Source organism: Phycodurus eques, chromosome 8 (assembly GCF_024500275.1).
Source record: "Phycodurus eques isolate BA_2022a chromosome 8, UOR_Pequ_1.1, whole genome shotgun sequence".
In the NCBI taxonomy this organism is placed as follows: Eukaryota; Metazoa; Chordata; class Actinopteri; order Syngnathiformes; family Syngnathidae; genus Phycodurus; species Phycodurus eques.
In genome coordinates this window covers 9929852-10070675 of record NC_084532.1, presented here as the reverse complement: position 1 = coordinate 10070675, position 140824 = coordinate 9929852, and the positions used below count along the sequence as shown (strand labels likewise).

The 140824-nt window shown below is 42.1% G+C and overlaps 2 protein-coding genes across 2 annotated transcripts; one reads left to right on the top strand and one right to left on the bottom strand.

The window, feature by feature from the left end:
* Positions 1 to 27715: 27715 nt before the first annotated feature.
* Positions 27716 to 30024, top strand: LOC133406382 (cortexin-1-like). Its single transcript, XM_061683954.1, has one exon. It carries the CDS (start codon positions 27914 to 27916, stop codon positions 28295 to 28297), a length of 384 nt encoding a protein of 127 aa, XP_061539938.1. The 5' UTR covers positions 27716 to 27913; the 3' UTR covers positions 28298 to 30024.
* A 2838-nt stretch (positions 30025 to 32862) lies between these two features.
* Positions 32863 to 128428, bottom strand: fbn2b (fibrillin 2b). The gene is given in 66 exon segments (XM_061684150.1): positions 32863 to 33410; positions 35343 to 35499; positions 35719 to 35950; positions 38041 to 38160; positions 38250 to 38378; positions 38459 to 38575; positions 39602 to 39724; positions 40190 to 40315; positions 40567 to 40773; positions 40888 to 41013; positions 42212 to 42343; positions 42451 to 42573; positions 42676 to 42795; positions 43950 to 44075; positions 44167 to 44232; positions 45039 to 45191; positions 45767 to 45892; positions 46003 to 46122; positions 49479 to 49607; positions 49820 to 49936; positions 50024 to 50149; positions 53293 to 53418; positions 53500 to 53625; positions 54350 to 54421; positions 55338 to 55487; positions 55562 to 55687; positions 55779 to 55904; positions 55997 to 56065; positions 56513 to 56674; positions 57330 to 57452; positions 57585 to 57707; positions 57812 to 57937; positions 58041 to 58163; positions 58274 to 58396; positions 59376 to 59501; positions 59620 to 59745; positions 59831 to 59953; positions 60030 to 60155; positions 61753 to 61878; positions 61993 to 62121; positions 62206 to 62331; positions 63461 to 63685; positions 63766 to 63891; positions 63974 to 64024; positions 64205 to 64342; positions 65772 to 65891; positions 66116 to 66241; positions 67555 to 67680; positions 67760 to 67813; positions 67883 to 68158; positions 70120 to 70242; positions 70517 to 70642; positions 70717 to 70836; positions 71030 to 71173; positions 73067 to 73277; positions 73279 to 73346; positions 74178 to 74330; positions 80455 to 80580; positions 87025 to 87150; positions 88729 to 88926; positions 100604 to 100699; positions 101018 to 101113; positions 109251 to 109352; positions 109486 to 109568; positions 125359 to 125561; positions 128386 to 128428. Coding segments are annotated over 65 exon segments (8706 nt in total). The 5' UTR covers positions 125544 to 125561; positions 128386 to 128428; the 3' UTR covers positions 32863 to 33035.
* Between the last annotated feature and the right edge of the window lie 12396 nt (positions 128429 to 140824).

Below are 140824 nucleotides of genomic sequence, written 5' to 3'. Positions count from 1 at the left end.
GATTTTTTTTGCAAAATTATTTTTGTTTGTTTTCTTTTTTTCGGGGGTGTGGGAGGACAAATCCTGAAAACACATTGATGACATATCCCTGCTTATTCGAGATTTTTTGGGGTAAAAAATGTTTTTTTTTTCCCAATGCAATTATAATGGGAATCAATTATTTGCGGATTTTTGCTATTCACTGTTGGGCTCGGGCCCTATCCCCCAGGACTAGCGGGGGTCCATTATAATGTTTTCGAACCAAAAGCTCTACTGATTATGAGGCAGCAGATGGCACGAGTGGCTAAGGTCAAAGGTAATCTTGTTGCATGTTCTGTGCTTCAGCAGTTTTGACTTTTCACACGTTTTTTCTTCACTGCTAATGAATTCAAGAGGACTGCAGTCTTCTTTTAGAACTCCCCCCCACACACAAACAGGTCAAACTCCCTCTTTAATTACATAACCAAAGTGGAGGCCATACCCCAGGATCCAAAAGGCCACGGTCATTAATCAAATTAAGGTCTCTCCACATGCATGGCTGTTCCTCCTTGTTATCGTCTCCTAACTGTGAACACACAAACATTTCCCCAGCGCCGACACACTGTACCTGAAACCCATGCGAGGGCATCGGTGCCAGCCGCAACCGGCGTCACAATGGCGGTGTGGCAGCAGGTGGCACAAATTGCACAGATGTCACGACGTCCCCTGCAGGGAGAGGAAGAGAAGAGAAGGGAGTAGGAGTCAGCCAGGCCCAGGATGGAGGCCAGTATAAATTGACTAGAATGATCAGGTATCAAGACTGTGTGACAAATGGGATGTGTGATTTACATACAAATTTAACCAGAATCTTAATCAGAGAGCAATAATTTGTAGATTGTCTTTTGATTAAGTGATGAGTCAAGTCACCATAACCTCTGTAACCTTTTTATGCAGTTTTGTGCATAAGATTGCAGATGAACAATTTGCAATTAAATTATTTTTGTAAAAGGAAAAGAAAAATAACCTTTTATTAGGATTATTTTCTTATCCTCTCCCACGCATAGCCCAAGCTCACTTGAGGGCTGCAGTGATTTTACAACTGTCGTATCTGGTCTGAAGCGTGCTCATAGACATTTCAAGGACAGACACAGGGGTGTTAACTGCACAATAATAGGTCTAGTAGTTCTATTAAATGTCCTTTTATGGTTGTGAAGGAGCACCAATCTGTTAATGGTGAGTCTGAATAGAGCACTTTTGAGATATTTACAGGCTGTGGTATTCCAATCAGGTATGCATGTTAACCAAACGCTGACGTGTATTTCTCAACCAGTATTGAGCCAAAATCTGACGGCACCCCACCAAACCAAAATCCTGAAATAATGTTGAGCTTGTCTCAATTTACTCATGAAGTGACTTACTCAGCGTGGAGTCTGGGCCTGTTTGATTTAACACTAATCTGATATACTTCCAGGAAGCCATAATTTATCCTTTTGTATGACTTGTGGATACACAGGTTGTGAATTTAGCCCACTAGCTCACTTGCCCGCGGACCACGGACCGGCATTGGATTCTTGGAATAAGTCACCGCCTCACTCGATTTTGTGTCATGTGTGGGTCCACATAACAGAGACACTTCAGGGAACGTTAACTCTTCATCAAAAACAGTGGCACCTGTTATTAAGACCGTGCCTCTCACTACAGACATTTGAGCACATACTGTAAGAACATAGTTGAGTGACAGGTGAAAGGCGAGAGAGGTGCGTTGGCAGCGCATTCAGCAGACACGCTCACAGTGTCCAAACTGGGAGGTCTCTATTTTTCACAATTTTGGAGCCTCATTTGAGACACTTGCCGATATATTCTATTCATTCAAATTTAGCAGGCATGGTATTACACCTTTTTCTGTGGAGTGTCAAATTTATAAGACATTTTGTAAGCGGCTGCTATATATATATATACACAGTGGGTACGGAAAGTATTCAGACCTCCTAAATGTTTCACTCTGTTATATTGCAACCATTTTCTAAAATCATTTAAGTTATTTTTTTCCCTCATTAATGTAGACACAGCACGCCATATTGACAGAAAACATTGAATTGTTGACATTTTTGCAGATTTATTAAAAAAGAAAAACTGGAATATCACACAGCCATAAGTATTCAGACCCTTTGCTGTGACACTCATGTATTTAACTCGGGTGCTGTCCATTGATGACTGCTGATGATCCTTGAGATGGTTCTACACCTTCATTGGAGTCCAGCTTTGTTTGATTATACTCATTGGACTTGATTCGGAAAGCCACACCTCTGTCTATATAAGACCTTACAGCTCACAGTGTATGTCAGAGCAAAATAAAATCATGAGGTCAAAGGAATTCCCTGAAGAGCTCGGAGACAGAATTGTGGCAAGCCACAGATCTCGCCAAAAATGTTTCTGCTGCATTTAAGGTTCCTAAGAGCAGAAGACGTTGGGGACGACCAGAACCCTTTCTAGAGCTGGCCGTCCGGCCAAACTGAGCAATCGGGGGAGAAGAGCCTTGGTGAGAGAGGCAAAGAAGAACCCAAAGGTCACTGTGGCTGAGCTCCAGAGATGCAGTCGGGAGATGGGAGTAAGTTCTAGAAAGTCAACCATCACTGCAGCCCTCCACCAGTCGGCGCTTTATGGCAGAGTGGCCCGACGGAAGCCTCTCCTCAGTGCAAGACACATGAAAGCCCACATTGAGTTTGCTGAAAACATCTGAAGGACTCCAAGATGGTGAGAAATAAGATTATCTGGTCTGATGAGACCAAGATAGAAATTGTTAGCCTTAATTCTAAGTGGCGTGTGTGGAGAAACCCAGGCACTGCTCATCACCTGTCCAATACAGTCCCAACAGTGAAGGATGGTGGTGACAGCATCATAATGTGGGGGTGTTTTTCAGCTGGAGGGCCAGGACGGATGGTTGCAATCGAAGGAAAGACGAATGCGGCCAAGTACAGGGATATCCTGGACGAAAACCTTCTCCAGAGTGCTCAGGATCTCAGACTGGGCCGAAGGGTCACCTTCCAACAAGACAACGACCCTAAGCACACAGCTAAAATAACAAAGGAGTGGCTTAAGAACAACTCTGTGACGGTTCTTGAATGGCCCAGCCAGAGCCCTGACTTAAACCCAATTGAGCATCTCTGGAGAGACCTGAAAATGGCTGTACACCAACATTCACCATCCAACCTGACAGATCTGGAGAGGATCCGTGAGGAGGAATGGCAGAGGATTCCTAAATCCAGGTGTGAAAAACTTGTTGCATCAATCCCAAAAAGACTCATGGCTGTATTAGCTCAAGTCTGTACTCTGCACAGCCAGTCTGTGACTGGCTGGGTACATCGCCAGTAGAGGACATCGCTTTTTCCACCGAGGGGGTTCAACGGTAGGTATTAATTTGCAAATTTAACGTTATTGGCTGCAGGCACTGGAATTCAACGCCCTACCTTGGCAATATCTTTTGCTTTGTACGTAAATGATCCTACGCTGCGTGTCCCACTTCAACCAGACCTTAGCGGTAAACATCTGAGCACAGAGATTGCGCTTCCTAAACAGGAAGTCACATCATGAAACGGGACAGGGGTGATAAATTAATCAATTTTACTCATTATTTACAGTATACTATTTATCCTACTCATCTAAAAATAGATACACTGTACATATAATTTGTTATATCTTTATCATAATATTTCATTTTCATTACTTTTTTTTTGTATTCAATGTGACTGAACTTACCGGTAGGGCAGCGCCCCTCGCGCCCTTATTGATCAGTCGCCACTGTATTCTAAATTCACTTTACAGGCACTTTAACAGAAAGCTGTGAGGTAGCAGTTTTTCAAAATGACAACAATATTATTGCTTGATGGATTGGTTTTAGTGTGTTTAATAAATTAAAGGTAACGAATGTCAATGCCATGGCACGGAGCATGTCCCAAAACATGAATGTGCAGGTTTATTGAAAACTCTTAGCGTCCTTCGGCGTGAATGTGAGTGTGAATGTTTGTTTGTAACCTGCAGTTGACTGCCGATCAGTTCAGGATGTAGCCCACCTCTTGCCCAAAGTCATCTGGTATAGAATCCAGCTCATCGGAACCCTAACGAGGATAAGCGGTATCGAAAATGGATGAATGGATGGATGAATGTTAATGTGGCCCAATCCATCATTCCATTTTTCTGTGGACATGCCTAATTTGGAGCCAAAATCAACATTTTTCCGGACCCCCCCCCAAAGAAAAACAAAAAACAAAAAAACTGCATATTTGTTGAGCCATTAACATTGCATTGTCAAAGAGAGTAAGCCATTTTCAACACTTTGTACTGCTCATTAAATTGTAAATATAGCATACCCGCATGTGGACTGACCAATAGTATCGATTTGTGAAAACTTGACTAATTTTGGACATAGGAGGTTTCAGCCTGATGCAAGCTATATGATAATTAGAAATTTTGGTACAAAATGTAGCAAGAATCATGGAAGTTGACCCACATGATTTGCTTTTGCGGGCCACATAAAATGATGTGGTGAGCCAGATCTAGCCCCCTGGCCTTGAGTTTGACACCTTTGAACTAGAACCTCTGAACTGTTAGGCAGATGTGCTAACCAGTAGTCCACTTGTGCAACCTCCTGCCTGTATACTCACAGGATAGCAAATTAGAGCCAACTCAGTTTTTGAAAGGTATTATTTGCATTGGATCTCATTAGTGCAGGTGTACCTAATGTTATGGCTCGCGAGAATTCATACACATGAAAACCACTGGCTTCGGGCATCATTATTACAAGCAGGTCGAGAAGGTCCCTGCGTGATTGGCTGCCGACTCGGAGTGGGCGTGGCTAGAAGAGAGCAGCTGCTTTTTCCAGGGAGTCTCCAGTCCGTGCAAAAGCGACGCTGAGAGGCAGCAGGAGAGGAGGAGGCGGCGGAGGAGGCGGTGGAGGACAGCATCACAAAGTTTGAGGCTGCAGCCGAGGAACCTCGCGTGGCATCAGGTTGGTGCAACATTTGTCTTCTGTTTGAAAGGCTTGCCTAGAAAAAATACAAAACAGTTGACAAACCCCTGATGGACGTCGTGACTGCAGTCCTGCTGCAAAAGATTAATGACGTTGAAAGCAAAGTTGCATTTTCTACCATGTTGATGTTTGCTCAGGCTCAGCAAGCCATGCATTTAGCATAATGCCAAACCTCTATTATGAAGTACTGTCAAACTTTATATGAATTAAGTTTTGAACTTAAACAGTGTATGCTGTATTGACCATTGTTTCCCAACCTTTATTGAGCCAAGGAACATGTTTTACATTAGAAAAGAAAATAATAATCATGGCACACCAGCCAACTAAAATGTCAAGTCGATTCATTACAGCATGTACCTTCTGCCATCATTTCATTGTTCTGCCTGTCACTAGACGTAGCTGGCACAGACGGATGAGCAATGATGCATTATTGGTGGTTGATAAAATAATAATTTTCGGACCAATTAAATAAAATTGTAGAATTTTCTCTCACAGCACACTAATGTGTTGCAAACAATATCATCTGATTTAAATTGATATTTATTAGCCCAAGGAGATTATCCTATGCGACCTGCTTATCAACTAGAATGCATTTAACATACCTGCTTACCTGAATTTATTTGCAGCGCCGTTGCCACATCATGCACCAGCGTGCCATGAAATTGCAATGACACTGCTTGTGTATAATTTCCATTTAGCCAGGAGCAAGACACCTTGAGTTTATTGAATTATCCTGCGATTCTTTATTATTTCACAGGTCCGTTGTGGGTCATTAGGATTGCACATGTGCCTAAACAGTAAGCCATTAGCATGAATCTTCTATTCAAAACTGTCACTCAAAAAAGTAAATGTCATTTTCCCATCATGATATAATTTCAGCTTGGAAAATGGATACTTGACGGAAGAGGTGCATAAGATGTCGTGTTATCTCTCAGACAAGTGTTGTGACATGAAATAACTTGTGGTGGGATTCAAGAAGCTGTGCAGAGCTCGTAAATCTGGGCCTGGCGGGAATAATTGCTGAGTAACAGTCTTTTTGTTCATCGTAATTGGTGTTGTTTTCATGATTTTAATTATGTCAGTTGATACTCTGGTGTCTTTCTGGTATTATGGAGTGTTCAAGTGAATAATATGTATAATATGTTGGACATATGAGCATTACGTAGTTTGCACTTCCTTTCTGTATTTATATGACTCTTGTTGCCTGGATCCCTAGTCAAATCCAATTTAAAGACCTCCTACATGGCCCAGTGTTGGTCCATTAAGTGTAACTGCATGTTGTCCATTGGTTTCACTTAGGAGGAAACCTTACTAAATAATGACACTTTAATGCAGACACCAAAGATATCCTGAACTGGCATCTCTTTTACAGGCCACAGTATTAGGTAGACTTGCTCAGTTTTGATTGACACTGTCAGAGAGGTATTCATTTAATTTTTTATTTTTATTTTTAAAAATTGTATTCTGATTGTAGTTCTGTCCTGAATCATACTGGGCAATGTGTGTAATATTTTCCTTCTCCCTGACCAAATCTAGACAGGGTCTTCTTTTTTTTGAAATTTTTTTTTTTTCATTAACGGACGTTTCCTATAGAGTCCGTACAGTATGTAAATACTGCATTCCATATGGAAACATGTCTGAGCATCTGTATTTTCTATTAACAGACATGTTTGATTAAAAAGAGAAGTGCACAGTGAATTACCAAACAACCCGTAGACATGATCATTTATTTATGAATAGTACATTCCTCGAGTTGAGTAGAATTCAAATCTGAATTCCTGTAAACCCCTATATATTCCCATTAATTACCACGGAAAGTTTCCCCCCCAAAAATCTCAGTACTGACACTAATTGCAATTTTTATGGCAACACCCATGTAAGAATACCCGCCCACTTAGTTTATATTACAAACTAGCCACAAAGTTTGGTGGTAACAAATTATTTAATATTCTATTTTACGATAGATTGATCAGAACTGAGCATTATAATCTCTATCATTTTGGATGCAGTGCTTGTACTGGATCTTAAGCACGGTACAGTGAACCGCCATTTATCTCTGGTTCTAGACTCACCCGTGATAGGTGAAAATCTTTGATATAGAGAGATCATATAAATTAGGTACCGATAGAAGGTATCGGTATTAGGCCGACGTCAAACTTTTTTCAAGGTATCGGCTACTCGTACCGGGGGGGGGTCATACCAGTCACTGATACTTAAGGCAAAAATATCTGACATGAATGAAGTCCTCGTCAGTAGTTGGCGCTACACTGCAGCAGTTTGACACATCGGTGAATCATCATGTGCTTCAGAAGAAACAAAGAAGTCAAGGTCACATTTTCGAGGTGTGAGAGGCAAGACAAAACGTAAAAGGATCCAAGTGTAGGGAAGCAGGGAGGCAAGGCAGGAGTACAGGAATCTCCAAAAATGATTTATTTACAAAAACCAAAACAGGCAACCAAGGGGGAAAAGGCAAAATTAACAAAACACTGACTACCAAGAAATACAATAAGAAAACCTGGGCTATGAAGACAGACGACATACAACATACGACAATGCAGCAACAAGGACTGAGGGGAAACCAGGGAACTAAATACAAACAAATTGACGAGACAACGAGGAACACCTGGACAAGACACAAGTGGCTGGAGGGAGCTGATTGGTCGACACGAGGTAGCGGGCGGACGAGAACAGGTGGAGACAATAACCAAATGAGCAGACAAGACCTGAACATGTGGCAGAGGAAAACTTGACAAAGCATGAAACAAACTAAATCTCATCAGAACCAAGTCAACAAAAACACAGACCACGACAAAAGCTCTGTCTTCATAATTATCTGTCGTTGTGTTAATTAAAATTTGATGCATCAAAAGTACTAATGGCATTGGTCATCATTATCGGTATTGATGAGTACTCAAGAGTGATTAGTCTTACTGGCATCAGTCTGAAAAAAATTTGATATCCATCCATCCAGTCTCTTATCCACACGAGAGTTGCGGGTGTGCTGGCACCTCTCTCAGCTGACTTCGGGCTCGAGGCGGGCACACCCTGAACTGGTCGCGAGATAATCACAGAAATGTGCGAGCGAACATCCCTAATATAAACGTTTTTTAAAATAGTTTTACCCACACACACACTTTAAACAAACGTTTTTAAACACACTTAAACCTGTGAAAAAAAGTAAAGTTTAAAGTATTACTAAGCGCTTGTTCACTCAATTGCCCAGTTCTCCAAAAAAGAAGCAAATCGTGATTGCTTCAAGCTGTTTATTTGTCACTCCTCCCAGTTGAAATTTACTGTAAAACTGAAAAATAAAACAAGAGAATGAAACATTGTAACGACAACATGTTAAACAAAACCATATAATATTGTCTAACGAAAGTCCACTTGCTTAATCCTACCATATAATGGGTAATGCCATAGACAGGCTAACAGAATTTAGCACAAGTGTTACGATAATAATAATAATTACAAAAAAAAAATACAATTACTTCACAGGCTGTTACAGGCATATATTCTTTGTGCTGTGTGCGAACAACTAGTACTGGAGCTCTGTTGGTTTTGGGGCCTCGTCTTCTTGCTCTGCATCTCTCCCAGTAGACCATTTTTCCTGGCATGTTGCAGCACAATGTGGTACTACACTGAAGGCACATAACTCTAAAATCTTACTTGCCTGTATACTGTACTGTAATAACCCATAAAAAATGATCTTTTAAAAATCAGTGATATGGCGGGAGCACAAACGATATACTTTGATATAGCGGCGGGAACACTGTAATGCTGATGCAAATGAGAGAACTCATCGCTTAGTACAATTCCAATGTAGATGTCCTCTCTTTGTGACACTAAAGGTACATTTAGTTTTTTCAAATGTGTGGAAAATGACTCCTGGTCCTTGCATGGGGCCTATAGGCAAACCACTGTATATACGGTACAGTGTCTACCTTGCCTCTATGTGCAGGCTCAGCTTACCATTGGTAATAAATAGACAACAACACCCGGGGTAATACTGATCTCCCTCGGCGCTGTCCTGCCGTAATAACCTGTAACTGGAGCAGAGTGGCAGGGGAAAATGAAAAACTCTCGTGGGTTTGCCCTGCAAAGCCCTCCTGAGGTTTACCAGCAGGATGTACAATGTAACAAAGAGCACATTAGTGAATCAGCACACACACTGTGCCACGCACGGCCTGTCTGTGTTATTAGCTGCCATATCTGCTGTCATTTATTCTCCATCGCCCGCCATGGCGCCGTCTTTATGACACTGTCAGGCCTCTCTTAAAGACACAAAATTGTCGTTGTCTCCTTGTTTTGACAGCCATAATTTAAATGCTATAATACGCTTCAGTTCTGAAATGACTTTTTCAAGTGGCTGTGAGGAGAAAATGACCTGTACATCTATATATTTTTGATACTGCAGTTTATTGCCCCTGAAATAATAGGAATGTCACAGTGAGTGTGATTCAATTTGGCTGTATGCAATGTGGCTATGTAGCACACAAGGTCATAAACAACCCATTTGGTGTCATTTAAAGACACCCCCCGCCACCAAGCCAACCACCCACCCACCCACCCTTTGTGCTCAGCTCCCATGGAGAGTCTATTAACTCCAAATCCTGGAGGAAAAAAAAGTGAGGACATATGTCAATGAAAAGTGCTGATGGACCCCGAAGCAAAGTGTGCAGATAATCTTTTCCATTTTTTCCAGCCCAGATGTGTTTGGCCTTTTCTGGTGTGTGAGGCTTTTCGACCCAGCGCCCCCATTCTCCAGCCCGCCCTAAGCTGAATAATGTAATCAGCTGCACAGGCTGCCTTCACTTCAGGAAGGTGACGTGTCCGTCTTTTTGTTATGTCTTCTTCCTTTCAGCGCAATTTACAAGTCCATCAAGTGGCTTCTTTTGTCATGGGCTGATCAGGGCAGTCAGTGGGGTCTCGCTGAACTTTATGGTTTGAATAAGTATTTTACTATACCGAGTACAGTCAGTTTAGTACATAGTACATCTTGGGCTGGATTGCAGGTGCAGGTGGAGGTATAGATTTTTTGCCTATAGCCCAATGTATCCTAGCCTTTATTGAGCCAAGGCAACCATTTGATTTAGATTACAAACAATTTACATCACACCACCAAACAAAAAATGTTGCAAAAAGTAGGAATACTGTAATAATGATGAGCTCATCTCAATTTATTGACAAATTGACGTGTGAAAATCTGTGCCTGTGTAATAATAAATAAATAAATACATACATACATAGAAATGTGGAAATAGGGGAATCTGTGGACGACACCCCGAACTGGTCGCCAGTCACTTGAAGGGCACATATAGACACGGACAACCATTCACACTGTCACTGAGCGGGAGCTAAACCCACGCTGCCCGCACCAAAGTCAGGTGAGTGTACCATTGCACCAACAGTGACCCTGTGTTTGTCATACTATAGAATCATTTATTTCTTGTATTGAGTGAATAATCTGGATAAACTTCCTCCTGAAAAATCGCATGCTAAAGTATTTTCCCAAATCGTTCAGGCCTACTCTGTATTGATGACTAGGTAGTTTTAATTGGGCCCACATCGTTAAAGCTTATTGGCTTAGTTCCCAGTGATGGGGACTGACTAAGTGTGGCTAAAGGTTTAGCTACATAAACACACGTGATGTTGTGGCTAACTACACACAAGTGTGGTTGGGGGAGATTTTTATGCTGTTGTTTAGTCACATTGGCTTCGAGGTTTTATGACCCAGCACCGACCCTGACTTTGTATGTCGTCTGTTTTCAACAGCTAGACGCAAACAATACACAACACATGACTTGGTGAAATAAGTTCCTGCCGTGTACAAGCCTGCAGTACTTTGATGCTGCTCCCTCAGCTTTCTCATGAACGTCCTCACTCCATGACCAAGGATCTTGCATGACGCTCCAGCCCGAGGGCAATTAATAACTTTCGGAAAATAACAACAATAGCAGTCACCTTCTAACCAAACCTTTTGCTGTTGGTTTTGTAAGCCATGCCAGCCTTGTGCAGGTCTACAATCTTCTCCCTTTTGACAGCTGGTTAGGCTTGCCTATGGTGGTATTTATACCTGTAAATATTGGATTCGACTGGAAAGATTGCGATCAAGAGTATTGAAATTTGGTTGACGACTCATGGGCACCAGCCAATTATTGGGAGCAACAATTTTCTGGTAAGGGATCAACTACTAAATTCACTCAATAAAATGTACATTTTATAACTTTGATAGTTTTTTTTTCATACATGTTTTTACTTTCGCTATAAGAGAACAAACTGAAAATTTTAGCGCCCACATTCAGATGTTTGTCATCTAAATTAAGAGCAAATATAACCGTTTTTATTTCAAAATGATTATCAATTCGCGGCACGGTGGCCGACTGGTTAGAGCGTCAGCCTCACAGTTCTCAGGACCTGGGTTCAATCCCCGGCCCCGCCTGTGTGGAGTTTGCATGTTCTCCCCGTGCCTGCGTGGGTTTTCTCCGGGCACTCCGGTTTCCTCCCACATCCCAAAAACATGCATTAATTGGAGACTCTAAATTGCCCGTTGGCATGACTGTGAGTGCGAATGGTTGTTTGTTTCTATGTGCCCTGCGATTGGCTGGCAACCAGTTCAGGGTGTACCCTGCCTCCTGCCCGATGACAGCTGGGATAGGCTCCAGCATGCCCGCGACCCTAGTGAGGAGAAGCGGCTCAGAAAATGGATGGATGGATGGATGGATGGATTATCAATTCTGCATCTGAGCAAGACATTTAGGTCAATAGTACACTTCCAAGTATGTGGTAACATTATGAGGAAGGCCCTCTTCTGTTCTTGCATGAGTGTGTCCCAATGCACAAAAAAATGTCCTGAAAGATAAGTTTTGGTGTGGAAGAAGTATCAGAAGTACCTATCAAGTAGAAGTACCTATCAAACATCCTTGAGATGAACGAGAACAGCAATTGGGAGCCTTTCGACAGACACGCACCCAACATCATGTAGAAAGTCTTCCTCAATGGGAGTAAGTAGTTATAACTGCAAATGGAGGAACACCTTCTTATGTACTGATGTTATCTTTCCAGCCTCTAGGATGTAGGCCCTCTTGTGGAAACATTGACCAAAAAGCATTGTTATACTTCCTGTGTAATCATCTGCGTCCTTGAGACGCTTCCCACAAAAACTTTCTTGCTTTTTTTCCTGCTGACTTTCTGCCCTGCCAGGTTGATGTTTCTTGGGTGTTGTGTTCTGTGGGTAGAGCATGTAATATATATGGCCTTTGTCATGGACCGGATGACGGGTTGGGCCCGTCTCCGTTCTGTCCCGGTGGACTTGACAGACTGGCTGCCTGATGGAAGGGAAGTGCTGTTTTCAGACTTTAAGAGTGCTGACATCTCCTTATTGCAGTGCTTCCTTCATTCTTATTTTTCTTTTCCTCTCCTCCATGTGTTCTCTCCATTCGACCTCCAGATGTATCTGATTGATTCCACGCGAACTCCCGAGCTGCAGAATGACGGGGTGAATCGCAGCCATTACCATTCTCCTTAATGCCTTTTCTCCTTCCTCTTACCGGCTTTTATATCTGTCCATTTCGACTTCTCTCCGCTTTTGCCTTCAGTTAATTAAACTTTTATCTGTCAGTAGTGTTGTGTTGTTCATTATAATTTCCCTTCCAGACTTCCAATTATTTTTCACAAATGTCTATTTTTAATGCTGTGTCCAAATTTAAACAGGTCAACTCAGTTGTTTCCTGACATAATTTTAGTCACCAAGTTTTTCCTCCTCTGCCCAAACAAAGACGTCGCACCACACACATTGCTGGGAAATCCCTGGAGATCTAATGTCAAATATATGTATATATATTAAAGCATAACCGAATGCAGCCCTATGGGGGGCACAAGCCAGTGCAAACTGTAGGCTGGTCCCAAGCCCGGATAAATGCAGAGGTTTGCGTCGGGAAGGGCTTCTGGCTTAAAACTTTGCCAAACAGACTTCCAATTATTTTTCACAAATGTCTATTTTTAATGCTGTGTCCAAATTTAAACAGGTCAACTTTGTTTAAGAATAAAAAAATCCATCCAAACTAATGACGCCATCACGCCCGCAATCCGCTTGAGGATAAGCGATATAGGAAATGGACGGATGGATGTTATTTAAACTCAACTTTTTCGAATGGTAAACTGTCTTTTATTCCTTGACTAATTGTATACATGTGATAATAGAGTAGTATAAAAAGTTTTTATAACAATCATGCAAAAATGTCAACAAAAGAAAACTGTAATTGTGTAATAGTTGGATTACGCATGGGTTGAATGGTCATACCTGCACCCTACTCAATGTCTCAGTTGTTTCCTGACATAATATGAGTGAAATATGAGTGTTCATCTGAAGAACTCCATACCGGATCGGTCATGGCCCGGGTTAACAACGTCCACCAGCTACTGTGGGTCGAAGTCGAAGAAGAAGAAGAGGTGGAAAGCGGGTTCATAGCCTAGAACTGAATGTGGGGACTTTGAATGTTGGGACTACGACAGGCAAATCTCTGCAGTTGGTTGACATGATGATTAGGAGAAAGCTTGATATATTGTGTGGCCAGGAGACCAGGTGGAAAGGCAGCAAGGCTCGAAGTTTAGGGGCATGGTTTAAATAATTTTACCATGGTGTAGATGGGAAGAGAAATGGAGTCGGGGTTATTTTAAAAGAAGAGTTGGCTAAGAATGTCTTGGAGGTGAAAAGAGTATCAGATCGAGTGCCGAGTGCTGTTATGTATAATGTGATTAGTGGCTATGCCCCACAGGTAGGATGTGACCTAGAGGTGAAAGGGAAATTCTGGAAGGAGCTAGACGAAGTAGTTCTGAGCATCCCAGAAGAGAGTCGTGATTGATGCAGATTGTAATGGACAGGTTGGTGAAGGAAATATGGGTGATGAAGAAGTGATGGGTAAGTACGGCATCCAGGAAAGGAGCTTGGAGGGACAGATCGTGGTAGACTTTGCAAAAAGGATGCAAATTGCTGTAGTGATCGTTTTTTTCCAGAAGAGGCAGGAACATAGTTTGACCTACAAGAGCGGCGGTAGAAGCACGCAGGTGGATTACATTTTGTGCAGACGATGTAATCTGAAGGTTACCGACTGTAAGGTAGTGGTTTGAGAGAGTGTGGCTAGACAGCATAGGATGGTGGTGTGTAAGATGACTCTGGTGGTGGGGAGGAAGATTAGGAAGATAAAGGCAGAGCAGAGAACCATGTGGTGGAAGCTGAGACAGGACTAGTGTTGTGCAGCTTTTCGGGAAGAGGTGAGACAGGCTCTCGGTGGACAGGAGGAGCTTCCAGAAGACTGGACCACTACAGCCAAGGTGACCAGAGAGACAGGCAGGAGAGTACTTGGTGTATCTTCTGGCAGGAAAGGAGAGAAGGAGACTTGGTGGTGGAACCTCAGAATACAGGAAATCATACAAGGAAAAAGGTTAGCTAAGAAGAAGTGGGACACTGAGAGGACCGAGGAAAGGCGAAAGGAATACATTGAGAAGCGACATAGGGAAAAGGTAGGTGTGGGAAAGGCCAAACAAGAGGCATATGATGACATATATGCCAGGATCTATACAGGTTGGCCAGACAGAGGGATAGAGATGGGAAGGATGTGCAGCGGGTTAGGGTGATTAAGGATAGAGATGGAAATATGTTGACTGGTGCCAGTAGTTTGCTAGCTAGATGGAAAGAATGCTTCGAGGAGTTGATGAATGAGGAAAATGAGAGAGAAGGGAGAGTAGAAGAGGCAAGTGTGGTGGACCAGGAAGTGGCAATCATTAGTAAGGGGGAAGTTAGAAAGGCATTAAAGAGGATGAAAAATGGAAAGGCAGTTGGTCCTGATGACATTCCTGTGGAGGTATGGAAGCATCGAGGAGAGCTGGCTGTGGAGTTTTTGACCAGCTTGTTCAATAGAATTCTAGTGCGTGAGAAGATGCCTGAGGAATGGAGGAAAAGTGTGCTGGTGCCCATTTTTAAGAACAAGGATGATGTGCGGAGCTATGGGAACTATAGAGGAATACAGTTGATGAGCCACACAATTAAGTTATGGGAAAGAGTGGTGGAGGCTAGACTCAGGACAGAAGTGAGTATTTGCGAGCAACAGTATGGTTTCATGCCTAGAAAGAGTACCACAGATGCATTATTTGCCTTGAGGATGTTGATAAAAAAGTACAGAGCAGGTCAGAAGGAGCTACATTGTGTCTGTGTTGATCTCGAGAAAGCCTATGACAGAGTACCCAGAGAAGAACTGTGGTACTGCATGCGGACGTCTGGAGTGGCAGAGAAGTATGCTAGAATAATACAGGACATGTACGAAGGCAGCAGAACAGTAGAGAGGTGAGCTATAGGTGTGATAGATGAATTTAAGGTGGAGGTGGGACTGCATCAGGGATCAGCCCTGAGCCCCTTCCTGTTTGCATTTGTGATGGATAGGTTGACAGATGAGGTTAGACTAGAATCCCCGTGGACCATGATGTTTGCAGATGACATTGTGATCTGCAGTGAAAGCAGGTAGAAGGTGGAGGAACAGTTAAAAAGATGGAGGCATGCACTGGAAAGCAGAGGAATGAAGATTAGCCGAAGTAAAACAGAATATATGTGCATGAATGAGAGGTGTGGAGGGGGAAGAGTGAGGCTCCAGGGAGAAGAGATAGCAAGGGTGGAACACTTTAAGTACTTGGGGTCAAACGTCCAGAACAATGGTGAGTGTGGACAGGAAGTGAAGAAACGGGTCCAATCAGGTTGGAACGGGGGGAGGATGGTGTCAGGTGTATTATGTGACAGAAGAATCTCTGCTAGGATGAAGGGCAAAGTTTATAAAACAGTGGTGGGGCCAGCCATGATGGACAGATTAGAGACAGTGGCACTGAAGAGACAACAGGAAGCAGAGCTGGAGGTGGCGGAAATTAAGATGTTGAGGTTCGCTCTCGGAGGGACCAGGTTGGATAAAATTAGAAATGAGCTCATCAGAGGGACAGCCAAGGTTCGATGTTTTAGAGAAAATTTTTGAAAGAGCAGACTTCGATGGTTTGGACACGTCCAGAGGAGAAATAGTGAGTATATTGGTAGAAGGATGATGAGGATGGAGCTGCCAGGCAAGAGAGCTTGAGGAAGACCAAAGAGAAGGTTGATGGATGTCGTGGGGAAGACATGAGGGCAGTTGGTGTTCGAGAGGAGGATGCAGGAGATAGGCTTACATGGAAAAGGATGATGCGCTGTGGGGCCCCCCGAAAGGGACAAGCCGAAAGGAAAATAATTAAAGCATAACCGTAGTACCTGTAACGGATAGGACCTCACACTGTGACGTGCAAATAGCTCATTTCGCTCTTATAGCTATTCGAGGCGGTGCTAAGTGGCAGACACCAATACTCATTTAAACCACCCACTGCCATTGTCTGGAACTTAAAAGTATCCCTCACTATAATATTTTTCCGGCAGTTGTGCTCAAGGTTTTGTGTTTGTTCATTCTCCTGCTCGTGTGAATGGAGGAGGAAGAAAAAAGGGCCTGGAGAAAAAAAAAAATCCCAGAAAAATTTTCAATAACAATAGTTTTTAAATCCAAAGTTTGTGTGCGCACAATAAACCAACATTGTATATTTTCCCAATTGGGAAAATTCCTAATAATTGTGTGGTCTGAAAAAAATACTGCAAAAAATATTTACCCAATGTTCAACTCATGCAAACGTTAGGCCACTCTCAGCTGACCTGCTTGCTACCTGTCGTGGACCCTTCCGATTCTTCATTGGATGAATATTTCATGTGTAGGATTTGTGAATTAAATATAGGGTGTAGGTGGGTGTGATTGGGCTGATGTTTATTAACTCTGACTGGAGGGACTGTGGGCTTTTGGGAGTAGGGGGGTTTGAGAGGGTGATAAGGGCAGTTTTAAAAAAGGGAAGCAAGTGACAACACTGGGGAGTGTTCAGAAGGACTGATGGAAGCGAAGATATGGCATACATGATTGAGATGTTGTGCTACAACTGGTGGTGGACAAGAGAGATACAGTAGGTCTGAGAGTGTGTGTGTGTGCGTGCTTGTGTGTGTGTGTGTGTGTGTGTATGCGTTGTAGATTTCTCACTAAATTCGAGAGGTTGGTAGTAGTGTTTTGAGTGCATGTTTAAATCAGCCTCACATTGCTCCATGAAAAAAAATAATGACGTGTGGGTGCAATAAAGTCACTGCTTTAGTTTTGCATTTTTAATATTTGAAGGGAATGGATGAATAGATGGATAGAAATATATTAATTTAATAAAATGGTGGTTGTAGTATCAAACTGTTGTGTCTGTCTGAAATGTGTTCAGCCTCTTACATGTGGTAAGCAAATTATTAGACAGCTCTCAGTATGTTGCAGTGCTGTTTTTACATCACGGGAAACTACAATAATAAATATATTGTTAAATTAACACCTCAAAACTGCAAATTTGTGTTTTCATTTTTTAGAGGCAAGATATCTTATACAAAGTTGCATCTAATGTTTTAGCTTGTGTATGCATCTCCCGTGATTATTGACTGGTGACCAGCTTAAACCGTATGTCAACACCTCAGATTTTAGCTGAGACACACTGGTGCTCCATGCTGTCAGATGGAGTGACACAAACAACTAGTGGAGACGACACAACGGGCCGGAGGCGCTGTCTGGGAATTTGATCCCGCTTGACGTCTTTGGAGAAAGGAGCGCGCGCGCACACACACACACACACACACACACACACTCAACATCGACTTCTCCACCTGGTTGCTGTATTTAAATCAGCCTTATTTAAGAACTGTACACCAGAAATGTACAAAACGAGCTCTGATCTGGGATCTTGAGAACTGTGAATACTAAAGCAGAAGTGACCTTGAAACCTTTTCAAATTGCTGATAGAGGAAATAGACTTTGTTCTTTTGAGCTGTGGCTAAAATGATAGATGGTAGGGCAGTTTCCCAGATGGAATTGCTTGCTGTTGTTGAGAATCACAAAGAGTTTGTTCTTTTCCCCTTGCGCCTTCATCTGTGTACACTTCCATTTGTGTTGCCCTCGATATCCCTCGCTCATTTGTCCGCTTTGTCACAACGTCAGGTTTCTCTGCGAGCTGATTGGAACACTTTCCAACAGCAGTGGACCACTTTTTCAGTTTTCCAGTCGCCATTTATCACCCTGATGAGAGGAAAGTGTTGGGAGAGTACAAACTGTATGTTATGGACATGAGACCATATAGGGCACGCATTGATATACAGTGAAGGCTCAGCTCAAACGCAGTCAGTTCGGTGGCATTGGTTGGCCTCCAATTTGTTCAAATTTTACATTTTTCTCATAGGAAATCATGGAAATGGAAATGATCACTATCAAAATTGCAATAGAACACTTCCTTTACTTTGATAACAAATAGCTAGTTACTGCTTTGAATGTGAGGCGGCTTAGTTCGTCTAACTTCGAGTGTATATTCTTCTTTTTCTTGTGTTCTGCTCTTCATACCTCTTGTTCAGGCTGGTTTGAAAAAGCCAAAGAAAAAGCAAGCCACACAGACTTAATCCTTTAAAGCTAGTAAAATTGAGAGCGCTCCAATAAGCTCCTGGTTTGTGCGATATCACGCATGACCTGGTGTGTCCAATTGATGGTTGGTGCACATGGTACCTACACTTGTAACAGCTGTCTTGAAAATAAACGAGAGAAACAAACTACGTGACTAGATAATTCTTACTTACTTGCACAAGCTGAAAAAAAAGGTTGCTTGTATGACCATTTTGGTCGCACTCTCGAGCCCTGGTAATATCATTCATTATGCCAATATAATAATATGTAATTCATGATAAAATTAACAAACAATAATATAGATAGAAAAGGTCACACAATAGGATAAATGATTGAATTTGCAATTGATTGAATGAGTGCCCGATGAAGGGTAAATTCAAAGTGTGCTGCCTTTCCTGTGGTAACATTTTGTTTTAAAAGGTCAGCAGTCTTGAGTCTCCTCATTTGCATGCACACTGGCTGAAAGAACATTTCGCCCGCCCTCAGTGTGTATATGTCTTTCTACGGGCCTCTTGCACACAAATGCCCTCCTTCTGCTGCTTGTCCAAGCGCAACCTTCGATTGTGAGGAGAGAGACAATAGAGTATTTAATTGTCAAACTTTATCATCCTTATTGTAGCTAGTGCCTGTCTGCCAGGCGAATTACGACCCATGAGGAGACGTCTGGTGGTGAGCTAAGAGTGCAAAGAGAAATGACTCCACAGACACTTTGTCTCTCTCAGTGGCTAAAAATACCTCCGAGGCTGGATTTTGTTTCTGCAATGTGCATTCTTGCAGGTTAATTTATAGACCGTGGACTCCCCCCCCCCCCCCCCCCCCCACACACACACAGACAATTTTTACTTCTTTTGTGCTCAAGGTGACCTACTTGCCATCTTGTTCATTAGCAACACTCTACAGGTGGCAGGTCCCTTAGGTGATGAATGAGCTCAAGTAGGCGTGAATAATCACATCACGCCAATATCAATGACATATTTCTATTAAGCAGTACAGTTGAGTTAAATTTGGATACAGTGGTGACTGCTTTATGGGTAGTTTAATATTGATGATTCTGTTTTGAACTATGTGTACACCATACAGTTTTTCCTCAAATAGTGTCAGTTCTGGTCAGCATGGCCGACCAGTGTTTAGCACATTTGCCTTAAAGTTCTGCGGTTCTGGATTTAAATCTCAGCTCCAGACTTCCTGTCTGTTGTTTGTTTCTAGCCTGTTTTTGTGTGGTCTTTTTCTGAATAGTCTGACTTCCTCCCACATTTAAAAAACATACATATTCAGAATGTGTGTATGAATGGTTGTTTGTCTAGTATACATATGCACCCTGCGATTGGCTGGTGACTAGTCCACGGTGTATCCCGCCTTTTGCCTAAAGTCAGCTGGGAAAGACTCCAGCTCACCCATGATCCTAATAAGCATAAGTGTTATTATAAATGGATGGATGGATAGTGGACGTCCTACTAATAGACGGCACTTTTCAATTCGTCACAAGGTGCAGCATAGAAAAAACTCATCCTTATTTTATTAAATGAAATCCTCCTTTAAATCAAGGTCTCCCTTTTCACCTCAGGACAAAACCACTTTTGTCCTGAAATTAACTAGTTAACCGCAGACCCCATTTGATCTTCGTTTCCCTCCAAAACAGCAGCACAGAGGCAAGTAAACAGTCTCTCAGATGATTTCAAGACTGGAGACTTACTCCATGTTTCAAACAGGTTATGGAGTCTTTTCCAGTAATTGTTGTTCCTAGATTTTGTTGGTCCTCATTCTAGTTTCACTTGACGTTTGACATGGAATGCGTCGATATTTTTCATTGGCTAATGGGTCAGTTATGCTTGAGCCCCATGAATTCCGCCAATCAACAATGATATCTCCAGAAAAAAAAAATCCAAGATAATCTAAACCAGATCACTTCCAAGGTGCCCTTGAGAAAGGTAGAGAACCTCAAACCGCTTAGGGTACTCACACATAAAATGTAAACTGTTGGTTCACCGCGCTTTCTCCAAATTTTTTTTCTCTCAAACAATTCGGCAACTCTAAGAATTATCTCCAAAATACATCCAATCATCATCAGTGACCACGCACCAATTTCTCTCAATCCCAACATTTTGTCAAATCTGGGACCCCCACCAATATGGCACTTTAACTCGTCCCTACTGAAGGACCCGGACTTTGATTCTTTCGTGAGCAAGGAATGGGACGGGTTTTTGAAATTCAATGACTCCCCAACCATATCCCCATCTCTGCTGTGGGAAACCGAGAAAGCTGTATTGAGAGTCAAATCATAAAAGGGACACAGATCTTACATTCTGCTTGACCGACAGCCGAACAGGGCAAAAAGAAAAAACTGTTTAAACTGTATCTCCCGTTGTCCAATGCTTCTATAATTTAATTAGTCTTTAGTCGGGTTATAAATAACAAAGCAAGACTGACCGCATTGAGCCAGTTGGTAGCTTGGTTTCGTTGCACGCACAGATGAGTGTGTGTGTGTGTGTGTGTTTGTGTGTGCGCGTGCCTGCTTGTGTGTTTGTAAATGGCAGATGGGGCCTTGCTTGAAGGGACAGCATGAGAAACAGGGAGATACACCCAGAAAGCACCAAACAGCAAACTTTTGGGGGCAGTTGTCGTATGTGGTTTATGACTGGAAGGCCAGATTTTAATCCCCTTAATCGCCCGGCATTCACAGCTGAGGTGCCCTTGCCCGCTTTCCTCAGATATGACCAGTTTTTGAGAAAGTGTCCTGTCCCGTAGTTTCGAATCACCGGATATTTTGTTACGACTATGCATTCTTTCTCCGGACAGTGATAATGCGCTTCGGTTGTCAATGTACTCAAATGAAATCAAATTAAATATGATATAATTAATTAATGAATTTCCCTAGGAATAGGAATATGGCTTATCATGCCGCAAACACAGCTTTTTAATTATCATATCATATGTTAATGATATGGACAACTATATCACCGATCATTTGTATCATTGTCGATAGCAGTATCAATAACTGAATTGCTAAATTATGAATTCCCATCGCTATGTGTTATTTCGGATTACTTCCTGTTGTCTAAATGAAAAATAACGCGGATTGAAACTGTTCCAACATGTGCTCAAGCTATATTGTTGCTAAGTTGTTTTTTTCTCACTTGTATGTGGGTGTATTTGTGTGAGTGTACAGAGGAAAGTTTGACTCCTTGGTCACCTGAGAGGTAACAACATTGTCTTCTGCTCTGATGACTTAATTTTGATGGTAGCTGAAAGATGGCCCACTGGATGCAAGCCATGCGTGCGTGTGTGTGTGTTTGTGTGTGCGAGAGAGAGAAAGAGGAATAGATGATGGGGCTTGATGGTGGGAGGTACAGTAGATTTAACAAAGAGGAAAATAAGATGAGCTGAGTCTGTCCTTGCTACCTGCGGTACCTCGCAATGAAGCACACACACATGTCATGCTTGTTAATGTATGATTTAATAAATAGAATCAGATGGTTATGTTTACACTTTTCTTTAACCTTCTTTCATCCTGCCTTCGAAGTGTTATCTAGCCCAGTGTCAGGTTTGAACTCTAACTGGTGTTTCCAGTATGTAGATGTGTGTGTTTGCTACCTCTGTGGGTGTATAAGTGGGTCAAGCTTTAGGAATTAGTCCACATTAGGAGCCTCCGGGCTCAGCCTATCTGACCGGTGTAAGATGAAATATTAAAAAAATAAAATGAAATACACTTTTGGTGCCCACCCCTAAGACACCTGAGTGCAATTGTGCATCCATTTTTCAAATCAAAGTGTGTCTTTTTATATGACACGTCAGTATACAGGCGGCACGCTGGCCGACTGGTTAGCACAGTTCTGATGACCCGGGTTTAAATCTGGCAACTCCTGTGTGGAGTTTGCATGTTCTTCCCGTGCCTGCATGGGTTTTCTCCGGGTACTCCGGTTTCCTCCCACATCCCAAAAACAAGCGTCATAGCTTAATTGAGGACTCTAAATTGCCCGTTAGTGTGAATGCGAGTGCGAATGGTTGTTTGTCTATGTGTGCCCTGCGATTGGCTGGCGACCGGTTCTGGGTGTATCAGCTGGGATAGGCGCTAGCTCGACCGGAAAATGGATGGATGGATGGATGTCTTTATGCAATGGAAACTGCCGTAGCTTTTTCAGGCGGCTTCAAATCCAAGCATACCTAATGAAATGACTTGCAGATGAGATGCTAAACCACTCATCGTTCGGGATTCAGTGTTTTGCTCAAGGGCACTTCAACCCTGGACATTATAACTGACAACCTTCTGTTTACAAGACAGCCACCCAACCCTTCCCATTCAGTAATAAAGTCCTTGAAAGGACTTCCATGGTTTTCTGACCTATTTTTGGCTTTTTGTGACACAGCTGCACACACACACACACACACACACACGCACACACACGCGCGCACACACACGCACGCACACACGCGCGCACACAAAGAGTTGATTATTTCCATCCTGCTTCCAGGCCCAGTCACTGCAACAAGCACCCTGGAGGCAGCCACAGATAGGAAACATTGACAAAGACAGACAGATTGGTTAGTGGCAAACAGAAAGCATTTCCCCTCTCCTCTGTGCTACTAATCAATCACCATAGCAACGTTTGCTCTGTCCATCCATCACCTCCTCTATTCATCTTCATAAATTCATTCTTCATCATCCACAAACGTGTGTGGGTATCACGTGTCTTCAGTGATTTAAAAACCGGTCGGTCAGAGGAGACGAGTGAATTTAGATTATTGATGAGGCTGCACTTTGTCTCCCCTCCTGTCACCTTTTGGGATGAATGAGGATTGCCAACGAGTGTCCGTGTAACCGTGCACTGACAAACGAGGGTTGATGTAATCCCATCCTGGCGACCATAATCACCATAATCACTATTCATTACAGCTAATGTGGCCATCATCAGCTTCATCACAAGGTATGTGTGCACAGGTGGCCAACATTACTGTCACTTATTACTTATTAAGAGTACTAATGATAGCAATATGCTGGAAGGATGAAATGAACAAGGCGTGACGTAATGTCATCCTTCTGCTGTTCATTGCAAGCAATCAAATGTCTATTAATTTTTGGATGCCTTAATGTATCGTTACTGTACGGATGGGAATTGTTGGAAAATGTTGGCCCCGCTCCAATACGTCCACAGAGGCTCCTATACGTAACGCTCCAAGCTTACCGTGCTCCACTCAAAGTGCATAGACTTGTCTGATTTTTGAAGAGGAGTCTGTGTCCCCTGTGTTCTATGTTCTAATGCAATGGTGGGCAAACATTTGAGCTCAAGGGCCCCATTTGATTTTTAAAATGGACAGACGGCCCAGGTCTTTCATACATAGATAAGGTACGAAAGAACTTGCATGTAAAATGATTCATTTACTTATGATCACTTACCATTAGGATAACACAGACAAGTTCCTTTCCTCCCAAAACATCTCAGAAAAACTGAGAAAATAGATCAACTTTTCCTTGATTTAAAGCAATGATGTTTGTTTTAGTTTGAATTCACACAGTTATAAACACATCAAAATGCCTTCTCGTGCAGTGGACTATTCCATCATCTTACTGCGCATATGCAGGCTTGATTTAGGAAGGGCAAAACAAATATTTTGGCATGGTTGTGAGGAAAATAAAGTGGAGTGATCCTCGTGGCGCGGAGAAGAGGAGAATGAGGGAGAATAACAGTTTTTAATCAAAAGGTGGCAATCTTTTTCACGGCGACAGCGAATGTGCCTAACCAACAACAGCAAGAGCCAGACGCTCTAGCCAGTAGCAGTAGCACGTCAGTGTCAGCCTCGAATGATGCAATAGATATTTGAGTCACAGGATGCACATGTCTGGAAACAATGAGTCCCAGCCCTAAAACAATGAGTCCCTGGACCTTATCATCATGAAATACAGATAAAGTAATCCTACGCTATATCACAGTTCTTGCTTCGCTGTCCCGCTATATTGCAGATTTTTATTACTGCTGTTACTCTATTTTTTATATTGTTTGTGCAATATTTTTGTGAAACCCATTGCTCTCTCTCTCAATATCTTTTTTTTTAGGATGATATATTTTCCCCAAAACTATCACGACAAACGATAGTATCGTTCATATTTTCTATGCTACTGACATAGTGATATTTCAGCATAATAATTAAAATACATTCTTTTTAACAACAATTAACTCGAGGAATATACTGAACATTGGCATTGTCATGTAGAACGACAAATAAAATATCTTACATAAATGTAAAGTATAAATAAAACACACTCAGGCTCTGTTCACAAAAATTGCACTTGAACAAACATGAGACATTTTGCACAGCGCTATGAACAGTCATTAATGCCTTAAGAGGCAATATACTGCAATCCAATTTCCAGTTGGTTAAGAAAAAGTCCAAAGTATAGCAGCATTAATAACAGCACGGCAAGTAGATCAAAGCAGCCTATTTTGATTCAAGATTTGTACAACTTTTCAACGGTGACATCTCGTACAGTAGTGAGTAACGCTATACTGATCTTACTATATGCGCCCCTGCTCATTTTTGTGCGTCTCAGACGGATCCCCGGGTAAACTATATTAAATGTTGATTAATGTTATTGTCAATTACAGTAAAACCATTGTATTGATTCTCTTGTTAGATAATAACCCCCAAGAAGGATTTTAAGCTCTGGAAAGTCACACTTTTTAGTTGATGATAAACATTAAGATTCAAAATCTTTGCTGTACTCTGATGTGAAGCAACCCATGTCTGGGTTTACCTTGAGCCGGCAAATGACACAATACACCCCTGCTTATATGTAATATGTATTCAATACATTTTTAAATTGTAGAATTTCACAATTTTTATTTTATTATTTACAATAAATCACTTAACCCAGTATTAAACATACAGTATATGTGACTATATTTTGTTGAAAAAAAAAAAAAAAAGAAATTCCTTGTTACCCAGGCCACTACTACAGGAGATGACACAATGCTGATTTGGCCTGTCAGCTCCTCTAACATCTTGCTGTGTTTTTCAGATTGATAAAAATGAATTTTGCCACATTAATTTCCCGCAGTGGCCCTCTTGGCAGCACACGAAAAAGATGCGCCGGAAATGGCGCATTTTACCAAGCAATGTCTTTTATAAAAGGCTGAATAAACATATTTAGGATTTCTGTACCAGAAAATAATCATACAATCATCACTGTGCAAACGAAAACAATGATAATAATAATTGCTTTGAATGAACAAAAAAATAAATAAATAAAAGAATAAAAATGGTTTCTGTTGTTGTAATACTGCCTTCCAGCCTGGGGGGGGGGGGGGGGGGGCATAATTTAAAATAAATACTTGCATTTTAATCAGTCAATTTTAGAAAACTCACACAAGCACAGTAAGAACATGCAAAGTCCACACAGGAAAGTCAGAGTCGAGGTTTGGATTAGGTAACCACTTAGCTAGCCACGAGTGCTTACAGGTTACAGAAGAAGGAAAACAAGATGCAAGCTGGAAAAGTGCAAAGCTTTTCCCATATTAAACAAACAAACAAAAAATGTTCACTGAAGGAAGCGCTGCACAATTAATTGAATTTTAATTGTAATCGCGATGAAATGAGCCTGAACGTTGGCAATTTTGTACACTTCAAATGCTGGCCGGCACTGCTGCTTCATTTGCAGCAGTGCTCGAAAGCAAGTCAGCCAGCCACCAGGGGGCGTCCATATGGTTAAGGCTTCATTAAGCTCCAGCACTGTGCTCCTGTCCCAACAACAAAATAAAAGCTTCAAATGAAATTGATGTCCAATGTAGTAATATATGAAGCTTTTATTTTGAAGTCGGACCTCTCAGCATGTTGGTGGAGAGATGGCTTGTCACTTTAAGACACTACTTCAATCGTTGTAGCGGCTGCCTTGACTTCACTTTTTCAATAAAAGCAATAATAATAATAATAAAACAAAAAATGCCAGAAGGAAATCGATAGGGAAATCACATCTGCTGAGTTCTTTGCAGTTTGTGACCGTGCACGACTGACCGATGGTCTAAGCAGAACAACGGAGACGCACCGTCCTTGACAGTTCACTATACTGATGATGGGGATTTCCAAATGAAAAGTCGGTGCTTGCAGGCTAATGTTATTGCCGTCTTTGCATAAACTGTATTTGCTTCCATTAAGTTGAAATCTGTGATGGCACTTTGTAATAGCCCATTTATTCAATTAGCCCTTGCTAAAGTAGAAGGAAAGGTACTTTTTAAAAAATGTAATATCTATCAGTTAGGCGGCACGGTGGTTGACTGGTTAGCACATCTGCCTCACAGTTCTGGGGACCGGGGGTTCAAATCCTGGCCCCGCCTGTGGGGAGTTTGCATGTTCTCCCAGTGCCTTGGTGGCTTTTCTCCGGGCACTCCGGTTTCCTCCCACATCCCAAAATCCAAATAATCATGAATATTATTTCGCATTATTATCATGCAGCCCTAACTCATGGCAATATTGCAGTATATATATATATATAGTTATATGTATCTGCAAAACATATTGGATGGAGTGAGGTTCCTTGGACAGTCAAAATTAGCACCAAAGTATCCCATTTGTTTGTTCTGACTTTGACTTGAGTTTTTCTAACTTGTATTTTCTCCAACTTCTCTCTCAGGTAGTGAGTGAATTGGAGCTGCTGTAACTCATCCGCGGTTGACGTCATGTCTGCAGAGGACGTCACCCGGAGTAGATTCTAAGACTCAGCTATTGGACTCGTCTTTTGAATGAATGAAGTTCACACATCTGACAGACTCACACTTGCTATTTTCTACCTCTTGTTGCCTCACCATTAGTCTTTTTTTTTCTTTTTTCTTTTTTTTTTTTTAAATGTGTGAGTGGCGCTCATCCCAAAGGGAAATGGTGAGAAGAACTTCTCTGGACACTTGACTTCTCTGACCCACTTGTCACTCTTTATTTTGGTAGGCAGTGGGAGGACTTTTGCATTTGGTTGGGCCTTGCTGTTAACTATTTGTGCATTGATCATCCACTGAACAAGACAGTAGGAAAACCTTATCAGTATTGGTGACCGGACATCCATACATTGCTCTACCCAACTGCTTTCTTAATCAGCGCCGTATCAGTTCTCAGAACATTGACCTTGCCTTCCCGTGACTTCCTGTCTTCTCTGATTATTGCCCTAAAAATATGATCGCCTGAGGGGGGGCGTGGGGGGTGGGGGGTGGGGGGAGGGTTCAGTGCAGACAGCTTTGCAATTTCCCTCCTAAGCAGTCCTTATTAATATAAAAGGGTGCGGCACGTTGTCACATCAGATTAGGAAGACAGTTGTCACTTGAACTGACCTACATTTAACAAAATAAACACACTGCCCGTAAAATAGCCCAACTTAATACGCAATCTTTGGTTTAAACTCCAAAAGAGATTTACAAAACACCACAATCAGTTGCTCATGAACACCTTCCCTTCCTTCTCCTCACCACCCACCAATACACCAACCATCCAGTCGGTGTGCAAACCGTGCTTCCGGGCCCCGTGGAGGATGAGCGATGGGCCCACGCTCGACTACGAGTTGCTGCTGTCCCCGGCCGGCTCTTCCCTCCCCGGCGGCGCTGGCGGCGGCAGCAGCAGCGGCCCCCCACTGGCCTTGGTCGGGGTGGACGCTGAGCAGCGCACCGCTTTGGCCTTCGTGGGCCTGCTCATGCTCTTTCTGGTCTTCCTGCTCGTCAGGTGCTTCAGGATCCTGCTGGACCCCTACAGTCGCATGCCTGCATCATCCTGGACTGACCACAAGGAGGGGCTGGAAAGGGGTCAATTTGATTACGCGTTGGTGTAGGAGGGGCTCAAGAAGGGTAACGTTGCACATGGATACCATCTGTCACAGCTTTGAATTGAAATCTAAATGTGGACAATGAATCATATTGTGAACACACTCAAGGAGTTTTTTTTTTTGTGTGTGTGTGTGTAAATGTTCATGTCAAAGCCTGGTTTTGGATGATGCGTGTTAGTGTAAATATGAGGCATAACATGACTGCACTCATGCAGACCAGCAGGACCACAAAAAGCCAAAATGACGAAGCTGCACAGCTGCCTTAATCTGACCTCTTGTACGAGCTTGACAGCACACAGCACAGCATCACATGAGCAAAATACAAATATATCAATGAATTTTCATTATCTTCACACAAAGTTTTCAAGTGTGGGACAGTGAGAATATGAAACGGCTAAATGTAACAACAGTTAAATCATTTCCTTTCAAAACATAAAAATGCATTGCAAAATTCTGGTGAAATGTCAAGTCAGATCATTTTTGAATATCCTGTAACACAGTGGGTTCTGAAAATACAGTGGAACCTCCAAAGTTGAACACATTCTGTTCCATGATGCTGACTGACTTCCAATTTCCGAGTTCCAATTTAAAAAAAAAAAAAAAAAAATCAAAGTAGATAATGTAAAGTGAATTAAGGATGTTACTGTCAAGGGGCACTTAAGTCTTGTTGCATTGTTTTACAAAGTCACAGCGTACAATGGAGTAAAAAACAGCCCAGTGAATGTGCACGGACGTGAAACATTTGCTGCACTTTGCTGGTTTGTGTGTGAGGGGGCGGGGCCAGGCGCTCGAGCAGAGTGGAGCACAGACACACAGGAGCACAGCGAGGTGGCAAAAAGGTCACATACATCGGTTACACATTGACCAATGACGATTTTATCGATGGTCTGTTAAAATCGGCCCGATTAATCAGTGGGCCGATTACAGTGGGTTTCAATCAATATTAAGAGAACTTAATAGCTGTAAAACAAAAAAAAAATAAGTAAAACTGCTTTTTGCTACGTTTCTTTTAGGTTGGTAAAATAACTTGTATACTTAATATATATTTATATTTAACTAATTGCATTGATCATGTACTGAGCCAGCAGACGTTAGTTCCATTTCCTTTTCCTCTTTGCCAGCACTCGTTCTGTGGTGGCGTCACTTAAGGTGAAAAAGCCAAACGAAAAGAAGACACACAATAATATAATATTAATCTTGATGCTCACTGAATATATATATATATATATATATATATATATATATATATATATACCTATGGTCTCCACACAGGCGATTTGAACCCGGGTCCTCAGAACTGTGAGGCACAAGTGCCGCTATATATATATATATATATATATATATATATATATATATATAATTATTTTGTATTTTTGTCCCTCTCTCGAGCTGCTGATTTAAGGTTTACATTTGGACAGCTAACATCAGATCATGCCGCTAACACAGGCAAAAATGGCGAGTTTACACTTTAGCAGAGGGCCCTTTAATTCATCAAAGCTGTTACAAAGCATTCATTAGTTATGGGCTCATCAAGGATATCACATGCTAACATTTTTTTCTGGGTGCAAATTGTGTTGATAGACGTTGACCCTTGAATAGCACTGCAACGTCGTGCTTTTAAGGCCACAGGTCGTTCATTTCTCCTTCAATTCTTATCAGTGTTGTGTGTTTGTGTCTATACCTTGATAAGCCATATTGATTCAATATAAATATAAATATATAACCTCTTACTTGCACGCACCGTTTGTGTTATGTTTTTTTTTTTCATTTGCCAGCCAAGTGTGGTGATAAAGCAAAAGCAATCTTTAACTAAAACATTGCTTTATTTTTCTAATCTTGACTCAAGTTTTGGAGTCTCCTTTTTGCAATCTCCCCGTCCTTCCTGATTATGTAAAAGTGCACTGTATATTTTGAAAGTAGTGACTCAGCCATGTCTTTGAGGGAGGCAAAGCTGATTGCTTCTCTGTTTCTTTCTGTTTTGTAATAACATCTTCTAAGACGTGTGTTCTTTGGTTTTGATACTCTGGGTACGATTGGTCAAAAATAAAAATTACAAAAATGTCCTCTTCAGTTGTGTGTTGTTCATTTTGTCCCAGTGGCAACCCGAAGTATATGTACATTTAAGACATGTATGAACGTAAAGCTGACCTGGTTGACAGCTCTTCACCTTTATCCATCCATCCATTTTCTATATCCCAGCTGACTTTAAGGGAGAGCTGGGTACACCCAGTACATATAGACAAACAAACATGAACATTTACTTTCACACCTACGGTATACAATTAACCTAACATTCATGTTTTTGGAATGTGGAAGGCTCGAGCTGGTGAGTCAAACCTCAGAACGGCTAACATGCTAACCGTTAGTCCACCGTACTGCTTCAATTACATTTTCTGTTACAAAAACAACTTGTTTTTAACTGCATAGGAACTATTTTTCAACATTACGGAAGACATAGCCAGGAAACAACACTTAAAAATGTAACCCACAATACTTTATTGCAAATAGTCACTGGACAAAGGTTTACAAGATAACGTGAATCATTCAGATCTTACCAACTGCCAATGACACATTGTCTTTGGTTTTTGTCTTTGCACATAAATGAGCATCAGTATATTAAAAACAATGATTTATTGATTTTCAACTAAGCAATGTGCTGTGTACGGGATGATTGTCACTTTAGCATTCTCTTTTAAAAGGACTGAAACTTCAAAGCCAAGTTGTTTGTTTCTGGCTAATAAAGCACATCATAGTTCAGTGCAAGTGGGTGATGATGCTGATGGCACTATTCAAGTTTGGCACTGAAATGTCAAAAAACAAACAAATAAAAAAACGGTGAGTAAGAGACACAAGGACACTTTCAAGATACAAAGTGTTCCAAGATTTCCAGGTTAGAAATAAACAAAATGGTTATGTGTGATAAACATGGCCTAGGCTGTTGGCCCAGTGCGGAAACCTTGAATGCTCAAAACAAGAATTACCTTTTAGCACCATTATGAGCCAAGCTGGAGGTGGTCAAGTTTGCATTGACGCTTATAGCATTGTATAGACAGTGTAAATTCCCCTTATGCTGACATCAGAGTTGATCATTTTAAATTTAGGATACTCCCTATGAGAACAACAGTTAATAGCAGAAAAAGGCCTTCAATCTACTGTTTGCCATTTGTTTTGGCTGTCTTGAAATTGAAAAAAAAATTTTCACTTAAAAATATACAATTTCGAGAAGCATGATTGATCATGTTTTTTTTTTTTTTTTTTTTTTTTTTTTTTTTTCCCCCAGCACTGAGACAACACAAAGTACAAACAAACACAACAATAATCAAGCCTGGCACAAAATTAATAACAAACGTCACTTTTGCAATCCAGGTTCAAGACTGTGTTCTTTGTACAGCAGACGGGATTTTGTATAGCACCTTTTTTTTCCTCTTTGAGAGAAAAAAATATGAGAAACGAAGAGTATGACCTGACAGATGTTGTTTTTTTCTGTGTGCATGCATTGATACTGTAGTCACTAAAAGCTTGTCAAGACTGGTACTGTTTTGTGAGCTGGTGTAAACAATGGTCGGCCCTCATTAAGATCACAATTCTGGTCAGGTGACCTTTTACCTCCTTTCAGTTGAGACCTCTTAGGTTAAGAATCAATGCACCTTAAAAGGAATGAATACAGAAGTAAACCTGATCTAGCGCCTTTGTAAAAACGGCTCACTGTAGTATTCCCTGCTCATGACGATAGCACCCTCTTTGGTTTGCATGTCAGCAGCGCACTGGGTGAGAAGCACTGAGGTAACCTAACACAACACAACACAAACGCTTATTCCGCATCTGATCAACCTGGAATGTTGTGTCACTGTTGCAGTCCTCTCACACAAACAGCCCCATGACGTGACACAAAAACAGTAGGATGACGTGAGATGTGATGTTTGAAATGAATGTCCCAGAGAGGTGCCATGAAGATGCCTCATTCTTTGTCAGACATCACTGGATTATACTTCAAATGCATCCAGAAAGACAATTATGGCAGCTCTCAGCACTTTTTTTCCCCTCAAAAATCCCCCGTGTTGTGCCTTCTTTTGGACTTGCCTGCCTAGAAAAGTGCTTCATGGACTTGTGTGCCATTATGTCTTTTAAAAGTGCACCTCAATAAATTAGAATATTGTCAGGAAGTCCATTTCGTTGGATCATTTTTAAAAAGATTAACGTCATATATTAAATAGATTCTTAAACACATAGCAAAATATTTTTCAGGTCAATTCTTACCTACTTTCTATATTAAAAAATAATTTTAATAGTTTCTTATGTGATGTTCTAATTTATTCCGATAGTGAATTTGGGGTTTTCATGGGGTTTTGAATTGAATGTCTGAAATAAATTAAGTTTTCCACAATATTCCAGTTTATTGAGATGCACCTGTATTTTGGGGGTAAGGGGGGTGGGGTGCGGGGGGCTATGCACTTCACTGCGATCTGATCCACAGGAGTACTTGTTGTGGAAAAGAATAATGGACACAAGTATAATCATTGTAAAAAAAAAAAAAAAAAAAAGAAAAAAAAAAAGACAAAATCTAAATCACACAAAACATGAACACATGATAACATGAACAGTAACAAAGTGGTGGTAGAGTTGGGCTGATTGACTCAGTCTTTCATAGCCCTTGGTTACCCTCTGCTGGATACAAGGGCGGGTTAAAACTCAAAGGTTCAGGCTTTAAAGGGGGTCAGTCCAGGGGCGGGGCTTGTGAGCGCGCTCAGTGCAGGTGGATGTGGAGCTTGATGCGCAGGGCGTCCCCGATTTCCCCTTGCAGGTAGTCCTTGTCGTGCTGCTCCTCCAGTTGGTTTCGTCTCCGGGGCCCGAACAGAGGCAGGCTGGCGATGTCGAGCCGGTAGGATCCGGCGGGAGGCGGCCTCTTGCCCAGCCTCAGCACGCTCTTTCCGTCGCGGCGCTCCAGCAGTCGGAAGTGTTCGTCGGCGTTGCCGTGGGTGATGACGTAGCGCACGTGGTGCTCCAGCGGCTGCAGGGCAGGCAGCAGCTCCAGCAGAGGTTCTTTGTTGAGGAGCGAGGCCAGAGTAATGTTCATGGGGATGGAAGCTTGCGTGTCCACACTGGCCAGACTCACCGGCTCCTATCAGGGATCAGAAAGATAAGGGAATCAACTTAGACATCTTGATCATCATGCTATCATTTACATTTCAACAGGGAAGTCGCAGAGGCAAATAGTGGAGCGTTCTCACGTGGGGGCAGGGAGCGTCTTACCCTTGTTGCCAAACCAGGTACTGAAAAAAGTCTTCGGACTGCTGATTAGGTCGCCGCTCATTCATGTCGAGCTTCCCCTGACACGTCCTCCTCTCAAAAGGTTTCGCCTTAAGTGAATTATTTCATTTTCCCTCCTCCATTTTGAATCTTTATCTGATCATGTCAGTCAGCCACGTTTTCTGACAGACAGATGTGACATCAGCCCTATGGCAGAAGGCTGGTGCTACGTAAATCCAGCTGGTCTGGGTGCAGGGGGACGGCACCCCAACATGCCCCTATCGCTTGTATCGGAGAGGAGATACTGCGCATGTACTGCGCAGCTTTTAAAAGAGTCCATAAGTAAAGATTGAGCGATGCAACACCTCACAAAACAGACAACACAGATGAACGAAACAACTTTACTCATCATGAACTATATGATATTTATCTTGCTCATCTAAAAATAGATATTTTTATTAGATTTTTATGTTATTATTTCAGTTTTCTTTAGTCTTATTCAAGGTAACTGGTGGTGGGGGTAGGGGAGGGGGGTGGGTAGGTGTGGGGGGGGTGGGGCAGTGCCCTCTAACATGATCCTAATCAGGGAGTGGCTAATTATTTCAGGATGCACTGTAGAAATAAATAATCATGGTAGATGTGATGTAAAGGTTAGCATATGTTCTACAATTATTTTTAAAGTGCCCAAAATGTAAATTATTGTTTTGTTCCTAAATAAATTCAATATGTTTGAAAGGCTTAAAAAACGTGCAAAGACTGAGAAAAATAAAGTACAGTACTAAATTGTTGAGATATGTTTCAAAACTCTTTTTCATCTTCTAAATTTTCCTGATTTTGTAGGCGGGGCTAAAAACTATCCTCGTGACGTCGAGAGGTTTGGCAGTATGAGTTCCCCTGCAATATATAAATACCCCTTATTCTATGCAGTGGCCATTCCACCGAATGGCCACTTCCTCATTCATAATGGACCCAGTTCTACCAGTATAGCGTGCATCCGGCTGTTGCCTCCAAAGGCCGCAACTCACAACGCCTGCACCACAGAATCCCCCTCTCCACTTCCTTCCCCTCGGGCCGTGTCTCGGGTGACAAGTCCCTCCATCGATTAGCAGTCCGCTGATTTTGAATGGAAGCAAAGGTGCACAATGACTCTGCGGCCTGTGCCAGCGTGTGCTGTGTATCGCTCCTCATTTATTAATTCTCCACCTTGCTAATATTAGTCTTTTCTGTTGTGTGTCGAATTTACAATAAAATGTTTTGGCTTGTTTTGTGGCACTTTAAATGAGCCTACCCTAGCAATTGAATATTCTTTTGGTGACTGATGCTGTTTGACTGAGAAAACTCTGTAAGGCAATGGTAGATGGTCTATTTCCCTGCTATCTGACAAATGAGGTTATGATCGCTTGAGCTTGACTTTTCTGTTGTTCGCGTTAACGGTACAGACTAAACAGTGAAAAGGATAGCGCGCTGTAGTCTACATAGCTACAGGAGGCATTCACTCAAACTCACTTCAAACTTCACACGTCAACTTTAAACCTAGAGATGATGGAGGTTGGAGGTGGAGGTTTGGTTCCCAGTCTGTCCCTTTAGAATCTTGCTATCTTCTACCGTTTATTTTAGATTTTTATTATAAGGAAATTGAAAAATCTAAAGGTTTTGGGACATTTCTGGTGGGGTAACCTCAAACACAAGAAGTTGCCATCGTTTCAGTTCAAGTCAGCGGTAGTAACTTGCGTTCTTCCAATCAGAAGTATCCTGGCGCATACTGTTTACAAACATTAATAGTCCTGCTAGACAACTGACTTACATGATCAAGCTCATTTTCATTTGCGTTGCGTTTGTGTCGTCCGTTCTTTCCTCCTCCATTGATCTTACACTCGTAGCAGGCCTCAGGAGACAGACTGTCGTCCTCCTCGCCTTCTACACCTAATTGGCCTGGGAAGCCTGAGCCTGATATACAATGACTACACGGAGACAAAGTCAACACGATCAAAAACATGACATCATACAAATGAAACATTGATATGTATTCATAATCAGCAGTACGGTGATCTAGTGGTCAAATTAAATCGAAACCAGTACAGTGGTTAACTTCTTACTGTTTTGAACAGAACAATTTGTAAGTCATTGCGGAACAGATTGTATGGGACATTAGAAGTTCACTGTATCCCTCGGAGCCTCACCCCTGTCCGGCCCTGTAGAAGCCTCCAGGACAGCCGCACAGGTATCCTCCATCCGTGTTGGAGCAGCCATACATACACGGGTTGCCTCCCATGGAGCACTCGTTCACATCCTGGCAGCCGCCAGCGGACGCCTCGAAGTCGAAGCCGGAGGGACACACACACTTGTAGCTGCCCAGCGTGTTGTAGCAGGAAGCCGAGCCGCACATTGAACCTGCCTGGCACTCGTTCTCATCTGCACAGAGAAGGACACAATATGAATGGAAGTAATTATTCAACCTAAACAAAGCAAATTCATTTAGAATATATAGCACATTTCATATACAAGGTAACTCAATGTGCTTTACATGATTAAAAGCATTTTAAAAATGAAACAGCTGATAAACGTTTAAAAGAAAGCGAAAAATAAAAATACAATTAAAACAGTGTACAGTGCAAGAAAGTGGAAATGCTCTAAAAAGCATGAAAAAGCACACTTGGGGCTGACGTCACTTCTGTTGGCAACTTATTCCATTTGTGTGCAGCATAACAGCTAAATGCTGCTTCACCATGTTTTCTTTGGACTCTGTGCTCCACTATTTGACCCGAGTCTGTAGATCTAAGAGCATTAAAGGGTTTACACTCCATTTGCATTTCTTTCATGCATTCAGGACCTAAACCATTCAGTGATTTATATACCAGGAGCATCACTTTAAAATCTATTATAAAGCTGACCGGGAGCCAGTGTAGAGACTTTAGAATTGGAGTAATATGTTCTGAACCCGAGCTGCAGCATTCTGCAGGAGCTGCAGCTGTTTAAGGCTCTTTTGGGGATTTCAGTCAGAAGACCATTGCAATAGTCAAGTCTACTTGAGATAAAAGGTCTGGTCTGCTTGGCACATGCAAGCCTTCACTCTGGATATGTTCTTCAGATGGTAGAAGGCTATTGGAGGCAATTGATTTGATATGACTGCTGAAAGTCAAGTCAGAATCTATCAGTACACCAAAGTTTCAGACTTGGTCTTTGGTTTTTGAAGAGAGTGACTCCAGGTATTTACTAACAGCAATCCTATTTTTCTTTACTGCCCAAAAAAAGTATCTCAGTTTTGTTCTGGTTTAATTGAAGTAAGTTTAGGCTCATCCAAAAGATAATCTTGTTTTATTGAATGTATTACTTTTAGTAGTACTGCGATTAAAAAGCAAATCTAAAAAACCCACTTGTATGTACATTATTCTAAAAAGATGATGTATTAAAAACTATATAAAGAGAGTGAAGCTAAAATGTGTCAGACAGAAGTTCTTTATGCCTGTACTGTATACATCCACTGGCCAGTTCATTAGGTACACCCGTACAACCTAATGAGAGCTAAAAAAAGAAGAATATACCGGTACTGTAAAACAAACTTTGAAAACATAAAAGCACCTACTTTTGATTGTCACTGTCAGGCACAGTGCATAATCTTTCAAATTTTTACATTCACGTTTTTTTTTTTTAATTCTCATGCATAATAGCAGCAGCAACAATCAATGGATTCAAACTCAAACAAAAATAGAAATTGTGAGCCATACCGCTTATCCTCACTAGGGTCGCGGGGGTGCTGGCGCCTATCTCAGCTAACTCTAGGCACGCCCTAAACTGGTCGTCAGCCAATTGTAGGGCACATATAGACAAACAATCATTCACAGTCACATTCACACCGCCGCCAATTTAGAGCCTTCAAGTAACCTACCATGCATGTTTTTGGGATGTGGGAGGAAACCGGAGTACCCAGCGAAAACGGGAAAAAACCCACGGAGGCACAGGTAGAACATGCAAATTCCACACAAGCGATGCCGGGTTTGAACCCCGGGTCCGCAGAACTGTGAGACAGATGTGCTAACCAGTCCTCCACCATGCCACCCAAATATAAAAACATAATCTCTAAAAACATAAGACCATGTAAACACTCCAGCACCGCTGTGTTTCTAGACCAAAGTGACAAAGTCCTTATACATTTAATTGAATGATTCATTAAATGATTAATGGTTAATATATTTAAAGATAATTAAACAGAATTTATACCGAAAAACAATAACAAAACAATATTTGGTGTTACATGTGATTCATTGGACAATGTATTTACTGTATAGTTCACCAGTCGCAGTTAATTAAATGAAATTAAATGATTACATATATAATACAAACTATGAATATACATACATGTATTAGTCTAAAACAAACTGAGCATGACTAATTTTGTTTAGGCAGAATTCTAGATACAGCACTTGTATTGGATCAAGTGCGACATGCAGGTGTTTTGACCATTACCGGTAAATGTACAATATTGAGACGTCAGTGGGGCTCACCGACACACTGGTTCCACTGGTAGTGCTGCACGTAGCCTTGAGGGCAGCCACAACGGAAACCACCCATCATGTTCTGACAGCCATGTTGACAGCGGTGGTTACTGCTACACTCGTCCACATCTGACAAACGTAAGAGCGTTTGACATCAAAACATCACGTTATCCTGGTCTGGTCACATCCGCCCGACGCCTCACTAAGGGGTCACTTACCTTCACACTCCAGGCCCGTGGTGTCCAAAGAGAAGCCTTTAGAGCACTCACAGTTGAAGCTACCAGGAGTGTTGACACAAGAAGCCTGAGAACCGCACACACTGTTCTGACCCATGCACTCATTGTTGTCTGGAAAATCAGGATAGATTGGTAACTATTTCATTCTCCTTTATGTGTGCAAAAAGGATTTACAGTAATCTTCTAGATACCAATGCAGGCCGTTTGATGCTGAGTGAAGCCGGGAGGACACTTGCAAGTGAAGCCTCCAATGGTGTTGACACAAAGGAACTGGCAGTTGTGTTGCTTGGTGGAACACTCGTCCAGATCTTAGCATGAGAGAAGAAACACTGCATTAAAAGAAATGAGCCCAGCCCTCCGCCAAGCCTTCGGCGAGTGCACATGCAACATTTGTGAGTGAACAGCTACAAGAAACACTTCCAAGTGAACGTGTTACTGGAATTTTCCATTGAAACTGGGCCTGATATGAATTTTAAAAAGTCTTAATTTGACAGGACTCAAGCAATAAAAAGCAACTCTTTTTATTTGAATAACGGTGTACTGTTCCAGAACGAAAGTTGTATTATTACTGGGAACAAAACAAAAATGTTAAATGAATATACACACATAATATTATGGTGCTAAAGTTGTAATATGGCTTGTAAAACAACAAATAAAGAATAAAGATGTACTCTTAGGGGATTAGAGTTGTAAAATTACTAAAGAATATTGCTCTTTTTAATGGGAATAGCATCATTCTGTTACAAGACTAAAGTTGTAATATTACTAGGAAAAAAAAAATCATTATTTCAATGAGAATACGGTCTGAATATTATAGTTCTAAAGTCTAAATATCCATCCATCCATTTTCTGTACCGCTTTATCCTCACTAGGGTCGTGGGCGTGCTGGAGGGAGCCAATCTCAGCTATCTTCGGGCAAGAGGCGGGGTACACCCTGAACTGATCGCCAGCCAATCGCAGGAGTTGTAATATCATTTAAAAAAAATATTTTTTGCCATCATTTTTTTGCATATTATTTTTTACAAAAATACAGTTATAACATTAAGAGAAAAACAATATGATGACTATTCTTGTTGGATTAGGACGTTTTTTCCTTTGAAAAACAGGACTTTTTCTCTACGCAATTATGAGTTTGTTCAAATAATATTCCAGAGTTCTGATTATTTTTAAATCCTCTCTGTTTATATACATATATGTATTTAAATGTCATCAAGGTGTAGATTCTGTCCCAATCTTTCTAAGACGAATACCTACTCAACATTAAAAGAGATAATGATGAGTAGGGATAATGAAAAGGTTAGACCAAATGACATGCTATGAATCTTTGTTTGTACCTTTGCAGGTCTTTCCATCAGGCTGCAGGCTGTATCCTCTTGGACAGGAGCAGAGGTAGCTACCCTCTGTGTTTTTACACAGGAAGTTACAGGGCTTGGGAGACAGCGAGCACTCATCCATGTCTGTAACAGCATTAAATATAAATGAGGACTAGAAAGCAGGGATGCTGTAGCATAACCAAAGCCTTGCTGAAAATTTGAAAATGACATTCTAGATCAGGGGTGTCAAACTAATTTTCGCTGCGGGCCACATTGTACTTATGGCTTTCCGCGCAGGGGCGTCATGACTGCGAACACATACAGTAAATGTACAATTGCCTCATGTTATTCCATATACACACACACAAAAAAATCGATAAATAGCTATGTTTGAAATCAGAAGCCAGTAAAAAGTTGGGAATTCAGTTTATTTTGAAATGCGGGTTGGTAACAAAAATATTTGCAATTGCTGATTATTATTTTATTAAGGAATATTATTATTAGCAAGGAACGTGAAGTTGATTTGCTTTCGCGGGCCACATCAATTGATGTGGCGGGCCCCCAGGCCTTGAGTTTGACACCTGTGTTCTAGATAGAGGTAAGCCTTACCGACACATGAGGTAGCAGTAAAGTCGGTCTTGTATCCGACGTTACAGTGGCAGCGGAAGGATCCGATGGTGTTGATGCACTGACCGTTGCTACACAGATCTGGCAACACCTGACACTCGTTGATATCTGGATGGAACGATGCAAGAAAAAGAGACCAAGTCAAACATTTCTAAACATTTTCCACAAATAATGAGAGTTATAACCTGTAAAACTCAATTCTTTTTTTCTTCATCTTTTTGAGAAGGGAAGTAAAAGTGAACTAAGGTGGTTGCACGAGTATGCACACCCGCTTATAAGTGGGATGTGGCTGTGCTCGGAATTAACCAATCACAGTCAAACTCATGTTAGATAGGAGTCAGCACAAACCCGCTACTCACCCCTGGCATCTGTGGTGTAGCCGGGCCCAAGAGGGCACATCTTCTTGTACTGGACGGTGCCAGGCAGCGGGCAGAGCTCACACTGCGAGCCCCAGCCCCGACCCGTGTTGCAGCAGCACTCGGACTTGGTCACGCTGTTTCTGTTGGTGGACGACTGCTGACACATCGTCTGCAGGACCTCCATGTAACAGAATCCCTTACGGTTGTCTGGAGGAGGGTGGGGAAAAAAAGAATGACTCATGCTTTTTGTGGCTTTCAACTCGATTTACTTACAACGGCTTCTCCTTTACAATGTTTTAGAGTAGGTAATCAATGTCTTACCAATGCACTCAGTTGCAGTGGAACTGGGCTCAAAGCCATCATTGCACTCGCAGCGGTAGCTGCCCACAGTGTTGATACAGCGTCCGTTCTTACAAATGCCAGGCTTGGCTCTGCACTCATTCAAGTCTGCAAGTGCACAGAAGGACATAGAGCTATGACCCAGATACATGCACGGTATACAGTCCATCTCAAAAGCATCTACTTTTAATCATCACACACATTTTATAATTGAATTTCTGCTTAATTCAATGCAGACGCTACCAAATTTAAGATTGGTACTAAAAAGGGTCCTCAGGTTTGGGGATGCACTGTGTGTTTATGGGGGGGAATGGGGATGGATTCATGAGGTCCGCGAACATATTTAAGTGCCTGCGATAATCACCAGCTCAATCTGTATTTAATTGTCTTTTTCCAAGTGACAATGCCGTCACGCACGGCCTCACTTCAAGGGAATGAATGAATTTAGCCGCTTTGAATGGTGGCGGGCACGGTGGACGACTGGTTAGAGCGTCTGCCTCACAGTTCTGAGGACCGGGGTTCAATCCCCGGCACCGCCTGTGTGGAGTTTGCATGTTCTCCCCGTGCCTGTGTGGGTTTTCTCCGGGTACTTCGGTTTCCTCCCACATCCCAAAAACATGCATGCTAGGTTAATTGAAGACTCCGTAGGTGTGAATGTGAGTGCGGACGGTTGTTTGTTTGTATGTGCCCTGAGATTGGCTGGCAACCAGTTGAGGGTGTACCCCGCCTCCTGCCCGAAGATAGCTGGGATAGGCTCCAGCACTCCCGCGACACTTGTGAGGAGAAGCGGCTCAGAAAATGGATGGATGATGGCGAATAAAGTCAGCTGTGTTTACGCTCACCGGCTCCGACAGCACCTTTTGTTAATTACGCCGGCTGTGCCGTGCCTGAAAATAGAGCCCTTTGTATGAGGTCATGTGACTGCCTGGCTCCATTTGACCAATCAAATGGAGCCAGGCAGTCACACGTCACGAATAGTTCCATTGGATTGGTGAAAGTCATGTGTCAGCGCACAAGGCAGAGCCTATGACAACCAAAATATATGGATTGTGCAGGCAATAAGAGATTAATAAAAGTAAAAGTAGCGAGCCGAAATCATCTCAATGTAATGGAGTAAAGGTACCATTACTTCTTTACAAAAATACTCAAGTAAAAGTAAAACGTATGTTGCATTAAAACTACTTTGACAAGTAAAATGTATCAAAAAAATTACTTTCGTAAATGTTTCATGTTACTACGCACCTCAGTGCGCATGGCGTACAGCGCATTTGTTAAATCTCTTGAAAACAGAAACAGATTTTCTCACCCATGCATCCCTCTCCATCAGGGCGGCGCTGCATGCCAGGTGGGCAAATGCACATGAAGGTCCCGATCAGGTTCTTACACATCATACCCTTGGAGTCGCAGTCATCCATACCCTCGGAGCACTCATCTTGGTCTAATGGGGGAAGGGGGGGCGGGGCATTGGCAAAAGGCCAATAGGTACATGGTCATCAGCCAGGAAAATGTTCTTTACATGAGTACATTTTTACAATCTTTTCTCACCTCTACACATGCGCTGGTCGTCTCGCAGCACGTAGCCAGCTGGGCACATGCACTCATAGGAGCCAAAAGTGTTCACACAGCGGAAGGCGCACAGCAGAGGATTTTTTGAGCACTCGTTGATGTCTGCAGACAGGAAACGAGTGGTGTAATTTAACATTAAGGAAAGCGGGCGGAACACACTGTATAATAGTAATAATAATAATAATAATAATGTGGATGGCTGACCTTCACATGTCATCATGGGTCCAGGTTCAAAGCCCTCCTGGCAGGAACATTCAAAGCCTCCCACCACATTGGTGCAGGTTCCATTTCCACACGGGTTTCCAATGGAGCACTCGTCCGTGTCTGCAAAGGACAAGAGTGGAGATCATTCAAAATCTGTACATTTGCGTGTTGCCCTTTTTTGGCATGGAAGGATAGGCGGTTACTTAGGTGGGTGTTCAAATGGGACGCAATACTTATTACTTTGAGGCACTCGAGCCATGTGTAAAAATGTATATTCATCTAGTGTCTCTGATGACTGGCTAATCTAATGATGAGTCTAATGATGTACCGTAATGATGAATATTACACAACATTGCAGCCAAAATGCAGTGTTTAACAACAATTTAGAAACCAAGCAGTTAAAAAAAAAGAATAGCACAATCATTACTCAGCGTTGGAAGATTGTTGCATTTTGTAGAAAATAAATACAATAATAATAATAATAATAATAATAATAATAATAATAATAATAATAATAATAATAATAATAATAATAATAATAATAATAATAATAATAATATGTTCCTTGGTATGCCGGCACGGTGGACGACTGGTTGGCACATCTGCCTCACAGTTCTGGGGACCAGGGTTCAAATCCCGACCCCGCGCGTGAGGAATTTGCATGTTCTCCCCGTGCCTGCGTGGGTTTTCTCCGGGCACTCCGGTTTCCTCCCACATCCCAAAAACATGTGTGGTAGGTTGATTGAAGACCCTAAATTGCCCGTAGGTGTGAATGTGAGTGCGAATGGTTGTTTGTTTCTATGTGCCCTGCGATTGGCTGGCGACCGGTTCAGGGTGAACCCCGCCTCCTGCCCGAACATAGCTGGGATGGGCTCCAGCAGTCCGCTGTTAAGAAAATGGATGGATGGATGAATGTTCCTTGGTATATATTGAAATTGTTATTTTTTTAAATATTTTTTTAACCTGTCCTGTTCACCTGCATGCCCATGCAGAATGGTGGATCTGTATGCCTTTTGTGCTGGAACATGTTTTTCTGTGCAACAGGGGGGGTTTGAAATAGTTCCTCTACTTATTTCTTTAGTTTTTTAATCATTCTGTTGTTTATTGAAAATGCAGCCGGACAGAAAAGGGTTATCGGGCATATATTGAAATTGTTTTGCTTAATTGTGACAAATTTCTGCTGAAATGTATCATTAAATGGAAGTTAATAATAGAACCAAGTTTTTTTTTTTTTTTTTTTTTTTTTCCTCAAATCAAAATACAAACTAACCCACCGACACAATTAACTCCAGTGTAGTCCAGGTTGTATCCAAAGGGGCATTCACAGCGGAACGAACCATCTGTGTTGATGCAAATACCATTCTGGCAGATACCCGGGTTATCCAGACACTCGTTCATATCTACAGGGGGGGGGGGGAAAACAGTTTTAAACCTATGTTTTACAATATTCCATCAGATTGGCTTATTCTAGTTCTCTGATGTAGCACGCACCCTCACGAGCATCACCAGGTCCGGGCAGTGCTCCGTGGCCGTAGGGACACAGAGTGTTAAAAGCAGCTGGAAAACATGGAAAAGGTCAGTTTCATTATTTTACAAATGTCATCATGCGCATAACCTTTTTAAGCCTCTTCACATATTTCTTAAGGTTACATAAAAAAAACAAAAACATTATTTATTAATGAATGTTATGCAAATGTATGGATGTTATGTACCGTAAATAGTATGACTCTCACACACACTACTGAATTTTTCACTCATATTCAGTATTGTAATATGCTCACACGCGACTGAAACACTCTCACGCTACTGATTTTTTTTCACTCATACCCTACTGAAAGGCTCTCAAACATATTACTGAAATGCTCTCATGACCACTAACACTCACACGCACGACTGAAATTTCTTTCTTTCACACAGACCACTGAAACACTCTCATACAAAACTTAACACTATTGAATTTAATACATTACATAATATATTGAAATGTTCGCATTTTATATGAGCATATATCTCAGTATGATGTGTGAAAGTATTCCGGTTGTGTGTGTTGAGAGCGTTTGTCTCATCTATGTGTGATTTCAGTAGTGTATGGAAGAGGATATCACTTGAAAAGGAAGTCTTTCCAGTTTTTCAAACTAAAACGCGCCTCTTCAAACTAGTTCACCTCACTAATGTCTGCCTAACAGCCTTCAAGTAGCTTCACTGAATCAATAGCATTACTTCACAATACACTGGTCTGGTGTAAGCGGAGGCCATCCAGAACCTCGTCAAATGAAAATTTGGTGCTTCATTTCTGTAGTCTTATGAGAGCATATGGCTTCATTACAACTGTGTGAATATGTATATGCATGTGTGTTACGCACCTTCGGTCTCTCGGGGGCACAGCTCGCAAGGAAGCCCCCAGCCCTCCCCAGGCATCTTGCTGCAGCAGCACTTGGCCTTGGTGGTGTTGAAAGCTTTTGGGACAGAACACTTTCCTATCTCGAATTTGGTGAAACAGAAACTCTCTCGGGTGTCTGTCGAAGAAGATAGGAGAATGAATGGGATCATGTGGCAATATTTAATGGTTAAAAACAACAGATACAGATGTTCATCTACACCAGGGTGAGCCACATCATCAAGAGTCCTGTAACATTTATTGCATTCAATTAGAAGGTTTTTTATTTGTAGCTGAAATTGGCTTTATGTATGTATGTATTTATTTGTTTCTTTGTTTGTTTATTCATCTCATTAAGTCATTGGTTAAATAAATGATGGCAAATAATGAGATAAAAATCATTCTGAAAATACATTTTTATATTTCACACTTTATTAAAGAATTGGATATTTCATAATAATTAAATTAAATATAAATACAACATTCGAATATGATTGTAAATAATAATAATAATAAATATGTATTGTTATTTTATTATTAAAATAAACAATTGTACATATTTTACTTACACATCATTTTTTTTTTTTTTTTTTTTTTTAACCTCATCTATGACTGACCTGTCCCATCTGTCCATTTTAAAGATCAAATGTCATCCGGTGTGTTTTGCCCACTCCTGAGCTACACCCACTGATGACAACTAAGAGTTTGTCTTACCATAACAACGGCGCTTGTTGTCAGAGAGCACGAAGCCCGGTTGGCAGGTGCACTGGAAGCTGCCGGGGGTGTTGGTACATGTACCGAACTGGCAAAGATTTGGTTCCACCTCACACTCATTAATATCTGGTAAGGCATGAGGACATAAGACCATGGTGTAAGTGGTGAAGGAGAGAATATTTTTTTGTGTGTGTGCTAGTTGCTACTATAAGTGTTCATGTCCGTCCGTGTCTTACCAATGCACTGGTCATTCTGCACCTCATAGCCCGGAGGACAAATACATCTGAAAGATCCATCCAAATTCTGACAAGTTCCTGGGGAGCATGTACCAGGCAGACTCACGCACTCGTTGATATCTGGAGAAAAAAGTATGGAATTAAAGCCATAATCCGCAACTATTTCTTATTAATAAAAAAAAGTAATTTTCACCGAAGCCACTACAAGACGACAGAATGCAGATTAAGCCAATCAGCTTCTGACACATCTTTCTATATTTTCCAATATTTATGGTTTTACAGTATACTTATTGACTATTTTACAGAGGCGTGGACTCAAGTCACATGACTTGGACTCGAGTCAAACTCCACTCATGAATTTGATTACTTTAGACAAAATGTTACAAGACTTCGACTTGAAGAGCAATGACTCGTGACTTTATTGGGACTTGATCCCTTTGACTATAAAAGACTACTTTCACCAAAACACAAAGAGAAATGAACACTGCATCTCTCGCTAGCTCTCTCTCTCTCTCTCTCTCTCTCTCGCTTGCTCTCTGTTGCCCAGTTGTGTGTATGTGTGAGAGTTGCGGGCACTGCATCTAATCATTAATAATTACTGTAGATCACAGTTTTGATAGGATAGCATTCAATCAAATTATACAGCAATCAACGAAGAAGAAATGGTAATGAATGCGCCAGTTTGAAAAATTAGTTGAAGAAGTGAAAACGTGATACCAAATATAGTGTTGTTCGGCTACAGAAGCTACGAGGTGGCAAACAAAAAAAGAAGTGTAGTGTGGCAAAACATGCGGGTCATGAATACGGATGGAGAGGCAAAAGCATCAAACTTCGTTCGACATCTGAAACTGCACAAAGAACAGTAAGTAGAGGTGGTGAGCACTGGAGCAGTGTCCTGTCTGCTGTCCTATAACTCATTCACATGACCTGTACCTTGTGCAATAGTATATGTTTTAATCCGATTGAATTCAAAAAGTGAAAGTTATTATAAATATGCACTACACACACTCAGAGTGAAATATTTCATTAAAAAAAAAAAAAAAACCTAAATTCATTTTAAAAAAAAATAAAAACCTAAATTCACCATCTCTAGAAATTAGTGTATTACGTAAAAAGCAATTAATAAACATTGGAAATTATTTTTGATGTAGAAATTACGCAGAAATGTGAAAGTATTTTCCCAATTGTTTAATGAATCTACATAATAGATGCATACTGAAATGAATGGACTATGCTACCGTATTCTAATTTCTGGAGATGTGCAAGTGAAAGGCGTATATACTGTAAATAGTCTTGTGCATGGCCCTTTCTATTTAGTACTTAATATTTTATATTTTTGTAAAAATTCGATATCTTAAGTGTGGCTATAAGGGATTTTCTGACGACTGTTTAATATGCTTGCATCTTACAGATATAAAGAATACCAGATGAACAAAAGCATCACCAATGAACCACAACAGCCTACATTCACCCAATTTCTGGACATTCGGGTAGGGCATTACAGTATGAGCCAGCCACAACAAAAGGCGATCACCAATGCAATATTGTCCAACTTAATTATTGATTGTAACCTGTACCTGTCTATTATGGAAAACAAGAGCTTTCGGCACTTTCTGACGGTACAGTAAGTACAGCCCACTGAGTTGCACAACACTCAGATCAAAAGCAGAGCATCTCGCTGCAGAGAGACGTTTAAAAAATAAAAACTCAACTGAGCAGCACTATTCATGCTTCGGTCGTTGTGGACATTTGGTTTGAGCGAAAGATGAGGGGGTTCCTTGGAGTCACTGTGCATTGGATAGAGAAAGATGCACAGAGTATACAGCTGAAGTCCAATCTCTTGGCCTGCAACTGCTTCAAAGGCTCAGACACAGCTGAAAGAATACGTGACCAGTTTGAGGCGATATGTGCTGAATACAACATTAAAAATAAACTGGACTACATAAGTGACAACGCTGCTAACATGCGCAAAGCATTCACTGTGTGCTCATGATTACAATGACGAGGATCGTCTTGATGACCCAGATTTCTGGCATGACCTATCCCTGGAAGACCAGCAAACAGAGGATGCGGCTATGGCAATGAAACAGCGCTTGCGGTGCTTTGCGCATACTCAGTTAGTGGTGAGAAATGGCATGAAAGAAACAGAAGTGGGAATTCCTTCTCTTTCAAAGTTATCAAAACCCAGCCCACTGCTTCATACAAGCACAACATTAAAAGATGACTTTGATGCTGAATTTGGGGAACAGAAAAGCAGTCCTGCTGCTGTCAACACAAGATGGAACTCAACACTGAGGCAAGTGTAGGCAGTTCTGCAGTGTGATCATCTAAAGCTCTGTGCTGTTCTGGAAAGGTCTGGGCACAAGTAGTTGTCAATCTCAACACGGGAGTGGAATCTGTTGAAGACGTTTGGTGAAGCAACTGATTTGACACAGTGAGAGAAGGTAGTCCCTATCAGTGCTGTTGTTCCATCTGTCTTGTCCTCCTATCACCACCTTGAGAAGTTGAAGTCTGAGGTCAATTTCCTGAGCGGCATGGTCAGAGGTCTCCGAGCATCTCTGAACAAAAGATTTCTTCCTCAATTTGAAAATGGCCAGGACACAAGATGGGGTCACTGCTCCCTCTGCAGACCCAATCTATCTCAAACCAGCTGTCTTGGATGCATCTTTTTCTTTGTTGTGGGTGGAGCCCCATGTGATGGTCAATCGTGATGTCAAGGCAGAGGTGGTACAATGAGTTAATATTATTGGGTTTAAAGTAACTACTTTTTTCTCACAATCTGATCTCATTGACTGCAAGAATAATATTTTTTTACGCTTGATCTCCAATTCTAATTATAATAAGGGGTCTTTTGTTTCTGTTAATTGCCACAATCGATCCTGCAAGATGCAGCACAGACAGAGCAACCTGTGCCTTTTGTTGATGAAGAAGCGCAACAGGAGCTTGGACAAGGAGAAGAAGGGCTGCTTGCTACATACTATAAAAGGTAGAAGGTAGGATGTGGGGACCACTGCGTCACTACAGCTAAGTCACTACTTTGACATAACTGCTCTTTTGTTCTGGGCAATGAACATGAAGACTCTTTCTTCACTGTTCCGAGTGGATCATTAGTGTGTCGGCTGTGCCTGCATCCAGTGCTCTTGTGGAGCGGGTTTTCAGCTATGGTGGCACCATTCTACGGCCCCATCGTACACAAAATGAAAAACGACGTAGCGGAAATTATGTATTTTACCTACAAACGGGCAGACCCATATATGGACAGTGTGCAGGTAGACTAAGCCACAGAGAGAGGAGAAAGCATGCGGGATTGGAAGGAGGAGGAGTAGGCCGGAAAAGCATTTAGCCCACGTCATATTGAAGCGACGAAGGCTTTGTTGTTATGCTGAATTCCAGCAGTAGGGGGTGTCAGAAAACACAGATTATAGTTTAAATATACAAACTTTACGTGTTTTATTAAACTCATTAATCAGACTTACCAACACAGTTTTTCCCATCAGGTGTGTTCTCATAACCTTCATTGCAGAGGCATTGGAAGGAACCCAATTCGTTGATACACTGTCCATTCCTGCACACTTGACCCTGCAGGGCACTGCACTCGTCAATGTCTACAAGGTGAACATTTAGGGTTACACTTTTAATGTATTCATATGTATAAACTGCTTTCAACAGTCAGTGTTGTCTTAATATTTGCAAGGTCAAGCTATTGCCACATTTTCTAATTATTTATTCTGTTAAATCTCATGATCTTGTGGTCGCCATGAGCTGTGACCACATCAGCTAGAAGCGACATTGGGAGACCATATTTTGTAATCCGTACCCATGCAGTCATTGTTGTGGGTGAGCTCGAAGCCAGGGAAGCACAGGCAGTTGTAGGACCCTACAGTGTTTTTACAGGTACCGTTGCCACACGGCTGTCTGTCGCACTCATCAATGTCTGAAAAATACAAAAAAGAATTGTGACTTAAACTCAGCAAAGGAAAACAAAACAGTCATACGATGAGTTGTGGATCATCCCTCTCACCCATGCACATGGTCTGGTCTGCAGTCGCCTTGAAGCCATTATGGCACAGACACCGGTAACTGCCTTGGGTGTCAATACACTCTCCATGGCTGCACACGTTAGGAATCTCCTGGCACTCGTTGCGGTCTGACAGAGTGAAGGACAGGGACAGCATGAGTGAATGCTGAGAGACAAGCATTCTGACAATGCTGGAGAACTCCATGAAAAACAACAACAACAACACAAGAAACACGTACATACATAGAGCGTACATAGGATATCAAGGTAAGAATATGGTTTAAAACTCATTAGTATGTCACAGCAGTGCCAAAATACCATAACTGTTATTAAGCCTCCAATCTGATTACTTTGATGTCATACCAAGACTGCTCACAGTCCATAGGGAGCCTATTTGCATTGTATCTGTGCATTGCTATGATAGTCTGTAGAGCATTAACTAGTACTATATACGTATACAGTAACTACTACACAGTACTATCCCCGCTATTTGAACCCCTCTGCGACGCCCAAATATTCACCAAGTTGGATCTACGGAACGCTAGCACCTCATCCGTATCTGAGAGGGGGATGAATGGAAAACCCCTTTCAACACCCCTCTCGGACACTTCGAATACCAGTTCGTGCCGTTTGGATTGACTAAGGCCCCCACTGTCTTTCAGACCTTCATTAACGACGTCCTCCGTGATATGCTGAACCATTTGTTTGTTTTGTCTATTTGGATGATGCTCTCATTTTCTCCTGCTCCCTTGAAGAACATCACCATCATGTACGCCAATTCCTCCAACGCCTCCTTGAAAACCGCCTGTATGTTAAACACGAAAAATGTGACTTTCACTTCTCCTCCGTATATTTCCTGGGCTACGTTATCTCTAACGGACAACTACAACCCGACCCTGCCAAGATCTAAGCCATCGTTAACTGGCCCACTCCCACACCTGCAAAGAACTTGAACGTTTCCTTGGATTTGCCAATTTCTACCGTGATTCATCCGTAATTACAGCAAGGTCGCAATTCCCCTCACTAGCCTCACATCCACCAGCTCCCCCTTTCAGTGGACCCCGGCAGCATCCCAAGCATTTAGTCAACTCAAGACCCTGTTCACCAGTGGGCCCATTCTTCAGACAGAGTCCAGGAAACTCACTCGGCATTTCATTGGTCCCCTCCCCATTACCAAGATCATCAATCCCACTTCCGTCCAATTGAAGCTTCCACAGTATCTGAAAATTCATCCCACATTCCACGTCTCTTTGCTGAAGCCTGTCTCCACCTGCGCTCTAAAGCCTGCCTGTTCCCGGAAATCCTTGCCTAAGTATTGCGGCCTCTCCTAGCGGTACCACGGCCCACATTATGTCAAGTAAGCTATACTCTTCCTCCCTTCCCTTCTTAACTCTTGTCTCCTCGTTCCCAGTGCTCCCGTGTGTTCCTGACCCACGTCATTTCTGCCACCAAGCCAGCCACCTGTTCTGTCCACTGCCTGCCACCTGTCCACGCCACGGCCTGCCAACACATCCAGGACCACCTCCGTAATCTTTCCTCAATAAACTTCATTATTTTACATCTGCCTACGCCTGCTCTTGGGTCCAGCTACTCCCCACACGTGACAAAATCTATCAATATTAATCAATGGTTAAATATCATCATAGAATATATTGCAGTATGAAAAATAAATGCGGAATGAAAAAACAAAAAGAAAATCAATCAATTACATAATTACATCGTTGTCCCGTCACCCTTCTTCAACATGCTGAACGTAGATCTTTGATTCGTCTGCCTGTGTAGAGTGCCATCTGAGATTGACAATATTATATTGCAAATGTAAAAGTCAAGTTTTGCCTTCTATATTCTTTGTTGATGATGTTTTAGTTGTCTTTTTCCCCATTTGTATATTTACTTTTTTTCTTTTTCACACTTTAGAGTGATTTCCACGATGAAAGGGCACATGCATGGCTCGGGGATCTTCTCTTCTAGACACTGTGCTTGCTGTGCCGGCATCTGCGGGGGCGGGATTTTCTTTATTCCTTCCCGGCCTTTCAGTGGAGAGGACGGATAACTGGGCGGGCCTCCCGGCATGCGCCCGTGGTGGATTCGCTCATATTCCTGATGAGCTGGGGTGATGCTGGGTTGGGGCCAACTGGCGTCCGCCTTGCTTCCCCATTCCGGCTGCTGGTGGGGGGCGGTGGGGCCCCCTGTCCCTCCTTGGGCCTGCTTTCTCATCTTCTCTCCGGTCATTGCCTCCGGCAGCGTTGGGCCCCTGCGGCCAACTCTGGGTGGCTGGTTTCGGGGCGCCTCGGGTGGGCTGGTGGACCACCCTGGCTCCCTCTGCATGGGTGGTGTGCCTTAAACTGGGCCGCTCTCGGGTGGGCTCCTGGGCCTGACCCTGCCTCTCGGCGGGGTGCAGTGCGGTCCTCACCCCCCACGGTACAGGTGCAGGAATTACAGGACACTTCCGAAGGTTATTGTGCATGTGAGATGGTGCCAATTGACGATGTCTGCAGTTACATACCTCCAGGACTTATTTGTTTGGTGTGGGGCCACTCATTGATTGGGATAAATAACTCATAACTCTGCAAACTTCCTGGGTATCCCCTCACTTGCACTCTGTTTCTATAGATGTTTAGAATTTACATAACCACTCTCAGCACACTTAAGTTGTACAGCCGGGTTCACTACCTCTGTCCTGCATGCTTCCGCTCCTGTCCAGTCCTGTCCGATATTATCCTGTCCTCCCTTCTCGGGATGTAGCACTATGGCCCCTTACACAATGATGTGTTTTCTGCCACTACCCTTTAATACTTTGTTCTGTCCGACTGAAATGTTCAATACAAATACATCAAAATAGAAAGAACCACAGTGGAGGCTTCAAACTCTACTGTGACACAATAAAACTGATCCGGCATAAAAGGGATACATATTCTTTCTGCTTGACATAAAAGCCAAAAAGGACAATAATAATAAAAAAAGGCTTCCAGCATTCACACACACCTTGTAAGGAAATAACTGCTACATAATCAAAGACAAAACATGATAACAGTTTTTTGGGGTTGAAGAAGTGTATAAAATCAGATTTACAATGACATCAAAACCTACTCTAATAGTTAACTAAATGTGACAATCCCTTGGTTGATGTTTGAGAAATCATTAGAACTTGTTGTTAGTGACGTTCTTCTACACTTGCTTAAGTGGTGATAATCAATGATTATCACTACTTAATTACCAATTATCACCACTTGTTTTTGTGTGTTGACAAACACCAAGCAGCATGCACTCACCCACGCAGGCCCCACTGGGGGACAGTTTGAAGCCTGGAGAACACTCGCAGCGATAACTGCCAGGAATGTTGATACACTTGGCGTTACGCTGGCACAGATTGTCCCCGCTGTTACACTCATCAATATCTGTGCAGGATTCAAACACAACATCAACATCGAACATATGCACTACTGCTTTTTCGACTATCTATTATTTTACAAGGTTACCTTCACAAATGAGCAGTATGTTATTATAGCTGAAGCCCATTGGACATTCACAGCGGAAGCTCCCGATCTGGTTGATGCACACGCCATTGGCACAGATACCAGGAATCTCCCGGCACTCATCAATATCTGCACACAAGGACATCACAGGATGGATGGATGGATGGATGGATGCATGTCAACCAGTTTGATGTTATCCAATGGAAGCCATGCAAGCACATATTTTTTACATGTTCAACAGGATGTTAAGCACTTGTACAGTACCTATGCCTTTTTCAGAATATGGGCATACAAGTGCACAACCACGGTGTTTGTTGTTACTTTTTTCTGGCCTCTGAATAGCTCAATTGCAGTTCACAGCTGGTAGATTTGACAAAACTATTATTAGGGCCACACTTGAAAAGAAAAAGAAAATTACACAAGGAGATTAAAGTTGTAATCTTGTGAAAACAGTTATGTATAGTTCATATTTTCAATATTAATGTTGTAATATTACAAGAATAACATTTACAAAACAATACAATACTTAGTTGTTTTTTTTTGTTACATAAACATGACATTATATCAGTAACAAGAATGTTTAACAATTCTTGATTGAAATTAGTAGATTGAAACCCACTGGCTGTTTAATGCAGACGGTGGCATTATTTGTTTGGGCAGATTTCAAAATTTTTTGTTTTACCACAAAAATGGATTTTATTCTTGTAATATGAAAACTTTAATCATAAAAAATATACTATATACTCTTCATTCTCGTATGATTACAACTTCTACTACTTCCTAGGATTTAACTAGGACGAAAGCAATTGCAATGTTATGTCAAGTGTAGTGACATGTATAATTATGACCTTACCAATTGGCTTGCCAGTGTGGATGTCAATGATAAAGCCAGGGGCCTGGTTCCCACAAAGTAACTGATACTCAGCTGAAACACAATAGGATGGGTGCAAGATTACCACAAATGCATCATATTTGTTTCTTATGCCTCTATCAGACTATAAGACAAATTTGGGGTTTCACGATGGCACTATTTCAGACGAGCTGCCATAAAATCTTGCTGGATCTCGCTCAGACAGTGGCAACACTACACGGCATTTATTACGATGCCATCGTATCCCATCTTTTACGATCACAGGGCTTTATCATGTCAAATCAAACACTGTCGGGGAGGCGGTACCAGAAAACACAGCAATCTGAAAAAAAAAACATTACCATGGCAACAGCAATGAATTGCAGCAATATGCAATGTGTTTGGAAAAAACTGAAGAAAAAAAGAAAACGTCGTGTCATCACTGGGTAGTAGGGAGATGACTTGAGATGACTTTTGGGCTATCGATTCAAGGAGCGCTTGAGGTATATTCACGCAATTTTAATATGGCTCACAAGCAGCCAGTGTAACGTCATGTAGTCAGCTAATGCTAGCAGATTTGCGCGTAAACGTAAATGCTGGTGTTCTGTTAAAGCTTCGGTAATCATTGGTTTGTGCATGTGAATAAATGTTGACAACGTCGAGCAAGGGAGACGACGCCCCGTCACAATACGCAATCGTTTTGGTCGACGTCAATGTGCGCTGTCGGAGAGCTGTCATCCATCCACATGTCACACTACACGGAAGATTTAAAAAAAAATAAAAATTGTAGGCATTGTAGGGCTATCGTAGGGCCAAATTGTTGGCCGTAGATTCTGTCACATTCCTAGAAGTTTTGTCGTTCCTGACAAAATGTGGGGAGCACGATCTGAGTACTCGGCCACGACAACAAATCGAGGTAATAACAGGGCTAAAATCCTGGAGGCCGATCTAGGCTTTAGTGAGCACGTTTTATTCTCTGGGTGACACTCACAGGTAGCGGGAGTTGGGCAGGCCTCACACGGCTTGTTCCATGCCTTGCCCACGTTGTAGGCACAGCAACACATCTTCTTGGTCATGTTGAAGGACAGCTCGTTCTCGCATGTGTCGTTGAAGTTGCGGTAACACACGCTTTTCCTCATGTCTGAATTTCACAGACAAAACAAAATCAGCACCAGAATTCCTAAACAAATGGCAAAAATGTGAAGTGTCATTTACCCATGCAGTTGTTTCCTCCATTGACCTGCATGTACTCAGGGGGACACACGCATGTGTAGTTGCCCAAAGTGTTGTAGCACGTACCAGGTCCACAGATCCCAATGTGGGTGGTGCATTCATCTATGTCTACACGTTTAGAAAGGTGGGGTGCAGTTAGTACCAGTAAAAATAAGAAAGAAAAGTGATGGAGGTAATCACTGGTTGTGAATCTTCTTACCCTCACAGATGCGAGTCTCCTCGTTGAGGTAATAACCTGCTGGGCACTCACACTGGAAGCTACCAAAGGTGTTGACACAGTTTCCACCCTGGCAGAGGCCTGGAAGCTCCTGGCACTCATCAATATCTAGAGAATCAATCAAATTCTGTACTGTAGCTCTGTAGTTTCATCTTGAGCTAAGAAGGAAGGAAAGACAGGAGGGAAGCTGGATGATTTACCTTCCAGAATGACAGTAATAGGGTTGGGTCTGAAACCTTCTCCTCCGGGGCAAAGGGTTCGATATTCGGCTGTTGAAAAACGAAAGCTTGTAACTTAGCAACCTTTACTGATATTTATATTGTTAACGACACATACTGCGTAGTAGCCAGCCACATTAGGTACAATACAAACATTAGATAAGTTGATAAGAATTGTATTATAAAAAGTTTAATATATAATAATAACGCATGTATTTATTGTATAATATTTGGCTCATGTATCTACGGTAGATAAGGTAACCACAATATGACAAATAGCTTCCAGTACAATGCATTACAGCTCTAAACCAGTGCCAACATGTACCACACCGGTTAACAATATTGTTAAATGAACAGTGTCAATCAAGTTGATCATTTTTTTACAGAGCTCTTGTATTAGATCAAGATTGGGCAGGTGTACCTTATTTTGTGGCCAGTGAAAAAAAATACTTAATATCACATCTAAAATCAAATAGGAGATGAGGAGCTCATGCATACTAGAGTTGGGGGCAGGGCACAGTTCGCAAGGGTTGCCCCAGGCTCCTCTGATCGAACAGCAACACGAAGCTCTGGTCACGCCTACTCCGATCTCAGCGCTGCATGAGATTCCCCCATCGCCGCGTGCGAGGATGTCGAGGAAGCAGTTGCCCACGCGAGTATCTGAGGGAGACATACAGTATAATGGAAAAAACGTCTTTAAAATTGAAATTCACTTCAATTACAGCGGTTTTAAAAATCAGAGCATAAGTCAAAGAATGTTATGTGATCATTTATGCATGTACCGTATATGCATAGACTTAATAAATAAAATAGAATACTATCTTTAATAGAGCTTTCAGCAATGTCCTATCAATTACGATCTAACAAAGTCTAGTCTGACAGGGTTCTACGGCTCCTTAAAATATATAGCTACTGTGTTATTATAAATGAATATCAGAACCCAGGTGTAGCTAAATCAATTAGAAAATATCATAGACGAGTTCACTTATTTCAATAGTTCAATTAAAAAACATCATATATTATACAGTATCATTACACACATAGGAAGGACAATTCCTACCTTAGTTCTTTCACGAAAATATAATTGCTTCTAATTTAGTATTCAATTTTTTTGAGATGGTGAATTATTTTTTTTTATTAGCTGTAAGCTGTAATCATCAAAATAAGGAAGGAAACAAATAAAATCAAAATATTTCCCTCTGGTTGTAGTAAATCTACGTACAGTATACACTATCAGTTGGTGAATTGAACTACTGACATGAACTACATTTTTCATATATTTATTTTGAAAAAAAATAAGGATACTCTGACTCACCTACACAACCGACACCAGTGGGGTTGAGCTCAAAGTCAGCTGGGCAGTTGCACAGGTAACTTCCCGGAGTGTTCACACACAGCCCGTTGATGCAGTTCACTGGGTCGGCGCACTCATTGATGTCTGCGGTACACAGCGGCGCAAACAAGCTCATTCGTATATACCATCGCAACGTGAAACGCCATTGTCAGTGTATGAAGAGACTGAAAAAATGCTATGTATCATTTTGTCTCCTGATGGAGCCCTGACACTAACCTGTGCAGTTTCCTCCGCTACGGTCCAATTCATAACCATCATCACACACACAGCGGAACATCCCAGGAAGGTTCTGGCACGTTCCAAACACGCAGATATTCTGGAAATTACACTCATCGATATCTGTAGCATAAGACGAGGGGAAAATTTCAAGGTCTATTCCATTAAAAAAACAACAACTGTAAATCTAACTAAATAAAGTGTGTAAAAGAGGCAGACGTGCGCACCTTGACAGGCCTTGCTGTCCTCGGTCGGGGTGAAGCCCATCTCACACTCGCAGCGGTAGCCTCCCGGAGCATTCAGACACTGTCCGTTTTCACACAGGTTGACGTTGTCCGCACACTCGTCCATGTCTGAGGCACAACAGAGCGGTGCGCAGTCAGTGATAACATCTCTTGTGGGGAGTTCAAATATGTATGCAGACGTTCGGGAAAAGCTCTGTTGTAAAAGTCTTACCGGAGCAGGAAAAGCCGTCCCCATTGAAGCCCTCTTTGCACGTGCACCTGTATGATCCTGGCGTATTGACACAGTCTGCGTTCAGGTTGCAATTGTGGTCCTCTGCGGCGCACTCATCCTGATCTACATACAAAGACAAATAAATCCACAGTGATGCTTTGGCCAATCACTTTGAACGACAGTATGTCATTGGAAGAGTGATCAAATTGAGATGGAAATGGAAATCCGCTCACCGACGCACTTGATGCCATCTCCCTCCCAGCCATCCCGACAGCGACACTTAAAGCTGCCGGGAACGTTGATGCATGCGGCGTGCATGTCACAGTTGTGAGCGCCGATCTCGCACTCGTCAATATCTGCAAATATAGTCAAGGAAAGCGTCATCATCATTGTTGATTATCATTCCGATTGTGACTGTGAGAATGCTGAGAGAGTCATTCGCACTTTAAGGGAGTAACAGCGTCACCATTTCTCAATGGAGTTAAATGACAAAGTCATTGGTTCATTTTGGGTGCTGATATAATATTTTATGTTTAAACTCTTCATTACAATATATTAAATATTTTTTAAGGCTATTAAAAATCATCAGAAATCTAGTTCACACACTTTACATACTGTACACTTTTTAAAAATATATATATATATGAACCAGCATTATCATCCTCAATTAACAACTTACTTTGTTTTTTGAATTTGGTGAAAGCGTCTTTGAGCAGTCACATGAAAATATAAATACATTGGAATTTCTTGTACAAAAGTGGCACCTGATAAAATTTTTCGGTGGTGATGACGTATTTATCATTTACAAATATGTTATTTTACAAATCATTTTACATGCAATAGTGTCTTACATAAGACAGAAACCTATTCCAAATCTGGCCGATTTCATATTTTCTCAGGAACTGATACTATTGGTCAGTCCCCACATGGGTCTGTTATTTTTACAAACTATTGCCCAATCTTTAGTGTTGAAAATGGCTTGCTCTCTTCGACGATGCAGTGTTAATGGCTCAACAAACAAACATGCCATTTTTTGGGTTTCCTGAAAAGCGGCGGGTTTTGGAGAGGACTCGAATCACCACCGGCAGCGATATATAAAATTAATATATATTGACTATTTTTCTTTTGTACCTTTCTTAAGAACAACTTTCAAAGAAAAATGAGAGATACTGGTTAACAAGGAACATCTTTCTCCCACTTGCACTTGGTGCATCTATAGCATGTATATCAACACATTTCACATACAGTACATAGACTACACGTTTGTGTATTTGTGTGCGTGCATGTGTGTGTGTGTGTGTGTGTGTGTGTATGTGCTAGTTTTTGCGTGTGCACCTGTGCATCCAGTGGATCCCTTCTTGACAAAGTACCCAAGCTGACAGTGACAGATGAAAGAGCCTTTGGTGTTCTCACAGTCGCCGTGGAGACAGATGTTTGGGTTCAAATCACATTCGTTCACATCTGTGTGTGTAAAAATGGACACAAATAAAGCATGTGTGATTCTGGAACTGAGGAGATGACTAAAATAAAATTGCAGCCAGAGATTTGAAAGATGACCAAAAAAAAAAACCCATCTCACCAATACAGGTCCTCATGTCCATAGAAGCCATAAAACCGTCATAGCACAGGCAGCGATATTCCCCAGGAATGTTTGTACACTGGCCTCCGTCGCAGATGTCTGGCGTCTCCTCGCACTCATCAATGTCTAATCCAGGCGCAAGATATTTTGAATTCTCCAACTGCTGGCTAAAAGCGGGAGGAAATAGTGGGACAAGGGTGCGTTTGTTTACCTGAGCACGTCCTGAGGTCAGGCATGAGAGCGTAGCCTTCACTGCAGCTGCACTCATAGCTGCCCTCTGAGTTGGTGCAGTGGGTCTCACACCCTCCATTCATGATGGTGCACTCATCAATATCTAAGTAATCAATTGTATATATGATCACACTGTGCTCAGGTAATGTTAACTAAATTGTGCAATAGCGTCCACTCACCAACGCAGCCCTGTCTGTCCGGTGTGGCCTGGTAGCCGGTGTCACATGAGCACTGGTAGGTTCCTGGCATGTTGACGCACTGGCCGTTCTTGCACAAGTTGTCGCTCAGCTGGCACTCATTCACATCTGTTAAGAAAAACTGAATGATTAGAAATGGTTGCCTTAATCATCTTAACCCCAAAAAACAGACTGATGATACTAGTCTTCAAATAAGATTTAGAAGTGGTGCAGGGTCAGGGTCAATATGGCCTTCTCTGCTGTCCTAAACACTATCGAAGCGCTGACCTACATTTGCAACATGAATTCTAATATGTGGTCCACGAAATTGTAATCATTTATTACAAACTGTCTATTTTATTCATTTTGTAGCATTTCTATTGGCTGCACTGCTTTCGGTACATGTATTTTTTTTTTCAAATGTATGTCCAGGCATGTATAACTTAAACTATGTAACTTAAAATATATTTGCAATGGGACTGTTTCTTGCAACAATCAGATTTCAAATTTGCCCTCACAGGTTCAGCGAGCTGGCCCTCGATGACGTCAGCATTTTTTCGTGCCCTGATTGATTGGTCAGAACAACCACGTTACAGACAACTTCAACTAGCAAAAAACATCCGTAACAAGTGGCACACTTAAATAGAAGGAATAATCTGTATCTCCGGTGATTTAAAAGACATTTTTTTTTGTCATGTTATTAGATAAATATTGATTCTGAACAGCAAGTAGCGCAGTCGCGTTGTGTTATATTGCATTTGTATATAGTATTGACGTTTACTCTAATTGTGATGTGATAGTGGTGGTACAAGAGGTGGATTCAGTTGGGTAAGGCCCCACTGAAGGTCCAGCTACAAAATACACGACCTGTCCTTGGACTTTTTTGACCATCTATACTGGACATGATTGGACATTAGGAAAGCCTGCACAATCTAATGAGATCCAATACAGGAGCAATACCTGAAAGATGCACATTAAAACTATACATTATATGAATGACGCTCAATTTGATTGACACATATTAACAATGCGTTTATTACAGTACTGTAGTTGCAGTTTCCAGTGGTGTAAAACTGCGATGCATCACGCTAAGAGGTGTGTGTGCAAGGCAACTATCATATCAGAAAGCTACTAAAAAACAAACTACGACATTATTATATATTTTTAAGTTCACCACCTCCACACGATGCCATGTTGCAGGTTAAACAAAAAGAAATTGGGTGGAAATATTTTTCGTTTTGTTATTACACCAATGAAATCTCAACTGGAATTACTAACATCGTAAACCATAAAAGATTGAGCATTATTACCTCAGTCAAGGTCAGCCATGTTTTGATTGTTTTCGTATGCTTGCTGCAAAAACTTCTGAACCGATTTCCACAAAGGGGCCAAGAAAGAGCATTGTAAAATGTTGGTATAAATCCAGGATCCTTTTTGATATAGTCCTTTAAGTCCCCCTCGGTGACGGTCTGCCGTGATATTCAAGTACGTTTTTTTTTTAAAGATGTCATTTTGCTACAGCTCTTGTACTGGGTCTCATTCAATTGAGTTTGTGTCCCTAGAAGCAGGAGCACTGTAAGCGGGAGGAGGTGATGCCAGTCTACAGGTCCGTGGCTTACAGGGGCCCTTTAAAATAATGTTTTCCATTTGCGGCATTGACGTAGAAGCCCCGCAAAGTGATATTTTTTACACAGGGCAGCAAATATCTAAAGATGTGTGCCACAACCTTCACAAGCTGATCCATCGGGGCTGAGAGAGTGTCCCGGGGGACATTCACACTCGTAACTGCCTTCAGTGTTGAGACAGGTCCCTCCGCGACACAGCAGGGGGTTTCGCTCGCACTCGTCGATGTCTGCCAGTTGTCAGGAAGACAAGAAAGAGGGAGGGGAAGTTCAATTAAAATGTAGAAAACAGTTTCATACTCAAGAGGAGGCGTAAGCCTGTTCTGATAATGTGTGTGACTTACCCATGCAGTTTTTCATCATCATGAAGCCGCTTTCGTAGCCTTCAAAGCATTCACACTCAAAGCTGCCAGGAGTGTTGGCACATGTACCGTGACCGCACAGATCCGGGGAGATTCGACACTCGTCGATGTCTAATGTACAAACACAGGATCAAAATGGGCTCAATAACGTGTGTCATTCTAATAAAACATTGGAATTCCTTTGTCTGTTTGTACCTGTGCAGTTTCTCTCCTCGTCCGTCAGAGCAAAGCCGCTGTTGCAGCGACACTTGAAACTTCCGATGGTGTTTCGGCAAGTTCCATAAGTACACAGACCATTGAAGACCTTACACTCGTTCACATCTGGGGAAAACATGCATTCACATAACCAGTATTTTAGTTCATAATAAAACAGGGAACAAGCACAATTGTATTAAAATAAATGCAGATGCTTGTACCTGAAAAACATCTACCTAAAAAAAGACTTATTGAGGCCCGAGAACCAGGCAAGGTGAAGATCCTCTTGGACTGTGGCTGTGTTTATATGAATGTATGAATAACATTGTTTTTCTGAATCACCGTTTTGCAGGTCTCAACACGTGTGAGAGCTTACCGATAGCGAAAACGATTCCCTAACAGACAGCAGATCAAAAAACTGATCAAAAAAAAGTTGGGTGGACATGTTTATCATGACAGGACGTGCCAGAAATTGACAGAATGTCAACCATCTTTGTTTGAAACCGCCATTTTGGGTGGATTCCAGGACTTGTACTTTGACGAAGTCCAACTTGGAAATGTGCCCAAATGAGCCCCCATCGCAATTAGCTATCATAGACAAACGGACAACCTTAAATTGCCAAGCTCTTTTGCCCACGCCCTTTAATGTGGGAGCACCTGACGTTAGCATTGACGTTACTGCGACTGTGCAGTGTTTTCTTATTATTGTGTAGATACATAAACGAAAGGCATTCACCCAAAAATACCATTGTACGTTGAAGTTTTAGAAATCTCAAATGCTAAACGCACTTAACAAATAAAGGAATGCGCCAATCATTACTTTTTGTGATTCCAAAGTTTGGACTTGGTACCTGGGGATTGCAAAAATATATAAAAGTATTCAGCACTATGTTTTGACTTGGTGACTCCATTTCTCAAAGTTCACACATTATTTCTTGCAAATTTTTATTTTACATGACTGTATAACTGCCCTATGTCGACAGAATGGAAATACAGTGGATACAAACGTATACACACCCCTGTTCAAATGCCATTTTTTCAGATGATTTTAAAATGTTCCCACCATTAATGTGACCTATAACCACTACAACTGAGTTGAAATCAAATGAAATCATTTCATGGCGTTTACCGTACTTGGTCTCTAGGCATGACAAATAAGCTCTTACACATCTGTAATGGTGTCTGGCATGTAATAACTGCATAACTAACTGCACAAGCATTATGTGAATATGGCTCACAGTGATTTCCAATCTACCTTTGTAGAAGGGCCTGCCAGTCAGGATGTCCCTGTTAGCAAAACCAGGTCCCCTTGGACAGATGGCCCTGTATTCAGGCGTGCTGGCTTTGGGGCACTCGTCACAGTCGACACCCCAGGCGGCGCCCACAGAGCAGCAGCACATGTCCACTCGGTACCGCCCAGGCAGAGGCTCGCCACACTCGTCCTCGTGCCACTTCATATAGCACTGCTCGCTGCGCATGTCTTACAAAATAAAAATGTGGTCGTCACTTTAGGATTTTTGATTTCGTGCTACGGCTCTGATCCCATGTATATCCTCTTACCCACGCACGTGCGGCCAGTACTGTCCAAAGTGAGGCCCTCGGCACACTCGCAGCGGAAGGAGCCCTGAGCGTTCACACAGCGGCCATTTGTACACACTCCAGGGAATACCTCACACTCGTTAATGTCTAGAGGGAACAACATCGAGGCCCGTTTGAAGGCATGCGGATCAAGTGATGATCGGTTGATTGGGTGGTCAGTTGTTCTTACCTTCACAGACGAGGCCCTTCATGCGAGCGAATCCTCGTGAACAGGCCGTGTCTGACAAAAGTGCAGTGAAATTATACATCACGAGACGGATATGTTGGATATGCTGTTATGATCACACAGATTTTGTCCTTGAAGCATTATTTTGAGGTTCTATTATTCTACACAAAAGGAATACGCATCTTCAGAATGATTCACTTTAGAATGGCTTGCACAATGAATGTCTTCACTGACCAATCTCGCAGGGCTCGCATGGACTTCCCCAGGCCGCTCCCAATGTAGAGCAGCACTCAGACTTGAGCGTGGCCCCGTTGATGTTCACCTCACAGCGGCTGTTCTGTATGGTCAGCCAACAAGTACTCTTCATGCTGTCTGCGGGGGCAAAGCAGAACACACGGAGTGTGAGATGCGCGACTCCTAACATCCTTGGAACATTGTGGATTGCTATCGAACGTGCATTAATTCAGGAAGCTACCTTTCATACACTGCTCACAGACGTTGAAGGGCATATTCACATGACATCTGAGGATTTCTATGATATGCTGTGTGATGCTGTGTATTAACTATGTTTTGGTTTTAGCACTTTTGTTCAGTGACTGTATCTCTCAGCATCCAAAACAAACTTTTTGAGGGCAAACTCTACTTAGATTTGAGCAATAGGTAGACAGACAGCTAGATGCTGTGGATGGATTGCTAGATAGATAGATATTTTCCTCCACACATCACTAATGAAAAAAGAGTGGAGTAACTTAGTTGCACTTTTTCGACAAAACCACAAGACCACCCAAACAGCAAACTACAATTTATTTCCCCCTTCATCTTTCCAGGAGAGTGATGATCCCTCAGATTAGAAGCAGATATGAACCAAAGGCAAAAGCATTTATAGCTCTCTGACAGTGGCAGCTCATGCAAATCTTACTATTTATTCGAAGACTAATTATACCTTCCACTTCCAGCAACTGCAAGCCATTTTCCAAAAGTAACAAACTTCCAAACAAGCACAGACTATTAATAGCAGTGCAGTACATGTCAACCCGTAGCTTTGGCTCACCACATAAGGTGCAGTTGAACCAAGGCCATGCATACAAATACTTATCCGGTAAATGACCTGACAGGCTGTTGGGTGTGTAGTGGGAGTCTCTAAAAGAAAAATCCACTAATGTACCCGATACGACGAGGACTAATTAATGGATTCCCACGTAACTGACCCTTTTCCAGGGCCAAAAATGTACAGATGTTCCCAAGCAGTAAAAGTCAAGGATAAAATAGTAGTACACTTTAGGTATCACCCCAATGAAAAGCCATTATACTCAAGCATTTAGAGCATGGGTGGGCAAAGTCTGGCTCACAGGCCACATATGGCCCATTAAGTTCTTTAATCTGGCCTACTGAGGATTTACATTGTCAAACCAATTTTCTTTCTAAAATTGGTTACGTAAAATGTTTTTGTAATGTACCTATTCATTTTTAAAATTCATTGATCTCAATAAATAATTGCTTCACTTATTGATTGTAAATTATTCAACTGTAACATGGAAAAGAAATTGCTTATATATTAAACATAATTGGTTATCCCTCTCCCCATCCATTTTTTTATACCGCTTATCCTGTTCAGGGTCATGCGTAAGCAAAAAGGGGACTACACCCACGAGTAGCGGCAGTCAATATCAGGGCACAAAGAGAGACACACAACCATTCACTCTTACATTCACACCATCTGTCCCTTTTTTTAAATAAAATGTTGCCCTTGAGCACAAAAGTTAGTTTGAGTATAGGACCACATGGTGGTAGGATGTCTTACCCACGCAGATGGTGTTGGTAGAGTCCAGCTTACTCCCATGGGTGCACTCACAGTTAAAGGACCCGATCACATTGCGACAGACCCCATTGACGCATGGACTTGACTCACACTCATTGATATCTGGAACAGACACACAAACGAACACCTGAGGTCAGGGATGTGGATCGACATGCAGTATTTGCTGTGGAAACTAGGTCATCTCATTATAACCTTTATTAAAAACAGATGGAATCCAGATGCTTGTCTGTGTGTGTGTGTGCGTGTGTGTGTGTGTGTGTGTGTGTGTGTGTGTGTGTGTGTGTGCATGCATGCTTGCGTGTACGTGAGTTTGTGAGCGTGTTCACCTTCACATGTCTCTGAGTCTGGCTTGAAGACAAAACCTTTTGGGCAGGAACATGTGTACGAGCCAGGAGTGTTTCTGCATAGGCCATTGTCACAAAGCTGGCGGTTGACCAGACACTCATTGATGTCTGAAAAGATCCATACATACATACATTAATTGGGTGTTAGTGAAGTGGATCTTTTGAGATATACTGTAAACAAAGCATAAAGATGCTACATTGTTTATCCATCCATCCATCCATCCATCAACATCCATCCATCCATCCATCCATTCATTTTCTTCCACTTATCCAAGGTCCGGTTGCAGGGGCAGCTTAAGCAGGGAAGCACAGACTGCTCTCTCCCCAGCCACTTCGTCTAGCTCTTCCACAGAAATACCGAGGCGTTTTTACAGGCCAGCTGGGAGACATAGTCTCTCCAGCGTGTCCTGGGTTATCTCTGGGGCATTCTCCCGGTGGGACATGCCAGGAGCACTTCACCAGGGAGGCTTCCTAACCCACTTCATATGGCTCCTCTCGATGCAGAGGAGAAGCGGTTCGACTCTCAGCCCCTCCTGGATGACCGAGCGAAGGAAACTCATTTGGGCCGCTTGTATCCACGATCTTGTTCTTTCGGTCACGACCCACAGTTCGTGACCATAGGTGAGGGTAGGAACGTAGCTTGATCGGTAAATTGAGAACTTCGCCTTTTGGCTCAGCTCCTTCTTTATCACAACAATCTGCCAATCCAAGGCACTGTCCCCAATGTCCATACGACGTTGCAGAGGCGTTTCAACCAGGATAGCCCCACGGAATCCAGAGCCCTGAAGAGGCTTTGCATTTCTATTACTGTATTTACCAGTGTACATTTGCCACACACTATATTAGGAACACCGACACATTCTGAAAGTATTCCATAAAGGTTCTGCATCAAAACAATTGACTTTGACAACATCAATTGTAAATTTTAATACAGTATGTTATATAATATTTTCACTCAGTGGTGTTTCTAATAACTGTGGTTCCCTTCTTCAGCTTCAGGAGCAGGACAAACTGAAACTTTTTTCAGTATGATGCCGTTGCACATCACTGCAAACTAAACAGCAATGATAAACATATGATTAAATTAATACTTGTCTGGCAGCGTGAATCAAAAGTGAATATTATTATTTTGTAATGTAAAGTCAGAATATTTGCTGTTTTTCATGTATTAGATCCTATTAGAATGTGCCAGTGTACCTAGTAAAGTTTCCAGCAGGTGATTTTTATTTTATATAGTACCACTACTGCACTACAAATCTAATTTGAAGATGAAGGTGGCAAATGTATAAAAGATTTGAGCAAAGCATTGAGTTTTATACTCAATTTGAAAATGTACATCCCTCTTCTCAGGTGGGAAACCTGGTCGAATAAGCCTCACTTAAATGTTATATCATTATTATTATTTTTTTAAACTGACTCACCAACGCAATTTTTGCCGCTGGTGTCTGACTCATAGCCGATGTTACAGATACAGCGGTAACTTCCTCTCAGATTCTCACAAATGCCGTTCTGACAAATGTCTGGGTCCAGGGCGCACTCATTGATATCTGGAAGACAGTTGATAACAAATGTTTTATAGTAGCTGAAGGAGTGTTTCGTAGCAGCACTGATGACCGTCATACTGACCTCTGCCATCGGCAGTGATGCCGATACCGCTACTGCACACAGCCTGGAACTCAGCTGGAAGAGCATATATACAGTTAAAATTGATACAATATATCAAGAATTGAAGAAATTAAGCAATGCTACCTGAGTTTCGGGAGGGACAGGGGTGGCAGGGTTCTCCAAATCCATGTTCAGGATTGGCGCAACAGCACTCCGATTTGGTCACCGCACCTGGGAAGGGCCGTGAGCATGTGCCCATCTTTATGGCACCGTAGCAGGTGGTCCTCATATGCGTGTCCACACACACTCTCCCATCTACATCAATAGCCAGGCCCGGCGGGCACTCGCAGCGGAAGGAGCCCTCCGAGTTGATGCAGCGGCCATTCATGCAAATTCCTGGTGTCAGACACTCATCGATGTCTATTGGAGAGAGAACATCAAAAACAATTTTCAGGGTGAATGTCTCTGATGAGCTGATTAAACTACATTAGCAATGGGACTGTTTCTTGAACCACTCAGATTTAAAATCTGCCTCATTTTTTTCATCCGCTGATTGTTAGAGCAATTCAGTTTCAGTTCAGAATACTTCGAAGACCTCCTCAATTCCACCGACATGCCTTTCCATGAGGAAGCAGAGTCTGGGTTCTATCTCTGGGGTTGAGGTCACCGAGGTGGTTAAAAAGCTCCTCGGTGGCAAGGCCCCGGGGATGGATGAGACTCGCCCGGAGTTCCTAAAGGCTCTGGACGTTGTGGGGCTGTCCTGGTTCACACGCCTCTGCAACATCGCATGGACATCGAGAACAGTGCCTCTGGATTGGCAGACTGGGGTGGTGATCCCCCTTTTTAAGAAGGGTGTGTTCCAACTACAGGGGGATCACACTCCTCAGCCTCCCTAGTAAGGTCTATTGAGGGGTGCTGGAGAGGAGGGTCCGTCGGGAAGTTGAATCTCAGATTCATGAGGAGCAGTGTGGTTTTCGTCCTGGCCGTGGAACAGTGGACCATCTCTACACCCTTGGCAGGGTCCTCGAGTGTGCATGGGAGTTCGCCCAACCAGTCTACATGTGTTTTGTGGACTTGGAGAAGGCGTTCGACCGTGGCCCTTGGGGAGTCCTGTGGGGGGGTGCTTCGGGAGTATGGGGTACCGAACCCCCTGATACGGGATATTCGGTCCCTGTACGAGCGGAGTCAGAGTTTGGTCCACATATCCAGCAGTAAGTTGGCTTCATCAAGCTGTGACCTCCAACTCTCACTGGAGCAGTTCGCAGCGTGAAGCGAGTGTGAAGCGGCTGGGATGAGAATCAGCACCTCCAAATCTGAGACCATGGGCCTCAATCGGAAAAGGGTGGCGTGGGATGAGATCCCGCACCAAGTGGAGGAGTTCAAGTATCTTGGGGTCTTGTTCAGGAGTGACTGAAGAATGGAACGGGAGACCGACAGGCGGATCGGCGCAGCGTCTGCAGTGATGCGGACTTTGTATCGGTCCGTTGTGGTAAAGAAGGAGCTAAGCCGAAAGGCGAAGCTCTCGATTTACCGGTCGATCTACGTTCCTACCCTCACCCATGGTCACGAGCTGTGGGTCGCGACCGAAAGAACAAGATCCCGGATACAAGCGGCCGAAATGAGTTTCCTCCGCAGGGTGTCCTGGCTCCCCCTTAGAGATAGGGTGAGAAGCTCGGTCATCTGGGAGGATCTCAGAGTAGAGTCGCTGTTCCTCCACATCGACAGGAGCCAGATGAGGTGGCTGGGGCATCTGATTCGGATGCCTCCCGGACGCCTCCCTGGTGAGGTGTTCCGAGCATGTCACACCGGGAGGAGACCCCAGGGACGACCCAGGACACGCTGGAGAGACTATGTCTTTCGGTTGGCCTGGGAACGCCACGGGATCCCCCCGGAAGAGCTGGATGAGGTGGCTGGGGAGAGGGAAGTCTGGGCGTCCTGCTAAAGCAGATCCGACCTCGGATAAGCGGTAGAAAATGGATGGATGGATGGAAAACCATGGTTCCACTGTAAAACCACAATACAATACAATCAGCATCTCTGGTGAGTATGATGAATTTTATTGCATTTCTTTTGTGTTGCTGTCACATTATTGGATAAATATTAATTTTGAACTGCTCCAGATGATGTATGTGGCACAGGTATATGCTGCACTGCCACCACATATTTCTAGTCACTTCCTGTTTGAATTGACTTCCCTGCATTTTTGTCCGAGCTTATGACTGTATATATAATGTTGGTGCTGGTCAGTGTATGTGAAACAGAAAGTGTTTCATTCTGAACTGGAATGAATTGATCAATCTCAAGCTCATCACCCATTTAAGGACTCATATTTGGACCAGAAACAAATTGTGCAAATACAGTCTCAAAATACATAAAGATACCAGTGCAGTAGCGTCCATTTGGTGCAAGGGCAAAGCCAGGCTTGCAGATGCACTTAAAGCTGCCGTCCTCATTGATGCACATGCCATTCAGACACATGTTGGTGGTGGCACATTCATCATGATCTGGAGAGAGAGAGTAGACCACAAACAAAGTTAAGGAGACAAAGAACCACCCTTTAATAGTTTCCCTATAGGTAAATTAAATTATAACATGCTTAGACAACTCACTATATACTACAGGTAAATAGGTTAGAAATATCCACATAATGCAAATTTCCATCCAACTTTAAACTTCAGCTTCCTGCTCTGATTCCAACCCAATGGGCTGGGACTGGGCTTCTAAGGTCTAAGTTTATGCTTAGTTTAATAATGTAAAATAAGCAGTCTGTCTCCTTACCGATGCAGTTCTTGCCATCAGGTGTGAGTTCAAAGCCAGCATTGCAGATACACTGGAAGCTTCCCTCAGTGTTGACGCAACGCCCATTGCGACACATCACCCCATTGACGATACACTCGTCAATATCTACAGAGGAGAAATGAAATAATTAATTAATAATTAAAAGTTTAAGAAACTGATTGTTTTTTTTAATGACATACCAATACAAGCTTGCTTGGTGGGTGTTCCCTGGTAGCCCTCATGACACTTGCAGTGATATGAACCCGGTGTGTTGACACAGTCGCCATTGATGCATGGATTACTCAGACATTCATCCACATCTAAAATGAAAACATAAAGCAAACTAAATCACTGATTTCCAATCGTTTCTAGTCTATGCTAAATTCCAAGTAAGTCATATATGTTAAGTTACAGAAACTGTCAGAAGGTGGCAGTGCAATGCTGTTGTTTGAACACTATGCATGGAGGGTGGAGATGGGGGCATATTTGATGGTGTATGGGCAGATGTCTTACCAATACATTCCCCGCGTCCATCCTGCTTGTAGCCCATGTTGCACTCGCAGCGGTAGCTTGTGGGTGTGGGAATGCAGCGTCCATTCAGACACAGATTGGTGAAGTGCTTGCAGATATCAATGGTGTCGTTCACAGTAACGGTGCCTGACAAGACACGTCACAGAATAAAAAAATAAACCACAAAAATAAATAAATAAACAAAATAGATTTAAAAACAAAAACAAAAACGGAGAGGTAATTCCAGAATTGCAGGACATTCTATGTCTCCTTCATGACATTTCAAATAATCAATGCATAACACACAGAAACATGCACTTGTGTAAATTATACCTCTCCTGAGAAAATATATAACTGTTGTGAAAGTAAAAGGGATTCTTGAAATATTCCTATAGTCGCTCCCCCTTAATGACCAACTTACATTTGAAATGTAACAGATCAAATATTTTATAAACTGTTTTTAAATTTTTTTGTTGATACATATCTTCCTTGGATTAATTAAAACATTATTACTTTTAATCACAGACATTTTTTAAATAGTAGTAATTATATATAAAAAAAAATAATCCAGCTGTTTTTTTTTAAATACCGTATTTTCACAACCATAAGGCGCACTTAAAAGTCTTACATTTTCTCCAAAATGGACGGGGCACCTTATAATGCTGCGCGCCTTATGTGTGCACCAAGTTTCAAAATCAGTAAATTTTGTTGTGTGTCTTTGATGAGCGCTACCGCTTGACTGACTGGGAGCATTTCCTGCCGAACGCTGCTTATATAGAGGAAAGGCAGACGTGACCGAGCACAGCATGCAGATGTTAAAGAGGGAAGGGTGCGCGTGAAGGAGGACGCTAAAGGCACGCCCCCAGTAGGTATATAGCGCCGGTATGTGTATTGTGCAAAACAACATCGGTTTGGCTAATGACCCCCGAAAATGGGACCTACATAGAGACACGCTTACAAAGCACAGTTTAAACTGCAAGCTATCAGTTACGCGGAGGAACATGGGAAATGAGCATCCGCGAGAGAATTCAAGATCAACGAATGAGCTTCGCCAAGTCAAGAAGATGAAGCTGAGTTGCCGCGGAAACAAGGCGAGGTGGCCCGAGTGGGAAGACCAACTCGACCAATGGATTCATGAGCAAAGAACAGCCGGGAGAAGCGTCTCTACAGTCACCGTTCGACTGAGTGTAATAACTCTGAGCTCGCCATCATTCCGGGAGACTTGACGAAGGAACTCCAACCGCTGGACATCGGTGTAAACAGGGTGTTCAAAGTGAAGTTGCGAGCGGCATGGGAGCGATGGATGACAGATGGCGAACACAGTTTTACTAAGACTAGGAGGCAGCGCCGGGCGAGCTACGCCACAATTTGTGAATGGATTGTGGATGAGGATTGATCAAAAAATAACGTGAGTACATTGTTAAATACTTCAATAAAGTACAACCGAACTCAGTTTTGCTCCCGCTGCCCTTTAAAAACATTGTTTTAGCGTGCATGCATACTACCGTATGTTTTAAGCTAGCGTATGTTTTACCATGCCTGCGCCCAATAATGCGGTGCGCCTTATGTATGTGTTAAATACAGAAATAGACCCCGTTACTGAGACTGCGCCTTTTAATACGGCGCGCCTTATGGTCGTGATAATACGGTACATGTTATTCAGGTGCCTGATTATCTGTAACAGGGTTCGCCCGAAACACACTAAAATATTAGCCAAAACTAAAATACTGGCTAATAAAATAGCTCATAAAAGTGTACCATCGATTGTTGAGCTGGACGAATCAAATTATACGATGGTTTATGACCTGTTTTTCTTGAAAACATAACACAAAAGTACATAGTAAATTGTCTTTTTGTTATTGATTTATTTTGGTGCCTAAATTTTCATCCAATTTTGGAATGACCCAGATACTAAATTAATTAAGGTCATTGTCAATGCAATTGTTCACACAGCAGCCCTCTGTGTAAATAGTGTGTGAGTCCGACTCAATGTACCATTCACAATCACCATGTGATTGACTGGTGACCAGTCTAACTCACCTATTTGGTGATGGGTCATAAGTCCCCCTCCATTCCCTCCAAAGCTTCCTCCGTTGCCGCCAAAGTTGCCTCCGTTCCCTCCGAAACTTCCACCATTGCCACCGAAACCTCCGCCGTTGCCTCCAAAACCGCCTCCGCCATTGCCCCCATTCCCATTGGAAATACTGGGAAACTTCTGTCCGTAGTTGCCATTGCTGTTGGGGAAGTATCCAGTTGGGGTAGCCGTTGGGGAGGCCGTGTCCCTGAGGAACGCCCACGATACATAAACGACGGAACTCATCTGTGAGATAAAAAAGAGAGACGGTAAATACTGGAGGCTTTACAACCAGTTCATTATTATTCAAAGCAATCCAAAAATGATGGTCTCACACAAAGAGGTCTTCTTAGATTTTTACTGAAGAGATGAGAGCTATCAGTCTAAATTCATGAAACTGCTTTTTGCCTCAATCCGTCTGGTTTTGCTGTGCTAGATTATTACCTCATCCAGGCAAGAGGTAATGTTTTCCATTGCATTTGTTTCTTGCATCAAGAACAACTACAAGCCCAATTCCAATGAAGTTGGGACGTTGTGTTAAAAATAAATAAAAACAGAATGCAATGATTTGCAAGTCATTTTCAACCTATATTGAATTGAACACACTACAAAGACAAGATATTTAATGTTCAAACTGATAAACTCGATTGTTTTTAGCAAATAATCATTAACTTAGAATTTTATGGCTGCAACATGTTCCAAAAAAGTTGGGGCAGGGTCATGTTTACCACTGTGTTACATCATCTTTTCTTTTAACAACATTCAATAAACGTTTGGGAACTGAGGACACTAATTGTTGAAGCTTTGTAGGTGGAATTCTTTCCCATTCATTCCCAAAAACAATTCCCTTTTGGCTGCACATCTGTTTCGTATCATGCTTAATAAATTATCAAAACTCCACCAAAGATGTCAACCTTGCTGGAGGTCTGTGCTCTACTGAGTGCCATTTTAGTTTTGGCTCATAAACCATTTACAATCAGCTGCGTAAACTTTCCATTTTTAGTGGAATGTAAAGGACATTAAGTGTTCTTGAAACCTTAAGATTTACTGTATGTTAATATGTGTGTTTACACTCACCAGACCCCCTCACAGGGCACATCTCGGGAATCTGTCCCAAAGCCCAACAGCGGCCGGTGTCACAGCAACATTGCATCTTGGTGTACTGGCCACTCAACTCAGCAGCACAGCGACCATTAGCCAGTGCAGAGAAACATGTTCCCCCACGCTGGTCTGCAATTGGATTGGACATGTAGACTGTTTACTCTCATTATACTGTATATGTAGTATATAGTGTTAATAAGACAAAAAAACATGTAAAAGTTGTTTCTTCTTTCTTCCACTATGATCAAAAGATGATGATTCATGTTAGAGGTATTTTTGCCTTATACTACAGCAACTGTTGCTTCATTAAATACAGTACATCAGATCAGATTCAGATCAGATCCTAAAGAAAAGCAGTATGAAAAAATAAAGTGTACGCAATTTTGAACTTTCATTTACACTGTCTGAGAGTATTTCTTTAGCAATATGAGGCACAAGCCAATTTGGTAGGCTACGTACCAACACTGTCACATTTCCCCCCCCCCGAAAAACATGTGTAGTTAAATGTAACAATTAATAGAAAAGAACTGCTGAAAAAAGAAAAACTCATGACCATTAAGGAAATTACCCGCAAAATACAAAACAGAATTATTTTTGTAAAGACTATGAGATTAATGTATTTATAAAACTGTCAATCCAATACTGTACCTCTACTGCGACCTGGAAAAATGGATACTACTTCGTCTAACATCTTTCTTATGTCTAAAAACAAACTGGCTGTCAGGTCGGACTTAAATATATTAAAAAATATATTTAATATATAATATATATATATATAATATATATATATTTAATTTAATATATCGCTCAGCCACCTTTCTCTGTGTAACCACCCTCACCTTTCTCACTCATAGCCAACAACGTGGCACTCTAAAGTGGCCATGCTAGCTGACTATCTGAGGGGAAGAGGCATTTTTGGGGTGTAGGCATAACTACCTAGCTAATGTTGCAATCACAGTAGATAATCGCTGCTGCAAATTAAGAAGTACAAGCTTATATATTGGGGGAGGTACGACTTATGCCAGGGCCCAAGCGCGTCACTGAGCCCCCTTTTACCCTTTTACCCACGCCACAAAAACAAAATCAGGAAAACTGAAATGGTGAAAAACAGTTTAATGCTTTATCTCCAAAACTGAGTACTACATAGTTGTCAGTCTGTACATTTACAGCAATTATCTTCAAACATGTATAAAGTATTTAGAAACAATCTTTAAATATGGTGCAGGTGTACTTTAAAGTATATACTTCAAGTATATACTTTCAAGCAGGAATCTTTATCAGGCAATATGTACAAGAGGACTATATAGTACACCAAATTGCATAATGACCCCAGCATCTGCTGGTTATCATTACAGGTGGACAAGAGGATTTCTGGAGTGAACAAAACAACATTGGTAGCAGGTGTGGTCAGAGATGCAACAGACTGCATAGTGCACTCTTCAATTATAAAGGGCACTGTGCTGTTAAACCTCAGCTCATAAAACAAGTTTGGTTTCCCCCCCCCCCCCAGCCATGCAACTGTATTACACACATGAAAAGGTTCCAGGTAATAACTGCTCTGGAAACAGCAGCGCTAAGGCAGACGATGCCCTGCGCCCTCCAGGGTGGGTGGGGAGGAAGTTCTTTTATGGGTCAGCAATGGGGAAAGGTTGCCCAGGGTCTCGACTAACTGCCGGCATCTAAGGGGGCCTCCTCCCCCAAAAAAGAGATATTTGTTACAGTTTGACAGGTCGGGGTCAATGGGGCAGAAGTTCGAAGAGCATGTGTCAGTGAAGAGAGTGATTGGGGGGAATGAGAGTATTTCCTGGAAATCACTCGATTAACAAGAAAGCAGCATTCATACAGTACAGTGTGTGTGTGCGTGTGTGTGTGTGTGTGTGTGTGTGTGTGAGTGTGTGTGTGTGTGTGTGTGTGTGTCGACTAAAGGGGTTAAAGAGAAAGTTAAGCATTATTGGAGGAGGGGGAGGGGTGCATTTTAGGGGGCCCACATGTCGATTATCTTACTAATGAGCCAGCAGTCTGGAATGAATCAGTTGCATGTGGAGCAATTCCTGCCAGTTAGATCAGAACATTAGTGGGGCTCTGCTGTGTGTGGGAATACATGAAGTCCACACACACACACACACACACACGCATGTTTTACAGATATGCATTGCCATTCCTTTCTTAATGTGTACAAACTCGACACGTGAATTAAAACCCATTAAGATCCCATAGGACTTCGATGGGATTTGCTGATGAGGATGACGAAGACTTTTAATTAGAACCAGATGGCGGTTTCTGCCTTAGTGTTGTGCCACGACACCAGCATATACTTTCATTTGAAGAGAAGTGTTTATAGAGCCTAACTGAGTGGACAGATCTTTTACCCTGGCTTCCACCGTGTAACAGGGCATGAGGGTTTGATTACTGCCACGCCCTCCCGACAGCCCCCACTGGCCTCCTCTATTGCAGCATCCATGCAAGACATCCAGCGCAGACCCAGTCACCTTGTCTCCAAACAGCAGACATGAATTCTGGAATTGGCCTTTTTATTTGGGGAAAAAAAAAATTGGTTGGGCACCAACAACAACATACCAGGAATTCCGCAAATTCTTGATCTTTGGGGTATTTTGATGAACGGATGTCACAGACGACTGATTACGACACCTCCTTCCATCCAGCTATCCATTTACTTTGTGTACCACTTGTCCTCACGAGAGTTGTGGGTGAGCGGGACAAATGGGAAGATTCTCCCAGGGCCCTGAGCATGGGGGGCCCCTGGGTTTTAGGAAATGGAAGTGCGGGTATTTTTGAAAGACTGTCATGTCGGCGAATTCTTTCCGATCGGCAAAATTCGTCCGCCGCCGTCGTATAATGTTTGACCGGGATACTCCGACTGCATCTCCCCCCGCCTTCCCTCATGACCAAAAAAAATGAGCGTGCTGGGGCCCATTCATTGAATTTATGTAGGGGAGCCCAGATTCTGGTGCTGTGCCTTTGGTGGCACTCTCATGCAAAGTATGTGTTTTTGTGCGTTATTGTACATGCGTATGAATGACGGTGAGTGTTTCGACAAAGACTATCTACTTTTCCAAAATGTTTTTATTTGATCGTTCTTGAGTAAACATACCCTAGTAAGGGCGAGTACCAGTATGCTTACTCGCCCTTGTCTCGCACAAATCATTCATTCATATATTGTACAATGAGTGGTTTTGTGCACTTGTCAAGTTGTTACCAAAAATGAAAGAAATTTTAGTGTTAATTTAAAATAATATATATTCTAACACTGTCAGTCAAATGAAGAGCAATGCACAATAGCTCATTCCGTATTTCTCTCCATTCCAGTCGACGTTGAGCTCAGGCCAAGATGGAGGTGTGACCTGAGATTACAGGCTCAGAATATTCCAAGACGATATCAAACGGATACGTTGGCGGGTCTGGCTTCCTTATCGGTCTCCTCTGGTTGTCTGGTTCAATTTGGAAGTGGGACAAAGGCCAAGGAAGGATGTACGGGGGTTGTGTCTGGCACCTGTTTGATTTGTTCTTGCTCTCTTTTTTCTTCTTTCCCTCCAGACAGCTGAACAGGAGGAAACCCTCAACTAAAAGAAGGGAGGTTGGGATGCAACTCAGAGGATGGAGGGGAAAAAAATTAAACCCAATCATGAAGAATGTCGATCAATTTTGAAGAAATAGAACATAAAAACAAAGAGGCAACTACCATTTAGCCTTTCTCCCGTACAGTATTATAAAAGAAAATCTACCAACAAGTCTCTTTAATAGCTGCCTTTTCACTCTTTTCATTCACATTGTTTGTGTTGATTTTAAATAAGGAGACACAGGTTCGAGTGAAGGTTGTGACTCACTAGGCACCTTGTGACCAAACTCAAGTGGACATACATGGGGCTTTTTATTCCTGTGCTTCCAATTAAGGGCAATACTTGATACTTGACCGTTGAACTGAGGCGGAGAAGGCTCACTCTTGTTTGGGCATGACAATGCTCTGAGGCACAGATCACATTGTCATAGTTTGGTGCGAAGGGGAAAAAAAACAAAAACAAAAAAACGCGGACACGCTTGTATCAGGAAGCTGGCAAATGACAAAAGAGGTATCGTCCAGCTATAGTGATGCTGTATGGGAGCAAAAGATTGCTGACACATCACTAAATCTTGTCAAAAGTCTTCTTAGAAAGGCTCTTACATTTATATATGCCTGTGTTTATAAATCATATTACTACATCTCTGTCATCTCTGTTAGTAGTATCACTAATTCCCATTCCTCGCCAACATGTTTCCCCTTTAAATGTCATAAATCTGACACTTTGAAGGAGACCACATGACAGCAAGCTCATGTACTGAATACTTATATTGCGTGTCTTTATCCAGAGAATATGTCATTAAGTATATTTATTTAAATATCGTGTGAAAACGGAAGCATACACACACCCACAGCGTCTGAGAGCTGAGATGAGGCCCTTATTGTTCACGTTTTGAAAGCTGATTTTATATACAATTTGTTTTAGTCATTCAAATTTGGCAGGCTTGTTAAGATTACTCTTCTCTGTGCTGTGTGGAATTTACATGCCATGTTTTTGGGTCTGCTTAGTGCCACTTCAATATGGCCGACGCACTGACATACCCCCGATAATGGCCAACACGATCGTTCTTCAATTCATAGAAAATGCAGTGCGCTCTACATCTCTGAACACTGCACTCTCAGAGCGCAGTGAGAGCGTCTGATTGAATTTCCAAATGAACCCGAGATACGCAAGGGCCCTCCAACAGCGTGACTAACCGACGTGCCTACGTGGCGTGACTTCGTTCCTATAGAAGGCAATGCATGGACATCCAAATGAGTCGTAACTTGCTCATTTCTTCACCGATTTTCATGAGGGTTACAGTTTGTCAACACCAAAGCGTATGCTATAAATATGCCACATTTGATAGAAAGCAAAACAAATAAATAAATACATACATACATACATACATACATACATACATACATACATACATACATACATACATACATACATTTTCTGAGCCGCACAGGTAGGGACAGGGGATTGAACCCAGGTCCTCAGAAATGTGAGGCTGACGCGCTAACCAGTCGTCCACCGTGCCGCCACATACAAATATACATACATGCATACATAATTATACATGAAACGGACACCAAGTTCCCTTGTCATAATTGTACGGTGTTCAACGGTATGCAGCACAATGTGTCGGCATCCTTGGTCTTTTGGTTTTCTCGCTGTCCACACACGTGGAATGCGCTGACGACTTTGACCTCCCTAGTTTAGCATCACTGTTGGCATGGAGCTCAAAATGGGCATGTCGTATCTACTTATACATACCTGTAGTGCCTCTGGTGTCACAGGACTGGTCCATCCCAGAGGTCACGCCCCCTAGTGGCCTGGTGGACTGCCATTTTGTGGCGTGAACTGGCATTTCTCTCTTGCAGTTATTTAGGGACTTACATGTGTTTTTGGAGAGATTTTTCTTTTGTTTTCTGTTGTTTTTATTTGTAGCGTTTTTATCTTCCTAGATTTTTCATTTGCTGTTGTTTTCTGTGATTGCATCATTTATTTTTTTTTCTTTAAATCTTGCAGCATTTTTTTTTACAGCATTTGTCCCTGTCGGCCACCGTACAAATAGGGCAAGTGTCTTTTTTTCCCACTTTGGTTAACAGTTTGAGTTTGGCGGAGGTCTTATTAATAGAATATGGAAAGGCTTTTTCAAGCAGCCCCAATAACGTGTCTATGTACGATTAACTGTTGCATATTATTTGTCCAAACAGACAAAAGAGCAGACTTCTTAATACACTTTATGAGTCATTTCTGTATTTTCAACAAATTTCCTCCCAACAACAGCAATCTTTGAAAATATTTACAAAAAAAAAGGCTTCTCACACTAAAAAACAAAACAAAAAAAAACATTTTCTTTTATCGTAAACAGGTGTTGCATAGCATGAAATGCATAAAGCACTTTCCTGGACTTAATCTTATAAGTAAACACCTGGTTATGTTTCCTGTGATAGACTTCAAGAATACAGTACATTAACACCTGGTAATGTTTCATGGGGCGCATCAGTGTGGTATGGTGTGTATCTGTGTCTCACCAAGTGTAAATTATGCTGTGAAGGCCAAAGAGTACATGAAAGTGTGTTTGTCTGCTGGCCACTCTGACTCATCACGCGCACGCTCGGATGTGCGAGCCAATGAACGAAAGGTAAAAGCGGCGGAATGTTGCCCGGACATTTGGCGACACTCACCCACACATCTGGAGCCGTCTGTGCTGGAGATGTAACCACGTGGGCAGGTGCACACGTAACTACCAGCCGTGTTGGTGCACTCGCCACCATCACACACGCCAGGGATGGTGCTGCATTCATCAATGTCTGAAACATTCATTTAGATTGTCAATGATGCATTATATTGTGCAGGTTGATGTATAATTAGCATTTTGAGAATGAGAATTATTATATAAAATAATATAATAATTCTGTATTGCCATTTAAAACCCACATTACAACAAAGACTTAAATTTTATTCTCAAGAATAAGCAATAAAACCATAAATAAAATAATATTAGGTTAAACATAGTTGAATTTTTTTTAATTCAAATTAAATTTGTCGTGCTTTTTGTCACAGCCACAATTTTTGGGGATGTTTTTAAATGATATTTAAATAATAATACAATACACATATTGTTATAATGACATGTCTGTGACAATGTCAGTCAAAGCTGTGAATTATTATCTTCACATTTTTGATACAACTCTTATTTTATATCTCATTACATTTTAAAAAAATTACATTTTGTATACGTCCCAGGGCATTGAATCGATCGCAACTGGACTATTCTGGTTGTCTTAGAAGATCTTTCCCCTCTCATCCGAGCAGGATTAATCAGGTGATGCTCATAAGCTAAAGTGGGTACGGAAAGTATTCAGAGCCCTTTAAATTTTTCACTCTTTGTTTCTATTGCAGCCATTTGCTAAACTCATTTCAGGTCATTAATGTACACACAGCACCCCAAATTGACAGAAAAAAGATGGAATTGTTGAAATGTTTGCAGATTTATTAAAAAAAGAAAAACTGAAATATCACACAGCCATAAGTATTCAGACCCTTTGCTGTGACACTCATATATGTTTACCTTGGGTGCTGTCCATTTCTTCCGATCATCCTTGAGATGGTTCGACACCTTCATTGGAGTCCAGCTGTGTTTGATTATACTGATTGGACTTGTTTAGGAAATCCACAAACCTGTCTATATAAGACCTTACAGCTCACAGTGCATGTCAGAGCAAATGAGAATCATCAGGTCAAAGGAAATGCCTGAAGAGCTCAGAGAGCTGGCCAAGGTTACAAAAAAATTCTGCTGCACATAAGGTTCCTAAGAGCACAGTGGCCTCCATAATCCTTAAAAGGAAGACGTTTGGGACGACCAGAACCCTTCCTAGAGCTGGCTGTCCGGCCAAACTGAGCAATCGGGGGAGAAGAGCCTTGGTGAGAGAGGTAAAGAAGAACCCAAAGATCAGTGTGGCTGAGCTCCAGAGATGCAGTCTGGAGATGGGAGAAAGTTCTAGAAGGTCAGCCATCACTGCAGCCCTCCACCCAAAAAAAAAAAAAAAAAAACCCCCAGAAAGACTCCAAGTTGGTGAGAAATAATATTTGATAATATTATATATATATATATATATATATATATATATATATATATATATATATATATATATAATATAATAAATAATATTTAAGTTCTATCTTGGTCTGAGACCAAGATAGAACTTTTTGGCCTTAATTCTAAGTGGTATGTGTGGAGAAAACCAGGCACTGCTCATCTCTGTCCGACACAGTCCCAACAGTGAAGCGTGGTGGTGGCAGCATCATTCTGTGGGGATGTTTCTCAGCTGCAGGGACAGGACGAATGGTTGCAATCGAAGGAAAGATGAATGTGGCCAAGTTCAGGGATATCCTGGAGGAAAACCTTCTCCTGAGTGCTCAGGACCTCAGAATGGGCCGAAGGTTCACCTTCCAACGAGACAATGACCCTAAGCACACAGCTAAAATAACAAAGGAGTGGCTTCATAACAACTCTGTGACTGTTCTTGAATGACCCAGCCAGAGCCCTGACTTAAACCCAATTGAGCATCTCTGGAGAGACCTGAAAGATGGCTGTCCCCCAACCTTCACCATCCAACCTGACAGAACTAGAGATGATCTGCAAGAAGGAAGGGCAGATGATCCCCAAATCTCGGTACATCATTACCAAAAAGACTCATGGCTGTATTAGCTCAAAAGGGTGCGTCCACTAAATACTGAGCAAAGTGAATACTTATGGATGTGTGATATTTCAGTTTTATTTTAAATGTACATGTCTTTGGCAGAGCCGATCGATGACGTCGTTGATCGGATGGGTGAATTATGACATGAAACCCGAATGGCCGATCATCATAAAATGCTAATTATCGTCCGATACCGATCAATCCGATCAGATCGGTGTAAAGTCGAGTGGAAACCCAACCATTGATCCCCTAAGTTGACAATAATGACTGCTGTTGAGGCCTCTCTTCAATACAATCTGTTATTTTGCGTCCCAAAAGAGTGATACTAGTCGTGGTTGGGGTATGCCTCTAACTTAGGGGATACAGAGTTGAGTTTCTACACCAACACTCAGGCTAGAGCTGTCCTAGCTAGTCTATGTGCATGAACTGATGAAGCCTGTTCAGAAGAGAGGCAAAACGTCCTCTAGGACAACCAGAAGAGGGCAGCTGCGATCGATTCAATTCCCTCGGAATGAAATGACCTGGATGGATGAGAATATTCACAGGTACATTTTGTATATTGATTAAACACCCTCAAGGAGAAAGGCTTGTTTGGTGCCTTGCTCAAGGGCACCACAAGAGTAGTTAGAAAGCAGACTAGCATCTCTCTAAAACAGTGTTTTTATTTTATTTATTTTTTAATTTTTTTTACGCAGTGGGGCTTGAATGGTGTACCTCTGGTCCCAAAGCCCAAGAAGTACTTAGTCACTGCCATCTCTAAATTAAAATATTTTTAAAATGATGTAAAAAGAGATATAAAATGATCATACTATAATGATAAAGGAAACATACTGTATAAAATATCATAATATATATAAAAAAGTGTTTTTATAGAAGGTTGGTATCATATTGTGTCTCTCTTAAATATATTACTTTGGAAGACTTGAGAGGACGTACTCCACTAACATGGAATATTGTTACACACAACCAAATAATCACTCACTTTTTCCAGTCAACAATGGGTGCATGAAGTCATCCAAGCAATTACGTCTTTATTCTTTAAAAGGGATTAGAGCTGCAAACACAAGACTCTTTCAATATAAAGCTGCTAATTTAATTAAGGTTCCATATAGTGGGAGAGAAGAACTCAATAAACCCCAAATGATATGGCAATGACCCCGAGAGTACCAAAGCACAGTGCTGAGGTGGCCCACCTATTTGTGGTATGCTTTATGACACCACATTAACTGACTATTATTCACTCAGGGTTTGGGCTTGAAGGGTTCTTGTTGCTTCACGAGGGGAAACCCAAAGTGAAGTTCCACGCTGTATCAGATTTTTATGATGTGTGCCACATATTTTTACACATGTGCCATTACTGCACCGCTGTGGGACATAATTACAGCTTAAATGCCCGTGTGGTTCATATGGCTTGACTATGATTATGTGTTTTCCCCTTTACAATTGTGTGTTAGTGCATTTTTCAGGACTATATACTGTAATCTACACTACATGGGGGAAACTATTGAGGTAAACATTTTAATTAATTAATTAAACCAACAAGGCATGCAACAAAATCTTAATTTATCTCACTGAGACATCGAGGACGAGCGAATGCATCCAAACTTTTGAGAACATCTGAGAAACGTCTGTGTCTTAGTGCACAAAGCAAGATGAGCGCGGTATAAAAGACCAGTGTCAGTGATGTCCAGAGATGGTAGTAACGAGCTACATAAACTCCATTACAATTCCTTTACTCTGGGATATATTATACTAGTAAGACTAGTTTTAAAGCAACATACTTTTTACTTTGACTTTATTTATTTATTTTTGTTAAGACAAAATGCTACTTTTACTCCATTACATTGCGCTTCATTCAGTTCGCTACCTGTATTTTATTGACAGTTATTTATGATTACTTGCACAATCTATTTTGTTTTGTTCAGAGAGGCTTCTGTTACATGACTCTGTTTCAACAATCCAACGAAACTACTAGTGACGTTTAACTTCATTTCACCAATCAAACGGAGCCAGGAAGACGGCACAGTCTCAGCAGTCTTACACAGAAGCAAATTGACGCATTTACATGAAACATGGCAGAAATCCATATTTACCAAACAGATGGGCTCCAAATCACCCATGAACTGAGTCAGGGTAAGCGGGATGGAAAATGGAGGAATGGACTACGAAAAAGAACAGCTACATCATGCGCTGTCATTTTTTGTGTCTGCCTAAAAACGTCAACAATTCAGCCTAAAACAACTCCACTTGGAGCTTCAGAAACATAGTCTGTCTCAGTCTGCATCTGCAAAATGTAATTTGACGTCTGTGTGCTATTTAAAAAATAAATAAATCAGAAGTTACTCACCAGTTACTCAGAACTTGAGTAGCTTTATCACTGTATAATTAGTTATTTGGAGTACTACTTTTTACTTTTACTTGAGTCATATTATTCGAGTAAGTAAGAAATTTCTTCCCTAGAATTGTTTGCTCCTCTCCCCAACTCTAGTGCTGTCTTATCTTGCAAATAGACCCGAAAATAAATAAATAAATACCCAAATCTTTTAGAACTTGAAAGTTTGGAAACAATTATAGCCGCAACGTAATGACCAACTCCTCTTCCTGTAGGTGTAATGTGTATGGTCGATGCATTAAGTAAAGTATGGAAGAGAAAATCTTACATCGATTTATCCCATCTAAATACTAGGGCAGTAAAGAAGCTGAGAGTGAGTGTAACCTAAAACATACCGAAAGTGATCCTTTGTTCAGAAACCAACAGCTGGTTGGCAGTGTAAAGACTGTACTTATAGAGGGTAAAATGGAAGTACAGGTTAAAAAAAAAAAAGAAGTATTTAGTGCAGACTCAAGTGAAAGCAGACCATAAAAACCAGGTGCCTTTTTGAGCCACAAACAATCAGACACCCACATCTTACATCTTAACAGCACTTTATCTAAAGTGCCTTAAAACCTCAGTGAGGGATCTCAGCTTGTGCTTAGAAAGGCAGAAACATGACGACAAAAAAGGACCCCTGCTGAATGGTTCTACTCAGACCTTGAAGATCCTTACAGACTGATAATACCCGTCATAATTGTCCTTCTGTTTCTAACTGCTTTGTTAACCATTTCAACTCTGCTACTGTATTTCAGGAAACATCATTACTTACACTCATGCGACCACAACATTAGGTACACTTGCAAACTCTAACCAAATAGAATGCAAGAGCTGTATTAGAAATACATATATATATGATTGGCGATTGGCTGGCAACCAGTTCAGGGTGTACCCCGCCTTCTGCCCGATGATAGCTGGGATAGGCTCCAGCACGCCCGCGACCCTAGTGAGGCGAAGCGGCTCAGAAAATGGATGGATGGAGTCAGCCAGAGGTGTGAGAAATGCAGTTATTAATGCCCTTTCACCATTGTTCCTGTCATACTGTGTTGCTTTTTTTTCACATTATGGACAAAAGTTCTGTTTTTGTTTTAATTCCTCTTTTATATATATATATATATATATATGTATATATATATATATATATATATATATACACATATATATATATATACACATATATATATATATATAAAAGAACATTAAAGCAACAAGTTTTTCGTCATGTTCTTGAGATTGTTGGGTGAAGTCTGCAGCTGGCTGCTCGTGTGGACTGAATGGGTGACAAGTATTTTGAGGGAAATATCCCATCAGCAACATCCATCCATCCATTTTCCATCCATTTTCTGAGCCGCTTCTCCTCACTAGGGTCGCAGGCGTGCTGGAGCCTATCCCAGCTGTCATCGGGCAGGAGGCGGGGTACACCCGAACTGGTTGCCAGCCAATCGCAGGGCACATAGAAACAAACAACCATTCGCACTCACAGTCACACATACGGGCAATTTAGAGTCTCCAATTAATGCATGTTTTTGGGATGTGGGAGGAAACCGGAGTGCCCGGAGAAAACCCACACAGGCACGGGGAGAAGATGCAAACTCCACACAGGCGGGGCCGGGGATTGAACCCGGGTCCTCAGAACTGTGAGGCTGACGCTCTAACCAGTCGGCCACCGTGCCGCCCCCATCAGCAACATATTGAGGAAAAAGAAATATGAACTAGTTAATTTTTTTGGAACGGTGAACTTAGTACAAAATGTTGAATTATGAACTATGAACTGAACTACTGTAGTCTATTTTGGGAACGGTGAACTGAACTTTGAACTAGTTTGCATGGAAAATGAACTTTCCCACACTTTCTCTCTCTCTCTCTCTCTCTCTCTCTCTCTCTCTCTCTCTCTCTCTCTCTCTCTCTCTCTCTCTCGCTCTCTCTCTATATAACCTTGTGACACCACGAGGGTTTACAATAGTGTTCACATATTTGTGATGGCTTAACAAAAACTTTCAACAGTTGTGAGCCCCAGAGCAATAATTTTGGTATTACTGGGGTCACTAACAGACCCTACATTTTGTATATTCTGATTAATATTCTGATTGTTTGAAATTGATCATTTCTAATTTGCTATGCCAAAGCATTTTAGAAAACATTTCCAATTCTATAATTGCTACTATCAAGACCAGACTCACCTTCACATTTATGGCTAGTTTCGCTCTGACGGTGGCCAGCGGGACATTTACACTCGTAAGATCCCACAGTGTTGATGCAGTTACCTCCAGCACAAAGACCTGGTACTGCTTGACACTCGTCCACATCTACCAGCAAAAGAGACAGAAATGAGTCAAAACAAGCACAAGCGTTCTGGGGCTGTAATATAGTGTAATGCAGCATGTCAAACATATATCCACAAAGTGTTTCAGGTGGCCATTTTGTCAGATTTTTGTTAACTTAATTAAAAGATTTTACAATGGGAGTGTCAGCAGAATGAGTCGTAACTTCCAGCAAGATGAGCTTGTTGGAACAGGAACCAACGTTGTTAAATGTAAAGTTTTCCCAGAATTCACATTGAGTCACTTTTCCCAGTATTGATGAAAGGTCAGTCGGTGGGCTCCTTGAGAAATGAGTGTAACGCAATGCATACACATTTTCACAAAGTGGATTTATTTTCCTCTCGACGCCCTTCAGAATCCAAAGAGGCTTGCGCATGTGCAGCAGAGAGACTCTTAAAGAGACGGTTTTCAATCTCCAGAAGACATTCAATTCAACCTCTGCTCCACTTGAACACAACACTGTCTGCTCTTCAGGGCGAGACGCAAAAAAAGCCTGTTGCCGCCAACACCGTGACGGAGCCTGGAGTGCACTCCTTACATTTGGATTCATGGTCACGTGCACTTTGTAGTGGTTCCAGCAAGACGTCACTCTAGGCTCTGGTGCACTCTGGTGATTTGGTGACTTAGCATATGTATTAAGCGCAATAAACAAGGATCTGTTTAACCTACAGCCAGCAACTTGAAGCCCCATCTAATGAAACCACTTTTTGTTGAGTTGGACACATGCTTTGTGTATGCTTAATTCCTTTTTATCTTCAGTTTTCTTTCAGAACACTTAGTTAAGTAGAACCTCTAAAGTCAAATAACATTGCACTGATAATGGCAATTAAACTAAGATTTTTATGAAAAATATGTCACTAGATTCACACACAACTATGGATTTCTTGCTTTTCTTTGGCATCTTTGTGACTTTTTTGGTGACATTCCAAAAGATGGACCAGCCTCAATAATGTAAGAGCAATACATGGAGTATATTACAAGGCAGCTCACATTCAAAACACCACAACTGGAAGGGATTCATGGCATTTCAATTCATTTCATCGGAGAAATATAATTTCAGATACAAGTGTTTTAAGTGGGAAGTTAAAGCGTTGAATTAAACTTGCATCTGAAGTCATCACTGTAATTATATTTCCATTATTTCATATGGGAGTGTTTGATTGTGTTCAACAGAACTTCCACTGCAATTGGAACTGTATATATTGCCTCAAACTTTACTAAAGCCCAATTTCTTCTTGGTCTCATTTTATTTTATTCTTTTATTCTTTTACATTATATACTTTATGTAGCTAGCTGGCCTTTTGTTTGGCGGGTTTGACTTTTGGCTCTTCTGTATGCTCCAGATTTTTCCCATCCCCAAAAAAGCTACAGTTACAAAAACTGGGACACTCATACAGATATGTAAACGTGCATTTTCCCACGAAATACGCATCCAGTAGATGTAAACAGGCCTCTGAATTGTTGACACTGACCTGCAGATGTTGCCGGATGTTCAGTGCAGGTGATGACATGATGAGTAATGTTTGCAGTGGTGAGGAACATTAGCAAAGGTAACTATCTGACCTTGGCATGCTCCGGTCCGGATGTTAGGGATGAAGCCTCGTCTGCACGGGTGCGGCTGGGCGGGGCACTGTTCGCAGGGGTGTCCCCACGCTCGGCCAATGGTGGCACAGCATAGTGTCTTGGTGCACACGATTCCACTGAGCTGACCCTGACACATCTGGTTGTTCACCTGCGTGAAACACGGCCCAGTCCTGTAGTCTGTTGTGGCGAGAGCAGAAACGATTGGTTAATCGCTGACATTTGATTGAATTATGATAACACTCTGAGTCATTCCACTGACCACATCTGGTGCTGCGGAGGAGGATTAATTTAGGAGACAAGATTTGAGTCACTGATCTCTGGCAATGCATCACAGCATGATTTCAACAGCATGACCCATTGACCTTGAAACTAATCTTCACTTTCATTGTTTTAAGTCGCTTTGGATCGATGACTAGACCACAAAAAGAAGCATTTACAAGTAGCAGCTTTCACCAAGACTTAACAAAAACAATACTGGTGCTGGTAGCATCTTAACTAGTCTTATGAGAGCACATGTTAGCCACGTGGATGAGAGTTCCTAAAGGCTCTGGATGTTGCAGAGCTGTCCTCGTTGACACACCTTTGCAACATCGCAAAGGGAACAGTGCCTCTGCCATTGCCAGACAATTACAACCCTGCAACAGATGTATAAACATTCCATCGCTTTTTCAACCTAGAAGTGACCAGTGGTAGCATTTGAAATAATATGACACAATAGTCAGCTAACAGCAGAATGTCATAATGGCGTTGTGACAACCATTCACTCCAAAGTTTAATGGGACAATGCATTTTCATTTGAGTGCTAAAGCGTACGCAGTCATGGCAACACGCCTCTTGCGAAGCGTGCTCTCCAATAGACAAATGTCAGACAGATGTGCATATCTGTTCTACCGAGAGACGATAGCATCAACGGTGGAGATAATGTAAGTAAAGACAAAATGATCTCATGCTGAAACAATTTTTAAGCAATACAAATGTTATTCCCTTTAATCACCTGGAGCCCCTTAAAAGAGAAATTTCAACTGGAGGTCCAGAGTAAACAAGCTACATTTTAAAACAACTAGATTGACACAGTAGATATCAAAGTGAGACTGCACGGTTAGCAGTTTGAGTAGTGACGTGGAGAAAAAAGAGCGGTCTGCTCCGGTGTGACCCACAGAGGGAGATGGAGAGATAAATTATTGTGGTGTCCAATGGAGTTAACAGACTGATTGCCCTTAGCAGCTCCTGGTGCTACATGAAAAGTGATCACATACTGTATGGAGGATGTTTCCCCTTGCACCCGCGTGTCTTGTACACTCGGGTGAACAGATGGGCGCTATCCTTCGTCTCAGGAGGGGGAAGCAGTGCACCATTAACACTGTGTATAGTGGGGATGGGGCGCTGCTGACCTCGAGTCGAGACATTGTGAGTAGGTGGGGGGAATACTTTGAAGACCTCCTCAATTCCACCGACACGACTTCCCATAAGGAAGCAGAGCCTGGGGTCTCTGAGACTGGCTCTTCTATTTCTGGGGTTGAGGTCACCAAGGTGGTTAAAAAGCTCCTTGGTGACAAGGCCCCAGGCGTGGATGAGAGTTCCTAAAGGCTCTGGATGTTGTAGAGCTGTCCTTGTTGACACACCTTTGCAACATCGCAAAGGGAACAGTGCCTCTGGATTGGGAGACTGGGGTGGTGGTCCCCCTTTTTAAAAAGGGGGACCGGAGTGTGTGCTCCAACTACAGGGGGATCACACTCCTCTGCCTCCCTTGTAAGGTCTATTCAGGTGGCTGAAGACAGGTGGCTGAAGAGGAGGGTCCGTCGGTTTTTGTATCGGTCCGTTTTGGTGAAGAAGGAGCTAAGCCGAAAGGCGAAGCTCTCAATTTACCGGTTGATCTACGTTCCTACACTCATCTATTGTCACGAGCTGTGGGTCGTGACAATAAGAACAAGATCCCGAGTACAAGCGGCCAAAATGAGTTTTCTCCGCAGGGTATCCGGACTCCGCCTTAGAAATAGGGTGAGAAGCTCAGTCATCAGCAAGGGGCTCAGAGTATAGCCGCTGCTCCTCCACATTGAGTTCAGCCAGCGTCATGGACGCCTCCCATGTGAGGTGTTCTGGAGAGACTACTGGTAAATGGGCTTTCACTTCTATAGCAGTTTTGTACCCAAGGTACTCAAAGCACTTTAACAAGGTCTCCTAACTCATCTGCTGATGACGCAGCATCAGGAGTAACATTCATGTCTCATCCATCAGGTTTTTATTTAACACTTACTATAAAGAGGCCAGTTCCAAACCAGCCCAAAGTTTGTTTCAGGCAGCTGATACACTGGTAAACTTTGACCTTGAAAAATTTGCCAAATTAGCCAACCAGTCATAGCTGGCGATAATAGGATACGACCCTTTAACCTTATCCAGAAAACGTGAGGGCTCATGTATGTCTGTAGCTTTTATATTTGGAAGAAAGTTGGAGCAAAGAAAGACAAAATTGTCTCAAGGTTGAAGTGAGAAAAAAAATAATTCTGTCTGGAACAAAAGTCTTCAGCACTTTCCCATCATTGCTGTCCAGTTGTGGGATCGTAAAGAGCGGCTAGGGCACTGACCCAAGCAGATGGAGGAAAAGAAAAGCGGTGAGAGAATAGAGGTAAAAAAACTGATTTCAGACTCATTAATAATGGCAGAGACATTTCCAAAACTCCCAAGAGGTGGATTGGAATGATAAGAAACTTGAAATATGAGTTGATTTCATGGTAAGGAAGCCATTATCATTCATACAGATGTTCCAATGAAAGGAGGTCAATAAGTCAAATGAATAAAATTCCGTGTGCGTGTGTGCTTGTCTGTCTGTCTGTCTGTCAGCGCATGCATGTGATTTCCAACTGGATGTCGTCTCGAGACTTTGTACAGCTGGTAATTTGGTTTTAGCCCAGATGTAATGTAACACACCTGTTGTGTGTCTGCACACACGTCTTGCAGTTTGATTGCATCATTTTGTTTCTTTAAGCTGATGTAAATAAATGGCTGTAATGTTCCCATTTATTTATTGGCATTTGCCTGTGTATCTATGTCTTTCTTCCAACCATAGCACTGTTTCTGGGTCTTTTCACAGCCATTATAAACAGGCCTAAAATGTCTCTTTTACTTAAATGAAGTCTAATGTTGTGTGTAAAGTGAAGTTGAGATGAGAGAAGCCCTCAGTCAGCATTCCAAGGAACTCAAACAGGAAACATGGATCAACTTAAACCCTTATCGGTCCTTTCATCTATTCAGCGTTCACATTGTATACAGTACTTTGAAACGAGACGTCAGTGTGTGTGCAGCTAAGCCATTGTGCAGAAATAAAATGTCCATCACTTCTTTGACTTTTATTTTAGGAGGGGGAAATATGCCCTCACAATGGTACCCAACATAGGAACACAATCATGGCAACACTGTTGAGTACATGCAGGGTCCATTATTCAGTGTGTTGTAGTGTTTTCTTTTACATTTGATTGGAATGAATTAGATATTTAGCGTTGACCTCGGCATTCCAACTCCATGACTTTTGTAAATATTGCCACTGTGAAAACCAGGAACAGCACATGCCATTGTAATTATGTTTTATAGATAACAGCAATTGGTGCCAAATCATAACAAGGGTACTGATTTTGAAATTATTCATAAACTATTATGAAAGACTGTGGCATTTTCAAGGACGATTAATGTTGATATGTCATAGCATTCATCAGATACCATACAACGTTCAGGGCTCCAGACTAAAGTTTTTTTTTACGAAGAGTCCAGTGGTCCCAAGCTTGAAATTTTCGGGGTGCACACTGTAAATTCACTTGCAAAATAAATATTCACATTTCCTCTCGTTTTCACTGTAATTCTGATAATACGCAACCAATCATCCTGAAGACAGAATTTCCTGCCGAATCGGACTCATCATCAGGATTTGTCTCCTGGCAGCACATTAGGTTTATTGGGGAGAAAGGAAGCACTGATAGTCCTCTTCGCCATTGTTCATTGTTCACAAGAACAATGTGAACCCTGTAGATTCGCGCGATATCCCCTAGACCTGCCTCTTTTCACACATTAGCCAATCACAGCGGTCATTCACTGCCTGCCTTCCTCTTCTTTTTTGTTTGTCTCCTTTCTTGTTCTTTTGATGTTAATGTCGGTTGGCAAACCAGCTCATTTGTGCATTATCGCCAGCAACTGGAAGTGTGGAGCAGAAGTTTGTCAGCAACAAAAAACATAATTTTTTTTTGGATGTACAGTGTGTTAAGTTTTAGGGGCAAAATGTGACCATTCCCAGTCTGGAGCCCTGAAGTGTAGTAGTAGGTCTCTTGTGGCACGGTGGACGACTGGTTAGCACATCTAGCTTACAGTTCTGAGGACCCGGGTTCAAATCTGGCCTCGCCTGTGTGGAGTTTGCATGTTCTCCCCTTGCCTGTGGCGGTTTTCTTCGGTACTCCCACATCCCCAAAACATGCATGGCAGGTTAAATGAAAACTCTAAATTGCCTGTAGGTGTGAATGTGGGTGCGAATGGTTGTTTGTTTAAATTTGCACTGCGATTGGCTGGCGACCAGTTTAGGGTGTACCCTGCCTCTTGCCCAGAGTCAGCCACTCCAGCACACCCACGACCCGGGTGAGGAGAAGCGGTATGGAATCATCTCATTAATGTGTTATTAAGCGGTAATATGAAAATTAAAAAGCTAGTAAATAATGCTCCATAGCCCTTATTGTAAAATTGGTATAACTATATATATAACTTAAGTGAAAACGACAATATCGTATAGCAAAAAGCTGTGTTTTATAGCATCTTCAAAACACTACTTGATATGACACTTTACAGTGTGTCCACACTGATTTATTAAGAGCTTATTGTGAGTGCAATGTTCTGGGGCCGACTGTATGACTGCATAATTTATAGTCACGCAGTAGATCAAATGTAGCCCGTGGGAATATGTTTTTTTCCACAAACACACTGATATCATTTCTTGGACTTGGGAGAATCTATTATGTTGCGATCGTTGGGAAGTCATGGACTGCAACTTGGAGTCAGAAGGAGCCAATGAGGCTCAATAAATGGAAAAGACTCAATGTGCTTTAGTTACAGAGAGAGAAGGGGAAAAGAATCAAGCACTTTTACAAAGACATGTGAAAACGTCCCACAAAAGATGCCTTATCGTCACCCCTGGAATGATCAGTGCTTGCTTCAAGATGCGCGCGCACACACCCACAAGCACACACACACAAACTTGGTAATAAAAACGGAGTAATTCAAATAATAAAACCAGCTTTTAAAGTTTGGTAGCTTTGAGCAAGTCTGAAGTGGTTTATGGAAAAAAAATTCAGGTTTTTTTGGGGGGGGTATAATGATCTAACAGCCGTGTTCTGTGCAAGTACAATTTTGCACAGTCAGTTGTCCAGAAACACAATGAGAGTAAAAAAGACTAAAGAAGGCTAAAAGACAAAAGATAATTTTCTTCAAACTTTCAGGCCTCAAGCTGTATCACTGCCAAAATGATTGACAAAACATAAACAAAAAAATGTACAAATGTAATAAAGAATGCCCGAGGAGGTTGTGAAAAAAATGACATGAAAATATAAAAAAAACATGTCTCCTTTTCACGCATTTTGTTAACATTTGATATTATATGAGGGATGTTATCAGACGAGGACATTTTTTAATTATTATTTTTTTGGGGAGACCGTAATAGTTAAATTAGTACCTCTCTTGTAGCTCTGTATTGGATCTTTTGCAATGTGCGGTTGTATCTAATTTTGTGGAACGTCAGTGTTTACCTTGTATGCATCAACAGGAGTGATAGTGAGCAATACAGCTAATTCTTTCAGTAAGACCTTTGGCAAAACAAACAAACAAAGAAACAAAACAGACAAGCAAAGATTTTACAACGTCACCCTCCAATATGGCGGGCATTTGCCTCTACTAGGCTTTGTGGACACAGCTGGCAAGTCCATTTTTATTTTTGCCTCTCTTCCTCCATCCATCCCTCCATGCCACCCTCCTTCTTTTCTCCCCTTACTTACATCAGGAAATGTCCACGACCACTCCACAAAGCAAGGCTATGCAGTGAGTCCTGTGGGCGGGCTTGTTGGGGAATTAAGGGGGAAGGGGTCACGTTATTTTTTGCCAGATGTCGTCAAGGCTCACTCTGACACATTCAACCCCCTAAATGATGTATTTTTCAACAAACAAGACCGTAGACCCTGCTGTTTCATGGAAACAAGCGGGGTGCCGAAGACACAAAAGGTAGATATGATGAAGTGGGAACACAAGTTGGAGGAAACAGAACAAACAAAACAGGACAAACAAAGAGGACGGCAAATGGCAAGGAGAGCCAACTCGGGAAAACAAATGTCTGGCGGTGTGGAAGCTTTTACACATAGATGACAGGTGGATGGAAAGAGGAAATGAAGAAGAAATAGAAGAGGTGTGCAAAATCATCAAGCAAGGCCTTTTTTATGATCCCCACTTTTTCCACACAACTTCTTCAAATGACATATAGTTATGGCCCAAGCTTCGGTAAACTTATGCCAAGAGATGTGACCGAACTGAACTGACCACAACTGAAATGTCTTGCAGTGTACGGGATTTTGCAATGAGTCTTCATGAGCAGTCAACCACTGGCTCCTAGTTTTTCTGCGATTTGAAATTTGAATTGCAGGTGAACAGCATTGCAACGCGCAGATGTAACGGCCAATTAAAAATGCCATTGTTGTATGACTTGTTCTTTCACAACAATAATTACTTTTCAGGGTTATCCTGCAAGACCCAGCCAGCTGCCACTTAACTGCATCAATACAGTATGTACAATATGTAAATATGTATATATAGTGTTTTATAATAACAAGGCCACCAAACCGGACCCCCTCTACGCCTCAGCTGCACCTAGAAATTCTGTCCATAAAAGTTATGAACAGAATCGGTGACAAAGGGCAGCCTTGGCGGAGTCCAACCCTCACCTGAAACGAGTCCGACTTACTGCCGGCAATGCTCACCAAATTCTGACACTGGTCGTACAGGGACCGAACAGGGGTTCGGCACCCCATACTCCTGAAGCACCCCCCACAGAACTCCCCGAGGGACACAGTCGAACGCCTTCTCCAAGTCCACAAAACACATGTAGACTGGTTGAGTGAACTCCCATGCACCCTCGAGGACTCTGCCGAGGGTGCAGAGCTGGTCCACAGTTCCACAGCCAGGACGAAAACCACACTACTCCTCCTGAATCTGAGGTTCGACTTCCCGACGGACCCTCTTCTCCAGCAACCCTGAATACACCTTACCAGGATGGCTGAGGAGCGTGATCCCCTTGTAGTTGGAACATGCCCTCCGGTCCCCCTTTTTAAAAAGGGGCACCACCACGCCAGTCTGCTAATGCAGACTGTCCCCGATGTCCACGCAATGTTGCAGAGGTGTGTCAACCAGGACAGCCCCACAACATCCAGAGCCTTTAGGAACTCCAGGCGAATCACATCCACCTCCAGGGCCTTGCCACCGAGGAGCTTTTTAAGCACTTCAGTGACCTCAACCCCAGAGATACGAGAGCCCGCCTCAGAGAACCCAGACTCTGCTTCCTCATGGGAAGGTGTGTCGGTGGAATTGAGGGGGTCTTTGAAGTATTTTCCCCACCAACTCACAAAGTCCCGAGTCAAGGTCAGCAGCGCCCCATCCCCACTATACACAGTGTTGATGGTGCACTGCTTCCGCCTCCTGAGAAGCCGGCTGGTGGACCATAATTTCCTCAAAGCCGTTCGGAAATCGTACTCCATGGTCTCACCGAACTCCTCCCACCTCCGAGTTTTTGCCTCAGCAACCACCAAAGCTGCATTCTGGTTGGACAGCCGGTACCCATCAGCTGCCTCAGGAGTCCTACAGGTCAAAAAGGCCCGATAGGACGCCTTCTTCAGCTTGACGGCATCCATCTCCTCTGGTGTCCATCAACGGGTTTGGGGTTTGCCGAGCACCAACTACCTTACGGCCACAGCTCCGGTCGGCTGCCTCAGCAATGAAGGTACGGCCTCCCCCGAGATGTGGGTGAAGTTTTGCTGGAGGTGGGAGTTGAAACTCCTTCTGCCAGACGTTCTCAGCAAACCAAGTACGTTTGGGCCTCCCAGGTCGGACTGGCATCTTCCCCCACCATCGGAGCCAACTCACCACCAGGTGGTGATCAGTTGACAGCTCCGCCCCTCTCTTCTTCCAGGCGCTCGCCTTCAAGCCCCACCTCCAGGCCTGGCTCTAGAAGGAGGCCTTGGTGACCCGCATACGGGCAAGGGAAAATGTGATCCAATAATCTTTCTCATCGTAGTTGTCTTTGGAGCCGTGCTTTGTCTGGTCCCTCATCTAGGACCTGTGTGTCATGGGTGACCCTGCCAGGGACATAAAGTCCCAGACAGCTAAGCTCCTAGGATCATTGGCACAGCCATTCAAGCATATGCACTGGCCTTGATTCACCAATAAGTTCGTAACAGTTTTCTTAAATTTATTCTTAAAAATGTTCAGAAAAAAATATCAACAAGATTTCCATTTTTTAAAGTCATTATCATTATGAAGAAATCTTTCAAATGCTATAATTTTGTACAACAAACTTTAGTTGCAATAAAATCTTTGCTCAATCTTGAAACACACAATGAGTATATGTATTCTGTGAGTGTTGGTGAATGCCACATTCCGAAGAAATGTCTTCTCAAGGCCTAATGTTGTCACTATGCTGCGCATGGTGTAATTTTGCGAGAAGGTGGGCTAGACCTGGTTTTGTTACTTTTGTGGACCGGCTTACCACCAGCAAATTTAAAATGGGACTAGTGTGCTGGTGTGGGCATCACCACACCCAACTTCAATCCTGTCCAATCGAAGTGGCTTCTTTCATCCCCTTTAAAAGCGGTGCAAATCATCTCGCATGGAGATGTCACTATATGCAGAGGAAAACTCAGCGATCCGTGTGTGACTGGAGCATTGAACGTTAGTGGTATACCCTTATTAAATACAGAATGAGCTGATGAAAAAACGCTGACGATTTAAACATGTCCACGGACCTCATGTACAGTACCTATATCAACTCCAAAGATCGTTCGCTTCTACCCCCCAAGCCCCATAACTCAGTGACCGGCAGTACATGAGATTATTTTAAAAATATCATAATAATAATAATAATAATAATACGTTCAATTAATTGATTTCTACAATTTTTCAGATCCTTCGATGCAAGCTGTTCAAATATTTATGAGTGAAATCTGCTGACACATGTCCGTCATGCTCACGTACTGTATCTGTCTGACTGCACCTCGATCAAATTCACCAAAATTGCATTAGACTAGTCTACGTTGCGCCAAAACCTAGAAATTGTTTCAGCTGGCAAAGGTTTAGACCGACTATCAGTCACCAAATTGTCACATTCGCAGGGCAGATGTGAAAGGACACACCCTCGTCGTGTCGGTACGCCCATCTCGAACCAGGCCTATCTGGCAAATAGGCAAAAAATGTGCAGCGCTTCTTGCGCTTGCAAGGAATCAAGCTACACCAACATTTGCGCTCCGGCGATGTGCTGCAGTCTCTGAAATTAGAGCCCTAATTGTTGATCAACTTGTAGTACGCCGCTCAAATGATTCAGACGAAAACCTGATGTTGCAAATATGTATTTATGTATGGTAGAAAAACCAATAAAGTTACTCAAATGTGCCGTACGTTCTATAAAGATCTCAATTTAGGAAGCCATTTGTCAGATTTATATTATTGCTTAGTTCTTAGGCCACCATCACATTTGTTGTTGCTTTTCCAGTTTCACTCCACTTCTGGCAAAAGGTTTGGAAAAATCAGCTACTGCATGAGAACCAATTGCTCTATCAGACAGTACTGTAGAAGAAAGTAAGAAAAACTCGCATAGGCAAAATGGCAATAGCAGGATTTTCTTAAAGCTAAATTGAACAGAACCACCTCTAAAACTTGTACCACTATTTACTGTTTTACAAATGTCAAAATGACTACTCTGAAAAATGCTGTTAAAACAATCCAAGCTAGTGGTTGACTTTGGCACATGCTGTACATGGAGAAACAATAAGACTCCCACAATGCACTTAAGGATCACGGTCGAGCCTTTCCAAATATAAAGCATGAAATATCTTAGAGCTTCTTCTTGTTGCTTCCATCCGCTCCCTCTATCCCTCCTCCATCACTTGCAGCTGCACTCACATGCTTCCACTCAAAGCTCAGGAGACAAACATCCTCTATCTGTCTGCGCTGTATGAAGTCATCTGCCTAAGAAGGAGCCTGAATCCTAATCAGGCACTGAACTCGTCATTTATAGAATAAATCTGGGCTGATAAGTGCAATACAAATGACCATGTTGAAGTTGTTCACTGATATATAAAAAAAAGATAAAAGCATCTAAGTGCTTGGTGTCTACCCCAGCTATCGCTCTCTGCTAAATAAAGATTTTCCCCACACTGTGTTTACAAAATAAAAAGTAAAGACATTTCTTTATTTACAGATTCTGTTCTTTCGAGAATGTAATACATTTTCTAAAGTGTTTACACTCATTAGTGTCATTGATGAGGTGGAGCCTATCCCAGCTGACTTTGGGCGAGGTAAACCCTGGACAGGTCACCAGCAAATTAAGATACAGACAAAAAAATTATTCACACTCACATTCACACCTATGAAGAATTTAATCCCTAAGGAACCTAACATGCATGTTTTTGGAATGTGGGAACAAGTACCGCAATTTCTTGTGTATAATGGCATTTCCCCCCCAAAAAAAACTTTGTCAAAAGTCAATAGTGCGCTTTATACATAGGTATAGGGGCAAATGGAAAAAACTTTCACATTTTATAAATGTATGCCGCCTTCTAGTGGTTATGAAAAAGCTGCACACTTTCATTCCAAAATGCCACCGCCACCTAGTGGTTATAAAAAAAGTGTAGCCTACACTTTCATTCCAATATGACGGGCACATATGACTGCATATATGTACAGTTGTGCTCATATGTTTACATACGCTCGCAGAATTTTTGAAATATTGTTTTTTTTAAAACTTACTGAACAACAACCATCATTAATTTCTTTATTGTTATGTTTTGTTTAATGATAATGCTTTTCTGAAATGCTTGACCGTTTAATTTGAATAAAATTAAAATAAAATTAAATGTGTTTCGCCTGGTCCTTCATGTTTTCTTCAAAACATATGAGCACAACTGTGTGTTTTATCATTTACGAAATAAAAGTAAGGCTGTTCATTTCAAAATAAGCGCAAGTAAATTAAAAAATATAAATAATAATAATAATTAAAAATGTGTTCAAATAAAGTGCTAAACTTCAATTATTTGGGGGAAAAAAACTAACAAAATACAGATACTTCATGTTTTGAGCATATGTGTAGAAGCAAAATCATGCATTGCAAAAATGCATTTCACATCGGAAGTAGGGTATTCCAGAATTTAGAGGTCAACTTTGGGTGGGCATTATACATGGGTGCGCATTATACATGAGAAATTATGGTACCTGGAGAAAACCCACGCAAGCATGGGAAGAACACATAAACTCCGCACAGGAAGGCCTTAGCCGAGATTCAAACCCAGGAACTCTCGACCTTAAGGCCTACTATTCCAACATACTACCCATTTGTTAATTAAATACGTTACTGTTGGCTTTATGTGTAGAGACAAGCTGTGACTATCTAACAAGTGGTAAACACAAATAACGTTCCAAAATTTGTGGCTTTTTTTTTTTAAAAACAACAACTAACCTGAATTTTTTTTTGTTTCATTTGAAAGGGAAAAACTGTTTTGTTTTTTTTCAAATGGAGACTTTCTTTTCACTGGAAGTCAAGTATTCTGCGAATATGCAAATAAGGATGAGCTCTAACCTCTCTCGCACTGAGGGCCGGTGAAGCCGTACACACAGGCGCATCTGTTGGGGCCGATGCAGCGTCCACCATTCTGGCAGCCATTCTCACACACAGCTTTAAAAAAAAAAGAATACAAAATTACTTACAACATAAAACATATTTCTTTCATATTCAAATGTTTTAGTCAAGTGAAGTTTATTTGGTTAGCCCTTAACCACAAAAGCGTCTCAAAGGGCTTCACAGGCCCACAGTTGGCAATGATTGACGACATCCCCTAATTTAAGCCCCCCAAATTCTCATGAGCATTTTATTGCGTTTCTTTGTAAAGAATGAAAATCTCATTAGATTAGATGTGCATGTGTACCTAATGTTATGGCCAATGAATGTACATGCACAGGTATACTGTATGTATATACTGGGGTTTGTACTCACGTTGTCCACAGTGGTTGCCCGTGAAGCCTTTCGGGCAGGTACAAGAGTCCTCAGCACAACTGCCTCCATTCATGCACCTGACATTACACGACTGAACTATAACAACAAGAACAACAAAAAACAGTCAGCAATAATGTCCATAAATAGGAGGATGAGTATTACAATATGGTGTTTTCTTTCTTTCTTTTTTTTTTTGTATGAGTCAGGTTTCATTTAAAGTGTCTTTAGATGTCCAAAAAAGTGGCATTATAAGTGTGATTTATTATTAACATTAATTTTAGTCAGTTTCTTTGATGGTCCAATCTGGACTAAAATACCCAAGAACAATTATTATCCAAGAAAACTGTACCTTTTTTTGTCAACCCAAAATATGCTGGCATGTTCCCAAGCTGTAATATTCAAGTGTCAAGGATACAAAATAAGCTTTTTGAGGGGAACACTGCAAACACAAGTCACTGAACCCCTTCACAGAGGACCGTCTGAACTCACATTTTGAAGAAAATATCTTCAAAATCTGAACAAATCCATATTGGAGCCTCTTGTCTGCAAGTTCTGTGTGCCATCCATTCATCCATCCATTTTTTCCCGCTTATCCGGGATCGGGTCAAGGGAGCAGCAGCTTAAGCAGGGAAGCCCAGACTTCCCTCTACCGAGCCACTTCGTGCAGCTCACCAGGCTCTCGTCATTGTGCCCTACCTCCGGGCCTGGCTCCAGAGGGGTCTGGGCGAGGGAAAACTAGGTCCAATATTTTTACTCGTTATAGGGGGTCTTTGAGCGTGCTTTGTCTGGTCCCTCACCTAGGACCTGCTGGCCTTGCAAACACCTCCATCACGATAAGGTGACGGCTCCAAGAGGGGGTTCTGTGTGCCCTCTGTACTATTCTTATACAGGTAGAAGTATAGTTTAACATTATTGTTTAATTTTCCTGTTGCTCAATCTAAATTCAAATGAAGAGTTTGTTCCTAAAAGAGCACTGAGGATCCACAAGACATTAGTGCTGTTTCTTCAGCAGCTTTGGCTTAGCAAACTTCAGGCTACATTCTGTCAAGCAGACGAAAAGTCAGCAATAAGTAGATCCTGCTGTATGCTCCAGTCTCTCAGGAATTTACACAGAGAGGGAGGAGGACTTGGTATAGTTAAAAGAAAAGGAGAAAAGAAAGAGCAGGGACGACCAGAAGATATGATTATTGTGATGAGAAGCAGGACTCTGCAGGCAGTAGCCGCTACAGTACATGACGCTCCTCTCTTACTGTCACCAAGAATTCTCCTTCAGCTTTTTTCAGCCATATTCTTCCCTAAAACTGTCACTGCTCTGAACAACAGCTTTAATCATATAGAGTGAAGCCTTGGAACTTGGAATTGGAACTTCTACTCTTGGACCACATTTTACCTTTGGGTAACATTTCTGTAGGCATTCTTTTTTTAAAATCACATTTGCATTGGTGTAAATGGAAATGAGAATATTAAAAAGAAAACCTTGTATAGTTCAAAGGTCAATATTGTAGCACATGGCCAAATTATAGCTTTGGCGGAGAAAAGCTAGCAGACTCAACAATGAAGAGGAGATGATTTACCCTGAAATAATTTGAACAAATTTGTTATTTGAGAAGTGTGTATCAAACTGGTAGTGCTTTGCATTGATCGATACCCAAGAAGTAGTTCTCAGGTTCAAAAAGGTTGATGACGCAGACCTGGTCTACTGAGTGCCATGTAAGTTATCCTATGGTTTTAAAAGAAGCTGCAAACCTCAGTCTGTTCTATATGACTCTATTCTATGTTGCCTTTTATGTAGGCTTAACGGATGATGGCTGGTTGTCGTTTAGTCCTTGCGTGTTTGTTTTCCTTTCTTCTTCCACATTCCTGCATTCACCCTCATGCTTTCAACATCCTAATCGCAAGTTCAACATTAATTTCCTCTTTCTCTTTCTTCATACATGTATTTTTTTCTTTCCACCATCTGTTTATGTGTCTTGCTTTCACATTTCTGGCATGCAGAGGCCTTGCAACAGCAGAGGGGAGCTGGCCGTGCACCCTCTGGCTCAACCCCCCCTCCGTTAGTCTAATGAGATCCTCCACACATAGTGTGCCAACAGAAGGCATTGTAAGCCACCTACTAGTCTGACCAGACTGCAGTCAAAAATGGTAAATGCCACGCACACTTTAGTTTTGTGAGCAAAGGTGCAATTCACTGTCAACAAAGCCCTCATTACTTCTTGTGTTTAATGTTTCGAGACGCGCTCTCGTGTGCACAACACTTGGCAAAAGTTACTTTTGGTCTGGTTTGTGTCTCGGGATGACAAGGCGATAAATTAAAGCAAACAGTGTCAGATTGGGGCTGGCTTGGTTTTTAGTTGAATGTGCAGTTGTCTTTTTTTTTCTGTGGTTTAACTCATCTTAAGGGAAACCAGTCAGGTTTTTCTCTCAGGGTTGGAACATCATCCACACTGGAGACGATATGCAAGTTCTATTGACTTGACTCGGGCCAAGATGCACAACATGGAGAATGATCGCACAAGGAGACAACAAATAGTGGCAAAAATTGTTCCAATGTGTTCCAACCACACAGCACAACTCAAACTGTGTTAGGTAAGATCTAAGACTCAGTCTTGGCCTTTAGTGGGGTAGGAAACTGATCTTTTCTCCTAATAAAAACAAGACATGGGAGGTGGTGTCTGAGAGAGCTGGAGTGTGTGTTATGTTTTCTTTGTCACAGGAGCTGGATGGGAGGAGGACGAGGAGGAGCGCAGGCAAGCAAACAAGCACATTTGGCGACAGGAGAAGATGATCTCACTGGCTAACTTCGCTTCATCGCACCTCCTCCTCGTGCCTTTGCATCCTCTGCACGTCGAGAGCGAGAGAGAAAGGGGGCGAGACAGTTCACCCCAATGACCCGTGCCTGGAAAGCTGCACGTGCAGAGCAACAGGCTGTTGGGGGATGTGCATATTTAGGCGTTTGCTAGCCTGTGGAGCACCACAATGCACCTCTGTCTTGTAGCTAGTGTTGTCGCTCAGCTGCTCACATGTGGGTGCTTTTTTACGAGAGGCCTGCGAAACACAGGAAGTCAATGTGTGTGTGTCGAGTCTGTGAGTGAGTGTGCATGCATTTGTGTATGTGTGATGGAAAACTCGGAAGCTTTATTGCTGTGTTGTGTTCTGATTAGCACAGCCCAGAGACTAGTGACGTTTTTAGATTGTGCAGACATACAGACATTAACTGAATGGTGTCAAAATGTCAGTTGTATTGTTTTTTTGTGCCATTCAAAGACACATTAGTCGTGTAGTCACATAAAGCTGACTTTAGAGATACGTCAAAACAGTTTTTTTTTTTCTAGAGAGCAAAAATAATACTGCTTTTTTGTGTAACATGTAATTTATTGTATTCCCCATTTAAAATAAATATATTTTACAATTGAATTCAACAGTTGTGAGAGACTTCAGGGATGGATTTTACATTTGTAAGAAGGACAGTTAGTTTGTCAGCGAGAAGGACGAGTGTATATTTGTCAAGTGCAGTCAATGTGCAACATTGAAAGAAAATTCTCCACATACTGAGAACAAAATCCTGTTGACAGCAACAGACAATGTAAGCAAAGCAAGGAGTGATTGAATAGCCATTCATTGTAGTTTTTAACTTCCCATGGCCTCACCACCTGTGGGAGGGGCCATAGGGGTCGGGTGCAGTGCGAGCTGGTGTGTGAGGTCGAGAAGTTCCGACTAGATATAGTCGGACTCGCCTCCACGCACAGCTTGGGCTCTGGTACCAGTCCTCTCGAGAGGGGTTGGACTCTCTTCCACTCTGGAGTTGCCCACGGTGAGAGGCGCCGAGCAGGTGTGGGTATACTTATTGCTCCCCGGCTTGGCGCCTGTACGTTGGGGTTCACCCCGGTGGACGAGAGGGTAGCCTCCCTCCGCCTTCGGGTGGGGGGACGGGTCCTGACTGTTGTTTGTGCCTATGCACCAAACACCAGTTCAGAGTACCCACCCTTTTTGGAGTCCTTGGAGGGGGTGCTGGAGACCGCTCCCGCTGGGGACTCCATCGTTCTGCTGGGGGACTTCAATGCTCACGTGGGCAATGACAGTGAGACCTGGAAGGGCGTGATTGGGAGGAACGGCCCCCCTGATCAGAACCCGAGCGGTGCTCTGTTATTGGACTTCTGTGCTCGTCACGGATTGTCCATAACGAACACCATGTTCAAGCATAAGGGTGTCCACACGTGCACTTGGCACCAGGACACCCTAGGTCGCAGTTCGATGATCGACTTTGTGATCGTGTCAGGTAAAGAGAGGGGCGGAGCTGTCAACTGATCACCACCTGGTGGTGAGTTGGATCCGATGGTTTACTGGTCTCGATTTACCGGTCGATCTACGTTCCTACCCTCACCTATGGTCACGAGCTGTGGGTCGTGACCGAAAGAACGAGATCCCGGATACAAGCCGCCGAAATTAGTTTCCTCTGCAGGGTGTCCGGGCTCTCCCTTAGAGATAGGGTGAGAAGCTCGGTCATCCGGGAGGATCTCAGAGTAGAGCTGTTGCTCCTTCACATCGAGAGGAGCCAGATGAGGTGGCTGGGGCATCTGATTCGGATGCCTCCCGGACGCTTCCCTAGTGAGGTGTTCCGGGCACGTCCCACCGGGAGGAGACCCCGGGGACGACCCAGGACACGCTGGAGAGACTACATCCTTCGGCTGGCCTGGGAACGCCTCGGGATCCCCCCGTGAGAGATGGATGAAGTGGCTGGGGAAAGGGAAGTCTGGGCGTCCCTGCTAAAGCTACTGCCCCCGCGACCCTGACCTGGATGGATGGATGTAGTTTTTAAATGCTGAGTTAAGTAACTACAAAGTAACACAGAAGTAGTTACAATTGAAAGCAAATAATTAAATAATACAGTATTACAAATTAATCTGAACAACTCATAAATTGCATAATATATTACATTTTGACATTTGCTCACTGTACCTGGTGCCTAAAGCTCACACGCATTATCAATTGTCTGGGTAAGCAATCAATTCTCTTATGCATCTCACACCTTAACGTGATTCATTGTAAAGGAGTTGGACTTTAAGATGACACCAGAATCTAATTATAAAAGGTCCTTCTCTGCTTTCCCAGGGTCCACGGGTGCCAATTTTCAATAGCCTACAGAAGCTTGTCAGTCTGATGACAGCTGTTTTTCAGCATCGGACCAAGAATGTCGGTGGCAATGATTTCTTAATAATTCCGATGAGGAAGCAAGGTTATAAAGATGACCCTCGCCGCTGTTAAGTACAGCTGCTCGACCCACTTCTCCGTCAGTCACCCTGACAACAATACAACCTGTCTTCCTGGGAATTGATGTCTATCTTCAGGTAATCAGCACGCTGACTCTGACACACACCTTTTATTGTTTTGATGAAGAAAAAAATGGGTGAAGAGAAAATGGGTGTTTTATACAGTATGGAGAACCTCCCTTAAATGCGCCACTGTTTTCTTTAAACCTCCAGTGGAAAGTTTATGTGATGTTATCTGAGACTCAGTAAAAGGTTTGCTCGAGTGTATAATGAAGGTAGTCTAATTTGGTAACTGTAAACTGCAATGAATTGCCCTTTTAAATGATGGAGTCTGTCCAAATATAGCCTTGAGCAGTTAGCACATTTAATAGAATGAGATCGAATGAGATCGATCTAATGACATGGGGTGAAGCCTTTGACACACCGGTAACCTTTGTAAACCTTCGTAAACATAGCCTCTGGCAAAACGTATATAACAAAGTGTCCAATTGGTGAAAGACAACAAGTGAATGAGCAAATTTACAGCTTATCAGTTTAAGAAGTACAGCTTAGTTCAAAATATATATTTGATTTTAAACCCAAACTATGACTTTCTCGCTTTAATGTGGCCCAGACGATCAGCCAGCACGTCTACAAAGAGATCCTACTGTGTTGGCTTCATTAGTGCACAAGAGGAAATGAGAGTTGAAGCAGAAAAGCTCATTGCTACTTTATCATGACAACATGCCTCCTCACAATGCCCTGAGCATCCGACAGTTCCTGGCCGAGAAGAACATCGCTGTGCTGGAGCATCTGACCTGGATCTGTGTGATTTCCCCCACCCCCCTCCCTCTTTCCCCAGACCAAGCGAGTCATCAAAGGGACCTGTTTTGAAGATGGGATGACATCAAGATGGCCGTGACGATGGAGCTGCGGCGGATCTCAGAAGAATTCTTCCAGGAGTTCATGAAGACGTTGCAGAGATGGATGAAAAGGTGTGTTAGACTCTCCTAGGGTTACTTTAAAGGGGAAAACCTTGTGTTTTGTAGCCTGGATTTGAAAAAAAGCTTTTGGGGGGGGGGGGGGGGTACAATTTCTGGGGGGGGCCAGCAGAGAAAGTTTGGGAACCACTGGCTTAAGGGTTGGGCAGGGACCAGATCGCAATTGGCCCTGCTACCAAGACCATCCATCCATTTTCTATGCTATTTAGGAATTGGTCCCAACACCAGTTGCACGAAAGGGGAAGGCTCCTTTCTTTCCTGGTGGGATGGTACTTCAGCGCACAAAGCAACCTCCATAAAGGCAGGTTAGTCTCATCAAAATTCGACTTTTGATGGTGAGCCAGGCACTTTCTCAGCTCACAAATGTTCTTCTGGATTCCCTGATGCTTGACTGCAAACGATCACTCATACTGCTTCAGAAGCATTATAAGATAATGTGATCATGATACACAGACCACTACCACAGGCAAATTAAATTGGCTCACATCGTACCGACATCTCAGTATTTTCCCCTCCACTCCCCGCAAAACCAATAAAATGGCTCCATAACTCACAGTGTGTATGAGTGAGTGACAGTTCAGCTGAGCTCTTCTAAGCTTTGTAAGCTTTAATTTATCGGTTCACTTTCTGTGCCCTTTGACCCATTCTGGAACATGACTTCATTGCTCTTGCCAAAGCACTGATGCTGCAAGAGATCAGTGTGCATCCTGCTGTACAGGTCAGAGGCTGTCCCCGCCCCATCCTCCATGGCCTTCCTCTTCAGGGGAGGTCACCTTTCGTTTGGACACACACAGATCTTTCTTTACACTCGCTTTGCACGTGTGTGTGCACCCAGCTAGTGTTTCTTTTTTAAATTCATGTGATATAAGATTCAGTGCACATAGGTATGTGAAATTGTGCGAGTTGGGCGTTTGCGCGCTTCACACGGAATGTAAGCATGTGTGAAGGGTCTGGCGGGAGGCCAGGCATGACTGATGAGCTGACTTTGACCTACTAAAGCATTGAGGCTGAACACATTGCACGCCACTTAATACGCACATCCACACGTACTTTGCACGCTACCAAAGTGGGCTTAAAATATTTGCTAACTTCTAACCTTCTCATTTAACTTTTACTTTAAGTCTGCACGAATCCCCCTAAGACAATTTTGACTTTGTGCGCCTCACCACATACTGTAGATGTACTCCTCCTCAAAAAGGTCAAGGCAATCAGAATCGCAACAGGAATTGATCAACTGAAGTGCTGGCAAGAGACTCCATGTGTAACTCTGCACACCCAATACAAGCAATGCGTCCAGTGGGAAATAAAACTGTAGTGTTTGAAACAACATTATTTTATAAGTAGCTTGACCAGTTTGGGTTGCATGAACAAAAATCCCTTCAGAGAGATAATAATGCAGGGAAAATTAGTTTCTAAATCTAAACACATGGTAGATTGACAACCCTCCTGGAATTTATATAATATTGACATTCTCTGGCCAGAAAAGCCAAAACAGAATCCGAATCATCCAATCCATTCCAAATAGATTTCAAGGCCACATTAAAAAGCAACAAGGTTGACCAAAGTACTGTGTATCTCATTAAAACACAAATAAAATTTAAAAAACACACATGCATATACAGTATATGCACATACATATAAAACCAATAAATCACTGAATACCACAGTAAAACATAAATAAAACCCCGATCTGGCAACTTTTGCACATGGTTGGGGAATGCCAAGTAGAAAAAGTGGGTTTTAAGAAGTCATTGGGGAAGTCACAAGTTATCTGCAGACCTCAATGATCAGGATTGAACAAATATTTGTAGAAGATCACCGAATTAGTAAAAAGTAAATCATTAGTAAGTGCAATAGATATTTGAAAATTATTTTCTAAAAATGCATAAGGTTTGCATATGCAAAATACCAAAATTACTCAATTACTGTACTTTTCACAGGTTTGTGTTTCCCAGTGTTTCTGTGGAGAGTGTGATGTCAACTCACTTCCTCCTCCTGCTCCACAGCTGGAAGACAGCTGCCCGTTTGAACAGGTGCACATGTTGGGTCTGGAACAGAAGCCATCACCACAGGAGTTCCTGCATATTGCTGTTAGGTCAAAGGAGAAAGGGGAGAGGCCATCATTTTAAACATCAGGTAATGCAGCAACAGAAATATGTTATTTTCTCCTCTGGGCTTGATTTGATGAGAGTGAAGAGGATTAATGGATGGTGGAACTTACGGACAATACACTGGTTCCCGCCTGGCAGAGTCTTCCAGCCGGGGCAGCAGTACGAATGGAAGCGAGAGCCACACACATTGGGTCTGACACACAAAAGAAAGAGCAAACAAGTTATAAATTAGCCAGCATATTTGAGAGAAACCCCTAAACCAGGTGTGACAAACTCTTTTTTTGTCTCGGGCCGCATTGTCGTTATGATTTTCCTCAGAGGGCCGTTAGGACAGTGAAACCATCCATCCATTTATCCATTCATCCATCCATCCATCCATTTTTTTTACCGCTTATCCTCACTATGGTCGCGGGCTGCTGGAGCCTATCCCAGCTATCTTCGGGCGGGAGGCGGGGTACACCCGGAACCAGTCGCCAGCCAATCGCAGGGCACATAGAAACAAACAACCATACGGGCAATTCAGAGTCTTCAATCAACCTATCACGCATGCTTTTGGATGTGGGAGGAAACCGGAGTGCCCGAAGAAAACCCACCCAGGCACAGGGAAAACATGCAAACTGCACACAGGCAGGGCCGGGATTTGAACCCCGGTCCTGAGAACTGTGAGGCAGATGTGCTAACCAGTCTACCACCGTCCCAGCCTCAGTGAAACCATATAAATGTTTAATCACCAAAACATATTATTACCATTACACAACAAATTGAGGGATAACGAGTTTTGTAATCAGAAGACAAGGATAATAGTTTGTTCAAGTATTGTTTAAGTTACTGTAGAAGAAGGGTTTGGTAACAGAAAAATGCAATATCTTAACATTATTGTTTATTATTATGACAATTTGGAATTTGGGTACAGATTTTAGCAAAAATCACAGAAGTTGATGAGCATGATTTGCTTTCACGGGCCACATAAAGTGATGTGGCGGGCCGCATCTGGCCCCCGGGCCTTGAGTTTGACACCTTTGCCCGAAACAAATGGACAGCCTTGCGTGTTAAGTTCCAAACTGGCCAAGACCTGCTTTGCTTATGCCTTTCGAGTAAACAAAACAAAAAAATGCAAAGCTCTCCCCAGTGATACATGATGGGCTTCCCAGAGAGGAGATCATGGAGAGGAATGGGTTTTTCAGGTTTTTGGCCATCACTGGCCAACCGCACAAAAAAAAAAAAATATCAGGTCTGCTCTACACAGTTGACAGATGTAACAGTCATCGCAGCCTATGGAGCGTTTGATTGGTCTAGGCCACAAGCTTTCCTCTCAGGAAACAGCAAAACCACATTTGCAAATGACTGACATTACTCACACACAAAAACACATTGAGGCTTTACAAACCAATAAGAGGAGGACTCTTTAACATCCATGTGCTTACTGGAATTAAAAATAAAAAATAAAAACCCTCAACCCTAAAAAACAAGTTCAGTTGTGATACAGTGTACCGTATGTATGTACCGTAGCAATTTGAAATGATTCCAACAGTGTGGTTGTAATAATGATATCCATCAAGAACTTTCAAAGCACATAATGATGGTTATATCTGTGATCATTTGTGTTGTGGTCCGTTCTAAGCATTTGCTACAACCAAGATTTTAGTCACCACAGACTGGTCAATTGGGATAGACACTTACATTGGTAAAGTAATTTGCCTCAGAGATCACATCTACACATCCAATTTCTATCTCCAAGGGAATCATTTATGATGGTCCTTTTAGAGGATGAGCAACTTCTTGTGTTTTCTGAAGGCTATTCCATGGAGTTGAGACCAACCTAACTTCAAACACTTGACTCTTAAGACCCATCCATTCATCCATTCTCAATACCGCTTCTCCTGTTCAGGGTCACGGGGTGCTTGAGCCTATCCTAGTAGACTTTGGGGCGAAAGGTGGACTACACCCTGAACTGGCCGCCAATCAGGCGCAGGACTCATATAGACACGGACAACCATTCGCACATACGCAGTTCAGTGGGAACTGAAGCCACGTTGCCTGCACCCAAGTCAGGGAAATGTACCACTACACTGCCAGTGACTACCATTCAAGCCAAATACCTGTACAGTACAATAGAACCTCCAAAGTTCAACTACTATTTTCAGAATAGATAGGCCTCTAAAGTCACACAAAACCTCTGAGTTAGAAGCATCTAATGGACCTGAATGTACCTCGGTATCAAAGGATTAACTCTGCGTATTTAGCCTTTTCATTGGCTTTTTGTGGCTTTCTTTGACACTCTTCCGAACTCAACAAGGTCAAGAAAAGAACGAGAAAAGAATGAAACATCCTCTTTGCAGCGTCCTCAACTAAAGAGAAATTATAATCCTGGTTGAGACACAAGTTTGTGATTTCTGAGCCATGTGATTCATAATGATGCCTACATTTCCAGTCATACAACTTGTTTTTGATTAAACGTTCCCTGCCTGTTAATACACCATCATCCCTATAAAAGGGAAGGATAGCTTTCAAATATTTGTTCAGGGCTTAAGGCAATAGTTACGAAATCCTCAAAGTGACATCATCAGAGTGACTTTTAGAGTGCTCCCACTGGAGTGACAGACATTTTACAAGTTTTTCCAAGTTCAAAAATACTTCACCTAAGCTCACCACTTGTGTCTGTTGTGACAGTGGTAGTTAGGGGGGGGGAGCGTTTTTTTTTGTGTTGAAATTGGTTATAACAGCAATTCCGAGTACAGTTTTCATTTGATCGCAGTATGTTTTAAGCTATTTTATCGATAATCAGACAGCCAGTCTCTTTCCTTTGAAGAAGGCCTTATGACTGATTTTTTGGTCATAATAATTGTATTTATTATTTTGTGTGTAGACTATGTTAATAGTCAATTTTAATAAATAATTGTGGGATGCCCTGTGGTCTTCTATAATTATACATTTTCAAAATGATCTTAGTTCAATTGTAATCCTTACAGGACTTTTACATTTGCCTTTCTATTAAGATACAACCCAATTTCTGAAGACAGGACACTTAAAAAGTCTGTCGAGACTTTGCAGCACGGGATCTCAAAGATTAACGCTTTGACCAGTTCAGGTTGTAGTGCACATTTTGCAACTGGGATAGGCTCAAACTCCATGTAGAAAATGAAATCTAAATGTCATTGACCAATACGTCAAAATAACTGTGCTTAAGGGCGACACATTTTGCCAAACCTACTATTTCTAGTATTTGGGATGTAAGATTGTCTCTGTGGTGCCTCTGTAAACATGTGAAATATGAAATAAAATCTTCCATTCGCATTCCTGAGTTCCAGAAGTTTTTCACTCCCGAGCCAGCGCTGTCAACATAGCAAACACATGTGCTCTCACAAGTGGGTCTTCTATACGCAGGCAACCAAGGAAAGGGGGTGGTCTTAGCCAAATATGGACAAAGCCAATACAAAACTGGGTCGAACAGAAATAGCTGTCAAAGGGGCCTTTTCTGTACAATCATATGACAAAACCAAGGCCTTTTTTTTTTTTTTTTTTATGAAATTTACAGTTTTATACTAAGTCCATGTTAGAGAGGCACTCTACGGAGAGCTAAATAGCCGAAATAGGGGACCTTTAAAAAAATGTTCTTAAGGGAAAAAACTCAAAGTGGGATTGATGAAGAGTTCTTAAATTTCAAGTCATTATAATGTTGAACCAATTCATTAGTCCCACAATGGGGAAATTTTAAAAATTCTAGAAATAATGAAAACAATTCAATTGAAACAATAATTTTAGTCACTCATGAAACTCTTCTTCTTCTTCTTTTCCTTCCGGCTTGTCCCTTTAGGGGTCGCCACAGCGCGTCATCCTTTTCCATGTAAGCCTATCTCCTGCACCCTCCTCTCAAACACCAACTGCCCTCATGTTAAATCGTGTGCGTTGGCCAGAAATCGAACCCGGTTCAACTGCTTGGAAGGCAGCTATGCTAACCACTCGAGTATTTGGGATACAATATTGTTTCTATAGTGCCTCAGTAATCATGTGAAATATGAATTAAAACTGAGTTCCAGAGGTTTTTCTGCCGAGAGGCCTGAAATCAGGTCATTCGAATTTCTTGTGCTTATCTAAGTCACTAGTGAAGATCTCCGCCAATCTCCCCACCCCTGAGCCAGCGCTGCCAATATAACAAACACGTGTGCTCTCGCAAGTGGGTCTTCTACACTTGGGCGACCAATCAGAGGAAAGGGGCCGATCTTAGACAAATATGGACAAAGCGGATACAAAACTGGGTCAAACAGAAGTAGCTGTCAGAGGGGTCTTTTCTGGACACTCATATGATAAAACCATGGTGTTTTTAAATGAAATTGACACTTTTATACTAATTCCATGTTAGAGAGTCACTCTACGGAGGTCTAAATAGCCAAAATACAGTACCTTTAAAGCAACGCACTGAAGTTGTTTTTAGCACATCTGCCTCAGAGTTCTGAGGTACAAGGTTCAAATCTTGGCGTTCTTGTGTGGAGTTGGAGTTGTATGTTCTCCGGGTACTCTGGCTTCTTCTCACATTAGAAAAACATGCAAGTTAGGTTCACTGAAGACTCGAAATTGGCCATAGGTGGGAATGTTCGTCTGATAGGTTGTTTGTTAGTATGTGCCCTGTGATTGACAGGCGACCAGTCCAGGGGGTAGTCCACCTCTATCCCCAAGTCAGCTGGGATAAATTCTAGCCCACCCACAACTAATGAGGACAAGTGGTATAGAAGCTAGCTCGATGGATAACACTCTTAAATGTGTGTAAGCATTCTGTATAGTCAAGGTCACATTGCGCTCAAAAGCGCATAAATGGGATTAAAGAGCACATTTGACCTTCCATCAGTGTGGCAATGACAGGTGGGTTTTGACAAACAGGTGGAATGGCAAAGGGAGGAATTTACATCTCAGTAGTAGAGAAAGTAGTAGGGGGAAGAGGTAGGGGTAGAAAATTAGAAGCAGTGGATTCTTTTTGACATTGGCCAAAGCTAAAACATGACATTAGAAAGTCTGAAGGGGATAGCGCTGGAGGTGGACATGACGGTGGGAAAGGAAAAGGAATGGGGGATAAGAGGGAGGGAAAGCAAAACAAGTTGATGTCGAAAAGAGGAGGAAGTCGCAGTAGGAGTGGAAAACCGAGATACGGAAAGGAGAGGCCGTAGCAGAGTCTTGGTGAGGGCTCAATTTTCTGGGGCACAAACCAAACATGCTGTTAGGGTCCAAAAACACCTCAGCAATGCATAGAGTGAGCCGTGAGCATTCCACTGCTAAATGAGCGACTGATTTATTCCCTCCTCTTGTTTCTCCAGAGTGCTGAAAATATTCCACTGTTACAGACTGGGAGGATGGTAATATATGACAGATTATATGCGCCTGACCCTGAGGTGTTCTCATTTGTTATTCTTCCTCTGCCCCTCTATCCCAGTCTTTCCTGCAGGTCAGCGCCTGCTCTCTCGCAGGGCTTTAGAGGGCCGACTCCAGTCAAACAGAATGAAAGACAGACATAAAAAAAGAGTTTAAGCCCCGGGGGTTTTCCTCAATATTGAAATGTCCCACTGTTCTCATGGCTCAATCTAAAGGAGATTAACTCTTGTGCGTCCACATTGTGACCTTTGAAGCTGCCTCCTGGCCCGTAAATCGCTCGTTAACTTCCATTAATAGCAATAAAAGGAAAATGGCTGCCACCTCATCCGAGGGAAAATGTGAGGCAGGGACCAAAAAAGGAAAGGGGAAATGCATTGACTTGACAAAGGGAACACTAACTCAAATAACCTTAAAAAGGGCAAACACTTTTGCATGAATTCTACTTTTTACCTTCATTAAGCAAAAGGGCAAGCAGCAATGTTTGGATTGCAGTTAGTTAATTGCACTGAACAAATAATATGTAAACGCAACACTTTTTTTTTTTTTTTGCTCCCAATTTTGTTGAGCTGAACTCAAAAGTCTATGGCCTCTGGTATTTCTCTCAAATATTTTTCAAAAATCTGTCTAAATCTGTGTTAGCAAACTCTTCTTTTGCTGAGATAATCTATCCACCTCAGGTGTGGCATCTCAAGATTCTGATTAGATAGCATGATTATTGCTCACATGTGCCTTAGGCAGCCCACAATAAAAGGCCACTCTGTTTTAGAGTGGCCTACAATAGCCTTAGGCACACCTGTGCAATAATCATGCAGTCTAATCAGCGTCTTTATATGCAACACTTGTGAGATAGATGGATTGCCTGGGCAAAGGAGAAGGGCTCACCAAAACAGATTAAGCCAGATCTGTAAAAAACATATTTGAGATAAATAGGCCTACTGCATACATAGAAATAGTCTTAAATCTTTGAATTCAGCTCATGAGAAATTGTAATGAAAACAAACGTTTTGCATTTATAGTTTTGTTCAGTCTAGTTAGCCACAACTGAACTCAATAGAGAGTAATTTGGGGGTGAACAAATTTTCACTTTTGTTTGAGGTATTCTGCTTTTGCCATTTGCGTGCCAAATTTTCCTTCTACTTCCGAAGTTTGTGATATTTCAGTAAGGGATCATTTCTATTGTAAATAGTTTTTTTCTTTGTTTACTATTGCATGTTTGAAATAAATGTTCAAACTATTAGTAAGTTTTGACTGGCAGCATGCTTTTGTTCCCTTATCTTACCTACATTTGTGCGCTATATGGTAATGACTCAGTTGAGATTGTTGTTGTGTTTGCACTTTATCCTTCCTTCCTTATATCCATCCACACATTCATCCATCCAAGTTTGCATTTTAATTTCAGTCACAAGATCACTGTCCTTTGTGATCACCTGCCTCGTTCTTGTAAGAGTGTACGCTGCCGTTTGCAAAAACTGCTGCAACATGGACAGACAAACAAAAACAATACAGTGCTGTTTTTTTACTTTTATTAACTGTTTATCGTTGCTAGAGGTACACTGATTGCTGTTCGAGTTTTAAACATTCACTGGTTCTGAAATTCTTCAACAATCTTTTCCTTTGGCCTATAAAGCACCGATGTCATTCCTCTGAGTTTCCAGTGAACTGTTACATAATTAGAAAGTCCAACATCGACACGGCCCAAGGGTCCATCCACTCATGCAGGAATCCACAGGGTCAAAGAGTAAAGCAGTTGAGAGCAGCCTGTTCGACCGACAACGAAGGGCTGCCACGTGACCACAGTCTGTTTCCGTGAAGACGAAGACCAAATCGAAGTTTAGGTCAGGTGCCCGACTACCTTGTATGTGTTAGTTTCAGTGCCCCGGTCAAAGATCAAAAGTCATCCGGCTGGTATTTGAACCACGTTGAGGGTGATGTATAGTTGCCTGAAGCAACACTTTTGCCTTTTGGCCTGCTATGAGATAAGCAGTGAGGAGGAGTGAGGAATGTATAGAAGATGACCCAGGTGGTCATGAAGAACTGAGATACCAATAAAAGGTACACCACAGCAGTAACAATATTCAACAGTAAACATTTGATCAGTGACTTGTGCAACACACCCAAACCAGAGCTTATCAACTTGTGTAGCAATTTTTAATGTAAGATTCATCCAGCTTGTCCTTATTCCTAAATGATGGATAGCACCTATGTGAAAAATTCCGAAAAATAGATACCTAAGCTATCAATCCATCTATTTTCCATACTGCTTATCCTCACTAGGGTCGCGGGCGTCCTGGAGCCTATCTCAGCTGACTTTGCGCGAGAGGCGGGATACACCCTGAACTGGTCGCCAGCCAATCGCAGAGCACATAAACTAAATGAACTAAGCTAAACTAAATAAACTAAATGCAAATGCAAATAAACATAAAATTCATGTGAAAAATGGGAGTCTCCCACTCTTCTTGAATACAAATTCTTCCAAAGCACTACTCAGGCAGGTTTGGGGTAGAAAATGTTCAATTTTATAAAGTGTCACAACATTTTATTTTCTTTAAAAAAAAAAAAAAAAAGGGCAAGGTGAGCCAGACATTCTTGGGACTGCTAGAGGACTCCGTCCATTCAACTGGTCCTAATTCCGTACTTTTGAACTAACTGTCTCTTAAATCAACTAGCTTCCAAGGCGTCTCCTTTCAGCAAGGCTTGGTAAAGCTGAGTCGAATTTAAGGTGGTTGCCAGGTAAGAGCCGGAATTCTGCCTCACTAGCAAAAATATGGACTATTAAAGGGAAAATGCGCCACTTTTTTATTCACTTTTTGGTCTGCATTGAAGGTAATTGTGGTCAAGCGAAGCTGTTAATTCCTCGCTGTGTGACGTATTGATCGAGAAATGGCTCCTGTAGACGAGCGTTTAGTCCTTTCACGTGTGCAATGACATCATTGTTCTAATGGACATCAGCATGGATCTCTTGTCCAGCATGGATTTCTTGTCCCTGCATTTTGGTGGTAGCCAATCTGAGCCAAAGCTTTCAAGGTTACATGATGATTTTATGAATATGAACATTATGAATCATGTTTTATGAATATGAACATTATGAAAATAGCAACTGCGTTCTTTGACTACCAAGCAGCACAGTTTGGTTCGAAGATACCATGTTAACTAATCCTTCCTGCCACAATTTTCAACATAATTTTGTTGGTAGACTCGTGTATGGTACTAATTTTAGAGATCCAGCTGTGAACTGACCAATCAATATGGCAATCTGCCTCTTTACATAGAATTGTGTTCCTTCTCTGTGTATCCTCCATCCTCGCACAGTCAGGGAAGATTCAGCAACAGTTCAGATGTCACAGCGGTCTTAAATTGGAGTATATTTAAAAAGAATGTTCTGCCCACACTTGAACCACAAAAGAATTCATTTTATTTATATATATATATATATATATTAATCCTATTCAAAATCACCTGCAGGTCTCTTGTAACAAATGCAGTCGTATAGCTACATTACATTGGCATTGTTTAAAGACGAGAGTGGAATGGGAAGGTAGCGGTACATTTGGAACAATAGAGTAGATTACGATGGAGAGACAAAGCCCTTTGTGTTTTTCTTTTCCCATGAGCGTATGTTTAAACAATGAAGTTCCTCTTTTTGGTTGTATTCACTTACATGTTACGCTACATTCTTTGGGTATGATGTCATTCTATGTACGTATTGCAGCTAATCCCGCCTATAGCCCTTAATGACATAAATACTGTACAAAGTCGATCATGGTTCACTGGCTCAGACCATACTGAGTTGGACCAAATTGCCGCTTAGTGGCAATCAGGTTACAGACTCCATCTGTATTATTCAGGAAATAGAAAGTCTTTCAAGATACATCCAGATGTGTGTATGTGTGTGTGTTTATGTGTGTGTTTGTGCATGTGTTTGTGTGTTTGAGAGACATGTATTAAGTGGAAGTATGTGCCCCACCACGCTGACGCCGACTCTGGAGCCGGGCCTGGCAGGGGAGCTTCATTCAACTCTGTTGTGCTCCAAAACTGCTCAGAGTCCCCGTTTCATCTGTAGAACGCCTTGACAGAATGTGAAGGACCGCATCAGAATGTGACAGTCTGGGAGGGAACGTACTGGCATTCATGGTAACCGTAGTGCGCCTTTGAGCCTCTGGGACTCAGCAGCCCCTAGCCCACAAACGTCTGTTACGGATACTGTGATAGCCCCGGAGAAAAATTAGCAAGACTAGACTACAGAGAAAAAAAATGGCCACAATACCATGCTACAGTCAAACAGGCAGCCGAACCAATCATCGACGGCGTGGGGGTTGGCAGCTCCTCCGATGGGGTGGCCGCGACCGTGGAGGCCCACAATATAGTGTTTTTCTGGTACAGTACAAGTCAGCCAAAATAACACTCAGTAATCACTCAGCCAGGCGCTTTCTCACATCACCCCAATGCCGAATAGAACATACTTTTGCTTCGCATCAGCCTCCCTGCACTTGCAGGCCCCTCAACACACGCGTGCCAAAGGTTGTCGACCCCTGGTCTAGCCTTTATGAGATTTCCTGATTGCATCACATCACCATTACCTTTACGTCACGATGTTAGGAGATCACATATTTTAACAGAACTTGCGTGCTCTCAGATTCAAATATTTTCCCAAACTGAGTAATAGTACGAAGGATACGGCAGTATATCTTCCCAAAAATATCAAAAGAAAGAATTTTCAATGTGATCTACCTTCAAATGCAGACCGGGAAGGCCAAAGGCCTTGCGCACAACGTACTCTTTCTGTACACCTTCAGTAAGGATAGTCGGCAGCCAAGGTAAAGCACCGAAAATGTAATTGGATTCTTTAAAGGCATCAATGTAAAAGGTTTGGTCCACCGTTTGAGATTTTATCCTATTATACACAACCTGTAATGGTTCTCAAGCAGTGTTTAAACACAAGAACTCTCAGCTAGGATTTACGCTCTTCAATCAGCTAGCTACATATACCATTAACACTAATTGGACATATAAATACTGTATAATGTTGGAAATGTTTCCTTGACATTATAAATAGTCTGATGTTTTTATGATGCATGCGAGGCAGCGTTCAAATCTAAAACACTTTCAGGCCTTCCCACAAGCAAAAATCCTGCTTCAATTAAAGCATTCAAGGCAGTCAGCCAAAAGTCTGATCGGAAACAAAACTGAATGGACTGAACCTCGTAGTCAAAACTACTCAGCATCAGCACTAGCGGCAGATTTGTGGATATAGAATTCTCGCCAGCAAATAAACACTGCACGTTAGCCCAAGGCCAGCATAATGGCCGTCATTACACTAACCACCCTGCATCTGCCACACGCACAGTTACTGACAGTCCACTGTGATTGCTACAACACTTGGATGAAAGCATTTGGATGCACTGCAGGGTGTTGAATGTACCACATATCGTTGTACTTTCAGGTGAATCGGTGACCTTCAACAACTCCTGTGCAACACGAGTTTTACCTCCCACATACTTAAATCATTCCTTGCCTCCTGCCCTCCCGGTTAACTTGCATATAGGCATATTTGACATAGCTGTCAGTGGCAGTGACTGAGTTAAAAGTTCCCCAAGATCGTTTTTACTCATCAATAATCGGATAATTATACAAACATTAAATGCACAAAAGCCTTGGGATATACCTGTTAGACCCGTTAGGATCTTAAGTCTGCATGTTACCAAGACATTTCGAACAAATGTATGCGTCCAACATTGTGGTGTGCTCTGTTCCCAGAGCACAAACCAAAGTCGATAAACGTGTGCTTGGATGAATTTGGTGCAGAAGAATCCTTACCCAACTACACCAAACTAACCTTTGCCTTCTCAAATGTTCTTCTAAATGCTTCCAAAAAAATCCCACTGACACATTCCAATGTCTTAGAATATATAATGTCATCCCAGACCCAATTTCCTATATAGCTATAAGGGCCAGGTGTCACAATACTTTGTCAATATAGTGCATATTCCCTCAAAAGGTGTCTCAATATAACTCATTTCACATTTGAAACTCTTAAAAATATTTTTTCAGCCAGCGACAAACTGTAATAAAAACTATAATAAATAAACTAGACACACACAGCCAATTTGCTTTGGACAGCTAACTGCAGCTCCCGGGGGAAGTAAAAATATACTGACAGTTGCCAGCCAACATTCAAATTAACAGTCAGATTTCATGTCCAAAAGACCTGGTGGTGGTACACTGCAGATATTTCAATTTTTGCGCAATCTCTTTCTTTTAATTCATTGAGCACATGAAAAGAAAAAAAATCATTGCATGAGACTTTCATCCCAGTCAATGCAGTGTTCCCACAATTTCACACTGCAATGGATCAATTCTACAAGCTTTTCTTGCACTGATTGTTCTTTTAAAAAAAAATAAAACATTTTAATCACTCAGTGTTTGATGAGAATAATACTCAATTGCACAACGCCTCTTGGTTTATGGTCACGCTACTAGACAAACTGTGAATGTACACTGTAGATTATTGCTCTGTCAGGTCATATATTTAATTTTGGCAATAGAATGCCCCCCAGATGTTATTCAATGAAAACTTGAGACATGTCAGGAAACACAAACCAGATGATGAGCTGTTCAACGCTAAGTCAGCCAAGCCCAAAAACAGACTCTTCGACCGATGCCTTTATAGTATATAACTGGACTTCTAATTTCTTACTACTCGGTATTCTTGTTCTTGAAAATTTAAACAAGCAATATGTCATCCCTATTTCTTGAGTGTTAACCAACAAAGTTAAGAAAACACAAGAGTACTGTATGTGGGTATACTCTCTCTCCATCATCCTTTGCTTTTGCTGCTTTGTCGCCTACAACCGTGAAACAAACGTCCCTTTTCATAGGACCTTTGGGTGATAGACTACATCATTTCCTGTGGCTTGGCCTAAGGGCAACCAAATGCTGGGACATATGGGGAGCATGATTGGAATAACTGAGTTTGACAACGGGACCCTACAAAACGTGCCTTGTTTTTTTAAAATTATTATTATTATTATTATTATTCCACGCAGTAGCGCAATCTACAAGGCCAACTGATGTTGCCGGTTCCACAAAGTGGAAGATTTTGAATAGCCTTTAACACCTTTAAAAACATGCATGTCCACAGCTATGGTATGAAAAAATGTCAATGAACACAATCCATTTTATGAGGATGGTCGACCTCCAATTAGGTTGGACTTCAAAACAATTACAATTTCACTTTACTAACAATTTTAATTGTCATACAAATGTAAAACTAAGTTAACTCTTTTATAACAGTAAAATGTAAAAACAATCTCTCTACCATTCTACCAGTGTGCCATAAATACGCCTCATGTATTGTTTTTTTCACCTCTTATTGTCATACAAGTGTAAAAAGAAGTTAAACACTGTTAATAGTCAAATGTAAAACTATAAAACACTTAACGTTAATCTTATTGTTGACAGCAAGTGCATATGGGGACACTGTCATCAAAAAAACAAAGCAAAAAAAAAAGTAAAAGGCAAAACAAGAATGCAGTTACAGTGCAATAAGCTGACATCATGCATGGGTGCAGTTTTTCTGAAATTTTGTATGTATTGTTGTATGGATTGTCATTAAAAGGTCTCCTGTATTTTCTTTCATTTCCACTCTAAGTGTCCTAATACGTTTGTTCATATCAGTAAAGGGGTGTGCATTTGGTAGCTACGGTGGGGACTTACCCAACTTAATCGATCTCTCAATATCACTACTATCTCGTTACAATTATAGAAACCATCAATACTGCAGAAAACACAACATAACAGCATGGATCTGTCCCATGCATGTACATCATCTGGAGCAATTCAGTATCAAGATTTATCTAGTAAGATGACCAAAAAAAACACACACACACAAAAAAAACACATCATGCTCACCAGAGATGTTGATTATTAAATGTATTAATGAGTGCAGATCGCAAAACGTGTGGTGCAAGGCATGCTTTGAGCACTCAATCAGAAAATGGAAAAAATGGCGATGTCATCAAGGGCCAGCGAGTTGACCCTGGCTGGCCCTGTGAGGACAAATTTGAAATCCATCCACCCATCCATTTTCTGAGCTGCTTCTCCTCACAAGGGTCGCGGACGTGCTGGACCCTATCCCAGCTATCATCGGGCAGGAGGCGGGGTACACCCTGAACTGGTTGCCGGCCAATCGCGGGGCACATACAAACGAACAACCATCCGCACTCACATGCACACCTACGGGCAATTTAGAGTCGTCAATTAACCTACGATGCATGTTTGTGGGATGTGGGAGAAAACCCACGCAGGCACGTGGAGAACATGCAAACTCCACACAGGCGGGGCCGGGGATTGAACCCAGGTCCTCAGAACTGCGAGGCAGACGCTCTAACCAGTTGTCCACCGTGCCGCCAATTTGAAATCTGAAGGGTTCAGAAAAAATCGAACATTCACATTCAGGTACTAGAAGCAGTGCATGTTGTGAATGAACTTATTCAAATTCATGGAACAAATGTAAGAATGTAGGTTGTCGATGTAGGTCAGCGGAGGGCGTTAATGGATCTGACGGCTCACTACTGGTCCATATAGTCATCGCACTCAATGCAGATCACCCAATGTACATCAGCTGCCTCAACTTAGCACACCCCTCAGCGACAGTGAACTACTTTCTCCAGCTTACAACCAACGCACACGGGAAGTTGGGTCACGCTCTCCCTCATCATCCCCACATGGGACGTAATGTATAGAGAGCTGCTTTTTCCTCCCTTTCCCATGTAATGTCAATTTGCTGTAAATACATGTGGAGAGTTGAGCACGCCAGGCAGCCTTGTTAAGGCCAAACATGTGCTGTTTTGGGGAAAACAATGCACTAGTATTCGGCAGCATAATTTGATATAAAGAGGGCGGGCCTCACGCCAGAGAGCACAGCAGTTGAAAGGGTGCTGCCAGGAAATCAGAGGGGGTAAAGTTATTTCTGGTTTTAGGCCTTTTCAGATACAATACGTCGACAAAAATCTCCAGTTGTTTATGCAGGACTGGAGTAGATGCACTTTTCCATTATTCTGCTAATGAAGCTGTTTCATTCAAACTTTCCACGGTACAGTAGAGAAACACAAAAGCCACTTCCACACTGGACACCATTTTCACTGCCTTTTCCCGACGTGCTATCCTATGTTGAGGTTTGAAGTTGACTCATTCATTCGCAGGCTTCCGAGATACTTTTCGATATGTAACCAGTGTTGGACAAGTTAATTTTCCAAACGAACTAGTTCAAAGTTCAGTTCACCATTCCAAAAATCAAGTAGTGCAGTTCTTAGTTCATAATTGAAAAAATGTAACTAAGTTCACCGTTCAAAAAATTGAATCGTTCATAGTTCCTTTTTTTTTAATATGCTGCTGACAGGCTATTACCCACGGAATAGTGGCATTTCATTTCCTCATTGTTGCCACCCATTCACTCTACAGTAGCCAGCTGCAGCTTTTACCCTACAATCTTGAGGGGAAACTTGTTGCTTGAATAGTGCTTTTTTTAATGAGGAAATGAAACAAAAACCGGACTTTTGTCCTTAAAAACACTCAACACACTGTGACAGTAACGATGGTGAAAGGAAAATGATAATTGCATTTCTCGCAGCTCTGGCTGACGATATTAACAAGATATGTTATCTTTATCTATTCTTATAATAAAAATTATGACAGTGTAATCGCATAGTTTTAACTAAAGCATTCTGATACAAATAATCATTTTCCAAGTACCGTAATCAATTTTTACATTTATGTACCAAAGTACATATTCGCTCCCATTTGCACAGTGCCCCTGAACGCCCCTTGCGCACTCGCGCAGTTGAAATGTAAACATGAATAGCACTAATTGGGTGGCCAAACACAGCGTTTTTAACCTGACATATGAAAGCTCGTACATTATGTGTTCAGCCAGGTTTTATCCTGGAAGTCCCTCACAAAACCTTCCACTCTTGAATGAAAAGGAAAACCATTGACAGATGCCAGAATGAGCGCGTTCTCAGTATCATTCATCTCGTAGAAATGAACTAAGTTCAGTTCACGATAGCCCAAAATATGAACCAGTTCACGAACTTTCCTTCATTGAACTGGTTCAGGTACAACACTGCATGGAAGTTGAAAGTGCCACAAAACAGGCCAAAAATTCTTGTAAATTCAACAGACCACAGAAAAGAAAAATATTAACAAGCCAGACAATGAATAGATGGATGAAAAAAATAAATTGCAAAGCATGTGTATTCAGGTTTCAAAATGGTCAAGAAATGAGACATTCTTTGAGCTTCCAGACGCTTTGGGCGTGTCGTTGGGTGCTCTGAAAATCCAGCCTCGAGCTGTCAATTAAATAGTTATTCTAGCGTGGATTCCCTGCTCCTCTGCGTTGCGGGGAGATGAGCGATACACAGCACGCGTATTCACGGGCTGCAGAGAGTCGTTCCGCCCCTTTGTTTCCTTTGAAATTCAGCGGGCCGTTAATCGATGGAGGTACTCGTCAGCCGCGACTCGTTGCGAGGAGGCGTGGGGGGATCCCATGGTCACGCGTTTCGAATTGCGGCCTTCGGCGGCAACAACCAGATCGTTTTTAAAGACATACAGTAAGTTATCCTTACCCTCTCAGTGTCTCCTGGCCACGGCGCCGAACCCGCTGCGCCTCTCTCTGGTCCGGGGTGGCCGTGAAACGGCTAGCCTGGAGCGGCGCATTCCCATTCGCAGTCTGACCGTACGCCACCTGGACTGGTGCAAGACACACCGCCACCCATCCGAGCAGCACCTGGGCCAGCTTCCCTGATCCCATTGGTCCGGCCAGTGATCCCTCCAAATGAAACACAAGCCTTTTACTGTTCCGTCTCAGACTCTCTGATCACCGTTTGGACCCAGACTGAGCAGAACAACCTTGACCTGGATCCAAACCAAGTCCTGGTGTGCACTCCACAGTCAGGGCTGGAAAGAAAAGAAAATTGAGATCAAAGTCCAGCAAAAGAGAAAACAGAGGTTCAGTATGCCTCTCACATTTACACCGAGAACGTGGCTCAGCTCTTGCAAGAGGCCACGTATTAAAATTATAGGGGCTGACTTATTTTTACACTTGCATGGCAGTCAAGAATGTTAAATGTTACTTAAACCATTGCCTGCATAGTTAATAAAGGTTTTATGACAGTGACAGTCAGACTCTATAACAGCATTTGTTTTTAATTCAAAGGTTGGCCCGCATTCCAGTATGGACTGCGTTGGATTGTACTTTATTGTTTTTTGCACAATGCATAATTCCACTTTATTCAAAGGGTCATAATGTTTTGGCCAGTTGTTCTCATCAACGCACAGCCATATTTATTCCTTGACAATGGGTTATGAGTATAGACTACTGTCTCTGGATTTAAAGGTTCACACCCTGAAAACGTTGGAAAGCTAAACCCCTAAAAGCATTGGGCCTGCCTAGAGGGAGCCAAAGACACACAGTCGAAGGGCGGAGAAGTAAATGGTGAGGCCCGAACAACCATTGACCGAAAATGTGTTCCCTAAAAAAAAATCCGGCATTCCACAAGAAAACGTCAGACCAGTTAATAGAGGCAGACAAATTACTCATCAAGTATACCAATTATGTTCATTATGTAATTTAGACAAGCGGGAACATTTGAAATCATTTCATCTTGGATGAGCTCACCTCATACAAGAGCTGTATAGTCTTTCCATTTCTGGCTTTTTGGGGTACGTTACAGTTAAAAACACCCAGGGTCCCACTGAATTGGACAGCCTTGAGGTTTATTTTCTCTTCACCACCTCATTATAGACCATAGCTTGAAGAAAGAACTGCGGGGCCCTGGTCAGACTCTACCAGCCATGGCTCCCACCACAAGACATGCAGTAAAAATAAGACTGGACAAAGATATCTGGCACACATCACTTGAAAAAAAAAAATCCTAATGTTCGACAAGGATGATGAGCAGTCAAGGATGCCGACTTGACAGCATTTGGCAGAGATGAAAGTATGATTCCCAATGAGTGTGTGTTCCTGCAGTCTTTTCGACTTTTCCACTAAGAGAAAATGAACTCCTTGTCGTAAGAGCGCTGAGCGCCACAAGGGATTCTTCTCCATTACATTACAGATCAGAGCACTTTTACACCACAGGCTGTCGTAATAAATCTGGATAAATCTTTTGTTTGTACAGTTTAAGTCTTTACCCATCCATCTATCCATTCTCAAAACCGCTCCTTCTGTTCAGGGTTGCGGGGCGCTGGAACCTATCCCAGCTGACTTTGAGCGAAAGGAGGGCTACACCCTGAACCGGTCGCCAGTCAGTTGCAGGGCACATACAGACACAGACAACCGTTCACGGCGTCACCGAGTAAGAACTGAACACACCAAAGTCAGGCGAATGTGCTATACCACTGTGACAAAATCTGAACAAGAATTTAGGCAGAACGAGAACCCCAAGTTTAGTTGTTAGATGCTGAGAGTAAAGCACAGTTTAATGACAACAACATTCTGGCTCATTCAAAATGCCAACCGTTTTGTTGATGGAAAATATACTTTAAACGTGGAAATGTGGAAATTGATAACAATGCTGCAATGATGTCCAGCGAGAAGATCGCAGCACTCACTCAGCACCCAAAAACATGACTCTGATGTTCTGATATTTTAATTCTTTTATTTTAATCCTCAAACATAGAGAGGGCAAATTTGCAGGCGAATTCCTGTGATACGGTGTGCTGTATTACCCAACATGTTATATTTGTATTAATTTAACCCAGCAACACGGATATATGCACTCGTTTTCGATAGCAGGTAAATGGAACCTATCCCAACTGACTTTGGGCAAGAGGCGGGGGACACCCTGGACTGGTCACTCCACCTCGCAACAGAACCACTATTCTACTGTACTGCCTTAACATGGATACGTTTATGCCAAATAGGATGCAGGTTTACAATGTTGAAACAAACAACAACAACAACAAATAATAATAATAATAATAAATTAAATGAAAGAATTAACTGAGATCTTTTTAGTTGCACGGTGGGGAAAAATGAAACCGTGATATTACTCTATGTTTCCTCTTACACTGCAGTTTTCCAAACACATACAATGTTGAACTACAAGAAAATGGAACTGTCTAAAAATCAAAGTTGTCTTTTTCGTGTGTGAATCAGATGACTACTGTATATTATACTGTGTACTTTATACCACAGGGCTGCAGCACTGAGTCCTCGCAGAAACTTTATGAATGGAAATAAAAGCATCAGCCTGTACGCGCTTCATTAAACGCGACGTGAAGCAAAAGTGAGCGGCACAAATAGGAAAGTTTGTACTTTTGCCAGGGGAAAGAAGCAAAAACGTCACCACTAACGTATTTTTTTTTTGGACATGCAAGGCAATATTAAAAGCCGGTTTGAAAAAAAAAAAACACGCACACACACACACACACACACACACACACGCACGTGAACATTGCAATGTCAAACTTTTGCACCAACTTGCAGCATTTTAACGCTCACGTGACGTGAATCTACTCAGTGGACGGGCTAATCCGCCTTGAAACGCGCACTAGCTTTTGGAACAGTAGTCACCCCCTCGAACTCATTGAATAAATCACATTAAACTCTTTTGCCATGAGATTTCCAATACGCATGCCCGCAATACCTTGTCACAATCGGAGCGCCTTGCCGTCGAGCAGCCCGCTGTCGGAATTAAGAGGCAGGAATATGTGCGCCGCACAGATGGAATATTCAACTACTATAGGCTTGTGAGGGGGAGTAGGGGGGGGGGGGGAGAAAAGTAAGGGAATTGCCCTGTTTGGGATAAGGGGAGGGAGTAAAAAAAAAAAAAAAAAAAAGTATGTGTGTGTGTGGGGGGTTAGTGGGGTAGTAACGGTCTAAAGGACAAACCCACATTCCTCAAGAAGACTCCTGGAGTTGTTCTAACAGGGGCCAGCAGTGCTCAAACGTCACTATCATCCCTCCTCCAGGCAAAAGGACACCACACATGTGATAAGATGCATTTGCATTCACATCTGCCTGTAGAAAAGGAGCCCACTTTATCAACAAAAAGAAGGTGAAGGGGGTCATAATGGAGTCCAGTCGGGGTTTGACAGAACATAAATATACTCCAAGTCGGGAAAATGTTAGCTTAAACTCCCACATCGCACCGCATTCAAGCAGTTCTATATCTGTTTACACAGGAGGTCCACTTACAGAGCATATTTCCTTGTGAGAAAGCCAACTTAAGTACAGGTAAATTATGCATTATTCCAACGTACATGCTCCTTTTAAGGTCAGTATACTACTCTATATAAGGGAACTATAAGTGTAGAAATGATGGCCTCTCAGATGACAGGGGTGGTACTACGACAAACATCGTTATTTGTGTGGTGTGCTGCACTGGTCATCTCGAGAACACCACAGACTGTAACGGCGCGTAGAAAACACATGGCAATGTTTCCTCTGTGGGGTCTCTCATATTTCATAAGTTGGTTAGCATGTTAAAAACAAGTATGTGTGTACCGCACTGAAGTGTACTGTAAGTGAGCAGTGTCAACCAAATACACATATGGTTCATTTTCACATAATTTGATCAATAATGGTAAAGACATCTGCAAAACAAAAATTTGAATTCAGCATTTTTTTAATGCAGCCTTGGTTTTATGTGGGTAAATGTCTATGTAAATGTCTATTTTCAAGTTATCACTTAATTAAAAATGTAGGTATTCAAAGTAAAGGCAATCCTTATTGACAGAGAAAATGGTGGTGGCACACATTATTTGAAAAAGAAAAAAAAGTAATACACTTTACACTTTGCAACGGTAAACAAAAAAGTGCATAACGGGAAAGAGATAAACAGCTTCATAAAAATCGAGTGAGTTCCACAATTTACATGTGTTGCCTTTCAAACTCTGCACATACAAGTGCATAAATGATCCCAACAACTCGTCAAATCCATTACACTCTTGTCTTAATACAATCGTAAAAAACAGTGAAGACATGCAATAGTTCCAACACCTTCACAAATTCATACAAATTCATTCATATCTCAGAAATAACACAATTTATTTTGCTGTCTGCCATTGTGTGAATGCAAAATAGCTGCCTCATCCTGGCACTTTAGCTCACAGATCTCTGGTGTATTGCAAAAACATAATGAGGCTCTCTCCAGTGGCATTAACAGTGAAGACATCTTGAGTGACAAAGAAGGACCGTTTGTAAAAGAATGATAAAATGGAACTCTGAAGACACTAAAGTGCATTTGTGTTAGTTTTCGTGAAAAGGCATATTTGGAGAAAAATCCCATATATCCGAATATGTAATTTGCATCTTCAGAAAACATGTCGCAAATCATCAACCTTCATTTGGGACGCCTAACGGTAAAGACATTTTGGCATTGAAAGTTTGAAAAATATTACAATTGTTTTCCTTTTGATGGATAACAACTGCCAATACTTCAAATACTCATATCAGGAAAAGTAATTGATTTTCAAAAGAAAATGACCCATACTCGTCAAGACACTTGACAGTATAAGCCAAATATACTTCAGTATTAGTAACAAATATGTGACTGATACAGTATACAAACCCAAGTTCCAATGAAGTTGTGACATAGTGAAAAACGTAAATAAAAACAGACCACAATGATTTGCGGGTTATTTTCAACCTATAGTCAATTGAATACACTACAAATACAAAATATTTAATGTTCAAACTGATCAAGTTCATTGTTTTGTTGTTGTTGTGGCAAATATTCATCCATTTAAAATTGTATGCCTGCAACACTTACCAAAAAAAGCTGGGAAATGGGTATGTTTACCACTTTTACATCACTTTTCCTTTTAACAACACTCAATAAGCGGTTGGGCACTGAGGACAACAATTGTTGCAGCTTTGTCGGTGGAATTCTTTCCCATTTTTGCTTGATGTACAACTTCAGTCAGGGGTCTCCATTGTTATATTTTGTTCTTCATAATGCACCGCACATTTTCAATAAGAGACAGGCCTGGACTGCTGACTGACCAGTCTAGTACTCACACTCTTTTACTACAAAGCCGCACTGTTGTAACACATGCTGAATGTGGCTTGACATTGTCTTTGCTGAAATAACCAGGGACATCCCAGAAAAAGACATTGCTTGGATGGCAGCATATTTTTCTCCAAAACCTGCATGTAGCTTTCAGCATTAGGACCCTTAACTCACTCGCCTGGAGACTAGTTGGCGACCTGATATTGACTTGAGTCTCAGCTGGTTGCAGAGACATTTCCGTCACGTCTCCTGGAGTCTCCTGGAGACTATGTTCGATTTGATTGGAGAGCTTTCGGTGACTCCACTATGTCATCATTATAGAGAAAAACCTTTATGTAGTTAATGTCACAAAACTGTGAGCAATTGTCACCAAAATCTATATGGAAATTTCTACCTATGCTCACTTCAACCTCTGAAAATATCGGAACAATCGCCCTAATATTTTTGATTTTATGGACGTCAAGACATTTCCTCTTATGTAGAAAAAGATTATAGTATCGCGTAATGTCTCAAAACTGCAAGCAATCGTCACCCAAATGTATATGGACATCTCTACCTATGTACACTTCAACCTCTGGAAATATCAGATTGATTTCCCCATTATTTTGGATTTTATGGAGGTTAATGCGTTTTCCTCATTAGAGGACTGTCCTTGTGCACAGCACGCACATACAAGCGCGCGTGCACACACACACACACACAAATAATATATGCTATGCATTTAGTTAAATAATATGTATATATATATATATATATATATATATTGTATATAGGCCTATATAAGTGAATTAGTTGTCACATTGTCTGGAGACATCTCCCAGACATCTTCCTGGTGAGAGCACAAGGCAATATTTTGGTCTCCCGGGTCCCAGAGTCGCCGCGTCTGATCAGTCTCAGCGTTCTCGGTGACGTCTCCGCCAGTGAGGTAGGGGTCTAATGATGCCTTCACAGATGTGCAAGTTACCCATGTCATGGGTGTGTGTTATGGTTGTTGTCTCCCCCCTGTCTCGGACACACCTGCTACCTGAGAGCATCTTCCCCACCTGTTCCTCATTTACCCTAATTACCCCATGCATTTAACCTCGTGTCTCATTCTTTCTGGTCGCCAGTTCGTTGTACCTTGTTGTCACGTTCCAGCATTCCTTGTTTCCACGTCACTGACTCATAGTAAGCCGAGATCCTGTTCTGATTATTGACCTTGCCTTTTTTCCTCAGGATACTGTTTTTTAGACTATTGCCTTTTCGGATTGCCTGCCTGTGTATTGACCTCTGCCCGTTTATTAAACCTCTCTTTTTGAAACTGTCCATTTGAATTGGAGTCGTGCATTTTGGGTCCCGTCCTTTGTTCCGTTCATGACAACCCATGCCATGGGCACTAACACACCCAATACCATTACAGGTGCTGGCTTTTGAAGTTTGCGCTGGTAACAATCCGAGCAGTCTTTTTCCTCTTCTCCCCCACAGTGCACTACTCCAAAACAATTAGAAATGTGGACTCGTCAGACCACAGCACACTTTTCCACTTTGTGTCTGTCCATCTCAGTTGAGCTTGGGCCCAGAGAAGCCGGCGGCATTTCTGGGTGTTGTTGATACACTCTACCATGCAATGCTTTCACTTCGCATGGTAGAGTTTTAATTTGCATTTGTAGATGTAGTGTAATGTTGTATCTTAAGCGAACGGGTCATTCAAACTATTTTTTTTTTTTTTTTTTTTTTTTTGGGAGAGTTTACTGAACGGCAGCATGGTGACCGACTCTGGCCTCGCCTGTGCAGAGCTTGCATGTTCTCCCCGTACCTGCTTGAGTTTTCTCCGGGTACTCTGGTTTCACACAGGCAGGCTGGATTTGAACCCAGGACCTCAGAACTGTGAGACGGATGTGCCAACCAGTTGTCCACCAAGCCGCTGTTAACTTACTTTGTTTTACTTTAAAACACAGATATTAGCAGTAACCTACAATCTGTTTAATTCTGTGCACAGATTAGCAGTTTTAAAGAGATGTACTCAAAGTGTCAGTGTCAAATTGACGCTTGCCTTTTCCAATAGTGTCTCTATTTACTGCCTGGACCCAGCAGACCTTGTGATTGACACATCCTTGTGCTTTGTTGCCACAAGTGCTGATAGGAAGTTAGCACTGAAAGGGGAGGCCATCTGGGTGGTATATTGGTGAGGACAGCTGAGCACATCTTTGCGACCTTCTGTGCTGATGTCAACACTCTTTGGCCAAAACAACTTTATCACAATAACTTTATGCTTCACAATTAAAATTCTTGCAAAGGGTTAGAGGAGGTTCATTTGGCAAGGATACACTGTGTGTACAACCACAGGGCTTTCCGGTAGGCAATCTAATGAGAGTTGCAAAAAAGAATCTGCCGCATGTTCAGTTTTGATTGACATAATCAGGCAAGTATTAATTTAACAATATGTTTATTATTCTGGTTGAGCTTATGCTAAAAGAACACCCAGATGTTTCATATGATCATGTGAGCAGGTGATGAACTAAAGGAGAAACCGCAAAGAGTCTCTGGTTGATTTGATGATGAACATGAAATCCGACATCTGCTGTGGCCTTCACTTTGTTCAGCTCATATGACCACAGCTCATTTTGAAGAATAGTTTCCATCCATCTGGGAATCTTTGAGCCACTGACAAGGAGCTCTGGAGCCAGTTTCTCACCTCAACATAGCTTTACATCCTGAGAAAACCACTAACAAGTGTTGTGCTATAATGTCCCTCTGAGTGTCAGTCAGTTGAGTTAAAAATAAGAGCTGCTAAGCACACAAAGGACCATTAAAGATTCACAGTTTTATCAGGTGTTGGTTTCTCCCTGGAAACATATTTGAGGACAACAAGCTGAGCAGTGTTTGACGCTCAAATCTTCTCGTTGTCTGCTAAAACACAATCACACAAACACACAGGCTCTGTAATGGTCATAAATACTTGTTTTAGACAATGGATTTTTATATTGACTTGAGCTCATCCTGTAAATACATATTGTTTTTCTGGTGCAGTAAACTACGTTTTTAAGACAAAAGAAGAAAAGTTAAGCCAAGAAAGTTGTGTAATTATAGCCATAAAGGTTTTTGTCTCAGCGGGAGTCAGTATGATCTAAATCCAGCAAGCGGAAAGCAGTGCAATTGGATTTCCGCAGACATGATTGCGGGGAGAGTGTTTTATTGTCAGGATCTGCTTGAGGTTTGTCTTTGAAACTTGACACATGTTGTTAATCAGTAATTATGCAATCTCTTTGGTTGCCATCAAGTGATTCAAACAATAACGAAAGATACATGGAGATTCCCATTAGACACTGTACATTATTGCTACAAAAAGCAACAACAAGGAATTTTGAGGTAACATACTATAGGTAAACATGCATTTCATGAGAGGTAAAGAGATGGTCAGTAGCTGAAAAAGCAAAAAAAATGAATGTACGGGGTACGTTGACTTTCAAATTAAATTCATTCTGTAATCAAGACCATAAATCAATTTACTCATACATCAAAGTAATTGATGTTAAATGAAATTCCATTAATCTGTTCGAGCCCCCCCCAAAAAAACTTTTTTTTTTTCATCTGAATAAAGAAAACACAAACTACTGAACCTAGTAGAAGAGAATGTAAACAAATAAACTAGTTGTTTAAAGTGTAATTTCTGTACGTACTGTAGTATTTGTGTTGGATGTGTGCCTCTAAGGGGCGTGGCCTGAGTGACATCAGGAACTGGAGCAGGTTAGTCTGCGTATGAGCGCCAAGGCGTGTGTTGGGGCCTACAGCAGCTACTATCATGATCCATGTTTTTGTTGACTTTCCTTTGATCAAACTTGAGTTTTTGTTTTAATGTCATGTCTTTCCATGAGTCTCTTCTCAATGTTCGTCTTGTCTCGTTCGGATTTCATTTCCACCTGTTCTCGTCAGCCTTGTCCCTTGTGTCGACCAATCTGCTCCCTCCAGTCACTCGTGTCTTGTCCAAGTGTGACTCGTTGTATCGCAACTTTGGCTGTATTTACTGTAGTTCCCTGCTTTCCTTAAGTTTGTGTTGGTGCATTGTCATCGTATGTCACGTTTTTGACTGTCATGTCAGTAGTTTAGTAATGGTGAGGTTTTTTGTTTTTTTTTTTACCTCATGTTTCATTGCGTCTTTGAACTTTGTTTTTTTTAATGTTTTTTTAAATATGAATTTTGTTAATTTAGTGTTTGCTTCCACAGGCCTTGTTTGCATTTGCTTTTTTGAAAATATCTTTTCTGAGTGCATCCTGAACTCCTGCTTCTCTGCGCTAGGGTCCACCTTTTGCCTCAACACCACGAAAACCTTCATTCGTGACAGCTCCATGCGCTTGTTCTCGTTTTTTTATTTGTTTGACTGTTTGTCCCCTTCAATAAACATCGGAAAGTGCATCAATTACTGTGGCTCTATTTTCCCAGACGCGAGGGCATTACAGTACCTTAATTGTTCCTTTTCTTTTTTTCTTCCCACTTCACTCGAGTGGTGGCAAATCTGAAGTTGGCTCACAAAGGCAAAACAACGACCAAGCGACGGCTAGTAAACAAAAAAAAAATGGTAAATTGAAATCCTCGTAAGTAAAGGTGCCACTGTACATGCTAACTAACTGATCATTGTCCAAGCAATTCCAACAACAGAGACAGTACTCAGCATCATTAGCGTGAAAGGAGAATGTCGACATGGCAAACCGTACTGTGTCACTTTTCTTTTTTTAAATCATGGCTGTTTGCGACATCGCTATTTGACTTTATTGTCACAACCCCAAAGGCCAGATTAAATCCAAAGCATACCACAACGGGGCTGAACTGAGATGTACCTCTTGGGCTGCATTTACACTTAATGATTCAAGTGACCCAAGTCGGATTATTTTATTTTTTCTCTTCTCTCTCCTGTGACCCAGTTCAGATGTGCGTAAGGGAAAATAAAAATCACGGAGGTCTCAATCATCCTTTCATCCATCCATTTTGTACCGCTTATTCTGTTCAGGGTCACGGGTAAGAAACCAACAGCGGCCAGTGGTGTAATGCCAAGGTTACCTTCTGTCTGAAACTATGGGGAGAATTCAGTCCGTGTCAAACAAAACAATAAAATGACTGGTGACCACTCCAGGGCATAGTTAGCCTTTCGTCTGAGAGTCTTCTGGAATAGACTCCAGCTCCCTGAGATGATGGATGGATGGTTTGTTAACTTCTAGGTTGTTGCTGTTGTGACTCTGGCTGTTTAAATGCATTTTTACATGGATTGTTCCAGCTTTTCAGTCGATTTAAGCACATTCATATTCGATATGGGTCCTTGGAAAGTAGATGCGTATAGGCACTAAATGAATGAATGAATGAATAGACTTTATTAGAATAGGTATGATACACTTTAACATAATGTAGTTAAAGAGCGAAATTTGCAACTGATGCACCATACAGAGGGTTTATAGCTAGTGCAAGTTTTCAACCCTTGTCCCTAGTTGGGCTTGCACATAAAGACGGTCAGCGCACAAAAAAAATATTAAATTATAGAATTTTACATTACAAATTGGAATTAATACCTCTAATCTTGTTATTATTTCAAAGTACAATTACTACACATTGCTTCAACAGGCAACATGGTGTCAGAGTGGTCAGCAGATCTGTTCAAGGTTCTGAGGTACGGGTTTGAATCTTGGATCAAGGCTCCCTGTGTGGAGTTTGCATGTTATCCCTGTGCCTGCATGGGTTTTCTCCGGGTACTCCGGCTTCCTCCCACATTCCAAAAAGACATTTTAGGTTCATTGAAGATTCTGATGTGCCCATAGGTGTGAATCTGAGTCTGAATGGTTGTTTGTCTATATGTGCCCTGCAATTGACTAGGCAACCAGTCCAGGGAGCAGCCTACTTTTTGCTCAAAGTCAGCTGGGTTAGGCTCTAGCTCACTGGGGACCCTAATGAGGATAAGTGCTATAGAAAATAAATGGATGTTGTGTCAACACACAAATGCAACAAAGTGAGCGCTCAGACCCCTTCTGACTTCATCCTAATAGAAGCCTTCAAGATTCCTTCAACAGGGTTTATGGCATGCTGCATAAGCTCTTGCAGAGATTTCAAGTCTTTAATAAGACGCCTTGAAAGACTGCAGATAATGAGAACAAAGAATTCAATGTATGAGGAGTTTGGCAGTCATATATAGTATGTGTGTGTTCCCCACCTCTGTCTCGCTTACATCCAGAAGTCCTTGCCTTCACCACCTTAAGAAGAACCATATTCCACATAGTAGTATTCTGGACACAGTTTTAGGGCCCAGACACATACCTTTACCAGGTTCTCCCGTTGCCTCTGACCCTCTTCCCCCTCTTGTCTCCTTTTTCCCCCAGCACACACTTTTGTTTACACGTATGTGAACGCTCACACACACAAGCACACCATATGTCGACCTAAGGTAAATACGCCTTGACGAGCAGTCTGCCGCAGCCACCAAAAAGCGGCAGGGTTTTTTCCCAATCGCTGTGAAATGGAAGTTTTGTTTACACTGGATTTAAGTGAAGAGGGGGAGCAAACACGCAACCTGAGCATGTGCTAGCAAGACACACTGGTATTATCAGCTTTAATTGGGTTATCCCATTAAAAGATGGTATTAGTCACACTTGATTTGGGCGTTGTGCTGTCTAGTCATTGACAAAAGCGAGCTGTTTGTTGTACACAGACCAGACTGTATTGTTGTTATGTTGCCCGGGAGAAAGGGAACAAAATAAGGAACTTGTTTGCTGAAGAACATGATCACCTCATAAGACAATTGACGAGTTTTTGGGGGGCAACAGACCTTGGGCTCTGATGGACACTCAGTCGACTTCAGTTCTATTCATGTAAGGCCAGTTCACAACAAAATTGTTGTTCTTTTAGGGCACTTTTCAAATAGAGCAGGATTAGGACAACAGGAACAACAGATCTCCACATGGACAAGCACTGTGGTGACAGGCAGCAAAAAACTCCCTTCACCAGGGGAAACCTTTAACGGAACCAAGACATAAGCCATGTTTAAACAGCTATTTTTAAAAATACAGTATATATTTTCCTTACCAATGCCATTTTAAACAAAATCCAGTCACCATTCAGGCTGTCAAGCTATTTCAGCTATTGAGAAGCCTGAAAAAGTAACAACAGTCTCCTTCATTGCATAGTCTACATTTTCCCATCAAGGTAGTGGGAGACAAAATGTACATTTCTGCATATATGTGCATAAAGTCCTATATATTTAGAACCTGCACTGGTATGCCTGTCATTGATATTTGTATTTCTGAGGCAAAAACAAGTTTTAACCTCCAATGGATGTAAAACGTCTTCCCATCCCTGTTCAAATGCCAGGTTTTTACAAAAGGAGACCAATTCACCCTTTGAAAAGTATTTCCACCAGTAATGTGACCTATAATCGGAACAACTCAATAGATTTTTTTTTAATCTCTTTGAAAGGGAAAGTAAAGGCAACTGAAAATAATGTGGTTGCAAAAGTGTGCACACCCTCTTATAACTGGGATGTGGCTCTGTTCAAATTTAACCAATCACATTCTTGTTAAAAAAGGAGTCAGCGCAGACCTCATCCATCCATCCACTTTCTTCCGCTTATCTGGAGTCGGGTCACAGAGGCAGCAGCTTAAGCAGGGCTAGCCAGGAGATGTAATCTTTCCAGCAGTGTCCTGGGTCATACTCGGGGCCTCCTAACCAGATGCCCAAGCCACCTCATCTGGCTTCTCTCAATGCGGAAGAGCAACGGCTCGACTCTGAGCCCCTCCCCGATGACCAAGATTCTCACCCATACCTCTACGGGAGAGTCCGCACACCCTGCCAAGGAAACTCATTTTGTATCTGTGATCTTGTTCTTTCGGTCACAACCCACAGCCTGTGGCCATAGGTGAGGGTAGAAACGAAGATCGACTGGTAAATCGAGAGCTGTGCCTTTCCGCTCAGCTCCTTCTTTACCACGACAGACCGATACAGAGTTCACATCACTGCAGACGTGGCACCACTACACCTTCCTACTACGTTAAACGATTGCATGTTTCGTGGTGAAATGTGTTTCTGCGTCTGTGCTTGCTTACGTAGATGAACTGGACTTTTACACTGTATATGTTGGATTCTTGTCGTCTTCCTGACAAGCGAGAGACCACCAGAACCTTGTGGAGGTTTCCAGAGTGTGTTTGGCTCATCCAGGGAAGCAACGTCGCTGCCAAATCACTTCCACCACAGTTTCTCAGCAGGAGAAGATTAATGACCAGGATTAGTCATACTGTACTGCTTGCTCAGTGGGGTGAACCGGTGCATATGTAGGTCACGTCAGCCGAAAAACATCCAGGTGGGGGGAAAAAAAAGTCAAATTAATGAATGTACGTTGGGAATGTTGATTACTACTGCTTCAAGGCCCTCAAATACTAATCCCGTTTGTGTTTTACAATGTAACAGTCCTCTCTCTCCAAGACTAAATTTATTGACCACATCTAACCCATATACTGTCCTATTTTTGGGCAGAGGTTAATCTTAGGTCACTGGGTCAGGACACAGTGTGTGTTGGTGGGCTTTAGGCTTTAGACTTTGTCTTTGCAGGGTCATCCTGTTCTCACCCTGCAGGGTCACTTTGGACTGCACTCAATTACACAAAAAGGCTTCAAATTTGAAATTGAAAGGGGTAACTATTGAATAGTTAATAACGCAACAATTGTTTTGTCAAAAATATAAACTAGAATTGAAGCTACAAGCAGCAATGAATGGCCCTCGCACCCCCTTCTTCCTCCTTAAAATGATCATCAAACTTTGACACCGTGATCCGCCCACATTAGATGGTGAAGGCTCTGATAAGATCTAAACCATCTTTTTGGATTTCTGATAACACACCATAAACCAAGCCTGCACCCCACATTTGAAACTATATTTGATTTAGCAGGAAAAAAAGTAGCAAGTCACATCTATCCATCCATCATTTTCAACTGTGCTTGTCCCCATTAGGGTCAGGGGTGAGCTGGAACCAATCCCAACTGAGCCAAGATTCAAAGCAGCAAACTGGACTGTGAGGGAGACTTGCTAGCCACTGACTCACCATGCCAGAAAGCGCAACCAACCCTTTTCTATCGTGTTTATCCTCAGTAGACAACTGCAGCCTATTACTGCTGACCTTGGTCAAGCGGCAGGCTACACACACAATACACACAAATTCATACTCACATCAACATCTGTAGATAAAATATTCAATCGTCTTCAATTAACCTAGCATGCATATTTTCGAAATGTGGAGGGAAGTGGGAATATCTGAGAACACCCACGCAAGAACACAGGCAGAACACACCATGATTCAAAACCAGAACTGTGAGGCAGACGTGTTAAACACTAACTCACCCTGCTGCCCAATTAGGCACATCCATCCATCCATTTTCTGTATCACTTATCCTCACAAGGGTCGCGGGCGTGCCGGAGCCTATCCCAGCTAACTGCGGGAGAAAGGTGGAGTACACCCTGAACTGGTCGCCGGCCAATCGCAGGGCACATATAAACAAACAACCATTCGCCCTCACATTCACACCATCACTGAGTGGGAACTGGACCCACGCTGTCTACACCAAAGTCAGGCAAGTGTACCACTACACCATCAGTGACGGCATAATATCATGCAAGTCAAATCAAAGAATCAAAGAATTAACTGCCAGTGTTTTGCTTTTTCTTGAACTTCTTTGAGCAATCCACGCCATTCTTGGGCATAGATCTGTGATGGAAATGTTTTCCTCAACACGTCACACCTAAAGTGTGAATAAAGTGTGAGCGCTCCATGCTCTAAAACTAGCAGACATTCCAACAGCTTCTTCCCTCTTGCAATCAACTTCTTTAACAGCTAACCTAGAATTCCATTGCAACATGCTGCCAATTTTTTGTCTTGAGTTTGTTGTCACATTTCTGTTGGGCCAATTATACATTACCCGTGCACTCACTGTAGTAGTCTCGCCACGCTGCACTATTTGCATATCTGTTGTTGACCAATGCTGGCCACTCATGCCAGAGTAGCATCTGCCCCATTTGCTCACTGACTGAGGAGTATCTGCAACATTTGCACAATCGACATTGTCCCAGA

Excerpts from the sequence above, each read along its gene's own strand:
- LOC133406382 (XM_061683954.1), top strand. The coding sequence starts at position 27,914 with ATGAACACCTTCCCTTCCTTCTCCTCACCACCCACCAATACACCAACC.